The 144,179-nt window shown below is 40.1% G+C and overlaps 2 protein-coding genes across 4 annotated transcripts in view; both read right to left on the reverse strand.

Annotated features, from left to right (window-relative positions):
• Positions 1-16,602: 16,602 nt before the first annotated feature.
• Positions 16,603-95,518, reverse strand: Clcn4 (chloride voltage-gated channel 4). Of its 2 annotated transcripts, XM_055613366.1 has the most exons (13): positions 95,183-95,518; positions 93,819-93,974; positions 65,318-65,489; positions 63,541-63,640; positions 60,279-60,466; positions 57,074-57,196; positions 46,055-46,261; positions 45,851-45,931; positions 44,214-44,759; positions 41,418-41,604; positions 39,844-40,242; positions 33,314-33,530; positions 16,603-20,946 (listed from the first exon to the last, which is right to left on the reverse strand). In XM_055613366.1, exons 2-13 carry the CDS (start codon positions 93,830-93,832, stop codon positions 20,856-20,858), a joined length of 2,325 nt encoding a protein of 774 aa, XP_055469341.1. In that variant the 5' UTR covers positions 93,833-93,974; positions 95,183-95,518; the 3' UTR covers positions 16,603-20,855. The 2 variants fall into 2 exon arrangements, with proteins under 2 accessions (XP_055469341.1, XP_055469342.1); XM_055613367.1 differs by lacking the exon at positions 95,183-95,518 and having other exon boundaries at positions 65,318-65,472; positions 93,819-93,902.
• Positions 95,519-113,932: 18,414 nt separating this feature from the next.
• Positions 113,933-144,179, reverse strand: part of Wwc3 (WWC family member 3) — a 107,871-nt gene continuing 77,624 nt past the window's right edge. Inside the window, exons 9-23 of one of the 2 annotated variants that reach the window (XM_055613364.1) lie at positions 140,803-141,045; positions 136,078-136,167; positions 134,776-135,338; positions 129,541-129,661; positions 128,249-128,323; positions 127,282-127,368; positions 126,098-126,290; positions 125,535-125,702; positions 125,034-125,185; positions 123,030-123,195; positions 121,743-121,907; positions 120,016-120,108; positions 118,424-118,651; positions 117,837-117,964; positions 113,933-116,478 (exon numbers count right to left, since the gene is read on the reverse strand). In XM_055613364.1, the coding sequence (XP_055469339.1) occupies positions 116,412-116,478; positions 117,837-117,964; positions 118,424-118,651; positions 120,016-120,108; positions 121,743-121,907; positions 123,030-123,195; positions 125,034-125,185; positions 125,535-125,702; positions 126,098-126,290; positions 127,282-127,368; positions 128,249-128,323; positions 129,541-129,661; positions 134,776-135,338; positions 136,078-136,167; positions 140,803-141,045 (2,539 nt within the window). In that variant the 3' untranslated portion in view covers positions 113,933-116,411. The remainder of the gene's footprint in view (positions 116,479-117,836; positions 117,965-118,423; positions 118,652-120,015; positions 120,109-121,742; positions 121,908-123,029; positions 123,196-125,033; positions 125,186-125,534; positions 125,703-126,097; positions 126,291-127,281; positions 127,369-128,248; positions 128,324-129,540; positions 129,662-134,775; positions 135,339-136,077; positions 136,168-140,802; positions 141,046-144,179) is intronic. The other variant, XM_055613365.1, reaches the window with a different exon arrangement.

Genomic DNA, 144,179 nt, shown 5'->3' on the forward strand with positions numbered 1-144,179 from the left:
GACAGACAGGCTTACAGACAGATAGACTTAAAGACAGACAGACAGACAGACTTACAGACAGAAACATATAAACAGACCAATAGACATACAGGCAGAAAGAGACAGACAGACAAGGACTTACAGACAGAAATACAGAGACAGACAAACAGACTTTCAGACAGAGACAGAATTGTAGACAGAGATGCAGACAGAAACAGACTGACAAAGACTGACAAACCAGCTTACAGACAGACAGACTTACAGAGAGAAAGATAAATACAGACAGATTTACAGAATCAGAGACATAAACAGACTTGCACATAGAGAGGCAGGCAATAACAGACAGATACATTACAGAGAGACAGACAGACAAGAGGCAGGCAGAGACATACAGACTTACAGACAGAGCCAGACAGACTTACAAATAGATATAGAGACAGAGTTAACAGAGAAAGAGACAGACAGGCTTACAGAAGAAAAGCAGACAAAGACAGACAAACAGACTTAACACAGAGAGAGAAATACAGAGACAGACAGACTTGAAGATAGGCAGACTTGCAGACAGAGAAGTATACGAACTTGTAGACAGACGGACAGATTTACAAACAAAGACTCAGACAGACACAGGCAGACTTACAGAGAGGCAGATAGAGACAGATATAAAAACTTTCAGACAGACAGACTTACAGACTGATATGCACAGACAGACAGGCAGACAGAGACAGACAGACCAACAGAGATACAGAGACATTATAGATATTCAGAGACATACAGACAGACTTGCAGAAGAGAGGCAGACAGACAGACAGGGACAGACTTACAGACAGAGAAATACATATACTTATAGATAGGCTCAAAGAGAGACAGACAAAGACAGGCATACTTAGACTTACAGACAAACAGACAAAGACAGACAGACGTACAGGCAGAAAGGCAGACAGAGACAGATGGACTGACAAACTTATAGACAGAGAGACTTATGCAGAGGAAGACAGAGACAGACATACTTAGAGAGAGGGATACAGAGACAGACAGACAGACAGACTTGCAGACAGGGAGCCAGACAGAATTACAGACAGAAAGATAAACAGAAACACAGACAGACTTACAGGCAAACAGACAGACTTACAGGCAGAGATGGACAAACAAAGACAGACTCACTTAGAGGCAGACAGAGACAGTCAGACTTACAGACAGATGTAGACAGACTTACAGAGACAGAAAGACAGAGTTACAGACAGACTTATAGACTCACAGACAGACTTGCAGACACAGAGACTCACAGACAGAGAGGCAGAGACAGACAGACATACTTACAGACAGAGAGGCAGTGACAAACAGACAAACTTACAGAGAGGTAGAGACAGACAGAGGTTTCAGACAGACAAAATGAGAGACAGACTTACAGACAGAGACAGAGAATCAGATTTACAGATAGAGACAGATAGACAAACCCCCTCATCAAAAGCTTCTGTCCTAGAGAAAATGCAGTGGTTAACATAGGCGTTGATGTTAATTTCAACTCCTGACTCTTGTTTTTTTCCTCCGCCAGTCATAGCCAGATTCTAACTTTAAAACTCTTTCTGAGAACAAACTTGAGTCATTTCCAAAAAGACCATAGCAAGATCATTACTGGATAGAAGTGTGGCTTTGGAATTATGTTTTCTTATTTCATAATAAAGCTCTGCTATACATGAATCATATGACCTTACATAATCTACACAACCTCTCCAACTCTCAGACACTCATCTATAAGATATAGGACCTGTGGTGCACTAACCTCGGAGCAATGATTCCAAAGTTAATGAACACAAAAATGCTTGGCCTGGAGCTTGGCTGGCATAAGAAAACCATTCAAGAAAGATTATTCAGAATGAAACATATTCATGAGTTAGATAATCAATTTGGTGAGTACAAGAACAAATGTTATTGATGCTTTGAACGCACTTAACAGGGGAAAAGACAAATTCTTAGTATTTCAAGTACCACAAAATAAAGTGTGTCCAAAAAGAGAATTTTAAATCCTTTGGATAAAGGATTATCCACCAAAAAGGGTGCAGGTGATCAAAAGCAGCACTTAATCCTGAAATAACGACCACATTCAATAGGTGCCACAAAAGACAATTTCCCTCCACTATGCAGCATGGGTATGTGTGAGGTCAGAGTCTTTTCACTGAGAAGCCGCCAGCTGTTTAATGAGAGCAAGCTTCGGAGAGTATCCAACCCAGACGTGACTTGCTTATACTTAATACACAAAGTTCATTCCTGAAACCAAGTGAACAAAGACAGCTAAACATCGCAATTGTACTGGATCCTCAAAAGGCAATGCAGGGAGGCTCCCAAGAGTCTTTGGGGGTGACCCTAGCTGAGACTCCTAGCAGCAGGGTGGATAGTTAAAGAGTCTGAAATCACTACCTCCTGTAGCCAGGTGACAACTCTCAATGAAGGGAGGGGACAACAACCCATCCAGAAAACCTTTGACCCAAATTTTGTCTTGCCTGCAAGAAGTGTAGGGATAAAGATAGAACAGAGATTGACGGAATGGCAAAACAATGACTAGCATAACTTGAAACTCACGCTATGGGAGAGAGCCAGTCCCTGTCACTGCATACTCTGCTATGCTTAAAGACAGGAGCTGAGCACAACTGTTCTCTGAGAGGCTTCATCCAGCACCTGAAAGAAACAGATGCAGAGACACACAATCAAATAATATGTCAAGCTCGGTAAGTCATGTGGAAGAGTGGAAGGAAAGAAAGAGGGAACAGGAAGTCAACGACACCTCAAGTAAACCTACAGAGTAAACTAACCTGGGTCCATGTGGGCTACAGATACCGAACCAAAGAGCATGCACAGGCTAGACCTAGACCCCACTACACATATGTAGCAGAAGTGCAGCCTTTTCAACACCTAACAGTGGGACTAGGGGCTATCTCCGACTCTGTTTTCTGCCTTTGGATCCTTTTTCCCTAGCTAGATTTCTTTGTAAGTCCTCAATGGGAGAAGATACATTTAGTCCTCTGAGGAGAAGGAGGAGGCAATGGGGGGAAGGTCATGAAGGGGGGAAATGGGAAGAGAGGAGGGAGAGAGATGGGATCAGGCTATAATGTGCTTAAATAAATAAATAAATAAATAAATAAATAAATAAATAAATAAATGAATAGAAAGATAGATAGATAGATAAATAAATAAATAAATAAATAAATAAATAAATGGGGAAAAGGAAAGACTAAAAAAAGAGGACTTTTTTTCCCCATAATGTTCCCTACAAATGGGGTAGCTTAATACAAAACAAATCTATTACCTTACAGCTATAGAAGTCAGAAGTCAGAATGGGCTTATCAAGGGTTTGGCACAGTGGCATTCTACCAAAGACAAAAATTCCAATAAAATGTACTTTTAATCTAGGTTGCATAGTTAGGTTGCATAAGGGGTTACCCTACCAGTTATATAAGTATAAAGACTACACTTTAAGTCTTTCTTCTTGTGTATGAATACAAGGACCTAAATGTATGCAGAGGTCAGGGTAAAAATGTAATTAGAAGGGCTGCTAAGAGAATACATAAAAAGTCCTGATCAAGAGGTCAGAATAAAGGAGTCAGCTCGCCTCTGATAAAGTGAGAGCCTTGCTAGAGCAGAAGCTCTTGTAGTCTATATAATGCAGGCCCAAAAACAGTTTGGTTGGCTCAGCAGACTATGGGACTCCTAGGCTTATGGTGATATACCAAGCAGTATCTGAAGAGAGCTAAAAGGCCATGACCTAATGTCTCTTTTTGGAGAAAAGACCTTGAAATGAGTGTTCTTTACTTTTCTTTTTTTCTGGTTCCTCTAGCTGCTCACAGCAGCAATGTGCTGGCCTGCACCTCCTTTCTAGGCTGTCTTCTCTTCCAGACCTCATTTCTCCCCTACTTTCTCATGTTTTGCCATCACATTCTACTGGAATAGCTTGACTCTTTGTCTGGAGGAAAGCCTAGATGGAGACAGTTCCTTCTCTATATCAGCACCAGCCTCTGCCACAGGAGCACAAAGGGACTGAGACACTTATTTGGTGCCTGTCACTTATGGATATAACACCTACTTGAAGATGGACAAGTGGTAAGCAGTAAAGGAGATAAATGAGATTAGAGATCTGAAAATTTCCCTAGAAAATTCAAGACAAAAATATAACACTGAAAAAGACAGACATGAGACTGTTTTTCCTATTTGCCCTTTACCTTATGCTTTATCTAACCCTCAGTATAAGCAACCACAGTTTAACATCTTTTGTCTTAATTCCCTCAAGCCTGACCTTGGTTCATAGTCGTAATTACATTTTGAGTCACACAAACATATAATGTTCTGTTATGGGGAACTTCTAGAATGAGACAAGAGGGAAATTATACATACCCTTCCAGTGGTATGAATAAACATTCTAATGGGGCAACCCCATCACCACCAAAGTCAGAAAATACTGATATAGTGTCTATTGATTTCTATGGTGTAAATATTCCTGTTATGTATCATTGCAACCTAGGGCTATGACATAAGATGGCTCACCAAACTCTTGTATACTTAAATAGCCTTTGTGAACTGGTACAGCAGGCTTCTTCATACCACTGCTCAGCCTTCAAAAACTTTGTACTGGTAATGACACTTTATTTTGGGTTGACAATTTTCTTTATTAAACTGACTCCTGAGGTAGACCTAATTCAGTACCATAGATTTACATGTCAATACTGAGCCAGCAAACAGATCACTGGAAAGACCTCTTTCACAGTCCTTTAGAGGCCATGGCTGATAGCTGAGCTTCTGTCTTGAACACATGGCTTCCAAGGTCATCCTAGGTCATCTCCATTCCTGCCCACCAAAGAGAGAAATACTGTAAAGGATTACAACAGAGTTTGTGAACATCAATTTTCATTCATATACATTGATTAAGACCAGTACATGTGCATACCTATCTGCAAAGAAAGCTGGTACATATAGGAAAGCTGTGAGCACAGGAAGATGAGGAGAACATGCATTCGGTAAGTATGTACTTTCTCTGCTGCAGTTATATTTGTATAACAAATATGCTGTATCACAGTAAACATGCTATTCCAGCAATTGTGTCCTTTGAGTTTGCATAGATGAATGAATTCACATATTTTATAGATGAACAAACTAAAGCTTACAGAGGCTATGTGATTTGCCCAAGGTTGAACATCTAGCAAGTAAGAGAGACTGGACTCAAAACCATGTTTTTCTTATGAAAAAGTTAAAGTTCATCAATACATAAGTGTCATCTAGCTTCACCTTTGTAAAGATGGTTGCCACAGACAGTGTGACCCTAAGTCAGATCCTTGATAAAGTCATTCTTCTTTGGCAAGACTAATTCTCAGTCTTGTCTCTTTATACCTTTATTTCCAAGAGGGTGAGTAGGTGATTGTTTTTGCAAATGAGCCTACTAATCCTAGTTGTCAGAGATGATATGTTTTAATCAATAGAGATTTGTTTTGCCTGTGGTCACATTTCAAAAATCCATGAGAATTCAAGTCCTCTGCAGAATATGTTGGCTGGCACAGGCTAAAAAGAAATGGCACTTCTTAGTCTGAGCACAGGAGGGGTGGAAACATGAACTTGGAAGGAAGAAAGATAAACAACATCAACCATGAAATCTTAGAAGTTTTACAAAATATCGGTGCCTTGAATCCATGCCTTGAGGTTGTAATTGAGTCATCTTGGGTGAAGGAAGGTAAAGTGACCTCTTGGCCCAGGGCAACTAAAGGAAACAATATGTTTGTAATCTTAAATTTTGTGGTTGTAATGATGGGCTCTTCCTGGCACAGGATGGGGCTGCCAGGAGCATCAGTTATTATAGAGCACAAGAGTAGAAGTTGGCTAAGGTAGCTGCGTATCAGCAGCTATGAAGTGGGCTCTTAGAGAAGTTTGTACTAACATGAAATATTTGAGTGCACATAAAAAGCTTTCTTTTTATAAAACATCAATGAGGATGCTTATCATCCCAATTTATAACATTTTGCTTTTGACTTTTTGAATCTCTGAGAAAAACCCTTGGAGGAGGGAAAGCCTCCCGTCTCTATCTTCTGAGAACTCAGCTGGGCCTGAGAATTAAAATGACACAATATAAATTAACAGGAGAAAACATGAATGTATTAAATACAGATTTATGAGATATGATGTTCTCATAAAGGAATGAAGACCCAAAGAAACAGAGTTATTTACCAAATTTGACAAGAATCATAAGTGGTGACAAAGCATTTAAATTATGTGGGGAAGCTAAAGAAATTATTTTGCTGATATATATATATATATATAATATATATATATATTAATCTCATCTTGTGTTTCCAATAATAATAACCACACTATTCCTTTTCATATAAAAGGATACCTCACCAGGTCTGGTGGCACGGGCCTTTCATTCCAACTAATCAGAGGCCAAGACAGGAAGATCACAAGTTCAAGGTTTGTCTGAGCTACAGAGCAATTTCAAAACCAAACTGAGAAAAATTTTTAAGATCCTTTCTTAAATTAAACACTACAAAAGACCTCAGAATATAGTTTAATGGCAAAGCGTTTGCTTGGCATGTATACAGTTCATTCTCAGTACCAAAAGAAAAAAAAATATAGGTCATCTTTCTAATGGGAATATTGCTTTCTGCTTTTAAGAAATACAACAAACTTCAGAGTGGCTTTTTGAGGTCAGTATCTCAGAATAGCATATTTTGAAGTAGCAGTTTCTTAACCCCTTCAGAGTCATATTGCAAACAGTATCTTGGCATTTATTTACAAATCTAGATTCTACCTTTGAGACATCTGCGTTGGTGACCTGCATCCAGCTTGGAGGCTGTGGTTAAAAATAATGCTTTGAGTCTTCTGGAACCCCGGGTTACACAGAACTCTTTGGGCCACAGAGTAACATGAGGAACAGGTATGGGGTGACAGGGCCAAGCTGCTGACTAAGGCACAGGGTGATCTGAGAAGATTCAGGTACCAGAGCATTGGCTCCTGTGGTGACCTGTGAAGATGATTCACTACTCTTGACCCAAAAAACCCTATAAAGTCATGCAAATAAAGAGGTTCAAATCTTCATTTTCACTTTATAGAACACCTGCGAAATTACCCAGGCCATCAAGGGTATGCATATATGGAAAGCCACCAAGTATCTGAAAGATGTCTCTTTAAAGAAGCTATGTGTGTGTACTATGTCCCATTGTACAATGGTAGAGTAGGTAGATACACCCAGGCCAAAGAATGGAGTTGGACACAGGATTGCTGGCCCAAAAAGAGTGCTGAATTTTTGCTGCACATGCTTAAAAATGCAGCTAGTAATACTGAACTTAAGGGTTTAGATGTAGATTTTCTAGTATATGAACTTATCTCTTAAAGTGTCCTGATGAATTTTCAGAATTCATGGCTGGATTAACCCAGACATGTGTTCTTCCATCCACACTGAGATGTTCTTCACTGGAAAGAAACAAATTCTTTCAAAACCAGAAGAGGATGCTTCTCAGAAAAAAAAATATTAGAAAAGAAATTAGAGAAACAAACACTTAAGGCACAGGAATAAATTCAGCACAAGATAAACTCAGATAAAAGTAAAAAGTAATAGTGTTTTGGACTCCCACTCTGAAGTTGATGATTAAGTCTCTTAAAGCACAACTACATTTTTTCATCTTCTTCAGCCTCAGTTATTGAATGTATTTCTTGTAGTTTTCTAGTAAAGCAGAATTAAATCTCTTCAAGTTCTTATAGAGATGGGGTGTCTAATAACTATATCTAGAAACACTGAAATTTAATTTTTTTTTTACTATTCTCTCTTAACATTGAACACGGAAAGAACTTTCCAGTTAGTGGGTTGTTTTTGTTGTTTTGTTTGTTTGTTATTTTTGCTTTTTATATGACATGTTCAGTAAAGTCACTGGCATGGATTTCCTGAATACTTTGTCTCTGAGGCCTTTAGAGACTGCCACACCTCTTCTACAGGTTGTGTTTGATCAAAGATATGGCAGGGCACAGAGCATCTTCAGGCTCCAGGCTCCAATTTCAAATTTATCCTTTGGAAATTCAGGGTCTCAACAAAGAAATCACTCTCAGGCCATACTATACCAAGCCCATCTCATTTTCTTTTGGAATTTAGTGTTTTATGTGATATTTTACATGATAGCAGATGGAACTCTTTGGGAAAATTGGTCCACAACTCTAGAAAACTCTGCCAAGATGATTCCCTGATTTATCGCAAAAGGTCACAGCTAAAGAACAGGCTTTCAGCATTCTACCCATTCTTTAAAACCAAGCATTGATAATCATCAGTATATAAAATACTAAAACTGACACTGAAAGCATAGTTCCTTGCCCTTGAGAAACTTTTCAATTTGACCAAGAAAGCTGATCCCAGTTTTGCACCCTCTGTACTTCCTCCCACATTAGGAATCAATATTCTGTATTAGCTCCAGGCTGAAGAAAGCAAATAGAAGCACAAGTTGCCCCATCTGCTTTCTGGACCGTGCTTTGGAACTTAAAATGAAGCTTCTATTTAAAGCAGGGCCTGCTCTTGTTAGCTCTTGGAGCCCAACAGGAATGTCAAAGTGCAAACTTGAAACCGTCAGGAGCTCACGTGTTCCTGCCCTTTCTGGAAACAGCATGTGCTTTGCAGTTGCATTCTCTAGGTCTGGTAATTACACAACCAAGACACAAATCAGATGATGTGATTTTATTCAACAACAGCCCCTTTGCGGAGCCTGTAACCATTGTTTATACTTTCCCATGTCAGTCTGTGGGAGTCCCCCTCTCTGCTTTTTTTTTTTTTTTTCTCCATTGGCAGCTGCTGCTGTGAATGTTTGTTTGAAACAAACATTCTTGGGCACAGGCAGCTGTCCCCACACTCTGGGAGACCTATGTACGGCCTTCTGGGGTTTTCATCAGCCGTGGCAATATATGTCCCAGTAGGGTTTTTATCAGCAGTGGCAATGCGCGGGACAAGGAAGCTGGATGACAAAGGATAAGGTTGCTTTCTTTCACCTCCATGTCATGCTGAGTTATCCCCCACCCCCATTGCATCTCCAATATCCCGTCCTCACAGCCCTAACCCTGTCCTCTTGATGAGCCTTGACTGACGATGCTTGCCTGGGTTCCCTCTCAGGGACAATTTGGAGCTCATATTTCAATATGACTTCTGGGGCTTTTGAAGTCCCAGCTGCAAGAGTAAAGACACTGTAGTGATTAGGGGCCAGCCGTCTCAGAGAAGGGGATGGCTACACAGTTGAATATGAAATGCAATTAAAAAGGAGCACCTGGGATCAAACTGAAGCAAAGAATGTGACTTTGGCTATAAACAGATGGAGGCTCATTTATTCACAGAGGAATGCTCATCTTTACAAAGTTTGTGACTCTAAAAACTGCCAACCATTAAAAATTCGAAAAGGAAATGAAACAAACAAGTAACAAAAACCTACAACTTGAAATAGAGCAAGGGGATGCATGAGTTCTTGCTGACACCTTCAGTGTAGCCTACAGACAGTTAAACCTACAGATGCTCATTCTAGGACAAAGGTGAAGTCTGTTTCCTTTTTGCACTGCCGTGGTTTATCCTTCTCTGGACACTCTGGACTCTTGTTTTCCCCAACCTGCTCACAACTACTCTACCTTTCTACATCCAGGGTTGATTCCCCTTTGTCAGGGCATGTTTAAGCCATGCAGATGTAATTATCCTCATGTGTCTGTGTGTGTAATCTCTGTGTGCACTCTTGTTTTAGCACCTTCCCTCCACCAGAACTCATCCATCCCCTTTCTCATTTCCTTAGATCAGTGGGTGGCAAGCTATGGTAGCCTCAGAACTGACTTAAAAGGCTTGGTACTCAGTACGCAGCCCAGGCAATTTTCCTGCCTCATTCCTCCCACACTACCCCAGAGTGCTGACATTACAGGTATGAGCCACCACAATTCACTTAAACCTCTATGAATATCTAAGTCAAGATTAATATTTCACCAGGCATCCTGGCACACACCTACAATCCCAGCACTTGGGAAGCTGTGGAAGAAGAATTGCTGAGAGTTCAATGCCAACCTGGGTTACATAGTGAGTTATATGCTAGCCTGGGCTACAGAGTGAGGCTCTGTCTTAAAACAAAACAAAACCAAAGATAGTTGTTTCTGGTACATCCTGTCAAACTGATGGAAAAAGAGGAAAACAAAAATTTAAGAAATTTATCTAATTCCATCAATACACATTGTCTCTCCTAACTTCTGTTTTTAAAGCATTTATTTCTATTTTTCACCTAGAAAAAGAAAGAGAAATTCTCTTTGGTGTCTATCCAATATTGTTTGTGGCTCTAATTTATTCTAAGTCAAGAGCCAGTAAACTTTCCCCACAAATTATCTGATAATAAACACTTTGGCTGGGTGTCTTTTGCAATTACTTTAAGTCTGCCACTGTGACACTAAACAGCCACAGACAAAACCACTCAGACAACCAGCTGTAGATGATATATAAATTCACAGGCCTAGATGTGTACCAATAAGCTTTAGATACCCAAAGAGGTAAAGGCTGAATATGACCATGTTTACCACCCACTCCTCTAGGCTTTTAATAAGGATAGAGAAATATTCAAAGTTGATTCAAGGAGTACCTGAGATTCTTTCTAAGGAGCTCCAAGAAAAGAATGATTTTTTTAGCCATTCTTCTGTATATGGTTAAATCATGGGCTCGAAGGGACTGAGTAAGGAAGACAAAGTGGTCATACAGTTAGGCAAAAGTGGTCACTCACCTCAAAATCACCAGTTGATGGGAGATTGTCAGTTCTCACTGTAGGGCCATGGCAAGTTTGTAAGCCCAGCCCTTTCATACTGCTTTCTGCTTAAAGGTGAGGAAACACTGTTCTCCCTATCCACAGAGCCCACCAAGGTAGACAGGAAATCTCCATGGAGCTTTGATTAACTCTAGATATTTTCATCTAGTCTAATGAAAGCCCAACAAAGTGGCATGAAATAGGGGCTCCTTTTCTCATGTTTTGTAAATTACAGCGCCCCATGGGTACATTAGAGAGGGAAAAGGGGCTTGGAACCTCTTCTCCCATATTACTTAAAGATATCTAGAAACTTTTTTGGTTGTCAAAACTGAAACATGGTATTACTGGTACCTGGTGGACAAAGGTTTCCATCACAGAGACTTCCCCAACCCAGAAGCTCTGAGAATGACGGACAAGGACTTAGCTAACAAAGCAGTAGAAGGGAAAGTCTACCAGATGTATTGCCCATCTGCAGCTAAGATTCAGCCTTGCAGATTAGGGAACAGGTAGATGCTGCATCATGCTTGCACTTTCTCTCTGGTAGACAAGGCCTAATGGGGTCATCATCTATATTGTTGGAATAATGCAAGAAAAGGTAAGGTATAGTTGTACTACACATGATGCAATTATAGTCAAGTGAATTCACTTCCCTCAGGGCATGCAGAGAGAAAGTCTAGAACCTTTCAAAGACTTCCTGAGCTTCTATGTCCCCACCACCAATTAGTGAACTAGAACATGTCATCTGACATATGAAAAGATCCCACAGTACCACAGCTTTATAGCTGTGAGAGACTGACCTGCACCACACAGAGGCTTGCTTTCTCCCCTACCTCTTTATTAACTTGTGGAAATGATTGCCCCTGGCAACAACTAGGCTTCACAATTCTCTGGAGAAAGTTCCTTGTTGATCCTATAAACCACCCAGCAGCCATTCCTAAAATACATAGCTCTGGGAACAGGCTGAAGTTTGAGAATGTCAGGAAAGGAAACCCCGTTATCAAAAGGGAATGTCTCCAATTTGCACTTGTATTTGCATCGGCTAGAAACAGGTGGAATTCCTGAGAATGTGAGCTTTTGAAATGAACACGGAGCCCTGCAGAAGGAAGGAATGTTCTATCAGCAAGCATCCTCTGGACCCAACCCATCAGGCAGCCTGTGTGCTGAGAATTTATGGATGTGTTTTCAATTTCTCTGACAGAATCTGTTTGGATTGAGGACGGCTGTTTAATCTTTGAAATAATGTGTTCCATAACAAACGCTGGAATCACATATAAATTGCTCCCTTCATTTTGTGAGCCAAACCCTGACTAAAGACAGTTTGGAAATCCCCACAAGGTGCTCTTTGCTTATTGCTCATTCAGAAAGAAAAAAAATAAATAAATAAATAAAACCTTTCTTTAATGAAAAGTAATGTTGAGGAACTGCCAAAAATAGAAGCTCCCTATCTGCCTTTACATAGCTTCTTTCTAGCCAATTAACTACCAATGAACTGAGAAGAGCCACAAGCATAGGCATGCCAGCATTGTGCACATGGCCCCAGGCAGAGATGAAGTCTCTGGGCCTGACTCAACCTACAAAAATCCAGGAAGCCCAGGCATGACCCAGACTTTTAATAGTGAGGTCAGTCTGGCTGAGTTCCCAGAAGTAATGCTGAGGGGTTGTCACCTTTGGGACAAATCCTATTTGTTCATTATCACTTTTTAGTTTTTAACTACATTGTTTTAAAGGGAAATATCTAAGGCCTTCAAAGGTTGTTCTTCCATGAATTCTAACAGACCTAATTCTATATTAACACTCCAGTGGAGAGTTTTTTTTTCTTTATCTAGTGAGTGTTAGGTTTTACACTGTCTGAAAATAAACAATATATACACATTCTTGAGTGTTATGATATTTTGTTCCAAATTTCAAATTGATCAGTTAATATTCACAAATTTTCTCACCAAGCCAATATAAAGCTGCAGAAAAATGAATTTTTCTTTTAAGTATTTTCTTTTCTATAACTTCCCTCCCATGGACTTGAAATTGACAAGGAAATAATTTTGAAACTTTCAAAAAGTTTTTAAAATTATTTATTACAATTTATTCACTTTGTATCCCAGCTGTGGCCCTCTCCCTCATCTCCCCCCAATCCCCCCTCCCTCTTCTCCTCCTATGCTCCTCTCCTAGTTCACCGATAAAAGAGGTGCTCCTCCCCTTTTATCTGATCCTACCCTATCAGGTCTCATCAGGACTAGTGGCATTGTTGTCTGGTAAAGCCAGGAGTTGGTGATCAGAATTGAAACTCTTAAGAGATGTGAATTTGGAGATTTTTGTTGGTTTGTTGGGACGTATTTGTTTTGTTTTGTTGTAAAACTAATAACAAGAGCTGGAAAAAGAAGTACTATTATCAAAATGATATGTGTGTGTGTTCTTTGCCAACAGTAAATGAATTTCCAATTAAAGATAATGAGAAGGCTTCATAATGGAAGAGAATAATAGCTACATTTACATAGCTATGTTCTAAGCCAAGATTTTACAGTAGTACTTATATTTATTTCTTACAAGCATGGCAATGAGTGAAGGATGGTGTCTTAATATGAGACATGGGGAGAACCAAGCTCTAAGACATGGTTCTCAACCTTCCTAATGATGTGACCTTCTACTACAGTTCTTCATGTTGTGGTAAACTCCAAACATAAAATTATTTCCATTGCTACTATATAACTATACTTTTGCTACTGTTATGAATTATAATGTAAATATTTGTTATGCAGCATATCTGATATGTGACTCCTGTGAAAGATTAATTCCACCCTCAAAAAGGGCCATGGCCCACAGGTTGGGAAATGCTGCACTGCTCTAAGACATTTGATAAGGTTGAATATGTCATTCAGCCATGTCTTGATGGAGCTAAAATTCATGTGTAGTACTGTGTGCACCTCACATTTATGTAAGTCTCTGTACTCCCAATACTGAAAAGTTATTAAAATGTAACTACACTTAAGAAGTTTCTAGGCATTGGCTTTAAGTGTCACTGATACACCAATGGCCTGCTTTCTATGTCTAACAGTATGGATTCCTGTGAACTCTATACTTGAAAGTTCAACAGACATTTTCCCATCACCATATGCATATGGAGCTCCTTATCCTATCTAGCCCGTCGTAGTCAATATAGCCAATCTGTCAGGAAGTTTCTTGGCTCTTCCATAGCAATCAGTCCTTATGCATGAACTTGACTGAAGCAAGCTTCCCATCCTTGCTCATCTAGCCAGACTCCTGACTTCCAGACTCACTATCCAACATCCAGAATGGTCTGTGAGCAGCACAAGTCAAATTACATCACTCCTTTAAAGCTTGAGTCTTTGCCTGGCCCTTTAAGATCCTGAGGTATACACTAATGTGTACTCTCCCTCCAAAAAGAAACAGACTTCAAACGCTTCTACTCCTGCCCCAGGCTCAACTATATCTGTAGCCATTTTCCCCCGGTGGGACCACAGTGGACTAAGCCCCTTCCATCTTAGCACATTTGCACCTGATGTCTGTCCTTTGTTGAGGATGTCCTTTCCCAAACTGGTTTCCTCTCTAGTAGTAAGCAGAGGCTACTTCTCTCACTGCAGATAGTAATTAGCACCTCTCCTAGATATTTCTTTGGTCCTTCCTTTCTGTTTCAATTTTCTTTCAAGCTTTCATTGAAAAAAAAAAAAAACCTGGTGGGCAAGAACATATTTGCAAGCCCTTGTGATTTCCACTTGCATTAAAAATAAAGACCAGTAAGCCAAGCTAGTACAGCTTCCAACACACAGCAGGCACACAGATGGCATGGGGAAAGTGATCCTGCCCTATCCAGAGGCCCAGGCTGAATGTTGATTTAGTCGTTTCCCCCTCTGCCAAGATCAAGGGATTTTCAATCCAACAACATTGATATCACAATCTGCACAACAATATTGCAAAGCAGGTCTTTACAATGGCTGGGTGTGTTAGCAACTATTAGAGGAGGTTACAGGAGTGTCTGTTGGGAAGAAATGTGCAGAGAAATGACCTCTCTTCCACTTGCAACATGCTTGTCAAAAAACTGTGCTTGTTTTCTTTTTAAAATTAGAGTTCATCTTACCCAGGGTTCTCCTTCTAGCTTAGTTTCTTTAGGTTTACAGATTTTAATATGTTTATTCTCTATTATATGGCTAATATTCACTTATAAGTGAGTATATACCATGTGTGTCTTTCTGTTTCTTGGATACCTCACTCAAGATGATCTTTTCTAGTTCCCACCATTTGCCTGTAAATTTCATGATTTCCTGGTTTTTAATTGCTGAGTAGGATTCCATTGTGTAAACTTACCACAATTTCTGTATCCATTCCTCCATCTGGTTATTTCCAGATTCTGGCTTTTACAAATAAAGCTGCTATGAACATGGTTAAGCAAATATCCTTGTTGTGTACTTGAGATATTATGTATATATGGCTAGGAGTGGTATAGTTGGATCTTGAGGTAGCACTATTTCTAATTGTCAGAGAAAGCGTCAGATTGATTTCCAAAGTGGTTGTACAAGTTTATATTCCCACCAGCAATGGAGGAGGGTTCCCCTTTCTCCACATCTTCTCCAGCATGTGTTGTCACTTGTGGTTTTGATCTTAGTCATTCTGATGGTCGTAGGGTGAAATCTCAGGGTCATTTTGATTTGCATCTCCCTGATGACAAAGGACAGTGAGCATTTCTTTTTTTCTCTGACATTTTATATGCCTCTACAGAGAATTCCCTGTTTAGCTTTGTACCCATTTTTTAAATTGGATTACTTAGTTTGTTGCTTTTTAACTTTTTTAGTTCTTTACGTATTCCGGATATTAGCCCTCTGTCAGATATAGGGTTAGTGAAGATCCTTTTCCAGTCTGTAGGCTGTCATTTTGTTCTGATGACAGTGTTCTTTTCAGTTTCATGAGGTCCCATTTATTGATTGTTGCTCTTAGAGCGTGTGCTGTTGGTGTTCTGTTCAGGAAGTTGTCTCCTCTGCCAATGAGTTCAAGGCTCTTCCCCACTTTTTCTTCTAACAGATTTAGTGTGTCTGGTTTTATGTTGAGGTCATTGATCCATTTGGACTTTAGTTTTGTGCATGGTGATGAATATGGATCTAGTTGCATTTTTCTACATGGAGATATCCTGTTTGACCAGCACCATTTGTTGAAGATGCTGTCTTTTTTCCATTGTGTGGTTTTGGCTTCTTTGTCAAAAATCAAGTATCAGTAGGTGTGTGGGTTTATTTCTGGGGTTTCTATTTGATTCCAAATGGGACAGGATCCTATCACAGAGGGCCTCTGAAAGACTCTATTCAGCAGGGTATCAAAGCAGATACTAAGACTCATAGCCAAACTTTGGGCAAAGTGCAGGAAATCTTATGAAAGAAGTGGGAGATAGAAAGACCTGGAGAAGACAGGAGCTCCACAAGGAGAGCAACAGAACCAAAAAATCTGGGCAAAGGGGTCTTTTTTGAGACTCATACTCTAACCAAGGACAATTCATGGAGATATCCTAGAACCCCAGCACAGATGTAACCCTTGGCAACTCAGTTTCCAAGTGGGTTCCATGGGAATAGACACTGTCTCTAATGAACTCAGTGGCTGGCTCTCTGATCACCTCCTCCAGAAGGGGAGCAGCCTTACCAAGCCACAGAGGAAGACAATGCAGCCAATCCTGATGAGACATGATAGGCTAGGGTCAGAGGGAAGGGGAGGTGGACCTCCCCTCAAGTGGACTTGGGGAGAGACATGGGAGGAGATGAGGAAGGAAGGGTGGGATTGGGAGAAAATGAGAGAGGGAAATACTGATAGGATACAATGTGAATACACTGTAATCAATTAAAAAATAAATCAAAAAATAAAAATATAGAGTTCAAACATTTCATTTTTAATAAGGTACAAATGTTTACACAGTCTTACAGTTTTTTATTTAAAAAAAACAACAACACATTACTATGTGGTTGTGGCAAAACTAAATGTGAGTATTATTAGCATTTAGGCAGCCAGCTTCTTGGTTGCCTCATAATCTATGATGTCATCATTGGTCGTTGCCCACAGGCGCCTAGGATAAAAGGACCCCTGCCCCTTACCTCTCTCTTGCTGTGTCTTGTACTTAAATCTCTCTTCTACTCTATTCTCTCTCTCCATTAGCGATCCCCCTCCCCCAATCATGTCTCACTCTGTCTTTCCCTCTATCTCTTCATCTCTATCCAATAAACCTCTTTCATATAATATCTGTTGTGTGCATCAATTTTTAAAAATAATAACAAATATATTCCGTAAAACTCACACACGGGCTCATTCCCAGCTCACATAGTATGGCAAATAGTTATTACCATGCTGGCAAACTGAAATCTGAGTAATGTTTCCCAAGTCAGATATGCTGGCTCTGCACTCATGTAAATCATTTCAAAGGTTAGAAGCAGAATCTGATATACCACTGCCTAAATCCAAAAGGTAGAATATTGTGATTATGTGGGGATTCCATTGTTCTCCTTTGTTAGTTTCTCATCTCCAGCACAGCATGTGATAATGAATACTGATCAGAGTATTCATATGATAACTTAAAGTAAATCATTCTCACCTAAATGTAACAAATTATTCTCAAATTTCCAGTTTCTGTGCTTTATTGGGTTCAAAATGTATCTGTTTACATACTCTCCTTGGAAAGGCCTTTGGGAAGTGCTGAGTAGAGAACTGTTTTTGGGAACAGTGAGGGCTGAATACTTGAAAATTTCCTTCTGGCACATTTGCCTGTCCCTAAAAGCCACAGGAACATCTGCATTCCCCTGAGACACACTGAAACACACCAGGAATAAATCCACATGTCTTTTGGGGGTAGCCATTCTTTGGTGTTTTATAACCATTTTCTTAGTAACAGAGAGGGAGTACAAGAAACCGGTGGTGTGCCTCAGTAGAAAACACATTGGCTTTATTGTACGTTTTCTATTGTTTTGCTTTAGTATTAAGAATGGAATCAGAAAGACTCCAGAAAATTTTACAGATGCCTGAACATTTTGGTTCTGGAAAGCAGGAGGAGCATTATTGGAAAAGCTGTTTATTTCTCCTCCTTGTTGCAGTTCTTATCACACCAAGCTTTATACTGGCATACAGCAAATACCCTCACTCAGAGTTCCTATCTGGGTGCTTTCATAAGAGTGACAAAGAACAGGGCAGTGTGTTCACCTGGGAGCTTATTCAATGGCAAAAAAAAACAACAAACAAACAAACAAAAACAAAAAAAACATCATGAGGAGATGGACTCCCTGGAGTCTCCACAGCACACTCCCCATACTTGACCTTAACCTGCCTGTCTGACCACAACTTTGCTCCTTAACCCCACATTAGAGTATAAATTTGCTAATGAAAAGGAGACTGGCTTATTTCAGTCTACTAACACTTTCAATTATTTCCATGACTTCTCAGCATCTCCATGGTAAGCACATGTAGAAAGACACAATGCTTTCAGATTTTCCTGAAAACTTTGGTCTAGAGTAAAGTTATCCCCTTATCATCCTCCATGAATTTTGATGGATTAGAGGGAAATTATGTGGTTTTGCTGTCCTTTGGCTATTGCTTCCATTGCCATGCATTGTTTTTAAACTATTTCATGCACACACATACAAACACAAGAAAAAACAAACAACAACAACGAAAAACAGGGCTTGGGGACTCAGGGATTATAGAAGACCAGGTTATAACTAATACTCTCCTTCCATTACAGACCAGCTCTGAGGGGAGCTACCTGGGCAAAAGAAGAGAACCACATGAAGTAATCTTTCACACTTAGAATTTACAGTCCAGAAGAACTCAGCTTCATTTACAAATGTTCCATGCAAAACCTAATAACAGTCCTAACATTAGGATCTACTACTTAATATTTACATACTGGGAACGAGACAATGAACTTCATTCTCTAGCCAAGGCTTAAAATCTCCTCTACTACCTAGATATTTTCACACTGATGTGTCTATTTAGTGTTATTTCAGAGGGAGACAATTAGTTACAGAAACAAAATACTTAGAACTATAATTTTCACACTTGTCAGCATGATCTGACTTAAAATGTTTTCTTCCCAGAATACGTATTTCCTGTAACAATGAGAAGATTCACAGAAACCCATTTGTAGTTAAGGCTATATTCAAAATTAAATTTCTTACTAGGCCTGATAAATGGATTCTTAAATGTGAAAGAAAGGGTAAGATGCCAAAATGCTATAAGAATGTTGGGAGGGATGTTTGGAAGGGTTGTTAAGGATGAGAGAGTAAAAAACAACAAAGATAATGGTACGAACATGATGTTGGGCTTTAATATGACAAACACATTCCCTTCACCAAAGCCAAGCCCCCTTCCTTATTAACAGAATCTAAATTTCATTCAGAAATATGTCTAGCTAAGATACCCTTCCTGTACTCACTGACATCTAGGAGGATGGGGCATGTGACAGAATTCCAGCCAATTGTTACTCCTCTCTTGACCTCCCTCTTTCCACACAGAATGTCAACGTCACACCTGGCACCTGGGCAATATTTTTACATGTATGAGGTTCTAAGCCAAATGACAGGGGATAAGAAAAGTGAAAAATGAAATACCAGAAGAATTTGGAATCCTGGCAATAGTGTGGGGACAGTCCTGGAGTGACCTTTTCCCAGGTTTTTTACTTAGACTCACAGTCAGTTGGGTTTTCTGTTACATACAATCAAGCACACATGTACCTGATATATCAACATCCAAAGACAAGAAGATTGAAAAGAATGATGATTACTCAGTGAAAATGGCCAAATGAAGTGAAATGACATAAATCTCACACAGATCATGAAATGGACATGAAACATTAATTCTTTCCTGCAGAAAAGACAGAAGTACAAAACTAAAAGAATAACAGTATCATTAAGTTGAAATACAGAGACACAATGCTCCAATTGGCCATATAAAATGTAACTTTGTCCTGTGCTGTGAGTGCTAGTTTGAAAATGCATGTTTCAGAATTAAAACTGGACATTTTATATCATACAGAGAAGAGAATGGAACAAATTTAGAAACAATTACAATTTCTCTCATAATCCATTTGGAAGAGTTCACACTGAGAACTTATATGCCTCACTCTCATCATGGCTCTATCTGATAGACCCGAGAAGAAGGTTAAGTAGAAACATTGGGTAGATGTTTTTTTTGTTTGCTTGTTTGTTTTGTCTTGTTTTGTTTTTTGAGTATTGCACATGCTACTTGGAAACGAAAATGTACTACAACAATCTGGGAGCGCACAATCAATAATCCATGGAAAGTGCTGGATTGATCAATCAATACATCAAATGCACAAGTAACTATATAAAGAAGCTGATGCTTTTATGTTACAAATCAGTGATGAGGCAGGTGTCCCCTCAAAATAAAAATATGTCCCTTTCATAAGAGAACCATCCGCATAGCACTCTGTGATCCAAAGTTCACTGTCCAGTCTCAAATGATCGGTCTTCTATATAGATGGGGTTTCTTCATGCTCACTATAGTGGGTACCACTGATACTGGTTCAGACTGATAAAGAAGTAAAACAATGGACTTGAGAACAAAAGCACGAAATGAGATGGCCACAAGTAGATCACCCATCTGGGTCTTCTTGTAGCTTTCACTGTATCCAACTTTAATTTTCTTTTCTTTTCCAACAAAGTAAGCACAATATCTTCAGTATGATTCCTTAACATAATAACAAATTTTTAGGAACCAGTATATAAACAGTATCATGCTGATCCCCCTTTTTCTCTTTTGGATGCAAAGCTTCACATTTCCTCCAAAATTACAAATATCAACCTTGAGCAAAGGCATAAAAGTTTCTTGTGTTTCATGTCTTCATATAACTCATGCCATTTACACCCTCCCACGTGCCTCCAAAGCAGTTAGTAAATTTATTAAGAAATACAGCTTGGAACTTGTAAGAGGTTAAAGCTATAAAATGCCTACTAATTTATGGTTTGGCCATTTAAAAAATGTTTTATTCTTCTCCCCCTACTTTCAAAAAAGGCTTTCAGCATATGTTTTTTTCATTAGGATCATAATGTATCATTTGATTATTTCCTTAAAAATTATATAGTTATTGGTCTTTTCAAAATAATTGCCACTTTATTGCTAATTAAACATGATGGATTCAGGGTCCTGGTTTGCCATCTGGGCCATGTGTCTCAGAACATCCTTTTTTGTGATGATCCCAAGAAGTCTCCTGGAATGGAAACAAAACAGAAAAAAGAAGTCAGCTTGACAGAAAAGACTCATCACCAGGCTCAGTGACAGGCAAAGTTTCCTAGCTTCTCTTATAATTGGGCAGGACCAAGTGAGAAATCCAGCCAAATGGCCTATGTACAATGGTGACAGGTGTTTCCCTCAGTTCTTCTATGCAGGTCTCCTCTGTTCCACTCTTCTGGCATCTATAAACAAGAGGACCAAGGAAGGACTCTGATGTGTAGAATAAATATGTAACTATATTCATAAGCTGTTAGATTCATAAACCACTAGATTCAAAGACATGGGTCCCTGAATGACTGATAAAGATTCTGTTCTTGCATAGGATGTAACAGGTAAAGAAAATGGGTCTTTCTTTCTTTCTTTGCTTGTATGTTTTGATACAGAGTTTCCCTGTACAGCCTATACTTGGAACTATTAGTCCAAATTAGATTCAAACTTTTAATCTTCCTACCTCAACATCCCAACTGTTAAGAAAAATAAATCCACATACCTACGGATACTTAACTTTTGACAAAGAGGCCAAAACCATACAATAGAAAAAAGACAGCATCTTCAACAAATGATTCTGGTCTAACTGGATATCTACAAGCAGAAAAATGCAAGTAGATCCATATTTATCACCCTGAACAAAACTGAAGTGCAAGTGGATCAATGACTTCAACATAAAACCAGACACACTAAATCTGTTAGAAGAAAAAGTAGGGAAGAGCCTAGAACTCATTGGCACAGGAGACAACTTCCTAAAGAGAACACCAACAGTACAGGCTCTAAGAGCAACAATCAATAAATGGGACCTCATGAAACTGAAAAGCTTCTGCAAAGCAAAGGATACTGTTGTCAGAACAAAATGACAGCCTACAGAATGGTAAAAGATCTTCACCAACCCTATATCTGACAGAGGGCTAATATCTAGAATATATAAAGACCTCAAGAAGTTAAAAAGCAAAAACCCAAGTAATCCAATTAAAAAATGGGGTACAGAGCTAAATAGAGAATTCTCTGCAGAGGAATATAAAATGGTAGAGTAACACTTAAAGAAATGCTCACTGTCTTTTGTTATCAGGGAGATGCAAATCAAAACGACCCTGAGATTTTACCTTACACCCATCAGAATGGCTAAGATCAAAAACTCAAGTGACAACATATACTGGAGAGAATATGAAGAAAGGGGAACAATACTCCATTGCTGGTGGGAATACAAATTTGTACAACCACTTTGGAAATCAATCTGATGCTTTCTCAGACAATTAGGAATAGTGCTTCCTCAAGATCCAGCTATACCACTCCTAAGCATATATCTAAAATATGCTAAAGTACACAACAAGGACATTTGCTTAACCATTTTCATAGCAGCTTTATTCGTAATAGCCAGAACCTGGCAACAACCCAGATGTCCCTCAACGGAGGAATGTGGTACAGAAATTGTGGTACATTTACACAATGGAATACTACTCAGCAATTAAATACCAGGAAATCATGAAATTTGAAGGCAAATGGTGGGTTCTAAAAGAGACCATCTTGAGTGAGGTATCCCAGAAGCAGAAAGACACACATGGTACATACTCACTTATATGTGGATACTAGACATATAATAGATGATATATAATAGACATATAATAGATGATATACATATACATATATGATAGACATATAATAGATGTTTGGGGTTAGCTGAGCCTACATAGAAAGATCCAGCAAGTCTGCGATATAAAGTAAGACTGAATAAAAAAAATTACTCTTCTTTAAATTTTGTGTAACTGGATAAAGTACAAGATAAACTACTGACTAAATACACACATCATCTCCTCTTCCAAAATTCCACTCTTTTCAATGTAAAAAAAGTGACAATTTCTAGAGTCTGGGTCTGGGTGTCTGGGTGTCTGTCTGTCTGTCTGTGTATGCACGCACATGCAAATGCATACATGTAGTATATGTACTTGTTCGTGTACATGGGTATGTCAAGGCCAGAGGTCAACTTATGGGTTGTCCTCTATTGCTAACCACATTTTTTTGTTGTTGTTTTTTGAGACAAAGTCTCTCTGTGTAGCCTTGGTTGTCTTGGACTTGCTTTGAAGACCAGGCTGGCCTTTAACTCACAGAGATCTGCCTGCCTCTGCTTCCTTGATTGCTGGAATTACAGGCCTTTACCATCACATGCCTGGTCACCTCTTTTTATGACTGTCTTTCATTGAACCTAGGGCCCACTGATTCAGCTAGACTGGCAACAATGAGCTTTAGGAATCTTCTGGCTTTCTGATCTGTCTACTCCTCAATGCTGGGGTTGCAGACATGCAATACCACATCCAGCTCTTATTGGAGATAAAATGTTTGTATTGGAGATATAAACTCACAACTGCATAGAAGCCACTTTACCAGATCAGTCAGGAGTAAGTTTCTCAGGGTTGTTCTTACAGGGTTACCTGAACTGTGCAAACTTAGGGTGTATTTTTCACAGAGACTAGAAGATAAGTAGGGCTCCTTGGATGATACTTTGCTCATTTGAACATTCACACCAACCTTGCCTTCATTCTTTTATTAGATATTTAATAAGTCAGTGGGACCAAATCATGCTCCCTTGATGAAGTGAATTTTTCTATAAAGAGGATGTGAACAACTTCTTTGGAAAAAAATCCAGTACCAAATAAGTATGAAAATTATTGTTCACTCCATCTCCATCAAACTGAAAGTAAAGGAGGTGGAGGTGGGAAGCCAGCCACAGCAGCCTCAGAATTATGAAGCAATAAACATGATAGGCCTTTACTAATGGAAATGTGTAAAGTGATGACATATAGAAACATAAGAAAGCACAGATACAACACATTGCCATTTAACTCAGGCTTTATTAGGCCAATTCAAGTTATACCACCCAGTAGTTAATATGAAGAAAGCTGCATGTATCCAAGGAGTAGCTATGTCAACTACAGCTGGTGAACAGATCAGGCTGTTTCTGACCACATCAGCTTGTAAGTAATCTAGGAAATGTTGTATCTTTCTAGTGTTAGTTTCCTCATCTATCACATTAAGAAAGTGAATAAATACTGTTCCTTATCCTCTGTGTCACAGGAGCATCATTAAGAGTGAGAAAAGCATCCAGAGGTTCCTATAAAATCATTCTAGATAACAACTAAAGGGTGGGTACTTGAATGAGTATAGAGCCAGGAACTGTGAATGTAACTCAAGCTACTTAGGGCTCCTTGATTTTGGTCATCTTTATATATGTGTACACACACACACACACACACACACACACACACACACACACACACACACGACAGGGTCTTGGGTTTTGATATGTAGACTTGACTTACCTCATGCTTAAGGCAATTCTTCTAACTCAGGTTCCTGTGTGTTGGGATTACCAAGCATATGCCTACACATCCAGCAAAATATATGTACAGTGCAGTAAAATTGAATTAAAGTTGTATCATGGAACAAAAGCACTGCTCTGCCCAATCTGCCAAGCTGAGTTTCAATCTTGGCATCAGACCACCTATACTGCTGTAACAAAAGGCCACAGATGTCATGGTTGAATTAAAGTGTAAGATCAAGGTGCTTTCAGGGCCAGTTTCCCCAAGAATTATCTCTTAGGATGACAGATGGGCATCACTATGCTCTTGTTGTGTTATCATATGGTCTTCTCTATATGTATAGATACTCCTGGGATTCATTCTTCCTCTTTTTTTTTTTTTTTTAGGGACATTAGTCCTGTTGGGTTAAGGATCTACCTAAATGTCCTCATTTAACTTAAGGCTCAACATCATCTGTTCCCATCCCCCCAACAACCAAGACATTAGGGTTAGGCTTCACTATAGAAATTTACAGGGAGACAATTCAGTCTTCAACTCTCTGTGTTGGACAGTTGTGATAACGAAATTCCCTCTGAATACTTCCCATTCCATATCATGTGAAATTCTAAATCTTTACAATATGTAGAACTGGGTTAAGTGAATATAGTGGTCTCCCCATATATTGGCCTAGTCCTAAAACAACCTGAAGGAACCAAATATTGCCACTCTTCTTGTAATGAAATGCTTGCTTCTTCTGGGAACCCATCTGCAAGTGTGACCACTGCCAAGGGAAGTAAGGTACTCTGGGCTTCTACCATAGGAATGGGCCTGGGTTCAATTAGTAACTCATGAAAATTGCTTTTCCAAGTTGATTTATGTCAGCTGATTGGGGCTGGACTGACCTAATAAGGACCACTGTACTCATCCAATGAGAAGTAATGATTTTCCTAGTGGCACTATTACCCAGTATTTGGTCGATCACTGCGGTCCAGCAGAAATATCACTGAGTCCTCAATATTGTCCTTGGAGCTTCATAGTCATATGTGGCTACTGATAATAATACTCCAGAGCCCTGAGTTATATCAGAAGTTTGGAGACCCCAGGTAAGAAAGACAGTTTTCCCTTTGGAATCAGATACAGTTTGTTCTCATTCTGCCGATGCTAACTTCAAGGGTACAGAACTAGCAAAGAGATTTAATGCTGCAAAATGTCAATATTTAAAGTCAGTTGGGACTGTTCAGTGAGGATATCTCTTTCATAACAGTAGCCAAGTGAGTTCTAACCTTGATATATATGACACTCTTTACTTTTCTGCACCCCATAAAGGCTTTACTCATGACTTCTCCACTTTGATACTAGTGGAGTGTCCTGTCCTGTACATTACTTGCTAAGCAGCACTGTTGCTTGACTTGCCTACACACACATACACACACACACACACACACACACACACACACACACACACACACACAAACTGTGGCAATCAAAATTTTCTCAGATACTACCCAATGTTACTCCTCATTGAGAACCACTGTCCAAACTAAAAGTGAGAAGGGAAGGACTAATTTAATTAAATGAGTGACCATATGACTAAACAATCCTATTCTTGGTTAGCTACCCAAGAAAACTGAAAACATGCCAGCTTCACAACTTATATACTAATCTTTTCCACAATAATACTAACTGGAAACAGGCCAAATGTCTATCAATACAAGAATGAATAGACAAACTGTGGCTGATCCATACAAAGACAAGTTATTTTGTCATAAACAGCATGAATAAACATAAACATAGATGAATCTTGAAAATACAATACCAAGTGGCACAAGCCAATCACAGGGCACAGAGTATATGACAACCACAATATGACATATCCTCAGAGTTAAGAGAGTAGGACCACCTGCCTTGGTTGATACCACTTAAAATGCCCAAGACTAGGACAGCTGAAGTAATGGAAATGTTTTGACCTTGATGGTGATTATGGATACAAAAGTCTTTTTCTAATAGAACTACCTAATTATACATTTTAAAATTGGTGGATTTCAGGTTATGGAATTATCTCAATAAGGTTTTACAGAGAGAGAGCAAGATGACTTTGTAAGTAAAAGTACTTGTTATGCAAGGCTAAGACCAGGGCTTAATTTCTAGAACCTAAGTGGAAAAAAAATCAGGATGCAGTAGCATGTACCTGTAATCCTGTAATCTTTTTGTATTTCTACAGCAAGATGAAAGACACAGAGGAGAACTACCTGGATACTTATAGAGAAGCTCGTCTGAAGTACACAGTAGGAAAGAAACAAGAAAGACTCTGCCTCAAATAAGATGCAATGAGGAAAACAACTCTCAAAAGCTGTCCTCTTAGCTCCACAAGGAGACCAACAAAACCAAAAAACTCTGGATTTATGGGGACCTGCAGAGACTGATGTCCCAACCAAGGGCCATCCATGGAGAGGAACTAGACCCACTCCTCTACTCAGATGTAGCCCTTAGGAGCTCAGTCTACATGTGGGTTCTCTAGTAAGGGTAGCAGGGGCTATCACTGTCATGATCTAGGTTGCTTGCTCTTTAATCATTCCCCCCTAATGATGTGGGCCAGTCCACAGAGAAAGAGAATCCAGGCAGTCATGATGAGACTTGATAATCTAGGGTCACATAGCAGGGGAGGAGGACTCCCTCTTTCAGTGGACTAGGGAGGGGACAGAGGGAGGGAAGGTGGGACCAGGAGGAAATGAGGGATGGGGCTACAATCAGAATATAAAGTGAATAAATTATAAAAAATAAAAAGTATAAAGTAAAAAATATTTAAAAGTTGCCCTCTGGCATCTACACTTGAGCTATGGCACACATGTATCCCTACTCACACTCACAAATATATCATATACACGTTCACATACAATAATAATAATCACACACAATAATAATAGTGATGATAATGATAATAATGATGTATGTAAAAGAAAAATGAATGATAAAAATAAAAGCAGACCCACATGGATTTATACAAAGTCCATTTCTTCATTCAGATGCTAAAATGTGGTGATGGGAATAAAGGACAGGTGAAAGAATTCTAGTGCAAGGGACCAGTAGATAGAAGTAGAAAAGTAAGTGTTAGGAATTTGGTGCTCTTTCAAAATTAACAAAAATAGTTAAGAAGATCATAGCTTATAGTGATAATATGCCACTAAGCAAACCATGATGAAAAACTTAATCTGAGCAGGTTCAGTTCACAGCGACAGAGTATCTGTAAGTGATCTTGATGTTGCCAAGGGCCCCACAGTTAACCATTCTCAATATGTAAATGCTGCAGCTTAATCAGCTCACTCATCTTCTTCAATATACGTTTTACTTGAAAACACAGATCATAATAACTGCCCCTGGACCACCTGCCTTGTTTGATACCACTTAAATTGGATTCTATCCATATTCCTTAGGAGATGGCAAGTTCCTTAGCTTTTTGTGTGCGGTGCTTAGGATTCAACATAGGGCCTTATACATGAAAGGTAAGCACTATATCACAGAATCATGGTCCCAACCTGCTAAAGCATATATTTTTTTTCTTTTGAGATAGGGTCTCACTGAGTTGCTCAAACCTGATCTTGAACTCACTAAGCAGCCTAGGCAGCCTTGAATTTGCCATTTTCCTATCTTAGCCTCCTGAGTACATGGAATTTCAGGCTAGAGATATTTGGCCCAGAAGACTTTTATTTTTAACACTTTTTTGGTGTGGTACTGTGCATGGAACCAGGGCCTTGTGCACACAGTAAGTGATGCACCACAACCTTCTGTTTAAAAAACACCCTTAAGCCTCCTCCAGTTCTCATTCAAAATGGATGCTAGGTAAAAACACTGACTGTTCTGATATCTCTTTGTCAAAAAATAAAAATACAAAAATGGCCATTATCACACAAATTTCATGTATCTATGCAGTCTGGGCCTTATTTTATTAACTTTACCCTAGAAATAGAATCCAAAGATCTACTATAGCCACATGTAGTATAATGTTCCTGTAGTCCCAGCTCATGGGAGGCTGAGGAAATAGGATCACATGGGCCCAGAAACTCAGGGCCAGCCTGGGCAATTTAGTGAGAGCAGTCTCCTTACCACCACCACAACAAAAATCAAGCATTTGTAGTTCAGAAATCCTCTTCATAAATTTGGTGACTATAAAGTCTGCAAGTTAGATTGGTTCCAGCAGTACCGAGAAAACATAAATTCTAGATCTGTCTTGGGTTTGAGCATAAATTATGTCCTGACCTACAACAGCAAAACATCAACCCAGAAGGAGGAAAAATCAAACTCAGCAGACTTCATTAGTGGCAGTAAATGTCTTGTTTGATTTTAATGGAGTGTTTGAAAGGCCAGCTTCTTTGGGAAGCATTCCATGAAAATCCAGTGAATTGCCAATGGTCAGATCTATGAAAAATGACCTAAAATGAAGACTGGGGCAGCTTGGGTCTTCTGAGGCAGCTATGCTTCTCAGACCCCTGTGGGTCACCCAACAAGAATAAGTCCCCTGTCCTGTTCCCTGTTTCCACAAAGGGCCTCTGAAAGACTCTACCCAATACAGTATCAAAACAGATACTGAGACTCATAGCCAAACTTTGAGTAGAGTGCAGGGAATCTTATGAAAGAATGGAGAGATAGAAAGACCTGAAGGTGACAGGAGCTCCACAAGGAGACCAACAGAACCAAAAAATCTGGCAAAGAGGTCTTTTCTGAGACTGATACTCCAACCAAGGACCAATCATGGAGATAACCCAGAACCCCCGCACAGATGTAGCCCATGGTTGCTCAGTCTCCAAGTGGGTTCAGTAGTAAGAAGAAAAGGGGCTGTCTCTGACATGAACTCAGTGGCTTGCTCTTTGATCACCTACCCCTGATGGGAGAGCAGCCTTACCAAGCCACAGAGGAAGACAATGCAGACAGTCTTGATGAGACCTGATAGGCTAGAGTCAGATAGGACCTCCCCTATCAGTGGCCTTGGAGAGGGGCATGGGAGGAGATGAGGAAAGGAGGGTGGGATTGGGAAGGGGCTACAGCTGGGATACAGAGTGAATAAACTAATTAATATAAAAAATTAAAATTAAAAAAATAGAAGATCTCTATAAAAAGGGGGGGAACCTGATACAATCAGCCATATTTGTTTTCACTTTCTAGAATCTCTAGAGAAAAAAACAAAACAAAACAAAACAAAACAAAACAAAACATTGACTCAAATTTGATCTTAGTACCCGAAAGCTTCTTAGATTCCATCACTGTGTGTACAAAGCAGCTCTGGTTTCTACTCTGGTTTTATGATTACTCTGGGCCACAGGCCTAGAGATAGTCTGCAGTCAGGTCAAGATACAGACTCAAACTCTTATGCATTAGAGCAGGGAAGGCACATGGCAATGGAATGCGTCAAAACCATGAGCTGGCTTGAGCCAGGCCTGCCCTGGCTGAAAGCCCAAGGAGAAGAAGATGAAAGGCCCCACAAACAAGAATCCTTTGCCAGCACTAACATATCAGCATCTGTATTTGTTTAAAACATGTAGAGCCAGAGAAAGAGGGAGAGTTGTTTTCTCTTAGAACATTCAGAGCCAATTTCAGCACCCAGATCTTCACAGGAAAACCTCATGGGGTTCCATGAGGTGTAAGTGGGCATTGGGGGCAGAATTTCCTGACTGAACTGGAAATTCCAATGATAACTGACATCAGACTATTTTAGAGGAAAGGAGAAACTGCTATACACTTGAGATGGCCTGAGCAATCATTGTGGTATTTATTCCATGCTAGAAACCCAAGTGCAGATATTCATTTCAGCAGTTCTCAAAGTGGGATCCCCAGGAGCTTGTTAAAAAGTCACTTTCCCAGGCCTTACCCAAGACCCCAGGGACCAGAAGTTCTGGTGTGGGAAATATAAAAAAGGGTTTCACCTGAGGGTTCTTGCTCTAGGGAGGGCATTCTGATGTACCTTCAAGTGTGAGAAAGTAGAGAGTACCTCTACAATTCATGGGTAGTGTGATCTGTAGCCTCAGTTAGAACAAAGGAGAAACCTGTACTGCCAATTAGAAATTTAGCAAGTAAATGTGCACACTGAAAACCTGCAGAGTCTATGCCCCTATGTCTAGTTTATGAGGAAGGCAGCCAAAGGAGTAAGATTCCGTTCTTTTTTTTTCTTTTTTTAAATTTTATTTTATTTTATTAATTACACTTTATTCACTTTGTATCCCCCCATAAGCCCCTACCTCCTCCTCTCCTGATCCCACCCACCCTCCTCCTTCTTCATACATGCCCCTCCCCAAGTCCACTGATAGGTGAGGTCCTCCTCTCCTTCCTTCTGATATTAATCTATCAGTTCTCATCAGAAGTGGCTGCATTATCATCTTCTGTGGCCTGGTAAGGCTGCTCGCCCCTCAGGGGGAGGTAATTAAAAAGCAGGCCAATCAGTTCATGTCAGAGACAGTCTCTGTTCCTATTACTATGGAACCCACTTGGACACTAAACTGCCATGGGCTACATCTGTGCAAGGGTTCTAGGTTATCTCCATGCATGGTACTTGGTCGGAGTATGAGTCTCTGGGAAGACCGCTGTGTTCAAATTTTCTGGTTCTGTTGCTCTCCTTGGGGGTTTCCTGTCCTCTCCAGCTCTTACTATTTACCACTTCCTACATAATATTCCATGCACTCTGCCAAGAGTTGGCCATAAGTCTCAGCATCTGCTTTGATAGTCTGCAGGGCAGAGCCTTTCAGAGGCCCTCTGTGGCAGGTTCCTAGGTTGTTTTCTGTTTTCTTCTTCTTCTGATGTCCATCCTCTTTGCCTTTAGGAATTGGGATTGGACGTTTTAGTCAGGGTCCTCTCTCTTGATTAGTTTCTTTAGATGTACAGATTTTACTAGGTTTATCCTATGTTATATGTCTATATGAGTGAGTATATACCATGTGTGTCTTTCTGCTTCTGGGACAGCTCACTCAGGATGATCCTTTCCAGGTCCCACCATTTACCTGCAAATTTCATGATTTCCTTATTTTTCATTGCAGAGTAATTCTCCATTGTGTATCTGACAGAGGGCTAATATCCAGTATATATAAAAAACTAAAGAAGCTGAAAAGCAGCAAACCAAGTAATCCAAATAAAAAATGGGGAACAGAGTTAAACAGAGAACGCTCTGTAGACGAATATCGAACGGCAGAGAAACACTTAAAGAAATGTTCAACGTCTTTAGCCATTAGGGAAATGCAAATCGAAATGACCCTGAGATTTCACTTTACACCCATCAGAATGGCCAAGATGAAAAACTCAAGGGACAACACATGCTGGAGAGGATGTGGAGAAAGGGGAACCCTCCTACACCGCTGGTGGGAATGTAAACTTGTACAACTACTCTGGAAATCAATCTGGTGCTTCCTCAGACAACTAGGAATAGCGCTTCCTCAAGATCCAGCTATACCACTCCTAGGCATATATCCAAAAGAGGCTCAACTACACAATAAAGACATTTGCTCAACCATGTTTATAGCAGCTTTATCTGTAATAGCCAGAATCTAGAAACAGCCCAGATGCCCTTCTACTGAAGAATGGATGCAGAAATTGTAGTACCTCTACACAATGGAGTATTACTCTGCAATGAAAGATTCCGTTCTTAGAAACAATATTCAACTTAGGGTCCTTCTACTATGACACTAGCGTGATGTTTGATTTTAAGTCAAATTTGTGATTTTGTTGCAGGAAATGTGTTGTACATTGTAGACTATTTAGCAGCACCATCAATCTCTACCCACAACACAAGTATATAGCACCACTTCCTCTGGTTGTGTCTCCAGATCTAGCAGGGAATTAAAAAAATATCCTTGTTGAGGACTACTGGGTTAAACTACAGTACTTTGGTTCTAGAATTGTAGACTATGTTAAACAGTTCAACCTCTGGGTTCAACAGAGACCTAAACTATGTTTGGTATCATATATACAACATCTCTTCTCTCGAACTTCCAACCAAGGAGTACAGTGAGTAAATGACCTGGCTTCCAGCAATTTTTTCTATCCTGTCTTCTGAGGATATGGAACTTGGACCACAACCCTTGACCTGAAGAATGGCCCTCAGAGAATTACACTTCAGGCATTATCATGGCAATTTGATATTTGTGTTGTTCATTCCCTGGCCTATGACAACACAAAGCAAAAGTTTCAGAGATTATGCCATGGATTTACCAAATTCCTAAGTTTTCTAATACTATTTGTGTAACAAAGGTGTCATTTTTTTTCAAACACAATGATATATTAGGGATCAGTCTGAGAAAACCATAGATGTAGCATATGCTTTTGGGTAATAACATCAATGATAATGTAGGTGAGCAAAGAACGTTATTCCCAGCCAAACAAACCCCCCCACACACATACACAGTTACACACACACACATGCACTGCCCTCATGTAAGAGTTAGGAGCCACACCCATCCTGCTTGCTGTGATAAATTCCCATTCTCTCCTTAGAGCAACAGCCCTTCATGTGTCCACTTTACTGACATCAGTTTTTTTTTTTTCCTCCAAGGGAAAATAAAGTGTTTGTTGTCATATTTGTGTATTTCCCAATAATTCAGTCTATGTAAAATATACAAACTTACTGTGGGTTTTAGGTTCCCATCCTTCTAAAATGATGTAGTTCTGATGAAAGTTTTGAAAATTGTGCACTAAATCTATTTTCCCCATAATTAGTGTATTAATTGCTGCTCCTTTTGTCATAGTACTATGATTTTGAGTAGCATTTATATCATGGACTAGCAGAACTAGTTATGCATTCTCCCTAGGCCAGATGTCAAATGGCAGAAGAAACAAGCTATTCTTTAGCTCTAACCTTTGACTCAACCTTCAGACTGAACCAAGCCCATAGTCTAGCCTAGAACCACTGGTCCCACCTCTGCTCCAAGTTCCCAAGCTTCTTGTACATTTCTTTCTCAATACATTCGACTCAGTTTAGTGGTAGCCTCTGTCCTGGATGGCCTACTCCAGTGTATTTTTAAGGGCAGACACATTAAGTCTGGCCACAGTACACATTTTCTCTTCCCTTGTCAGGCTACTCACCCACTCCGTGTCACGAGGCATTGCCGGAGCCCCAGTTTCCGAAAGATGTCCACCACTGTCTCCATGGGGGTGTGGTCTGTGACAGTGAAAGGGCTCAGGTTCAGAATGCGTCTCAGCTTCAGTGGATGCGGGCTGTTGGCTGGCAGCTCAGGGGGCTCCTCTGTGAAGTACATGATGGAATTGCTCACAATACCCTCCTGTCTCTGTCTGGCATTTTCTAGAATAAGAGTGAGAAAAAAAATAAGCCACACACAAAAATCTTAATTATGCCTGCCTGTCCACATACAGCATTTCAGAAACTCACAAAGAGGAATTCAGAAGGCAAAAGGCACAGTCATAGCAAGTACTTCAGCCAAACATCTGTGAATCTGGCATCCCTCCAGGGGATTCCTGAGGGGGACCCCTGCTGTGACCAGAATGTTCACTGCAAACATATTGCAAGATATGCCCCCACCAACATGGTCCTTTGCAGATGTTCACTGTTTTCTTCTAGACTCCAGAGTACGCCAAATGACCAAAGGTCCTCCATTCTCGCTTCTGTACCATCTCACCATGGGCTGAAGTTTATGAGGACAGGAAACCTCATTTCACTGACTTCACACATTGTTTTTTTGTTTGTCTGTTTGTTTTTCAAATAACTTTACAACTGGCCTAAGTGGCATTATTAATCCTAGAAGAATGAGAAACCAAAAAAACCAATAAGACTTGCCCAGGCTCACATCCCAGAAATAGAGCTTAATCCCAAATATGACCCTTGGGACCAAAGAAACAACCCCAGAAAAGCTGCATCCATCCGCCTCTTGATTCTCCTTTGTTTAAAATGTGTCATTTCATAGATTTAACAAAGAAAGATAGAAAAACTGTTATGGTAGCAATTAGTTTATTTCTGTCTGTAGGCAAGGCCATATAAAGCTGAAGAAAAGTAGCGTAACCGGAATTCATTAGAAATACAGAAACCCAAACTATTTTATTAGAAACCCAAACTATTTTAAGTCACACATGAAATAAATCCATCAGTCTCAAGATATTTCTCCAAGGCCATTTTCCTTCTGTAGGAATTTTAATCTTCCTTTTAGTTCATGGGAAAAGGTTAGGGAAAATGTACATCAGAGCCTGCCTTAAAAATGAATCCCAGTTTCTACAGTTCAGTTCTTAACCTTCTCAAAGACTACTGCAATTCACCTATATGGTTTCTTCAAGAATAACATTCTTTTTGCCTCCTCTAAGATCATTTAGTGTAATAGAGTACTCTGATGGAAAACTGGCAGCATTAGGATCAGGCTGAGTCTAAAAGGGGGGCTCTGTTGTAAAGAGGAAAGGAGGGCCTGTTGGGTAAATGTCTGTACCTTATATGGGTCAGTTTGAATCTAGCTACATCAAATGAGATGTGATTCAACCACAAATAACCGATGACACTGATGTACAGCATATTTTCAACTGCAGATCCTGTACAATCCACACTACAGGCTATACACACTGTGCTCTTGTCTCTTAATCCAAAAGGATTCTGTTTTAAAGTTCTCAGGCACAGAGGCCATAGTTAGTACATACTTATTTGCTCATTTCCACAAACCAACTTAGTCTCTTAAAGTCTGACATAACATGATTTCCATCCATTTCAACAATCTGATTGAATATCAGGATTGGATCAAGCCACAAACCTTAATCAAGAACTGATCAAATGAATTTCCAAGCCTCTCATAAAACTATCCAGCCCAGTTGCTGAAATAAACAGCACACTTGTGTTTCCTCACAATCTACTGAAACTGTATGATACCCTGATAATAAGCAGCTATGACCTCAATGAAGTCTTGCTCAGTAGCGTATCTCTTGTGCCAAGACCAAGTCTATTTAAGCATGTAGTAGGCACAAAACATTTTGTTAAAGATTTATTTTTGTTTTGAGTGTTGTGTGTGTATGCTTGTCAAGGTGAGAAGGGGCCATTGGATACGCTAGAACTGGAGTTACAGGAAGCTATGAGCTACCCGACATGGGTGCTAGGAATGAAACTTGGATCCTCTGGAAGAGCAACAAGTGCTCTTAGTTGCTAAGCAATATCTTCAGCATCAACATAAAATCTTTGTCACATGAATTCATGTATGCATGAATTTGATAAAATCTACTAAATGTCGCTTTATCTAGCTGTTTGTCATGTAGAATAGGGCCTATATAATGGAAAAGACATTAGAAAGAAATATCCAAGGGCTACCCACTACCAATAAAGAATTGTAAACATTAGCTGGGGTCAGAAGGGAATCTGAGCTGTTTCTTGCTATTCCAGGTAACAATGGCTGATCTCTTCAGAATGACTCTCCTAGGTCAATTTGAAACTAGATTATAAAGTTTTATTGTAAGGTTTCAAACTCTGGAGAAAAAGGTGTGATACATATACCCCTGAGCCATATCTTTAACACCCAAACATACAGATTTTAAGACACAAAATATGAAGAAAATGCACTGAAATGCTAACTATAATGGCCTTCTTTAAACAGTGGTGAGAATGAGGGTGCCTTCTAAATTTTTCTGAATTTTTCAATAACTTAAAAGCATGTATTAATTTTGCTTTTAAAATACAACAAAAACATCATTTTTAAATGTTTGAGAGTTCAAGAACTTTTCTCTCAATATTTTAATGTAGAAGGCTTCATCATAATATTGCACTAGAACTAGTTCTGGTGGACATACACAGCTCCTTTAGAAATGATATATATTTTATAAGCATTTGCTAAAGCTCTGCAAACTCATATTCCATGTTTTGGAAGCAGCAATAATGCCAGATGCAAAGCGGGTAATTAATATAGTGATGGTGCTATGCATTTCACAAAATGTGATAGATGAGGAAAAATTTTAAATTAGAAACACTCAAACCTCCAACAAGCTTGTGAGTAGCCTCAGAGCAATAATTCTTAACTGGGAACAGTTTTGGCCCCACTCTCAGGGGAATTTGGTAATGTCTAGTGGCCCTTTTGGTTGTCACAAAATGGATACTGGGAGTGCCACTGGATTTTAGTGGAGAAAGCAAAGATGCTGTTCAACACCCTACAGTGTGCAGGACATCCCCAACCACAGCCGAATGTTAGTGGTATTAAGGTTAAGAGCTTTTACTTTAGAGTAATTGCTTCCAGGGAAGCAATGCTCTCTATTATCCAGTTGGATAAGAATGCTTCCATAAAATGAACACAATTAACAAGAAAGGTTAAAATGGAAAATTGGAAACAACTGCTCTCATGCTAAGTAGCAGTATGACATGATCTAACGACTACATAGAAGGAAAAGATTATTTTATAAGATACTACCTAGCAACACATGGAGAAATCTTACACACTTCGTATAACTTAACATTTAGCAGAAAGTAATTAACACCACTATTCCACATGACCCATTCCAGTAATTAACAGTGCTTTCAGAGAGAAACCTCTACACTTACAGAGCTTGTCTGGCAGATCTGATACCTATCTTCTCAGGTCCTGAATGTGGATCCTTTTATTCAAGTAAACATCTTCCATACGCTGGAGAATCATTATTAAGTCACCACCAGATGAAAAAAAATTAGAGTTCCCTTAATTCTTCCCCATAACTTTAACTTTCCATTCGTTTAATCATCTCTGTGGCTTTCCACTACGTCCTCTTGGAACCTGTTCTTGCTTAATAGCATAAGCCAGGACTTGAAGAGCCTGAGCTCTTCTGAGTACGGAAGGATCTTCATATTTTCAAACAGTAATGAGAGGTAAAAGTCCACTTGCTAGGAATTTGAACAAGGGTCATACCCAATTACTAATAACTCTGATGGCGGCAAGGTGGCACTAACTATAACTCTCTAATATAAAGACAATGGCTGTGTTCTAGTATTCTAGAAATGGATTATGAATGACAGAACATAATGACACATATGTATGTAAACACTTTTACAAATTCCATTACCTTGTTTTCTAACTTAAAAATGCTTCTCAGTTTTAGGAGAAACAAACAGAATGTAAAGTGTTATTTTCCTCATTTCTCATTCTTTACTAATGATAACTTTCTTGAATGTTCATTGCAGTAGCTCTGCTTTTAATCTCCTTAAAAGTGAACTTGGCAAGAGAGAGATTTTAGCAAAATGTTTAATGTCCTATATCAATAGTCATACAAGGGCATATAATTCCTCAAATACAGTTCCTGAATGTCACCACCAGAATGTGGTGATCCTGCAATTTCCATGGCTTAGGTAAAACAGCTTGTCTGATTCCTTTCAGCAAAACACCCCTCATCTTTCTACAAGTGATGTAAATAACAGATTCTACACTAAAATGGGCCTAATCAAATGCACAGAAAAAATGATTTACACTAAATGATGCCTCTTCACATATTCCAAACATAGCTTCTGAGTGGGTCCATGCTTGCAGAGCTTAAGTTTCTTCTCCAACCAGTTGATGCTAATTACCAATTACCACTTGATTACAGTAATGGATTTAAGCAAAATTAGTAAGCTGTGTCTTAGCAGGTATGCCTGGAGCAGCACAATAGGTAATGGATTCTGTGACATTTATTACTTCAGTTTCTAAATTCAACCATTGTGTAAAAGATTTGGGAGGCTTGAATGCATTTTAAAGGCTGCTGATTGCATTATTTTAAAACAAACCCAACCCTACTTAAACAATTTTTAATGATCTCATTATTTGTAAGGCAGAATTACCCCTCAAGGTACCTCCCTATTCCAAAACAAGACCTATATAAAGAGAAACATCCCTGAGCGCTCACAAAAGAATTTGCCATGGTACCTAAAATGTAAGTGCAACTTTTGCTTTCTGTGTGAACTAACCATTAAAGTTAGAAGGCAGTGCTTATCTACACTAACATTTGGAAAGCTTTAGAGGAGGAGATCTTAAATATATTTTAAGCTATTTAATATGGGAAAGGAGTTTTAAAAATAGAAAAGGAAGTGCCTGGGAAATAGGAACAAAAGGCCAAAGGATAAATAGCAGTCTAGTGAAGACATGTTTATAGTGAGGTAATCACAGTCACGCAGGAGGAAGGTCTTATTGTTGAACTGCAGGAGCATTCTGGAAGATGTGGTGGACCATAACACTGTCCTATGGGCATGAAAGTTGTGCCAGAGGCTTGTCTCCCACGTGATATAGAGGTATTTTTTTCACAGATCATGAAGCAGGACTGCTGGCGGGCAGGGCATAGTGTAGGCCATGCATGGGAAGATAGGCTATAATGACCATTGTACCTGCTACATCCTGAGGTCCAGAGGACTTTAGTTCTCTAAGACACATTATTTTTCCTTGCCTGGAGCTCTCCCTACAACTCTTATCTAGATATACCTCCTGCTTTCCTTCCACTGCAGCCATCGTTGGGACAAGGGGATCCATGGATTTCCTTCTTTGAACAGCTTGTCTTTGGAACACCCTACCCATATGTCTGCTATCCAAATAACTGACCCTCAGGGTAACTGACCTCAAGTCAAACACAAGGAAAACATAATCACATCAAACTAATTTCTAGTGATACTGCTTGCTAAGCCAGATGGGCCCCTAATTGGTGGGACTGGAGGTAATGCCATGGACTAAAGCAAAGACATGCAGCACTAAGTGAAGTACCAGAGAGAATGTTCTACTTATGCGGGATGACTACACTACCTTTCGTCCATTTTTAACATAAGCTATGCCTATTCAACTTTTTTCTTATAGTATTCCTTCCGTCAGCTTTAGACAACAATTCCTTAAAAAATGCAGAAGCAGCAGCATCAAGGAGCCCCAGTGACTGCCTGTACCCACATCAACCACTTTCTAACCCAGAATACCTACCTCAGGGCTTGAGTTCAAACCTTAATTCTTTAGAGTGTGAGTTGGGAGCAGGAGCATCGGCATGACTGGGAATCTCATAATGAATATAGAATGTCAGGATCCAGTGGGCCAGTTCAATCAGAATTTTTGTGGTTGTTGTTTGTTTGTTGTTTCTGTGTTGTTTTTGTTTCGAGAAAAGGTTTCCCTACATAGTCTTGGCTATCCTGGACTCCCTTTATGGACCAGGCTGGCCTCGAACTCACAGAGTTCCACCTGCCTGTGCCTCCTCAGCTGGGATTATAGGTGTGAGCCACTGCAATTGGCTCAATCATAACTTGTATCTTAACCTGATTCTAGATGATAAATATGCTTAAATCAAAGCTTAGAAGCCTCTGATTTTTTAAAAAAAATATTTTTATCATAAAATTTTTGAGAGTTTAGTATATGAATTCACTGTATTTATATCATTTGCACCTCTCATTCTCTCTTTCCAATTCCTCTTATGTTTCCTTGCCATATCCTCCTCTAAATTTCATGTTCTCTTATTCTATACATATGCATATACATATTATGTACATAGAACCTATTGAATTCAATTAGTGTTGCCCATAAATGCACATGTTTAAGACTGACGACATAGACTTGAGTGACATATTAGGGACTTGTCAAGCAATTTCCCGAAACTCATGTGCTGATTCTAGACCTACAAAAGCTACCATTAGGCTCTGAAGAAAACGTGAGTGCCTCCCTGTCCTTACTCACTTATAGCCAAGATCAGCTCCCGCCGCTGGGCAAAGCCAATAAGGCGCTCCGAGTCTCTGGAGACCACTACAGGAAAGCCATTGTAGTCTGTCTCCTTGATGAGTGTTTCCACATCCTCCACAGTCATGCTGTCCTGGGTTAATACCGACAATGATGGTTCTCCCCTCCGGGGCCGCATCACATCAGTGGCCAGGGTACGGTGGGTGAACTCATCCTTCACATCCAGAAATGGGTAACCATTCAGATGGATGTGGGCTTCATAAATTCCCTCTTTCCCAAAGGCATCAGCCACCCACTTGCTGGTGACAGCCGCTGCCATCAGGGGTACAATATACTCCAGACCTCCAGTCAATTCAAACATGATGACCACCAGTGACACTGTCATCCTAGTTACTCCACCTATAAACAGAAAAGGACAGTGAGATCTGAAAGCTGAGCCACAGACCCCGTGAATGTGTGATTTTTGTAAACAGACAAGTTGACAGACCAGAATTTCAGCCCAAGCAGGTTCTCTAATGAGACCTTTCAGTCATTTCCATACTTGTTCTAAGGAGTCAGTCCCACATGATAACTGGTCTCAGGTTCTATTAAACCCAGATTTGCATCAGGGACCTGTATATTGCCTGACAGGAAGCTCTACTCCAATAAGGAACACAGGTTTTGTATTCATCCAGGTTATATACATGGCTCTTTGATGAGTGGATCCAACCAGACTACCCAAGCTTCTCACAATGCAAGCAACTCAGAAGCCAAAAAAAAGTTTTAGAGATTTTAAAGAATATTAGATTGGACAGGGATCTGGCTTTGAATCCCTAGGCAATTGCAACCAAATCCTACTCTAATAAACTTAAACCAGGATTTCTTAACCTTAGCCCATAAAATATAAGATATTTGGGGCTGCACTATTCTGTGCTGTCAAGAAGGTCCTATGTTCCCAAACTAAGAAGTCAATGCTCTCTCTGCCCACTACACACAAGTGGCACTTAGAGTTATTTGGAAAAGTGATTCCAAATATTAGCAGAGACAGAACACTCCTTGTTGAGAAGCCATATTTTAGAGCAATAGTTGTCAACTTTCTTAATGCTGCAACCCTTTAATTCAGTTCCTTGGGCTGCTCCCCTCTTTCCCCACAACCATAACATTATTTTCATTGCTACTTCATAATTGTAATTTTCCTACTATTATGAATCATAATATAAATATCTGTGTTTGTCAATGGTTTTAGACGACCCCCGTGAAAGAAGTCATAATCCACAGATTGAGAACTTTTGTTTTAAATGATACAGCTGTAAGACAATAGAGATTTCATTACCCTGGGCTCTGAAAGACTGAACAGATGAGAACCTGCAAACATGTAAAGGGTGTGTGTGTGTGTGTGTGTGTGTGTGTGTGTGTGTGTGTGTGTGTGTTGAAAAATGCATGAGCTACAGAGATGTAGAAATGTACTTGTTACCAGAGGATAGTCTACCCTTATCCCAGGTGAAACCAATGATCAAATCCATTTCTTTTCTTCCTGTCTGACTTCTAAGATATGTCACCACCCTGCCCTCCTCCTTCCCCACCTATAGCTGTACCTAGACAGGCTGCAGCTCCCACCATTGCATAGAGTCCTGGTGTGACACAGTCCGCTCCAGGCCTGCACCAGTTCCTGAAGATGATCCAGTCATGGTGATGGTAGGCCAGCTGCTCCACACCAATTCCCACCATCCGGCCTGCCATGGCTCCTACGGCCATGCTGGGGATGAAGAGGCCTGAGGGAATCTTGAAGGAGATTACAGAGAAAAGACAGCCTGAGAAAAAGAGGCCCAATTCACCCAGTTCCAAGGAGAGTGAGAGTCTCCCATTCCGACAACATTTGCATTTCACTTAGATCCTCAAAGGAGACACAGCTCTTTACAACAAGTAAGCTGGGGAAAGGTGAGACAAATGCTTTGACAACCCCTTTGTCGCCTGGGCATTAAAGAATGATAAGCTTCACTGCAGATAACATTCCAAACCAGCATTTGCCACCTGAGTCTCTCACCACTTTCTCACTCCCCCAGCTGTGTCATTCGCACTGGCTTTGAAAATTAAATGTCAAAGCCACAGCATGAGAATGGATGAGAAAGGCCTTCAATTGCTCCCAGGTAAAATACAGAAACTGAGTGCATTGTCACCATTGCTGGCCTGAATCCTCCAAAAGCTTTTCAAAGACTCAGTGACCTGTTCAAAGGGTGATGGCTGGACATCTATCAGGGAGAGAGGAGGAAAAACCTCCCTTTCCTTACTAAACTCATTTTCCAAGAAGCTTTCAGAATAATTTCCAGCCATCTCAGAGGCAGCAAAGAAGCAGACTGTGTGGCCTAATAGGTTTTAGTAGTGGTGAGTTTTCTTTTATTAATGAAAACATATTTTGGTTTAACTGGTGATCATATGTGTGCTACCGAACTCCCTGACTCCAGTGTTCATTGAGACTCAACAAACTTTTAGATCTCACAGCCGCTGCTCTTTTTACCACTCCAGCAGCCATCAATCTGAGGATGGAAGCATATCTTTAACCTCGCTAAAGTGAAGGAGGCAGCCTCATATGCAATTTCTACAATTTGGAATGATTTCTGAGAAACTGACTCTTTCTAAATTTTCCTAACTCCACAGTCATTAACTCCTTAACTTCAAAGTAGGCTTCTCTTAGTAAGCACCAAAAGGTATTAATAACATCTTCCTTGAACACAAAGACAAATTCCTTTGACAGGAACTGAAGAATAAGAGTGAGTCATCTTGTGTCTTACAAAGTCATCATTTCTGAGACTCAGTAAAAACAAAACATTTTGAAATACCACATGGCAATGGTAATGTCCACACATGTGTGTTTTTATGAAAATTTATCAAGCTCTGACCAACTCTGTATGAATGGTATATTCTGATATGTTTTTAAATAGAAATAATGGTACTATTCACAACGGCTAAGAGGTATAACCAACCAAATGCCCATGAAAAGATGAATGGATCAAGAAAACGTGGAATATACAGAGTGAAGTACTACTTAGCCAATAAAAGGAGCAAAGTATTAGAACATGGTACACCATCGATGAGCCTTAAAACCATGATGCTGAGTGAAAGGTGACAGACATGAAAGGCCACATATTTAATTCCATTCATATGAACTGTCCAAAATAGGTAAACCCACAGTGTCAGAGAACGCATACATGGCTGCAAAAGGAGGAGCCAGTGGAGAATAATTGTTAATACAGTGTCTTCACGAAATGAAAATATTCTGAATTAAATAAACAATGGCTACACTGTATTGTAGATATACATAATGATAATGAAGTCTATACTTTAAAATGATCAACTTGGCCAAGTATGGTACTAACATATATAATCACAGTATTAGGGAGGCAGCGGCAGGAGGATAACAAGTTCAGAGACAGAGTGATATAAACAGAGAGACACCATCTCAAAGAGAAAAGGAAAGCAATAATGTCTCAGTGCCCTTGGAAGTATGTATATCTGAGCTGGGTTAAAACAGTGCTTCAAACCAAAATGAAAGAACCTGTCTTCTCTCCAAAAATGGAAGCATGCACTATTATCCACAGTTCTCAAAGACATCAAGAAAAGATGTATACAAATAGCCCATGCCATGGTGCTACTTGAATTTAGAAAGGGAAACAATTACTCTGTGCCCTGAAATGCTGATGTAGCTTGCATGCTGCTCAGTACAGTTTCTGTGAATGATGGCTTTGGGGTAACTCACCAGAGGAGCCATGTATCCTTCAAGGGCAGCATTTTGTACTGGATTCTGTACCCTTCAGACCTAGTACATTTCTATAGAAATAGATGATTCTCGAGGGATGTTTTATTGACTGAACTAGAGGCTAAATTGGGCTTTCTTTGTCCACTGTGCCATTGACCACTTAGCAGCTAAACCTGCATTTCTCTAAGAAGGCAATGAGGTGACTAGATGTCCATCCAACCCTGTATCCCATAAATATATCAAAAATTGGGTTGGACCAAGCTGCCATCTACAGCTTCTTCAAATAGAAAGTGGAAATAGCCAATTGTGGTACCACATGCTTTTAATCCTAGTTCTTATGAGGCATGAGATGTCTGTGAGTTCAAGGCTGGTCTGGTCTATATAGCAAATTCTGGGCTAGTCAGATTTCCATGGTGGGACTCGTCAAAAAAATAAATAAAAAAGAAAATAAAAATAGGATCTGTACTTCATATGCTTGCTGTTTAGATTATTATTTCCTTTCAATTAAAAGAAGACCACGCACATGAGAACATTACAGAAAGGTCAGTGTTCTTCTTCAAATCATAATTTTATTTTGGAGACTAATGTGCTGTACTCAGAAAAACATGCCCTCCCCCTTTTTTTCTGCTTCACTTACCTTCATGCCAAAGGTAAATATAGTAATGACTATTTTGAAGATCAATGCCAAAGCCAGCTGCCACATGGCTGTATAAACCCCAACCCCAGCTGGCCGGTCCGGAATGTCATCCACAGGCCGAGTCATGTTGGGGTCATTGATGTAGTCACAGAGCTGAGAGGACTCAAGAGCCCCACAGTCATTGAACAGCTCAGAGATGAGCTCACTGGTACTCTGACGAGTGTATGGATTGGGATAGGCAATGATGGCTGTGATGGCTGTCACCACAATGACCTCCAACACTGGGTACTTCCCCAACCTGGTGGTTTTACGCCTCCTGCACCAGGCAATGTTGCAGCGTGTAAAGAGGGTTCCCCACAAACCCCCAAAGACTCCAAGTAGGATGAAGGGGAAGAGTTCAGCCATGTACCAGGGTGTATGATACTCCACGTAAAAAAGAACCAGGCGACTATTTCCAAAGGGGTTGATGGAACGCAGTGTGAAGGCTGCCACCAGGGCTGCAAAAAATGACCTCCACAAGGTTTTCAGAGGAAAGTAGTAACTGACCTAGAAAAAAAAATAGAAAATCAGTAACCAAATAATGGACTGCTGGAGCCTTTCCCTTTGATTAGCAGCTAATTGATAGAATTTGGCATAAAGGACACAGTCAAAACAAAAAATATATGCCACTCACTTTATCAGTTTAGGTTTAGTTGTGACCAAAAAAATCCTTAAGAAAATTAATGTCTAAATATAGATTGGTGAGCTGAGAATACAATTTGGTAGTACGATGTTTGTCTAGCAATCATAAGATCCTGGGTTCAGTCCCTCGTACTATAAACATTAATAAACAAATAGCAAAAGTTGGGCAGCTTTAATTAAAATGGGTTTGTGCTATATTCATAAGAGAAATAAAATGCTTAGGGTGTAACTCAGAGGTATAGCACATGTTCGGTATGCTCCAGGCCCAAGTTTTGTCCCAGCACCGCAAAAATGAACAAAAGATAATGTATTTACTCATAATACTGTTCATTTCACAGAAATCCTCCCAAACTCAAGAATTCTTATTGTGTGAATGACAAAAGAGATTGAGGGCTGGAAAATTCTGGTCTACAAATCAATTCTAACTCACAAAATATATTTTTAAGCAGCAGAGTTTTTATATTTATGAATGGTTAGGGGAACAAAAGTAACTACTTATTACCTGAAATATTTGTTCACAAAATAACATTTCTGTGACAGCTAAGAACTAAATAAAGGTGAAATTTCAAAGCCCATAAAGAAAGTTTTCAGCCACATAGTCATATGCCTACTCATAGATATTGCTGCAAGTACAGTCAGTCAACTGGCTGTGGCAAAAAGTGTGGCTCATGAAACTTACATAATTAAATATCCTGATCTTTTCAGAAAAGTCTTTGTTAACCCTGGAAAGATCTATTATGTTCCAAAACCAAGTTGGAAACTAGGTTGTCTTTATTTCCACACTAGAAATCTCTCCAAAAACATTGGCAATTTTAAAAAATAGTATATGAGAACACATTTAATAGCAGAAATTATGTTGCTCAATTAACTATGTGAAGCTTATTCAAAACGTCTGTCAACTACCCACGTATTTCTGGCCACTCCAAACCACGAAAGTGCTTTCTGCCCGCTCTCACCTCCTCTAGACTGAAGAGCACACCTCCTATAGGAGCACCGAAGGCCACAGAGACACCAGCTGCAGCTGCAGCTGAAAGCACCTGCAAATCAAATAGTTAAAGGTGAGCTGGGGGTTGGGGCATAGAATAAGGGCTGGTAAGATGAGGTAAGGACTCTAAGAAGCTATGTTCCCTGCCAGTGGAGGTAAAAGGGAGCTGGCTCACCTCACGCCTCTTGCCCTCATTCTTGCTATACTTTGAGAAAAGGCTGCTGAAGAAATTGCCACAGCAACAAGCCACATGCACCAGTGGCCCCTCTTTCCCAAGGCTCAGGCCGGAGGACACAACCAGTACCAGGGTGACAGTCTTGATTAGCAGGGTCCATTTCCCCAAGTAGCCTCTGATTATGAAGCCACTTAAAATAGTCTTTATCTGCAACAAAAGATGGAGAGTGAGGGCAAGTGTAGTACATTGGTCCAGGGCTAGGAAAGAAACTGAACCAGACTCACTAAGTCCCAGGGATGGAAGGCTATATCAGTTCCTTATTTGACTAAAATTTTGTGCCAGCAAAAGTTTGTATCTTATTACAGTAGCTCTCTTACCCATGGAGATACATCTGATGATCACCACTAGACACCTGAAACTGAGGTTATGCCAAAGGGTATATATGCCATATTGAAGTTTAATTCATAGAGTAAGCTCAGTAAGAGATTAACACCAGTAATTAACCAAATAAAAGAATTATAACAACAAAAAGTTTTCATTTTGTTTGTTTATTCACCTAACATTAATGCCTTTTTCATTTTAATTAGGCACTTACATATTTTTGCAACTTGGGGTGTACACTAGTACTACTACAATTTTTTTTTTTTTTGAGATGAGGGTCTCACTATGTGGCCCTGTCTGGACTGGAACTCACTACATAGACCAGGCTAGCCTTGAACTCAAAGATTCACTATTTGCAGATGATATGATATTATACCTGAGTGACCCCAAGAATTCTACCAGAGAACTCCTTTGGCTGATAAAAACCTTCAGCAAAGTGGCTGAACACAAAATTAACTCAAAAAAGTCAGTAGCCCTCCTGTATACAAAGGACAAAAGGGCTGAGAAAGAAATTAGGGAAACAACACCCTTCAAGTTAGCTACAGAAGACATAAAGTACCTTGGTGTGACCATAACCAAGAAAGTCAAAGACTTATATGAAAAAAATTCCAGTCTCTGAAGAAAGAATTAGAGGAAGATACCAGAAGATGGAAAGATCTCCCATGTTCTTGTCTTGGCAAGATTAACATAGTAAAAATGGTCATCTTACCAAAAGCAGTCTACAGACTCAATGCAATTCTTTACAGACCTTTAAAGAAAAATTCTCAACTTCATATGGAATGACAAGAAACCTAGAATTGCTAAAACAATCCTCTACAATAAATGATCTTCTGGAGGTATCTCCATCCCTGATCTCAAGCTGTACCATAGAGCAACAATACTAAAAGCTACATGATACTGGCATAGAAACTGACTGGTGAATCAATGGAATCGAATAGAAGATCCTGAAATAAACCCACACACTTATGGACAACTGATCTTTGACAAATATGCCAAAATCGTATAATGGAAAAAAGATAGCATCTTCAACAAACGGTGCTGGTCTAACTGGATATCTACATGTAGAAAAATGCAAATATATCCATACTCATCACCCTGCACAAAACTAAAGTCCAAGTGGATCAAAGACCTCGATATAAAACCAGACACACAAAACCTGTTAGAAGAAAAAGTGGGGAAGAGCCTTGAACTCATTGGCAGAGGAGACAACTTCCTGAACAGAACACCAACAGCACAGGCTCTAAGAGCAACAATCAATAAATGGGACCTCATGAAACTGAAAAGCTTCTGTAAATCAAAGGACATTGTCGTCAGAACAAAAAGACTGCCTAGAGATTGGGAAAAGATCTTCACCAACCCTATATCTGGGAGAGGGCTAATATCCAGAATATATAAAGAACTAAAGAAGTTAAAGAGCAACAAATCAAGTCATCCAATTAAAAACTTGGGTACAGAGCTAAACAGAGAATTCTCTGTAGAAGAATATCGAAAGGCAGAGAAACACTTAAATGTTCAACGTCCTTAGTCATCAGGGAAATGCAAATCAAAATGACCTTGAGATTTCACCTTACACCCATCAGAATAGCTAACATCAAAAATTCAAATGACAACACATGCTGGAGAGGATGTGGAGAAAAGGGAACCCTCCTCCATTGCTGGTGGGAATGTCAACTTGTACAAACACTTTAGAAATCAATCTGGTGCTTTCTCAGACAATTAGGAATAGTGCTTCCTCAAGATCCAGCTATACCAGTCCTAGGCATATATCCAAAAGATGCTCAAGTACACAACAAGGACATTTGCTCAACCATGTTTGTAGCAGCTTTATTTGTAATAGTCAGAAGCTGGAAACAACTCAGATGCCCCTCAGTGGAAGAATAGATACAGAAATTGTGGTACATCTACACAATGGAGTATTACTCAGCAATAAAAAACAAGGAAATCATGAAATTTGCAGGCAAATGGTAGGGACTAGAAAAGATCATCCAGAGTAGGGTATCCCAGAAGCAGAAGGACACACAGGGTATATACTCACTCATAAATGGATATTAGACATATAATATAGGATAAACCTACTAAAATCTGTACACCTAAAGAAACTAATCAAGAAGGAGGACTTTGGCTAAAATGCTCAATCCAGAAAGGCAAAGCTGATGGTCATCAGAAGGAGAAAACAGGGAACAGGACAGGAGCCTGCCACAGAGGGCCTCTGAAAGGCTCTACCCTGCAGGGTATCAAACCAGATGCTGAGATTTAATGGCCAACCTTTGGGTAGTGTGCAGGGAACTTTATGAAAGAAGTGGGAAATAGTAAGACCTGGAGAGGACAGGAGATCCACAAGGAGAACAACAGAACCAAAAAGTCTGGGCACAGTGGTCTTTTCTGAGACTGATACCCAACCATCTCCTGCACAGATGTAGCCAATGGAAGTTCAGTGTCCAAGTGGGTTCCATAGTAATGGGAACAGGGATGGTATCTGACATAAACTGATTGGCCTACTCTTTGATCACTTCCCTCTAAGCGGGGAGCAGCCTTACCAGGCCACAGAGGAAGACAATTCAGCCAGTCCTGATGAGACCTGATAGACTAGGATCAGAAGGAAAGGGAGGAAGATCTCCCTTATCAGTGGACTGGGGGAGGGGCATAGGTAGAGAAAGGGGAGGGAAGGTGAGATTGGGAGGGGAGGAGAGAGGGAGCTACAGGGGGGATACAAAATGAACAAACTGCAATTTATAAAAATTAAAATTAAAAAAAGAAAAAAATTCACCTGACTCTGTATTTTGAGTGCTGGAATTAAAAGTGTGTACCACTATGCCCTGTCATACATTGCTATTTTAAATAGATACTTTTAGCATACAAAATGATGGATTTCACTATGAAGTTTTCATATGTAAAGATCATATTGTTCCCATTGTTTCCTATTGAAAATGAGTTTGAGTAGAGAGAACTACTCTCTTACTCCTTTGCAGATTTGCTCCATTTTATCAATGCCAAATAACCACTTTATTTTTACAAGTGCGTTTAAAACTTTGTCTAGAATTCAGTTGGATACCAGTATCTATGATGGACTTTGCATACTGAAGTTCATTTTTCCTAGTGGTTCACTACCTCCAACATCTGCCACAATAGACTATAAAGAGTGAATGTTTACCTTTGAGCTAGCAACTTTCAACTCACTAATTAGAATCATGAGATCCTAGGTCACTTAATCAAATTCTTTAAACAGTTTTCCCAATTGTATGCTAAGTTATGGAATAATGTTTTCCCTTGTCAATGTCATTTACATAACAGAAAAGTGTCTTCTTGTGGACACTACCTAGCCAAGTAAAACGACTTCTCAAACAGCAAACACAATGCTTCTCAACTTCATCAAAATCACTTGGCAAACTAGAAAATATCAAGGAGTAACTCTCCCTTCAAAGACCGAATCAAGAACTAGCTTTCCCAGCAAAGATCTAATGTAACTGCCCTGAGATGCAGCCAAGGCAAAGGGTATTTTACAGCCAGATGAGTCTAAAATGCTTGGCTCCTGGAAAAAGTAACGCAAATATCCCTAATTTCTCAATCTTTAAGAGTCATCACTGAAACAAAATTGGTTTTTCAGTGCTTACTTATATTGTTTATCTTGTCAACTTTGTTGATTTGAGGAGGTTATGAATGGGCTAACCCTCAAATTTTAAAGGGCTGTGGACGGGATTATTTTTTTAAATTTTTTATTTGTTTTTTATTTTTATTATTAGTTACATTTTATTAACTCTGTATCCCAGCTGTATCCTACTCCTTCATTCCCTCCAAATCCTACTCTCCCTCCCTCATCTCCTCCCTGCCCCTTTCCAAGTCCACTGATTGGGGAGGATCTCCTCCCCTTTCATCTGACCCTGTTTTATCAGGTATCTTCAGGACTGGCTGCAAAGTCCTCCTCTGGCTTAGCAGGATTGCTCCCCCTTGGAGGGTGGGGAGGTCAAAGAGCCTGCTGTTGAGTTCGACTGGATTCTTTTTATCTCAAGATTTCATCTCTTGCCTTTTAATGGGCTAGGACTAAGATGGGGTCTCACTATTTAGGCCAAGCTGACCTGATTCTCCTGCCTCCACCTCACAGGTGCTGAGATTATAGGTGTGCACCACAGATAATACTTTCTCTCTCTCAATTTTGAAGAAGAGAGAAAGAGGATGAGAACAAAAAGGGAGAGGGAAATGGAGGAGGTAAAAATACACACACACACACACACACACATACATACATAGAGAGAGAGAGGAGAGGAGGGAGAGAGAGAGAGAGAGACATACACAGATATCCCAAAAATCTGTGTTCCTTCTCACAGAATAAGAGGACTCGTAGATGTAATCAAACAGTATTCTTTGAACTAGTCTAACTACTCAGACAAACCAGTTGTGGTTAAACTAGCATTTAACTAGTGGTAGTTGCTCTAATTGAGCCTGTGCTCTGGGACTCTCAGATCTCTGTATTGAAGGGATGTTTGATTACGCCTGACACAGTCTAGACCTTTTTGTTGCCTCAAATAAAAATATCTATATTTTTTGTCAGTTAGTTAATATGGATTTGTACCCTGGGGTTCAGGTTAAAAGCATAATACCACTTAAAAATCACAAGCATCTAAATTATCTGAGCCTTTGCCAGCAATGACATATGGTGAATTGAACAATGTAATAGGTATTTTGTAATTCTCTAAAATGATTTTATAAAATTGTCATGATCAAATTAGGAACTAAAGAAAACAGATTCATTCCCGAGAGATGCCCAAATCTAATTATTTTAATATGAATTGAGAGAATCTGGAGCAAGCAGGGCTTTAGTGAGATGTATTGCAGAGACTCTTACTAGGTGGTGGCACCCTTAAGCAAAGCTCTTTCTGATCAATAAATGTTTATGTGAATGCTCATATTTGGTCGAGAAAAGAAATCAGTGAAGAATAAGATTTGAGAGGGTGAAATTTCTTGTCCAGTTGGTAGTCAATACTTGTGGCCTTTGGGAATTGAGAGGTTCAAGAGAAATTCAGGTCTCTACAAACTAAGTCTAAGACACTAGACTTGCTTTCTAAGTCTAATAAACTAGAGTGCTTGCTTTCATGCTATTTGTATGGATATGTGTTATAAGGGTACATGCACACTGGTGTATGCACCGTGTATACACATATAGAGATGAAAGGAGGATGCTAGGTATCTTCTCTTCATTCTCTACTTATTCCATTCATAGAAGATTTCCCACTGAACATGAAGCTTACTGTTTCAGCTAGGATGGCTGGTCATTGAGTTTCTAGGATCTGCCCATCTATCTGTTCCATAAGGCTGATGTTATAGGAACGTGCAGCCAAACTCAACTTTTACTTGAGTGCTGAATATTCAAATTCAAGCCCTATGCTTATACAGTAATCCCTCTAACCTATTGAGCCATTTCCTTAGCCAGAGAGCTCATTTTCAAACATGATTTACAGGACTTATACTTCTGTATTTAATACACAGAAAAAAAATCTCTAAATTAGCATTTCAAAATCTTTATAGTGGGTATGGTGATGCACATTTGTAATCCCAGGCAGGACACAGAGAGCATAAATAAAAAGACTGATGAAAATTGATGAATAGTTGATGAAGCATAAATAAAACGGGCAGCCTGTGTCACATTGTAATTCCACACAGTTTGAGTTATATGTGAGAACCTGCCTAAAAAGTTACCAAGGGGATTTTTATCTTAAATAATCAAAATATTGTGGAAGAAAATTCTTAGAAGGATGAGCAGTTTTGAAAATTCACTTGTCTAATTTGTAGCTCAGTAGCAGAGAGCTTGTCAGTCTCATCATCAGCATCATAAAAACGTGAATATGTACCTATGTGCATTGTGTTCATTCTGCTCTTTGTCACCTGCCATCAACATATTCCACCAGATCACATGACTCCAGTAAGATATAACAGCTTTTGTAAGCAGCTCAGCCTATACTTTTACTAATGTGAAGCAACATGTCCTCAACTCCTAATTTAAATCAGTTTCCACTGTAACCCGGCTATTGACTCAGAGTAGCTTCTTTATATAGAAATATATATATATATATATATATATATAATTTTTTTAGTTATTACAATTTATTCACTTTGGATCTAAGCTGTAGCCCCCTCCCTCTTCCCCTCCCAATCCCTTCCCCCCTCTGTCTTCTCCTCCCATGCCCCTTCCCTAGCCCACTGAGAGCAGAGGTCTTTCTCCTCTTCCCTCTTACCCTAGCATATCAGGTCTCATCAGGACTGGCTGCATTGTTTTCCTCTGTGGCTTGGTAAAGCTGCCCTTCTCAGAGGAAGTGATATTAGAGCCAGCCACTGAGTTCATGTCAGAGACGGCCCCTGTTCTTCTTACTAGTGAACCCACTTGGAGACTGAGCTGCCATGGGCTACATCTGTGCAGGTATTCTAGGTTATCTCCATGCATGGTCCTTGGTTGGAGTATCAACCTCAGAACAGACGCCTGGGCCCAGATATTTTGGTTCTGTTTCTCTCCTTGTAGAGCTCCTGTTCCCTCCAGGTCTTTTTATCTCTCCCTTCTTTCAGAAGATTCCCTGCACTCTTCCAAAAGTTTGGTTACGACTCTCAGCATCTGCTTTAATAACCTTCTGGATAGAGTCTTTCAGAGGCCCTCTCTGGTAGGCTTCTGTTCTGTTCCCTGTTTTCTCCATCTTCTGATGTCTATCCCATTTGCCTTTCAGAGAAGTTTCTTTAAGAACAAAATATATATTGACATAGACTTTTCTCTTTGTCCATCTTCTCCAAGAACCATGGTAAGTTCTGTCTTCCTAGGTAAAGGATTTCCAGCTCTGCTACACTAACAGTGCAGGCATTGTTACTGCTGACTCATACTAGCCAACCTTGACTGTGAGACCACTAATGGTTCATGAAACTTTCAGACTATCTTAAGTGCTAACTGATATTGTGCTAGAGAGCTGGCCCTGGTGGTGTGGGTGAAGGAGAGCTGGCAGGCTGACCAACTCAGGTATCACCCACGCTCAGATCCAGGGCTTTGAATTAGCCCACCCCAAAATCTACCCCATCTGTGAACTGCTGGAGTGTGTGAAGAGGCTGGTCCTTCAGGTACAACACAGCAGATCTCCACAACATAGGCAACAACAGGATATCCTAAAAGAGTCTCTGTGAGGATCCAATATTGATAATGTAGCAGAAGACAGAAACTTTGAACCAGACCAATGACTCATTGCAATGAACATTTGCATGCAAAGATATTTAGACAAAAGTGTATACTGCTTGACACAGTACAGTATCCACAGTGAGATATTTTTTTTATTTTTTATTTTAATTTTTTATTTTCTTTTGGAGGGGTTTGGAAGAGCAGAGGGCAAATATGGAAGGATGGGGAAATGAGTAAGATTGGGGTGCTTGATATGAAATCCTAAAGAATCAATTAAAAGTTTTTTAAGTAATTGTATGTGGTTAAAAGAGTGTTAATAGGCCAGGTGTGGTGGCACACACCTGTAATCCCAGCATTTGGGGAGGCAGAGGCAGGCATATATCTATGAGTTGGAGGCCAGCCTCGGCTACAAAGTGAGTCCAGGACAGCCAAGGCTACAAAAGAGAAACCCTGTCTTGAAAAATAAACGTGTAAGTAGGGAAATCACCCACATATATTTTACTCAGTACATGCCTTTGAAAGCCTTGTTTGCCTCCTCAGTAGAACCTTCCTTCTTCCCCCTCCACTTCCAATAATTCAGTTGCTTTCCTTGATCAAGATAGTACATAGGTTGTTTCATTGTAGCTACCTGTGGCTGCCATCTGAATAGAACCATGCTTAAGGTAATGATCCACTTTTATTTTGCACACTTTACATTACTGTTATGAGCATCATCTGTGTCACATTCCATTTTGTCACATAAGAAACTTGAATGTGCAACTGTCATCAAAGATGATATCTACTTTGGAGTCAGTAATATCGCTCAGCATGAAAAAAAAACAACAACAACACTTACAAATCAAGCTTAATGACCTATGACCTTAGTTCAATTCCCAGCACCCATATAAAAGTGGAGGGAGAGAAATGACTCCGCAAAGTTTTCCTCTGACTTCCACACAAGCACTATCATATGTGTAGAGACTCTCATATGTTGGTACACAACGTGCACACACACAAAGTAATAAGAAATAAAAATTTATTTTATAAGATAGCCACATTGGAGAAGAAAGAAAGGTCATATCTGTCTCCAAGATTACCAGCAAAACCATTTTTCTCTGGTTCTTGGAAAGGAGAAGAGGATTGATCCAGCATGCAATTTATTGCTGTTTTAGTATCCCTAATAACTATCTTCCTTTGCGGGTAAAAGCTTGAGTAAAAACATACCTATTAGTGGACAGTAAGATCGTAACTGTAACAGTAATAATTATCTATCCTTTTAATTTTTCCAGGGTCCCTTAGGCGTTGAGTAGCAAATAATAAGCCAGATCTGCAATAATACTTTCTTTGAATATACAAATTGCCACCTATGCTATTCATTCATCAGAGAAGAGTTTAAACAATGCAAATTTTGCTTTATGGATAATTTCCCTCCAGAGAAATACAATGTGAATAGAGAAATACAATGTGAATAGAGCCTCTAGTTGAACTGAGCTGTGTAGGAAAGCACAAAATGTGCATTTTAATATGACTCTAATGCCTACCATCTCAAACCTCTGCTAAGGTGCCATGGCTGCCTGTATCCCCTGTGACAACTTTCTATTGATTTTTGGATGTACATCACTTTAGTTCTTTTAAGCTACAATCCTGTTAGCCTCAACTTTCCACAAGCAAACATCGAAGTTTTTCAATAAGTGAAGTATTTATTTATTGTAGTATTTACATATGTGGAGGCCATGTAATGTTCATGACATTGTGATACTATTCTTAGCAGGTTTCTCTGTGTATGTGTGTTAGGTTTTGATATTATGACCCCCACTCTGACCTATTTTCCTCATAAACCTATGGTTTTCAGTATGCCATTTTTCATAGTACCATATGCTTTCAAAGTGTATACACTTCATTAGAGCAGAATTAGCTGTGCAGAAGAAATAGAGTTGTGTGGAGGTTTGAATAAGAATGTTCCCCTTAGGTTCATATGTTTGAATGCTTAGTCATCAGGGAGTAGTACTACTTGGGAGGGATTAGGAAATGTGGCCTTGTTGAAGAAATTATGTTGGGAGTTGGGCTTTGAGGTTTCAGAAGCCCAAGCCCAGCCTTGTCTGTCTGTCTGTCTCATTCTCTCTGTCTTCTAGACATAGAACTCTCAGGTACTTCTCCAGCATTAATGTCTTTCTGCATGACACCATGTTCCCTGTTATGATGACAATGCATGAAACCTCTGAAAATATAAGCAAGCTCCCAATTAAGTGCTTTCCTTTATAGGAGTTGTCATGGTCATGGTGTCTCTTCACAGTAATAGAACACTGGCTAACAGAGGTGGTAAAGCAGTTCGGCTTAGGTCCTCTTGAAGTAATATGTCAAAATAAAGTGCCAAAGATTCAGTATGACAATATCAATATATATTTTTACTCTCTTTTCTGAAGAAAGCCTATATTTTACTTTTCAGTACATCTTCCTTATACATCATCTATGCCTTTGTGAGAACTACATGCACCAGCATCAGTGTACAGAAGGTACACTGGACTGGGGAGGTAGTTAAGTTAGTTGAGTGTTAGATCTGGGTTCATTTTCCAGTAACATATAAACCAAGCCTAGTAGTGCACACTTGCAAATCCTGAGCCTGGGAAATTGATACAGGAGGATAAGTAATTCAAGGTCATCCTTGGCTACACAGAACATTTCACTATAGCCTTAGATACATGTATCCAATTTTTATATAAATAAAAATTTAAAAAGCAAAAGGTCAGACAGAAACCCAGTGCCACCATCAGCATACAACTCGACTTTTAACTTACTCTATCCATTTCCACTCAAGGAACAATGGAAGTATTCGGACTAGAGTAAACATGCAAGGTATTTTATGAATTCTGGTTACCATTGTGCCTGGGAATATTCAGGAGTCAGCTCTATTACCATCATTTTACCCAGCAGATTCTCCCAGACTTCAAGCTTGGTCTCAGTGAATGATGAGGTCACTTTCTTGATACATTGGTTACAAGAAATTGCTGAAAGCTATTTACAAGAACCATACTGTCACAGAGGCATATTCCTACTATAATGTTCTAAAAATAGAGTTAATGTTTTTAACTTTTCTGTCACCAGAAAGGCACAATATGGCAGAAGCTTCTGATCACCAGTAATCTTTCCCAGTGATACTTCTCCACTATTGTCTGTTTTTCACATTACGTCATAGAATTACTACAGTAGCACATTTATATGTATGTTTTGTGAACTCAGTTTCTTTAGGCTTTAAGAGTTTATCTTGGCTTACAAGGAAGAGGTCTAATCATTGCAGAAGCAACAGATCAAAACTGCTTAATACAGTAGTACTCATTGTGAAGCCAGACTGCTGGGCCCAATTCAAAGCTTTTCAGCTTAGAGACTTTTTAGGGAAGTACTTTAATTGGTTTGCATTTTAGTTTCCTTAACTACTAAATGAACTAACCAATAGGGACTACCAAGCATGCTCATTGTGGGTATTATAGCTGGCACACAGTACTTCAGCAACAACTTACCTCAGGTATGCCAGAGCCACAGGCATATGGTGCAAACACACGTACCAGGGAGACAGCGAGAAATGCAAACAGCAATGCCCACAGAATGTACATTAAGTAATTCAGAATATAAGCACTGGCACCCTAAAGAGCAGACATAAGACAAGGAAGAATCAATGAGCCATAGCAGATGAGAACAGTGTACCCAACCTCGCCATCTCCATCAGGGAAAGTGGAGTTGTGATGGCTCAGAGAGGTTTATCCCAAGCCTATATAAACAAAAGAACCAGGTGTGGCTATTGTTACAGTCACTACAGACAAACAGCATCAGGTGTTTCTCTGGAAGCTATTTATAGAAACCTTCCAGTGGATGAAATCTCAGCAGGAATGGATAGTAAGCATGATGTTGGGTTGTAATCACCGTTTGCACTGTAGTTAATAAAAGGTATGGTGCAGAAAACTCAGCCTGTGAGACTCTGAAAGATTTGTTTTGTCTTGTCTGTGGTGGAATGTCGTCTCTCAGCTTTCATTACAGCCATACCTGGACCACAATGAATAAGTGTCGGCACTATGTTTGGGAAGACTGATTCTCTAAGTGTGGTTCATGGACCAACAGCATTAGTATCACCTGGGAGCTTGGCAGAAACATAACTTGTGGGCCCCACTTTAGGGCTGCCAAATCAGATACTTCACACAGACATATAGCCCAGTGCATTTAAACAAGTTTCTGGAAGATTCCAACAAGTGTTAACATTTGACAGGTACTCATTTAAGGGAGTTGCTTAAACGTTCTTTTCAGAAGAATGTGCTGGACTATTTGCTCCAAAGTAGCTGATGGGAGGATATTTTTAATTCTGATACAAACATAGTCTGGGCCCTTTCTCCTTTCTCAAAGCTTTAGCTTGTTTTCATCATCTGGATTATTCAAGTGAAAGAAAAGAAAACAGAGGTTACCTATCTGTCAGGCCATGGCCACAGTCACATGTGTGCCTATTAAATGTAAGGGCATGTTCCTGGAGACTGCAATGTGAGCACATATTTCAAACACTCTGGTAGGCAATCAGCTCAAGGAATACCTTTCATCAATAAAAATAAAGACTTTTTGGAGGCTAAAAACAATTTCCCACTCTTCTGAAGAGTAATTCTTTGAAATAAAGAATAAATCTTGTAACCAGTTGAAAAGATAGGTACCTCTATTTCCCCTGGAACAAATTCTGCAAGCAGGAGAAAAGATTGCACCCATCCAGTCCCATCTGCCAATGCCCATCAACCTAAGTAGAGAATTTCCTTTTGGAAACAGTGGAGAGCACTGAAATGTGTGAGATTTCAAGATCTATGTCTACTTCTGAGATGTGAAGGAATATTCCACCAAGTAAAATGTTTTAGTAAAATGGCAAACTGCATTCCAAATATCTTCAGCTGTGAATGTCAGTCAAAAGAAACAGAGAATGAAGGGGAAGTTCAAATAGATAACAAATATTCTCCCAGAATTCTCTACCTTTAACAGTCCTCCCATTACCCCTGATGTGAAGCATTTCACCTAGCTCCCTTCACCTGGCTTTTTGATCCATCAATGATACTCCTCTTCTTGACTCAGACCCTCACTGTGTAGACCAGGCTGGTCATGAACTCTCAAGGATCTCTGCCTCTGCCTCTCTGCCTCCTCTGCCTCCTCTGCCTCCCTGCCTCTCTCTGCCTCTCTGCCTCTGCCTCTGCCTCTTTGCCTCTCTGCCTCCTCTGCCTCTGCCTCTCTGCTTCTGCCTCGATGCCTCTGCCTCTCTGCTTCTCTGCCTCTGCCTCCTCTGCCTCCTCTGCCTCCCTGCCTCTCTCTGCCTCTTTCTGCCTCTGCCTCTCTGCCTCTGCCTCTGCCACCTCCTAAATGCTGGGATTTAAAGGGATGTGCCTCCACACCTGGTTCATTGTGGTAACTTGTAAATTTACTTAGATGCTAACCTTTTCCTGAGCTAAGATACCGAAGGTAAATGCTAGATCTGTGGGTCACTTATATATCCTTTTACTTGAGACATGCTTCTTACAAAATTATCCACTGTTTGTGTCAGAAAAAAAAATCGATGGAAGATGGTCATGGAAACTACAGTGAGAAGCTTCTCACTCCATACTCACTTAGGATACTTACAATGAAAACAGATGCTATCAAGTGCTAGAAAAAAGGCAGACAAATCAGGATCCTCATATACTGCTCATGGGAGTGCACAACGATGCATCTACTTTGAAAACATCCTACTAGTTCTTCAAAGGTTAAATCTAGAGGTCACCTCTCACCCAGAGGTTACACCTATACCCAAGAGAAATGAAATATATGTCCTCACCTTGAACACTGATGTTCATGGTGACATTGTTCAGGCTAATCAAAAAGAAGCAATATATGTTCATCAAATACGATGTAGTCTATCCATACAATGGAGTTTCATACAGCAATGAAAAGAAAGGAAATTCTTCTTTATGTTATAATATGAAGGAACTTGGAAAATAATATGCATACTATTTAATTTCATTTAATTGAACTATCTGGAAGGGGAAAATCTATAGAGACAGAGGACATTAGCAGTTGTTTGGGAGCTAGCAATCAATGACTCTGGATCAGTTCAGACAGTTTGGGGGGGGCAATGGGGAGGGGGGTTATGGATAAAAGTATTCTAAACTTTGATCAGTTCTGTGAATGTGACAAAAGCCACTAAATTGTACTATCTGTGGAAGAATCTGATGAACTATAATTTGGTTTCCTGAAAGTATTACTTTGAAAACAGATAACATCTCTTTTTCTGCTTTAAAACATGAAAATCAACTCCATTTGTTCAACACAAAGAAGCCACTATTGATTTACAAAAGGTGACACCAGCTGTAACGGTTCATGCCTAAAATCCCAGAACTTGGGAAGCTGAAGCAGTAGAATTATTGTGAATTCCAAGCCAGGTGAGCTATAGGGTGAGAACATGTTTGAAAAATCAGAGAAGAGATAGGGGAAGAGGGGGAAAGAGAAAAATTGGACAAAGTGAGAGAGAGAGGTGGGGAGAAAAGGGACTTTTTAGTACATATACCCACAAGGATGAGCAAAAATTTCCAAGTGAATTCTGAGCAGTGGTAGGACTCAATGAAAACATGCGGCAACACTATTGAGAGATTATTATCTGAAGCTGAAATCATGGGTGTTCATGAATTGGAGATTTTGGTGGTCCACATGCAGGATCCTGCACAGATAACAAACCTCTGACTGGCTCAGGAGAAGCTCTGACCACTTCTGCCACAGGGGACACTTGTCCCTATCCTCGAAAGTGGTCTCATTGGAGGTCCAGCAACACTGCTCATGGCTATACCAGAAGGCAGACAGACAGACCCCCTCCTTCAGGTCTGTCATCCAGTCAACAGCGAGATCAATGACTCCAGCCAAGGTACCTAGGAAAAGAATAAATCACCGAGAAGAATTGCCACATGGAGAGAAGATAGGGCATTCTCAAAGCTGAGGGCACACTTATGCCATGACACTGCCACTGAAACTGACAGCTTCTTTCACTCACCTGGAAGTCACCTGAGCACTTTATGATATATGCCCAAATAGCTACAAAAGCCTTCTCGGATCAAATCAGGAAGGAGAGCTATGTGAGGGCACACTGAAATTCAGGATCCACTCCTCTCATTCCAAGTTTTTTAAGCTGCTAACATACATCTTGAAAAAAATATCTCGAGCTTAGGGAGATGGCTCAGCAGATAAGATTGCTTTCTGTGCAGGCATGAGGAATTGAATTCAAATCCCAGCAGCTATATAAAACCTGGGCATGACCATATGTGCCTAAACCCCCCAATGTTGAGGGAAGCAACATGAAGATACTGAAAGGTCACCGGACAGCCAGCCTAGCCAAGGTGCTGTGAAGGATCCTGTCTGGAGGGAGTACGGTAGAAACTTACACAGGAAGATATCCTTGTCTGACCTCCAAATATGTGTGTACAGATGAGTGCACCCATGCACATATACACACAACACACATATCATACACATCACACACAAACAAACAAACAACACTTCTCTTTCCAATGGCTCCTTTTCATCAACATTTAAGTCACCCCCTGTCCCCATTCCCTCCAGACGCTATACTGTATCTTCTTTCCTCTTTTCCTCCCCTCAGTCCAGTTCATTCCTTCCTTGCACTAGGAAAGCAATAGCCTGCTCCAAGATGTCATTTTCCAGAAATGACATACAACACAGGTGATGCAACATACAAATAAGAGGCTGAATGTAGCCTTTTTGTTAGTAAAGCTTAATCACAGCATAGAAATATTTTTTTCACTGCATGCTAACTGTGGCTATTCTTCATGCTGTAGTAAATTTCTATAGAGTTGAATTGCAGAGATAGGAACTACACAGCTCACACAGCTGAGAACCTTTATTTGCTAGCCTTTTATAGATGGAAGGTTGCCAACCCTAGTTTTAGGCTTCTTGACGTCACTGGAAACTGCTGAGCATTTGACTCTTGTAGAAACTTGTCATCCCATAGCTTCTACAACATTTAACCTCTCCTGGTTTCCTCCTCATTTTTGGATTTTCTTTCTCTTGATCTTCACCACTCCTTCAACCAGCTTTCTAAAGAGGAATTTTCCTCGAAGCTTGTCCCTAAACCCTTTTCTCATTTCAGACTGTGCATCTTTTCCCAATTGTCTCATTTCTATCCCTCTGGATACTAAGCTCTAAAGATACATCCAGGCCCACAGAACCCTGTCTTCACTAACAAATTGTGTATGTGTGTGCATATATATGTGTACATGTGTGTATGAGTGAGTGTATATGCATGCATATGTATGTGTGTGTGTACATGTGCATGTATACTTCTACTAGTTTATGTAGGAGGAAAAAAAAAGCTTTGTCATCTGGTTTTTGTGGCACAGTTAGGGTTAGGCCAGGCAACTGGACCTGGGTCCACTTTAAGAAACACATATGTTGTACAACTCCATTGATATGGTATATATGGGATGTCCAGAACAGACAAGGCTGTAGTGAAAAGAAGAAGACTGGAAATGGTTTAGGTCCTTCCACTGCTAAAGGTCCAGATAATATTTAGATGGGAAAGATAGAATTGTTCTAATGATGATAACTGCACAACTATAAATATATTAAAATCCACTTGTACACTTTAAATGGGACAATCATTCAATATATGTAGTATAATTCAGTAAAGCTGTTATACACACACACACACATACAAATACACATGTACAGAACTGGTGAGGGAGAGGTTCAATGAGAGGAAATTTTGGTTTTTTTAGGAGAGTGATCAGACAAAGTTTCAAGTGGAAAGCAGCATTTGAAAAAGATCTGATAATCACCCCAAGAGCCATCATTTTTCAAGTGTGAACAGTCACATTATTCTTCATCCACTCAATCTCCATTGCTGATACCAGTTATTCTGTGAAATATCTCTGCTTTGGTCTGTGGTGCAACATTGCCCCCATATGGTAAGTTCTAGTAATTTAGTTATGAAGAGGATAATGTAATTCCTCTATAAGGGGAATCCAAATAAAACCTAGAATACATTTTTTTTAGGCAGGTGGGTATCTGAGTTCTCCCCACCCTCGGAGCCATGAGAAAATTGTGCTACTTTCTAGATCTACCTCCAATATACATCCAAACCCAAAGAACATTGGAAACGCCTATCTCCAAAACCTCTTCATTCTGCACCTTCCCTCACTTTCTACTGTGTCCATAGAACTAGCTTTCTCAGTGTTTATTGTCTGTAGTTGCACATTAGAATCATGAAGAGAAAGGAGGTCTTTATTAAGCACCATAGTATTTTCTCCAGAAAGGCTGCTTAACACCAATCTTCATAACCTCCTAAAAAAAAAATTAAGTTCAGCAAACAACTGCCATGAAGTGCTGAATGTCTACCATCCACAAAATGGTGTTGAGATTATAACGATGGAGGATAAATAATCTCTAAGGGTCAGAACAGTATATACAGTGTAGATGTTACTGTCTTAGATTCATCTTACATCCTGTGAGTGATTAACATTACTTTGAATGTCATAGCATGTTCTTTCACGGAGTTCAGGGCTTTCCTGTAGTAGGAAAAGCCCATCACGTATGGTGCTTGATGCTTGCATATTAATGATTTCTTATACTGTAACCCCACACACAGCCAGGTATAACAGAATATAAAATGTGTGCTTTCATTAAGAACCCAGGGTGGTCATAAACTTATTCAGTGTGTGAATAGGATAAAACAGCACTGTTAATTACAACTTTCCAGAAGCCTATGCTTGTTTTAAACCATCTTTACTTTGGTCTGTGGTGCCACAGTTAGGATCAGGTTCTTGCCTTAATCTCGATGGTAGGTTCTAGAAGAAATTTTCAGTTATTTTGATCTTAATTAGTTTAAACAATAAATCTTTTGTATTGAGATGGAAGATGACTACTCCATAGCTTCAGTGTCTCCCAAATATCTGGAGTTTGAGGGTGCTTAGGAGCACAGTACACCTACCTGCCAGCAACCCAATTAGTAGCATCACTACCCATCCTGACCATGCATCCAGAAGGCTCTTAATGAACTCCCAGATCGACTCCTTACTTTTGCTGGTTATCTGGAAATGAAGTACATATAGCAGTTGATCAGAACATATTTTCTAGTTCACACTTCTTTCTCTGAAGTAGATTCCTTAGGAAACAAAGTGACCAAGAAGATGAATGTAATTAAGCCACTAAATTCCCAGTCATATTATTCTTGCAGCAATGCAGCACAATGATCAAATGGGCTTTCTAGTTCATAGGGCAATTAGGATGCAACACAGGATCAGGGTTTCCCTTCAGAGGGTATTTTAGGTAATCAAAGAGTAAATCAGATTCAGTGACTACAATAAAATAAAACAAGAATGGATTTTTACTTAAGGGGTTACTCTAACTCTTTAGACCTTTCATGGCATCTTTATAGCATGCCTTTTTCCCCCTCCCCATTCTGTAAAAGCCCTAATCTCCTCTGACATCATAACCTCCCTACCTTTTTTTTTTTTTTTTTTTTTTTTTTTTGGTTTGGTTCTCTACTTCATCCCTGTATGCTTCTTTCAAGTCTCTAGCTCTGACTCCCACCTGCCTTCCTCTGTGCCAAGATCAGTACTGTGACTTTTTCAGAGCCCTCCTTCCATCCTCACTTCCCTCTTTAAGTGCTAAGGCCACATTGTGGCAAGCTTCAGCAGCCATTTGCATGTTAGAGGCCTTCCACTTACCAAGGTGAGCCCCATCTTCACAATGAGCTGTACAGCATGCTGTCTCCCAGCCCCCCTGCTGCAAGACAATCCCCGCTCTCCTTCCTCTACTCATTAGCAAAGCATCACCTTGCCTGACAATAGTCTGCTGTTTTATGACTCTATTTCAATATACTCCCTCCTCCAAAGCCCTCCATGGCTTGACCCTAATCCCATTTCCATCCTCTTTTACAGCCTTCATTAAGAACTCCTCCTTCCCCCTGACCATGATTCCAAGCTTCCTGTTTTTTATCTCTGCAGTACATCCTTACTGTCCTCTGGGGCTGTAACCAACTTAATCATTCTTAACACAGTCCCACAGTCCACTCTTCTAGGCTTATCTCTATTCATCTCCTGAGAATCCCCCAACAAACCCAGGACACCCCTCAATGTGTGGCATTCTTTCATGTCTCTGTGACTCTTAAAAAAACACACTCCTTATATTTAAGAACTTCTCCCCTCTCTCTGACTACCAAACTCTTAGCCACAGCCTCTCTGGAAAAGCCTTCTTTAGTCAGTCCTTTTAAATGAGCCCACAGCATTTGCTATATAACTGTATTGGGTCTCATTTCAGTATACATTGAATGCCAACTAGATGCCTAGCAATATGGTGATGTTCTCATTCTCTCTCTTTCTCTCTCTATTTTCCCCCCTCCCTCTTCCTCTCATCTTCTCCCCCCTCTATCTCCCCTATTATTCAAAGTAATCACCTTTTCCCTCAAGGATGATAAAACCAGGCCCAGAAATGATAGCCTCAAACTCAGTTACCATGAAGTTGTCAAGGGCAAGGTGTGGTCCAAATGTTTCTGGCTCCAGGCTCCCTTAGTTGCTTACACTGGTCATAATTCTACCCAAAGTACTTACTATTGTAAGTCTCATTCTTTGTCTTTTCTTCCCTTACTAGATCTTTTCCTTTGTGGAACCTTTGTGTACCATATAGCCTTAGGTTCAGATCTTAACCTGAAGATGGAAACATTGTGGAACTATTGGCAAAGACCCCTTTAGCATGGTACCGCCTACCTTTCTGTGTCTGTCAGTGTCCCGAGACTTTTCCCTCAGCCAATCTATGGTGTGGAAGTCCTCATAGGTCCCCACATCAGGGAAGGGCTCATCAAGGAAGTCCATTAGGTTCCCAGATGTACTCATATCTCCTGCACTGACCATGCTAGTTACTCCTGGAAGAGAAGTCCACCTGTTAAAAATGCAAACAGGGCTCGTGTGTAGCTCAGGACAAAGTGTCTGCATAGCATGCACCAAGGCTCGAATTTGATCCCCAGCTCCACAAAGAAACAAAGTAAGCTGGACCACAACATAGATAGGACAGCATAATCCAGGAACTATATCAACTTTATCTCTCTGTCTATCTCTGCCCCCTCTTTCCTTCCTTCTCTCCATCCTCTCATCCTCCCTCCCCTCCTCCGTGTGTGTGCGTGTGTGTGTGTGTGTGTGTTCCTCTGTACTAGATGAACTTTTCACATGTTAGGCAACTGCTCTACCACCGATTCCTTTTCTGTCTGTCTGTTGTTTTTTTTTTGTTTGTTTGTTTGTTTTTGTTTTTTTTGTTGTTGTTGTTGTTCTGAGAGAGGTTCTCTTATAGTCCAGACTCGTCTTGAACTCATTATGTCACAGAGAATTACTGGAACTCCTGATCTTCTTACCTCTGTCTCTTGGGCAGTACAATAACAAGCATGTGCCAACATTCCCTTTTCCATTATTTTTTACATAACCATTATTTCTACATCAATATCTCTACTGTAATGTAATATGTACTCAGTTCATCTTCATTTTTCACCAGTTATCTTCTGCAAAGTCATCTTGAATACTGAATTAGGAAATACCAATCTGCTCCCAAATGAATGCTGAAAGCCTCTGCTTACAATTTTTTTCAGCTTATCAATATATCATCTTTTTGTGCATGTTTCTGTTGAAAATATCTTTATGTGATATATACTACTCACTCAGTATCCTTGAACTCATCCAGTTGTACCACTGCTGAAACCTGATCAAAGTTTCTTCATCAGACATATTTTCTCCACAAAGCACACCACAAACAGTGCTGCAGCACACGAACATAGACAGCAGTATAGGGAAGTATTTCAAGGACACTTTAAACCACAAAATTAGCAACAAAAGGAGCATGGGTTTGGGGGTTTGTTTCTAATAGGAAACTAAATAAAACAGAAAAAAAGATCACTTGTTTGCAGTATGACTATAGAAACACGAAGGTAGTGACCACAGCTGGCAGATATGCTCTGAAAACTTGAACTTGTCACCATTCTGCACAATTACCAATAATAACATATAAAGCACCACCACTGACTTGGTTTGTTTCTTAAATGTCCCCTAAAAGTCCTTTTATTACATACTTTATCCTCAAGGTGGTGCTATTAGAAGGTAGTGAAACCTTGAAGAGGTGGAGCTGAGTGGTGGCAAGGTGTGTGAGTGTCCCAAAGGAGAGTGCAGGACCCTAATTCCTTCCTTTCACTTCTCTCTCACTTCCTGTTCAGGAAGTAAGTGTTTGTTCCACCACAAAATTGTGCGACAATGAACACTGTCACCTGAATCCCAAAGTAAGGTGGCTAATTAGCCACAGATTCAAAACCTCGAAAATCATGAACTTAATAAACCTTTTTTCTTTTTAGGTTGACTATATCAGAAATTTTGTTACAGTGATGTTAAGCTGAAGAGCATGCAAGATAGCAAATTTTAGTGAATGGGCAAATTTGCAAATATAGTTTACAAGAGAGTATGAGTTTCTTTCCATGTTTTATGGCAAATAACAGTAACCAAAACCATTGGTTCTCCTGAGAGACAAAGTAGATGAAAGAAGTAATCAGTCTCTGTGGTTGTCATCACAGACATCCAAATGTACAATAAAGCAGACTTTTGTTCACAAGTGACAAGGCAATCTGTAGGTGGCAGCAAACCTCTTTAAGAGGAGGGTTAGCATTGTTCTCAAACTAAATAGTAGGACAGATCAATATCAGCCAAGAACCATGCAAATTGGCAGCAGGAAGCTGGGCAAGAAGCTCTGGGGCCAGACACTCATTTTAAGATTTTCTTAAAACACAGTCAAAATGAGTCCTACTGACAGGACAGTAAAAGACTTGAATGTCTTAGATAGCAATTCCATTCCTACTGTTCAGGTTGTCTTGCCCTGGAAATGAATCAGTCATAAACTTCCCATCTTCTGCCACCCTCAGAGTCTGATTTCCAGATCACATGGCAATCAATTTGAGGCAAAGAAAACTTTTGCAGCAGGACCTATACTCGCTCTAATTAACAGAAAAACACAAACAACTCTTATAAAGACAAGAGCCTGGAAAATACACCAAATAAAAATTACTTTGGCAAAAAGCATGGAAATTTCAATTATAGGATAAAGACCACAAAACTCTTGGAATCAGTGGTTAAAACGTTGAAGATTGTTATAAAAATATTTGTGTTCTAGTCCTCTCTCATTGCTTTATATATTAACATATCTAGAGGATTCAACCATGTGCTGATGAAACTGCAGTTTAACCAAATACAGTTGTCACTATGAACAAAATAATCACCTTACAAGAAATAAAATGGCCACATTGATTGATTTGTTGACCATCTGTGCAACTCATCTGCTTTAAAACTTTCTCAAAGTTTGAGTTATGAGCTGTGCCAAGTTGAAAACTGCACCCGCTGATGAGTACCCAGGGAAGAATCATATTGCATAAGTCAGTAGCAACCAATAACATAACCAATAATATAAGGGAAGAAATAAAATTAGAAAGCAGGGTTAGCATTCTAATTTTCACAAAAATAAGATGGTCATAATATCTTATTATACGTGGTAAAGAAAATTTCTGATGAGGAAAAACAAGATGACAGGCCGTAGACCCAAAATTCAGAGGTCTCATCAAAAAATTCAAAAACAAACAAAGAAGACAAAAAGAAAAAACAAAAACAAACAAACAAAAAAAACCCTCAGTCTTTGAAAGAATTACAGAGATTTTGAGCTGGTATTAAAGGAAAGCCGATAATGGACAGAGTGGCTGGTGCTTATAATCCCAGTACAGTACTTGGGAGATGCATCAGAATGATTTCTGTGAGTTCAAGATCAGATGGGTTATAGACTGAGATGGATCTCAAAGGAGGGGGAGGGACTACTTGAAATTTAACCAAGCCTCTACTGCAGCAGCCTTAGGCTATAGTGCTTGAATGAAAAGAGCTACTCCAAAGAATAAAGCTATCAGCAAATTCTCATTTTGGGGTGAGGTGGAAGCAACCCCAGGTGTTGCTCTTTGCCTTCCACCTTGTTCGAGAGAGTATCTATTATTCACTATTGTGTACACCAGGCTAAATAACCCTCCAGCTTACAAGGATTCCTCTCTTGCTCTTATGTCATCACAGCTCTGAAATTGTACACAAATGTGTTACCATATCCTGTTTTACATGGGTTCTGGGGATCTGAATTCAATTCATATGAACACATGGCAACAGCTTTATCCACTGAGTCATCTTCACAGCTCATCCATCTATAGACAATGGAGCTTGTCAGGTATGACCACTAAACTCAGAATTAGTAAGGGAAAGTAAACATGATCTAATCAACTGAGTTTGGCTTACCTCTTAGGGACCTCCAAAAGTTGCTGATGTCTTTCCTGAGATTGTGGTTAAAGGACAAGGAGAAGAGACAACGGGAAGGTCAGGAAAAGGGTAAACAGAGACAACATGGATGAGAAAAAGAAAGGAACTATGTCTGGGATCCAGTGGGATAGCACAAATAGAGAAGTAACTTAAGTCTAGACATTTATGGAAGCAACAAGAAGGAAGTATGTAAGCTTGGATCAGCTACCCGATAAATGGTCTGATCATCTCTGTTATCTCAGAATGATGAATGAACCTGAACAGATACACATGATCCTTGGCAGATAAGAAGGGGATCATTGTTTCTTTCACTTATTTTTATTCCTTCTCCCCAACAGGCACAGTTTTGCTGGCAGATGATAGCTCTGCTTATGACTTTGAGGCCATTGTTTCAAAGAAGGCCAGCATCCTACAGTCTGAATCTGAGATTTCTTGTTGACCTAAATCACAAAGATCAAGTCTCTGCAAATTGCACCCTACAGGAAAATTCAGGCCATCCAGTTTCATAAACAAAACTTTATCAGCGTACAGTGATGCCCACTTGGACTCTGGAAAATAAAGGATAGTGAAGTCAGCTCAGCAGAAAGGAAAAGCAACTGCAGTGGTGAAAGGGACTGACACAACAATGGATGACAACACCCAGCAGAGATAGAATGGAAGAGAATTTTCCCTAGCTCATGTGGGTTGTATTCTGCTTGAGAAGATAACATTTCTCCCATACAACCATTATTTACCTACAAAGGGGCTTTGGAAAACATGCCCGACACCTAGATCTTTTTTCTAATCCCTTAAAGCAAGAAAATATCTGTAAGGCTTAGACTCAGCATGAAGCCCCCAAAAGGCCAGGATCAAAGTCTTCAACAGCAGATGATAACAGATTCCTTCCCATAAACTCAATTCACCAGAGCCCAACAAAGACAAGCATGTGTTAGCAGTGATAGCATCAATGATGCCATTTAAGACTTTGATGTTGAAAGCTACTCTGAATGGGTTGGCTCACCCTCAGAATAAGGATCTGTATCATTTAAAAGAAACCTAGACAGTGCATAGCTGGGTGTTGGTAAAGATGTAATGGATTTCAGAGATGAAAGAAAGCAGGAAATCACTTGGATAAAGATCAATAAGGATAATCAAGGCCCTGACTAAGTATAAAAGAACATGCCACCCTGAACTAAATGGTGACTCTCAGCATATCTGCCCCTAAACACCATCAATTTTTATGTGCTACTCCTCTCCTTTGAACAGCTTCTCCCTCTCTGCCTGGAAAGTTCTGGTTTATTCTGTAGAGCTCTTTGCTGCATCTCCTCATCTATAGAGATTACATTCATTTTCCCAGAGAGAGCTGCTTACCCATTTCAAAGCCTTCCTTATCAGAACTCCTAAGTCTACCACTGCAATAACTAACTTCTCTCTTTAATGTGATCTTCCATAGTATGAAAAACTTTGCCTCTCTGTGTCTGGGCCTGGAATGCAGTCAGTGTATAATAACTTTCACTGAATTAATTCAATTGTATGCATTATTTCTGGACCACTGGGGCAACAAAGTCCATTGGATTTTTTGTAACCACTTAAAATAGTAAAGAGCTCTTAATATTATCATAAATGAGAAAGAGAAATAGAAAGGAAGAAGGAGAAAAAGAAGTATAAGTAGATGATACATAGGCAAAAGATGTACAAGCAAATAAGTGAGTTTGCCAGTAGTTACTGTGTGGTCTAGGACAATCTAAACCAATAGTCTTACAGGCATGCTCAGCATGATTTTTGAGGGTGTGGGTCTTTCAGAGCAAAATACCAGAAGCCACCAGAATCACTCTGAAGAAGTACTTGACTGTGCCTACTGCCAAAAGGTGCAGTTCCAGCTATGCAAATCATAGACAATAATTAACATCCCCAAAACTCTAATCTAGCCCTTATTTGAATTAATGCATTAGCATCTGGGGAAAGCAACAAAATTTCTCAGTCATTTTCAATTGACAAATCTCTTTATGGCTGATTGGTTCATCATCCCTGGGAAAACTAAATTTAAAGGCAGGGTAAATGAAATTTGATCCCCAGCATGTGCTCATCCATAAGGTTCTGCCCAGGATTTCAGCTCTGTGCCAGTTTCCTCAGATCCCTTAAGGAGAGAAACAAGACTTCTCCTTATGTACTTGTGAGAATAACGGAAGACATTATTGATGAATCATTCACAAGCAGCACTCCAGTACTACAATTTTTTTTTTTACCCTAAAAATCTGGATGTTGTACTTCACCTCTTTTGAGAAGCACTTGTGGGAGGTTAAATAGACCACTGATCTTTTCCCTCTGAAGGGTACAATTTAGAAAGACCCAAACGATGTACCATATCTTAAAGTCTCTGGCTAATTTTTGCCTCTGTCCAGCTGTGGAATGATGGGAAAAGTCCTCCTGACTTCCGTGGACTTTAGTTTTCTCACCCATAAAAATGACTTGTATGAGGTTCCTTTCAGATCAGGAATCCAGTGACTATGGTTTTAAAGCTGAGTTTAATGTCATGAACTACACTATTGGACAGAAGGGACTGAAAAGTCACTCTTTTACTGAGTACTTCATCAGTCTTCAGGACACTCTAGTCTGTATTCAGTTTTCGAGGACAAAGTAGAACCTGTCTGGATTTAAGGGCCCAGAATTCCAGAGTTTACCATTGGAAGCATCATGCAAGCTTAAAGTAAAGGAAGTAGTGATATTAGAAGTGGTAATAGTGGTAAGTAGTCACATGTTTTTCACTATGCTTTTGAACACTTTCATTTCTAGAAGTCAGAAAGTAAAGATTGGACAGGACTCAATAAATTGGTGAGACAGGTGCTCATGGGCAACCCCTAAAGTTTTTGGGTCTTTGACCTTGAGGATCTGAGGACAACAGAAGATCAATGCAAGCAAGAAAACATGTTTAGAGAAAGCAAGAAAACTGGGGCTGGTATCTTGGACTACTACTATGGTATAACATGAATGGCAGGGAGGTGGAATGGGGGAAGTGGGGCAGGAAGCAGATCAACCCCAGCTGGATTGTGTGAGGCAGGTAGAAGGAACCCTTGATCTCTGACTAGGAGCCCAGGAAAGTAGCCCAAGAAGCACAGCTTTGGGATGGGAAGCCCATTTCCTTTATATTAAAACATCTAGTTGTAATACAACATCATCTCTGTACCTTTTCCTTCTGATACTATTAGGAGGGACTAAGGAGAAAGCTCAGTGAAATGCTTGCTATGAAATCATGCGAACCTGAGTTAGGTCCACAGAACTGATGAAAAAACCAGATGGGTAAACACACTTTGATCTCAGTGCTAGCGAGGCAAGGACTAGTTGTGCCACTGTTATTATAACCATAAAAGTAATATAAGCTATACAGGTTACTTACAGTTGATTTGAAAACATGATGGCTTACATAGGAACAAGTGTCTCACTTTTTGTAGCACTGTTAGCACTGGTATTTGACCAGCCACAGACAGTTCTCACTAGAGATTGCTTAGGGGACTACAGTCAGTAGGTCCAGGAGTCATTTGAAAACTTGCTTGCTCCCATCTGTGTGTGGCTTGAGAGTACTTAAATAAGGGCAAAAAATAGCTGAGGCCCCACAAAGCACCACCATGTGGCCTCTCCAATATGGCTGTATTGAGTGGCAGGCCTTCTTAGGCCCTAGGCTCTAAGGTGACTATGTCCTAAGAGAGACCACACAAAAGCTATTCCATTTCACCTTGCCTAGCCTCAAAAGTCAGGCAGTGGCCCTCTTGTCACATACTGCCAATTGTGTCTGTTGCAAAAACACACTCAAGGTCAAATGGAAAGAAAATAGATCACAATCCTGATGGGAGAATGCTGAGTCTCTAGAAAACCACCCAGAATCCAGAAATAGTGTTGTTGCCATTTTTGAACTGATCATTCAACTTATAAAAAGTCTTCACAAATGCAGAAAAATATCTAAGAGAAAACAATGATTATCTGTGATCATCTTAGGTTGTAAGTCACTATAACATGTTTCCACAATTTTTTCATAAGTATATTTAAAAACAAATGGACAGCTGATACTGTAGTTCAGTGGTAGAGCACTTGCTAACATGCCTGTGGTCATAGGTTCTAACATCAAGTACTACATTGTTTTTGAGACAGGATCTCATACAGCCCCCAGCCAGCCTCCAAGTTGCTACATAGCTGAAGATGCCACTGGACATTGATCCCTCTGCCTTCAGCTCCCCACGGACGGCAGGTGTGCACTACTACTTCCAGTATATGTGGTGCATGGATAGAACTCAGGGCTTGGTGTGCACTAAACAAGCATTCTACCAACTGAGTTCCAGCCCAAACTCAAGCTAATTGTTTAATACATGTTTCTCTCTGTCCTTACTGATTTTTTTTTTTGCCTGAAAGGTAGCAATATTAGGATGTTGGTACAGTGCTGCCCAAGTTCCAACTCAGCTAGGACACTCACCAGTGGTATGATTGCAGTAAGTTTCTGAACCTTACCTGGCCTCAGTCTCCCTGTCTATGAAGGAGAGATTGTAGCAGCACTTGCCTTAGGATATTGTTATAACGGCATGAAGTTTGGGGCTGTTAAATAGCACCACCCAACACCAGACTCCACTTCAGCCTGAGGAACCAAGAGGTGATCCAATGATGCCTTTAAAGTGGCCTCCTATGGTTGCCTATGTTTACCAAAGGTCAGTGAGGTCACTAAAATTGGAATCTATGCCAGACATTTCAAATCATTTTTTTTCCTAAAAATACATTAAAGTAATTGTATTTATTAGAGACTGGCTTCCTTCAAACTTTAATTTTCTCTATTCAGAGTGAATAAGCTACTGAGAGATTTTCATGAATCCCCAGTCTAGCTATGTGACCTCCAATGACCTGCCCAAACATGTGACACAGAGATTGAAAGTTAATACTTACTGCTTTCACTCTTTCATGGGCAAGCAAACATTTATTCATTAATCAGAACAATTTGTCTGTGCCATAGCTAATGTTTAGGCCTTTGGGACTTTCCAGAAATTTCAGAGCTCTCTTCACTGCCATTTGTATTTAACGAGTGAGTACTAGAGAGAAGCAAATCCTAAAATACATATTCTTTGACGCCAGCAAAATTCAAGTGGAGATAACCTGGACAATTGTCTTAAATCCTCAAAAGTAACAATCATCATCCTTTCCACGTAGGCGTGAGGACTGAGCATTATGACACAAAAGAGACTGATAAGTGTTTATAAAAATATACCTGCACTGGGTGGTGGTGGTAGAAGCAGCACACACCTTTATTCCTTGCACTCGGGAGGCAGAAGCAGATGGACAGCCAGGGCTGTTACACAGTGAACCTCCACACCACCACCAAAAAAAGAGGTACATACAGTTAGGTGTAACCTTAGCAGTGAGAGGCTAAGGCAGGAGGACTGTTGCAAGTTCAAGGCCATCCTGTTCCACATAGCAAATTTCAGTATAACCAGTGCTCTATAGAGGGAGACTCTCTCAAAAGAGAAGAGAGGGAGGAAGGAAAAGAGGTAGAATGGGAGGATCACATGAAAGAAAAGAGAAAGAATATATATAGGTAAGCAACGGTGCCTTGTGTCAGACTGCTAACAGTCCTTGCTCAGGAATGGCAATGCCTAGCAGTTACTGACTGTAAAAGTCTCACTGTTTTCTCTTCGGACTAAAGGAAATCAGTGGTCAGGGAAGTGGGAATCAATAATCACAGGCAAAATCCAAGGCTGCTATTTATTTTTCTATGCCCATTAATTTGTTTTTCTGAGTGCTAGAATTCTAGTGGTTCCTTATACTGAATTCTAGAAACTCTTTTGCCCTCCTCTATCAGCCTGAACCAAGATATGAATCTGGATAACCTGGTGGAAGAGCCAGTACCTTGAGCTATCTGTGTTGATGAGGTGGTTGTCACTTTAAGACTTCTACATTCTGACCTATATAAATGCACAAAATGCTATGGAATACTAATTTCTTTTAAGGATAGTTTATACATAATTGATCTACTGTAAAATTCCAATTCATACTTGGGTACATTCCCAGATTGTACAATCTCCATCACTATCCATTCTCTCCTACATGTAACCTCATAGATATTAGCAGTCATTTCCTTGTTTAGTCCCTAAGAAACATCTGGTATATTTTCTGCCTATGACTTTGATTATTCTATAATATTTCACCTAAATATCTGATATGTGGCCTTTTGTGGCTAGCTCCTTTTACTAAATGCAATATCTTCAAGATATATCTACAGAAATCATATATTAGCAATTCATTTCTTTTTATTGCTCAATGATACTCTATTGTGGTACAGTATCACATTTGGTTTCTTTATATCTCCTGACAAAATATTTGGGTGGTTTCTACTTTAGGCCTGTTATAAATAATACTAGTATAAACATGGTATAAACTCTTTATATGTATGTTTTCGTGTCTCTTGTATATATGCTTACTAGTGAAGTTGCTAGGACGGAAGAGAACTTTATATTTAACCTTCCAAGGAGTTCCCAAATCAAAGTCTCTATTCCCCCCAACTCCCTCCACCATTGTTTTCTTTTTCTTTTCTTTCCAGTGCTGGTAGATGGATCTGGGCTCCTATGCATACTAAGCATGTGCTTTACCACTAAACTACACCCCAACCCTTGAAATCACTTTCTATTGAAGAAAATACCGATTTATAAAAGTACAAAAACCAGGGTTGTGAAGATGGCTTAGTCCATAAAGTGCTTGCTGTGCACAAAGGAGAACCTGAATTCAACCCCAGTACCTACGCAAAGAAAGAAAAAAGCAGAATGCAGTAATATACTTGTAATCTCAGCACTGGGGAAGCAAGCAAGAGAGGATCCTTATGGCTCACTATCCAGCCACTCTAGATGAACTTGTGAGCTCAAGTTTCAGTCAGAGACCCTGTCTCAAGAACTAATGTGGATAGCCACTGAGGAAGATACCCAACATCAACCTCTGTCCTCGACACGTGTAAACACAAACAATACATAAAATACAACAGTATAAGAGTGCAACTCTGTAAAAAGCAGCTTACCTGCCTCTCACAAAGGTATCCAGTACTCAAGACAAGAAACAGAATGGGCCTAGCCCCTAGAAGTGTCCTGTTGCACCTCTAGTCCTTAACTACTGCTAAGGATAAGCCTAGACCATATGCTACTGCTGCTTTTCTTTGAACTGTTTATCAATTAAATTGTTTGTATCCGGTTTCTTGTATTCTAAATTATGCTATAAGGTCTATCTACAGTGTCGAACATAATCTGTGTGTGTTCAACCTTTCTGCCTTGTAACCAGGAGGGCCAATGTTTTCTGTCCAGCGAGTGTAAATGTTTGAAACTTTGTGAGTCATTTGGTCGATGATAGGTTTATTAGACTCTGTGTTTTCATTCAAAAGTAGTGAGAGATAAGACATGTCCACAGCTATGGCTCTGGTTCAATAAAAATGTACATATGGACACTGAAACTCAAAATTCACATCATCTTCATGTGTTACAAAATATTTCTGGTTCCTCAATAATATAAAAATGTAAAAAAACATTTCAGTTCAAAAATAGAAAAATAAACATCATTCTTTGCTCAGAAACCATACAAAAGCAGGTGGCAAGCTGGGTTTGGCCCATGAAACAATATACTTTTCCAGCTCTTGTTCTGTGATTTGACTGTAGAACTAAGTTCCAATCCATTTCTCCATTCCACTATGGACAGGTATTTGTTGTAATTCATAGGGACAAAGTTAAGCAGTCACGGTCAGTCATTCCTGATAGGATCATTTAAGGGACAGAATGAGGTCCCAGAAATATCAATAAAGGACATCACTAACATTTCAACCTTGACACTTTATGGTGATAAAAGGCAGTACTTTTAAAATTTTATTACAATTTATTCACTTTGTATCCCAGCTGTAGCCTCCTCCCTCATCCTCTCCCAGTCCCCCCTCCCTCTCTTGTCTCCTCCCATGTCCCTCTCTTATTACATTGCTAGGGGAGGTCCTCCTCCCCTTCCATCTGACACTAGCCTATCAGGTCTCATCAAGACTGGCTGCATTGTCTTCCTTTGTGGCCTGGTAAGGCTGCCCTTCTCTGGGGGAGATGATCAAAGAGCCAGCTACTGAGTTCATGTCAGAGACAGCCCCTGTTCCCAAAAAGCAATTCTTAATGCGTACACACACAAACACACACACACACACACACACACACACACACACACACACACACACACTCCCTATCCACACACACCCTAATATTTCTATGTGATTCTCCAACCATGATTCTCACCAACTAATTAATTCTTCTGTTTCCAGGTGCTCTGGTTCATGAATAAAATATAATGGCTGTATTTCTCTAATAAAATTGTCAATGTCAGCATTAAAAGTAACCTCTAATGAACATCATAGGACTCCATAGAAATTCTAGAAGTATACAGCTAAAAGAGAGAAACTGAGACTATTATATTCTGAGACAAGCCTAGGCCAGGTGACAGCTAAAAATAAGCATCCCTCCCCTACAGAAAAAAAAAAAAAAAAAAAAACTTCATTTCTTACAGAATTTCTAGCCAATCTCAGTGACTACTTCACAAGCAGCCTTCAAAAGGTCTTTTTTTCTTGTAACCTACATGGGTTACATAAATAAGGTGCTCAATTCAGGAACTGTTACAGCCTCTGGACTCACACATGATAGCATCACATCCTGAGAGGCCACAAGAGGGAACATCTCAGGATTTGCTGATTCAGCACTGGTCAGGCAACCAAAGCCCCTTTGTAAAAAAGGCTTACACTTTTCCCCAGCTTTTAAAACTTATACCTAGACCCAGCTTTTGTGAATCTTCTCTGCTTGGCTTATATGTCACCGGAATTCCCAAACTGAAAGAGCCCATGATACAAACTGAGCCTTATGGAACTGGCACCAGTGTAACTGCCTCTCCAACTTATGGCACTTTCTCTGTCTCCTTCAGTAGCTTCTCTTCTAATCTGCTCTGACTGAAGTATATCCTTAAACATGCTTGCAATAGATGACTTATTCCCCCTAAATATATATATATATATATATATATATATATATATATATATATATATTTTTTTTTAATTCTTTATTAATTACACTTTATTCACTTTGTATCCCCCCTGTGGTTCCCTCCTCCTCCCGTCCCAATCCCTCCCTTTCTTCACCCTCTGCATGCATACCTCTCCCCAAGTCCACTGATAGGAGAGGTCCTCTTTTCCTTCCTTCTGATTCTAGTCAATTAGGTAGTATCAGGAATGGCTGCATTGTCTTCTTCTGTGGTGTGGTAATGCTGCTTCCCCCTCAGGGGGAGGTAATTACAGAGCAGGCCAATCAGTTCATGTCAGAGACAGTCCCTATTCCCTTAAACTTGAACTACCACTCTGGAAATCAATCTGGCGCTTTCTCAGACAACTAGGAATAGCACTTCCTCAAGATCTAGCTATACCACTCCTAGGTATATATCCAAAAGATGCTCAAGTATACAACAAGGACATTTGCTCAACCATGTTTGTAGCAGCCTTATTTGTAATAGTCAGAAGCTGGAAACAGCCCAGATGCCCCTCTGGGCATCTGGAGGAATGGATACAGAAATTGTGGTGCATCTACACAATGGAATACTACTCAGCAATAAAAACAAACAAACAAACAAACAAAAAAAAACCCAAGGAAATCAAGAAATTTGCAGGTAAATGGTGGGATCTGGAAAAGATCATCCTGAGTGAGCTATCCCAGAAGCAGAAAGATGCACACAGTAAATACTCACTTATATAGACTTAAGAGATATGATAAACATAATGAAATCTGTACACCTAAAGAAATTAATCAAGATGGAGGACTCTTGCTAAAATGCTCAATTCCTATCCAGAAAGGCAAAGAGGCTGGACGTCAGAAGACGGAGAAAAGAGGGAACAAGTCAGAACAAGCCTGACACAGAGGACCTCTGAAAGTCTCTGCCCTGAAGACTATTAATGCAGATGCTGAGACTTATGGGCAACCTTTTGGCAGAGTGCAGGGAATCTTAGGAAAGAAGTGGGAAACAGTAAGATCTGGAGAGGACAGGAACTCCACAAGGAGAGCAACAGAACCAAAAAATCTGAGCACAGGGGTATTTCTTGAGACTGATGGAGATAACCTAAGATGCCTGCACAGATGTAGCTCATGGCAGCTCAGTATCCAAATAGGTGACTTTTAAGGGCAGAATGGTGAGCCAAACAATCCAGACATGTCAAAGTACACACCATGTGATTCTATTTTTGGAATATTCAAAAATAGGCAGAAATCAACTATGAGTCTCGGAATAATTTAGTGGTAATTCTACAGAGAAAATCAAATACACAAACAACAAAAGTCAGGTAGACTGTAATATGATGGAGCAATATGATGTGTCTTAACCAGGATGGCTAGGGGTGTCAGAGAATGGCTGTCAGATGTGGGAGCATCATCAGCCTGCTGAATTTTGAACAGCCAGGCCAGAAAGTTCCTCATTTTCTACTTTGTTTTCTAGTGAAAACAGTATTGGGAGCTCATGTTGAATGAGGATGCCCTAGGTTGCCTATACTCAAAGCCTGAGTCTCTACATTTAACATACACTTAAACACTGCTATTCAGTACAAAGTAATCTTCACATTGCCCAAGAGAGCACTTGTGCTCCTTTTTGTTTGTTTGTTTACTTGCTTGCTTGTTTTGTTTGTTTTCTATTATTTCACACCTCAGACTGCCTAAAACTCACAACAACCCTACTGTTTCAGCCTCTTGAATGCAGCTAGACTAGGAATGCACAACCATCAAGCATTTAGTGTTCCTAACCTTTTGGGGTGAATGAAGGCAAAAATAAATTTGCCACAACTGTTTTAAGGTAGTAGGAAATATTGCTATAGCTGTCTGCTCATACTGCTCAGATTTGAAAGATTATGAACTAAAATCTTAAAAACAGTGAAGGAGCTGGGAGTGGTAGTACATGGCTTTAATCCCAACACATGGGAGGCAGAGGCAGGTCTATAGAGCAAGTGGCTCCACACAGAAACCCTGTCTCAAAAAACCAAACCGAACCAACCAAACAAATGAACAAACAAATACAGTGAAGGGCCAGATATGGTTGTCTATAATACTAAGACCCAGAAGAGGGCCCTAGTTGGACTTCTTTTGCTGAGATAAAAACCTCATGACAAAAACAACTTGAGGAGAAAAGGGTATATTTTATCTTACATTTTACAGTTCATCATCAGGGGAAGCCAAGTCCAAAAGCCAAACAGGACAAAATCCTGGAGGCAGGAACAGAAAGCAGAAGCCATGGAGGAGTGATGTTTAACTGTTGACTTCCCATGGCTTCTTCAGCTTGCTTTCTTATACCTCCCAGGAAAAGCTGATCAAGGATAGCACCACCTAAAATGGGCTGTGCTCATCCACATCAATCACAAATCAAGAAAATGCCCCACAGACTTGCTTACAGGCCAATCTGATGGAAGAAATTCCTCAGTTGAAATTCCATCATCCCATATGACCTTGGCTTGTGTCAAATTGACAATAAAACCTAACCAGAATGGGGATACAGAATAAGTTGGGATTTTAAGGCCATCCTCTACTATATAGCAGGTTTTACTGTAGTCTAGGATATATGAGACTTAGTCTCAAATAAGCAAACAAAAAAATCAAAAAACAAAAAAGAAAGAGAGAAACATAACAAGGGGACCAGGATTTTACTTTCTGACCATGATGTGTTTCTGTCTCTTTGTCTCTTTATGTGTCTTTATGCCTTTATACCTCTCTCTGTTTCTAACATACACATACACATACACACACACACACACACACACACACACACACACACACACCACACACACACATCCCAGATACAGAGCTAGGTTCATGTGGATTTCTTCTTACCTCCATCTACAACCTTTATCAGGCATTCTTGCCACATTCCAAAGAAATTATAGACAAGTCTGGACCTTGACCAATTTTGCAATGGTTGTAATGCTGCTATGTGACCACATACATGTGAACTGCCTTATACATGAGCTCTGTTGTTCTTAGCCAATTTCTAGAATAATAAGTCTATCTGATGTACTCCACCCATACCACTTAAAACCTTGTAGTAAGCTCTAGCTAATTTTCTAGTAGCATCTTTATAAATGATATCATTGTTTTGAAAGCCAGGAATGGTGATTCTGTTCATGTGACATGCTTGAAATGTGTGTTTGTGAGCCAGTGTGAACAATGACTCTCAAAACTGGTGTAGAAAAAAACCTCACTCCCTTGCCTCTCCAAGTTGATAGTTCAAGCAGCAACCACAATCTAGCAGCTCTTTAAACCAACCATGAGGCCAACCCCTAATGTTCTCATGCAAATAGTGGTGTAGTGTGAGAATTCAACAGGAAAATTGATTTTTAAAACCATTCAAGGTGCTAGAGAGTGTCTCAGCTGGTTTGGGGACCCTAGGTTCCAGTAGCAGCACTGTGCAGTTTTATAATGAATCTCAGGAAGCATATCTGAAATAAAATTTGAAACACCAACTAGAGCATTCATTATAAAAAATCTTGTACTAAATAAAACAAGAAGCTCAATGAATCTCAAAAAAAAAGAACTCAGACATCTTACTATCAGGTTGGCAACACCAGTGAAAATTAGTCTTTCGATGTCCTTAGTCATTAGGGAAATGCAAATCAAAACAACCCTGAGATTTTTACCTTACACCCATCAGAATGGTTAAGATCAAAAACTCAAATGACAACACATGCTGGAGAGGATGTGGAGAGAGGGGAACCCTCCTCCATTGCTAATGGGAATGTAAACTAGTACAACCACTATGGAAATCAATCTGGCGCTTTCTCTGACAATTAGGAATACTGCTTCCTCAAGATCCAACTAAACCAGTCCTAGGCATATATCCAAAAGATGCTCATGTACACAACAAGGACATTTGCTCAACCATGTTTGTAGCAGCTTTATTTGTAATAGCCAGGAGCTGGAAACAGCCTAGATGCCCCTCAGTGGAGGAATGGGTACAGAAATTGTGGTACATCTACACAATGGAATATTACTCAGCAATAAAAAAACAAGAAAATCATGAAATTTGCAGGCAAATGGTGGGAACTAGAAAAGATCATCCCGAGTGAGGTATCCCAGAAGCAGAAAGACAGACAGGGAATATACTCACTCATAAGTGGATATTAGATATATAATATAGAATCAACATACTAAAAGCTGTACACCTAAAGAAACTAATCAGGAAGGAGGACTCTGGCTAAGATGCTCACTCCCCATTCTGAAAGGCAAAGAGATGGACATCAAAAAAGGGAGAAAACAGGGAACAGGACAGGAGCCTGCCACAGAGGGCCTCTGAAAGGCTCTAACCTGCAGGGTATCAGAGCAGATGCTGAGACTTACAGCCAAACTTTGGGCGGAGTTCAGGGAATCTTATGAAAAAAAAGGGGGAGATAGTAAGACCTGGAGGGGAAAGGAGCTCCACAAGGAGAGCAACAGAACAAAAAATCTGGGCACAGGGGTCTTTTATTAGACTGATACTCCAACCAAGGACCATTCATGGAGATAACCTGCACAGATGTAGCCCATGGCAGTTCAGTGTGCAAGCAGGTTCCATAGTAATGGAAATAATGGGAACAGGGACTGTCTCTAACATGAACTGATTGGCTTGCTCTTTGATCACCTCTCCCCTAGGGGGGACAGCCTTACCAGGCCACAGAGGAAGACAATGCAGCCACTCCTGATGAGACCTGATAGATTAGGATCAGAAGGACATGTGTGGAGAAGGAGGAGGGAGGGTGGGATTGGGAGGGGAGAGTTTAGGAGGGAGCTACAGGGGGTATAGAAAGTGAATAAACTGTAATTAATAAAAATAAAAAATAAAAAAAACTGATAGGAAAAAAAAAGAAAATTAGTTTTTATTTTTTATTCGTTTTTATTTTAGGTGTACATGTTTCAGGCCTGAATGTATGTCTGTGCATGCCTGCAGAGACAAGAAGAAGGTGTTAGATCTTTGAGATTGGAGTCACATCACAGGCAATTATGAAGAGCCATGGGAGTGTTGTGAATCTAACCCAGACTCCTCTGGAATCGCAGCATTAACCACTTAACTCTTAACCACTGAGCCATCTCTCCAGCCCTAAAGCAGGATCTCTTAAAATCAGTGTGAGAAAAAAGATACACAGACAATAAACAGCCATGAGGGCAGCTAAAGTAAGTACAAAAAAAAAAAAAAAAACAAAACAAAACAAAAAAAACTTTACAGTTAAGCAACAGAGGGACCCATATGTCAGACAGACAGGAGCATCCATCTTAGAAACTGGCTTCTCCAGCAATGGAAGCATTTCTCTTCACCTTGCTGCCTTGTATGATTCCCCCACCCCAGCCATTTGAAATTTATTTGAGCTAATTCCATCTTACTTTAAAAAGTTACTGTTGGGCTAATGAGATGGCTCAATGGATAAAACACCACCAGTAAGTCTGATACTTTGATTTTGATCCCCAGGAGCAACATGGTAGAAGAAAAACAACTCTCAACCAACTTTCCTCTAATAACTTATGCCATACATGCTTGGATACATACACACAAACACACACACACACATGCACATGCAAATAAATAAGTGAATGAATGAATGAATGAATGAATGAATGAATGAATGAACGAATGAGTAAAAATTTGAAGGTGCTGTCAGAGCCAGGGATCATAGCTCAGCTCATAGAGTGTTTGCCTACTGTGCAAGAGGCCCTGATTCCTACCAGGAATATTGGCCCATGCTTTTAATGCCATCACATGGGAGGTAGAGGCAGAAAGATCAGAAGTTCAATGTTATCCTCCAAAGATTAAGTTTGAGTCTATCCTGTGATACATGAAACCCTGTATGAAAATTAATAAATCAACACATTAATCAAAATTAAATATTTTAAAAATTATTTTTTAAAGAAGTTACCGTCAAATGTATCCTATGGACAAAATCACATCAGTTAATGGGTGATGGAACATCTGGTGGACCTAGAGACAAGGTCATTGGAGTTGTGGAGGTCCCTGAAGATAGGAAAGGAGGGAAATAGCTGTTTTCTTGGTTGTTCTGCTGAGAAGCAAATGATGACCAGAAATTCTTGAGAGCACAACACCCAGTTCTTGGCTGGACTTCATATATGTTCGAGACCAGGACTTTCACTACAGGAAGGTGAGTTTAACCTGACTTGAAGCCACAAAAGATGGGTGTAAAGAAGGCTTGGGGCTAAGGATCACCCAGGGGGAAAAAAAAGGATAGACAGAATGTTGTGGGGTAGGCATTCCTCTCCTGAAGTTGAGTTGGGGTTTGGCTGACATGACAAGGCTCTGGCTTTGGCTAAGAAGCCTGATCACACATCTCAGGGTGGCCACTGAGGCCTGTACTTATGCTGACCCAGAAGTTCTTCTAGAACTGTGGCTTGGCTGTGTTTGCTTATTTTTCAGGTTTTAGTTCCTGGTCTGGGTTGATTTGGCTAATTGTGAGACTTACTATTCCTCCAACAGAGGAAGCCTGCTCTTAAAAGAATTTTGTGGTCAGGATATAGGAGGGCCCACCATAGTGACCTATTTTTCCTCATAGCTTACCCATCCATTTCACTAAGCCTGCTTCCTCCAAAACATGTGAAAGGACTGAAACTTCAGCCACCATCTCAGCCACATCAGCCTTGTTCTCTTTGCTGTGGGCAGTGTGAAGACACAGGAAGGATACATCTAAGCTTGGTTTGATGCCTCCCTGCATGTAACCTTGACAAAGTCACTAGACATTGGTGTCTTTGAATAAGAATATTTATCTATGAGTGAAAGTATCATAAGGAAGCAGAAAACATATTGTGGATAAAAACTGTCAGAAAAAAAGAGTCAGCAGAAGGGCAATGGGAAGAATGCCAGGACAGGGAGGGGCACAACTTCCAGGACACAGAGTGCAACTTCCCTGCAGCACTGTTTGGCACTGTTATGGTTGAATTATATCCACCTCCAAAGTCCTGTGTCGACGTCCCAGACACCAATATTTTAGAGTGTGAACATATTTGGAGACCAAGGTCTTTGCAAAAGTAATTAAGTTGAAATAAGGTCATTAGGATGGACCCTTAATCCAATATGATCAGTGTCCATATAAGACATAATTTTGGCACAGAAACACATACAACCGTAAGAAGACAAGCCAGGGAGAGACCTACAAGACTCTTCCTCGCAGCTCTCAGAAGGAAACAACCTCACCCACAACTTCATCTCAGACTGTCGAAGAAGTTGATGTTATCTGAACAGTATATGATCCTGTTACAGCAGCCCAAGCAATAAATACAGTAGAGCCAGGTTTTGTGCAGATGTGTCTGCCTTTGCCCACCTGAGAGATGAGAGAATAACCCAAGTGTTTTCAGTAAACTGCTTCCACACAGTTTAAGAAAAAACATGGCTCCCAATACCTATCCAATGTAACAGGGAGCATCTGGGTCCTAAAATGATCATAGCCTTTCAGGTGTGGCAAAAGGTTGTATGCAACCCACTTCTGGTAGTATATGAGAGCTATGTTCTGTTCTGACTCAGTTAATTTATCTTATCTTAACAAGGTCCCAAGGTAACAGTTCTTGATTCATAGACTGTTGGGAGCCCTACAAGTTTAATGAGTATGAAATGTTTAGAAGAGCATTTTTAGCCGTATACTTATTATTATTGTTATTTTTTGAGCCTTTTCTTTTTGCTGTTATTGGAAGGTATCTGTGGGGAAATTCTTAAAATGCTGACTCTTGGCAACAGCAACACAGAGATTTCACAGCCCATCCCCCTCTTGGGTGAGAGTGGAGAACACTGAGTTGATTGTGTCACCAGAGGCCATATGAGGTTGGCCTGGTCTCCCTTCCAACACACAGGCTAGGTTTCAAAATGGGACAAAAAGCTGCATGGGCCTGGGGCTGTAGGAAGCCTGCCATGCCACACACCAGCCTGCTCAGTCCTGTGTAAATCAGACAAGGGGTAGCAGGGTACAGAGAGTACTGGAGGGCAGAGAAGAAGGGGGAGAAGGCAACTGGAAGTGATCATCCAGAGCTCTGTATATCACATGTTTGTAATATATTAACATTTTGAAACAGGCCCAGTTTATTTCTCCTATGCCTCTATGCACTCTATGTTCCCAGCCTCCCTTTGGGAGACTCCCTCTGACAGAGAGGAGACTGTCTCCCCTTTGGTTCTGTTGCTCTTAACCCCTTACAAAGTGGCTAATGGCAAGTTCTTATCAGTGTCACCAGCCTAGGTTTTGGAGAGCTAGCTGCAGAGATGACTGCATCACAGAACACTCACCATCCTAAAGTTGTCTACAATGTTGCCACCCAGGGACTATCTGGTAATGACTGGAAACATTTTAGAATGTCATATCTAGAGTGGTTACTATGTAGATGCAGGTGAGGGGAACTGTTAAACAGTCTATACTACACCTACCATAAAGAATCTTTGAAGCTCCAGCAGAGTGTGATGGTGGGTGAGTATAATACTAGTATTTGGAAGATTGAGACAGGAACACTGTAAATTTGAGGCCAGCTTGGGCTACAAGGTTGAGATCCTGTCTCTAAAACAACAAAAACAAAACAACCACATAGCCTCAAATATATAGAGTATTTATAGGATAGGAATACTATGGAACCAGGACCAGCCAGTCCAGAGCAGGAGTGGGGTCCATTGTGTCCAACTCTGGAAATCTCACCTTGAGAGCAGTAGGCTAGAGAGCAGTAGGAGTGAGGAACATGCCCTCCCCTGCCCAGGGCCTGCATGACCTGGTGCAAGTAGTCCTTTGCTCCCCCCACCTTTGCCCACACCAGAGGAGGTCAAAGAGTCACAGCCAGAGTCACATGACCTTATAAGGTCATGTCAAGCAAGCACCTAAAATTCCTGTCCACATAAATAAGACATTCCCAGCACAGTTGCCCCAGCTAATGATGTGCACTAACTCTGAAAGCCTCTACCCACTACCCAAAGGTTTAAATGGCCTTTGCCCCCTCACACACACAAACTGCTCAACAAAGCCTGCCTCCTGAATGTGTTCTTGTCATGCTCACCTGCAGATGAGGTCTCTCTCTCAGGCCACCAATCCTGTTTACAGGCAATCATGCTGTTATGGGAGGGTGATCAGAGTGGGAATGATAAGTATCAAGTTGAAAAACCCTTGCCTAGATACACGTTAGAGATGCAAGGAACGGTTTCTGGGTTAAAATACTATTAAAGAGGTTGGAGGGATGGCTTGGTAAGTAAAAGCACCTACTATGAAAATGTGAGTATCTGAGTTTGAATTGCCAAAAACACATAAAAGCCAGAAACACAGCATAAACATCTGTAACACAAGCATCTATAATCCCAGAACTCCTGTAAGAAGATTGGAGCTAGAGACAGAAGAATCCCCAGAAGCTCATGGATCAGATCATCTGGTGGGTTTAGTAGAAAAACAATAAAGACTCTGTTTCAAACCGGTTGGAAAGTGAGCCCTCATACAAAAGGTTGTCCTCTGACTTCTACATATATGCCCACATTCATACATTTCAGTATGCTCCCGTGCATGTACACACATACACACACTCAAAATAAAATAAAAATAAACTACAGTGATGTTAAGGTGTTGAGTGAAGGAGTGAATGAATATTGAGGTTCATGTCTTATGGAAATGCCTTTTCAGTACTCATAGATGGTCTTTTCTTAGGACATTACCATTGGTGTTTTTAAATAATTATTTTATTTTATTAAATAATCTGTATGGGTATGTATCCATTTGTAGGTATGTGCAGGTGGTCACAAAGGTCAAAAGAGGACATTGGATCTCTTTGAAATGGAGTTACAGGTAGTTGTGAGCTGCCTGATGTGGATGCTGGAAGCCGAGCTTGGGTCCTCTGGAAGAGCATTACTTGTTCTTAATCATTAAGCCATCATTGCAGCAACCTGTTCCACTTGTTGTTGTTGCTTTAAGGAAATGTCAAACTATATAGTTTAAGCTGGCCTGGAAATCATTATGTAGCCCAAACTAGCCTCAAACTGTCAATCCTCCTGCCACAGCCTTCAAAATGAATCACTACACTCAGCAACTACTGTTTAACGACCACGTTCTCTGAGCTCACAGCACTGAAGAATACAAACATGGTGCCTACCTTCACAGACTGGAAAAAGGAAAAAAAGACATATCAGTTTTTCATATATAGCTCTGTGATCTTGGAGAAGTCATTCAGTCTCTGGGCATCTATTCCTCATATGTAAATTATACATATTGTTTTGATTCTGAAGTTTACTTCCAACATTTAAACACTATTTGTTTCATCTCAGAGAACTGTTTCCTCTTTAGTTTTTCTACTTTTCATACAATGTCATAATAGTTGATTGTAATAGATTATATAATACATATCTCTATCAATCAGAATTATTTGGTAAATTCCTGCACTGCCCATGGGATGGAATGACTGAGAATATGTGGATACAAATTGATCTTCTAACAATAGCTAGAGAATTGAAGATGTCAGATACCACTCCAACTTTGGTTTTTTTGTTTGTTTGTTCTTGTTTGTCTTTTTCCTTTTGAGACAAGGTCTCACTCTGCAGCCCAGGCTACTCTGGAACTCACTCCACGCTGGGCTCAAATTCTTCACAATCATAGCTACCCAATTTTATTTCTTATGATGCTATTTATAAAAAAAAAATGAAACGAGTCACAGCTATAACAGGGATGAATTTCAAAGACATGTTGAGTGAAAAGAACTGGATATGAAAGTGTATTTTATGATTCCATCTATGTGAAATTAAAAAATAAGCAAACCCACAATAATAGGAAACAGAATGGCAATGGCCACTCTAGCAAGTGGGACAAGATAGTGTCCTTGGAAGGTCTAATAATGCTCAATGTACAGATTTACCAAAACTAATGAAAGTAATCTCCTTGCATCTGAATTTTTGTGTACATTCATTTTAAAAGTTTTTTTGGATTTGTTTATTTCACATGTACATATTTTGCCTGCATATAGATAGATAGATAGATAGATAGATAGATAGATAGATAGATAGATAGATAGATAGATATATGTGTATATCTGTGTGCGTGCGTGCGTGTGTGTGTGTGTGTGTGTGTGTGTGTGTGTATGCGTATATGTGGTGCCCACAGAGGTCAAAAGCGTGTGAGATTCTCCTGGAACTGGAGTTACAGATTGTTTGAAGTGACATGTGGGTACTAGGGAGCAAACCCAGGGCTTCTGCAAGAGCAACAAGTACTCTTTTGTTTTGTTTTGTTTTGTTTTTGTTCTTTGAGACAGGGTTTTTCTATGTATCCTTTGCTATCCTGTACTCTGTACACCAGGCTGGTCTCAAACTCACAGAGATTCCCCTGCTTCTGCTTCCCTGAGTGCTGGGATTAAAGGCTTGAGACACCGAGTTTGACTAATAAGTACTCTTAAGACAGGGGAGAAAAGAGGCAGGTGATAACATATTATATAGACGGGTGATTCTGCACGGGCATTTTCTGACAAAAAGTATACAGATTATCTACAGGTGATTGTCCTGAGAAAGGAAGGGGGCCAAGAATGTAAAGGAACTAAATGGTCTTTGTGTAACATTGAAACTGTCACCATGTCCATAAATTCCTATTTCAAAAAAATAACGCATTATTTTTAATTAATATGTAATTTAAGTAATGTCATGATGTACAAAATAAGCACACCCTGCAAATGAGAGAGAAAATGTCTGTTGAGCTGCTTCTGGGAACATACTTAAGCAAAAGACTGATAATGAGCCTTTCCAGTGTCCAACACACCCACTGGCTAAGCAGGGAGCGGCGGTGCTAAAAGGCACTGAAAGTAATGCAGTTAAGAAGAATAATTCTTCTGTCTTTTACTTAAATATGTATTAAAGAGCTCTCAAAAATATAAAAAAAACGTTTAAATTGCCTTTATCATGGCATTTAAACAAGCATCTCCAAAACATAATACCCCATCCACAAACATACATATAAGTTATCTACTGCTGTGTAACACAGTATCCAAAACTCAGCAGCAGGAAATAAGCCTGTCTTATCTTGCTGTGTGTCCTAGTTTCCTTTCCTAATGTGGTGTAGAAGCAACTTTAAGGGAGAAGGGGCTTATCTAGCTTACAATTCCAGATTACAGTCCATCACTGCAGAGAAGTCAAAGCCCCAGTAACTTGAAGTATCTAGTTACATCCAAGGGCAGGGAGAAAATAAATGCATGACTATTTATTGCTCAGCTCATTTTCTCTACCTTTATGCAATTCAGGAACTAAACTCTGGGAATGGTGCTACTCACCATGGGTGGGTCTTCCTACATCAATTAATACAATCAAGACAATCTTCCCAACATTCCTACTGGTCAACCCAATCTAAATAATTCTTCCTTGAGACTCTTTCCAGGTGATACTGACTGTGTTGTGTTAACGATTAAAACTAACTATTATAGTGTTTCACACATAAATCTGGGTGTACTTGAGCTAAGTGCCTAGGTTCCAGATCTCTCAGAAGACTGTTAACATCTAAAGCCTCAGCTGGGGCTGAGAGATTTGCTGCCAAGTGCAGTCATGTCACAATTGGTTCTGGCTCCTAACATAAGGCAGGACTGATTACAACACAGCATCTCCCTCCTGCGCTGGAATGACTCAAGAGAAAGAACACATACTCAAGACTAACACATACTCAAGACTAAAGCCTCAGTTCTTTTTATCCTAGTTTCAGAAGTGCTATGTCTTGTCCCAGCAATTTTATATCCACGTGAGTCACTAGGTGTGGCCTAACTGCCAAGGGAGAAGATTATGCAAGATTATGCCCAGTAAGAGCCAAAGTTTCAGATTCATTTTAGCAAACCAGCACTAGTCTCTTTGGATCATTTGCTAGCCATACACATAACATTTCAAGTGTTCCCCAAATATTTATCGCATATTTGCTCAGATAAAATCCAAAAAAGGGCCACAAATTTCATTAGGCTCTTCGGTCTCCTAGGTATCATTTAATAAAGAACACCCTCATGCCCTCATTATAATTTGCTTTTATGCTACTGAATTATGAAGAAGCAAGGCCAAAGAGCTCAGGCAGAGGGCTAAGCCTTCTGAAGCAAGAAGAGTTGGGATGGCCTACTCTGGATGGAAGAGGAGCTACTTGGACTCAGGGGAAAGACACCTGAGCACTCAGTGGCCTTGGGAGTAGATACAACCAGCTGCTGCCATCCTAGATTTCAGCAGCAGCCTGTTTAATTAGTTTCACTAAAGGCATACTATTTCCTAAGGATGAGGCCAGACAAGGAGGGACAGACAGACACAAGCTGATGACAAAAGAATGGAATGGGGTACCTACAAAACCCCATGCCAGGAGGAAAAGGAAATATTTTCAGATTCTTCTAACCCTCGGTAAACATGTATTCCACCTTGCAACAGCACTAGGATCACAGTTTCATTTCTCTTGGGATGTTCCTATTTTACACTTCTTCTTTCATCAAACTGGCCCTTTCTAAATGTGAGGAAATAGGGCCAGCTCATAATAGTTGGCCCCATCTTCCATATGTTATATCTATTCTGAGATGAGAAGTGATGTGGCCAATTGTTTATACCCTCAAAAGTGACAAAGCCAGACCTTCAAGTCCTATCCTAAAGGTGAAAGCCTGCATGCATGGCAGCACTGAGATACCTGCCAGATTGCTGGTAGAGCTCACAGTCATGTTGGCCTCCTCATAGCTGTGAGGACACCACTGCCATCCTTACTTAACCATATCTTGCTTCAGAACAAATCTCACTTCCAGTACAGTCTGTCATTCTCATCCTTGCAGGAGAGAAAGATGGCGTCTTCACTGAACACTATACCCCAGACTGAAACTTACTATATACATAGATTTACCAGGCAGATGTGTCCCAGAAGATTTCAGCCCATGACTGCCTAATGCCTTTTTCTTTGTTCCCAACACACACTTCTGTGTCAGCTCAGCCCCAGACTACAAATGCCATGCAAGCCTCCCTCTCCTCTTCCCTCAGAAACTGTGATTGGAAAACGACAATATAAGAAGGCATTCATATTGTAATTCATATATACCCAACATGATTATTTCAGACCAAGAGCTCCACATTGAACGAATCATAAGAAAATAAATTCTGGAATGTTAGAGCTGGAATAATTTTTAAAGAACATCTACCAGTTGAGACTGAAATTGTGGACTGTTTACCTAATATATAATACATAACTCTGTATTCCAACCCCAGTACCAGGAGTGGGAAAAAAATAAAGCTATCATCTAAATCAGTAACTCCTAACCAGGGTCAATGGAATCCTTAAGCAGGCAGCAATTTTTCTGCTGCATTTTGGATTGTCACAAGTAGAACGAAGAGCTTCATACTGGCATCTATAGGTAGAGAGCACAGTCTAGGCTAAACATCCTACAATGACTCAGATGCCCCTCATGGCCATCCTAAAATTAAGAAACTCTAAAACTAAATGCTGTTGTTACTTTCAGAATGAGAATACTGAGGTTTGAAAAAATAATAGTGACTATTTCAAGGTTATAAGCTGCAAAGCCAGAAGCTTATCTGAGTATATCTATTTTACCTGCCTCCATCACCTGCTTTGCTCTGTCAAGAGTTGGTCGAAGAGAAGAAAAGGTGGGGACCCAAGAATGCTTTCATTTTGCTGTTAGAGATGTGATCCAGGGTCTATCAAATATAAAATATGTGACCCAACACTGAGCTACAACACTGACTAATTTAATACACACAGCCAACCTAAAACAAAGGAGGAATATCACAATAAACAAATCACTGAAGGACACAGTAACCTATCTGGATAACCCAAAATCTGAACAATTTCATCTTTAATCATCAGTTTGAATAGAACTGTTTCACCAAAGTTGCTGATGGATGGAATTCTTCAGAGGATAAGTTCCAATGCTGATGCCTCAGCTTCTAGAAACATCAGGTTTTCAGGAGAGAATGTTATATTCTCCTCTCTAGGACACCCACACAAGTACCAGCCACAAACCAGAAAAAAGGAATGTAAACAGGGTTGGTGGAAAAGAGGGCATTAACATCCCCCTCCACACACACACACACAAGCATACACAGGCTGTCATGCTGGGACTGAAGTCACCTGACCTTTCCATCTGCCGCTGAGTCATCAAGCCCCTTCCTTCAGTGAGCTAATTACACAGCAAAGCAATTAAGAATGCTGGAAATTCTAAAGGTCTGGGTTATCTCAAACCTTCAGCTCTCATTAAGGATCTTTTTTGTTGTTGTTGTTGTTGTTGTTAGAGATAGAGCCATGTTTTACATTGGCCTGTTATCTTTGAAAACTATATTTTATTGTATTTTTTTCAATGTTGTTATTTTTCAATCTACTGAAAACACCTACCTGGAAAAAAAAAAAAACACATTTAAATCTGGACCGTTGCAAAACACTGTAAAACGATGAAGTTGCCATTCCCCAGCAAATTTTTACTCTAAATGAAATTAAGCTCACTGCTGAGAAGCAACCTCTGCGAGAAGAATTAATAAAGATGCCTTTATTGAGCTAGCACAATGGCAGAAGGAAAACAGTTTATGCTTATCTTTTCAAAGAAGCTCTTTCTCTTGGTCTCTAAGAATATATGTGTTGTAGTCCGTACAAATTTTTCTCCCCCTCCTAGCACGAGGCTTTTATCTCTCTGTCTGGTCCCTGTCCACTTTGTGCAGGTGAGCACACCAAGATCCAGCTCGCACTCGGACCTGCACCAGGCCACTGCCGGTCTGATGCTTGCAACAGCAAATGCAGCATGAGGAAGCAGCTGTGAGCTGCAGGCATTACAGCAGCCAAAGGCCTCGCTTTCGGCTTTAGAGGACGCTGCCAGAGTAGCAGACCACCAACCCGTGCTCCACGTGCAGCGTCTGTACTGCTGGGGGCGCCAGGAAGGGCATCCGGGCACCGTGCACCCCTTACCTGCAGTGCCGCATCTTGCAGCGAGGCCGTCCACCTGGACAGCATCCTAGGGCATCCTTTCTTCAGTACGTCTGCTGCTAGCACTGTGACGTCATCAGGAGGCGGGCTCCACTCTGCCACGTGACGTCTTTGTAGTCCTGGTGCTGGGAGCAGGGTCTGAGGTCCGAAGGGGAGGGGATGGGAAGACTAGATATTCCAGAAGAGGTAGGTAACAATCAGTCTGACCTGCTTTCAGGGTGTTTGTCTTGATGCATGTCTATTGCTTGGCCTTATTGGAAAAGTTATGGGAAACAGCACGCAGGAGCAATCGACATTGTTCGAGGCTCCAGGATTTCAAAAAAGGTAGCAATAAGGAGAGTATTGTGGAAAAAAACACAATCTGGTGTTCTAGTTTACCAGATGCAATAGAGAAACATATTTTATAAAAAAATCACAATGGCACCTGAAATAGACTATGCATGAACTCACTGCACTAGAGGATTGGTTTTACAAATTATATGCAAAATATTATGCTCAAGCAGTTCTTGATGAAATATTCTACTAAGTGCACCAATGACTAATACTTTAAATTACTCTCAGTAACTTCATTACGTTTTTATTTGCTAAGAAAAAAAAAACAGTGGCACCACATATCAGTTCTATTTACTGTAATATTTAATTATTTAAAATGAAGGAATATTGAGAATATGTGTCTGTGTTTATTTTTCTTAACTCATAGGGTAAGACATTTCATTTCTCAAGCATGAGTTTGTTGAAAACAACTCATTATTTCAGATGTTCTAATTTTTCTTACATTCTGAAGAAGTGAGTCACTTTACTATTATAATGTACATTGTCAACATACTTCACTCACAGTGAAACAGCCTTTCCTTAAAAGATTTTGAATATTCTGTGATCAGTTCATAGAGTGCAACTAGCACATTTAGAACTTAAAGCAGTTCTTGTATAAAACCTGTTTGTCAAACTATGTAAATGTGAGGATTAAAAGTACAATGGTAACTTTTCATTCATATCCCAATTTCACAGATTGTTTTAACTTTAAGTTACAATTTTAACATTTCTTTTGATAAATATCCTGAAAAACACATTAAATAGATTGTTTTACAAACAAGCATGAGTTAAGTTGGCTGGCCACTTAACTCCAAGAGCTTTTATTTCCTTCTATATTTAACCCTGTCCCCTTTACCACCATTACTTCCAGATTAACCACATTTCTGCTCATAAGGTCAAACTCTAAATTAAATACAGCCCTTGCCTCGCTCAACAATCTATTATTTTCAATACCCTTTTTTAATTGACAGTTGCGGTGTGTATTTCTAGGTCACTCCCCTTAGGTTTGTTTCTCAGAGTGACAAAAAACTTACCTTTATAGCTCTGAGGTTCTTGAGATACTAAGCCAAATTGTTACTGTCATTTCTGGATCCTTTGGGTTGAAGGTCTGAAGTACACAGAAACTGACAAGTTCATTTTCCTGCCAGAGGCAAACGTCGATTTCAGCCTCAGGCTCACAGAGGGCCCAGGACAGTCTGGCAGTATCACGTGTTCAGCTCAGCCACTCAACCCACCCCTTCCCTCCTGGTCAGCTCTGGAAGATAGGCTTTGCAATGTGGTCGGCCTTCTACCCACGGTGGAAAAGTATCCGCAGAGAACCCTATTTCTGCAGTACAGGAAGCCCCACCTCCGGAGGCTGGTGCTCCCTGCCTAAGTTTCCCGGGGTGGGGGTGGGAGCAGAGGACTGCAGCGCGCATAACTCACCCAGCTGCCAGTAGCATTGTAACTCAACACTGCTGCCCACAGCCTTCCTCTGTGTTCAGCTTGCCTGAAATGACTAAATACCAACACCTTCCTCATCCGGGCACAGATTTTTTTTTTTTAAACAGGTTAGTTTCACCTTCTCTTTCTCCACGTGATTGCTCAATTGAAAGCACACACACACACACACACACACACACACACACACACACACACTCGCACTCCAGTGATTGTGCCAGGTGATTTCTAATTTGAAAACACACACACGCACATGCACCTTCCTATGCAAGGGATTGTGCCACATGCCTTTAATCCCAGCACTCCAACACTCACCAGGCAGAGGCAGACAGATCTCTGTGAGTTCAAGGAGAGTCTAGTCTACAGAGTGAGTTGCAAGATAGCCTGTCTGGAAAAACAACGGAAAAAAGGGGGGAGGGGAGCACAATGTCTCTCTGTCTGTCTGGTTGTCTGTCTCTCTCTCACACACACACATACACACTACTCTCTCTCACTCTCTCTCACACACACATACTCACACACACTACAACAGAGCTGAAATTGCTCAGTTGAAAGCATATGTTACAACAAACCTAAAACAGGGTCAAAGAATTTTCAAGAGAATGAAATAACTCTTATAATATCCTCTACTCTCAAATACCTCCCCCCCCCATTATTCTTTCTTGTCTTCTGAAGACAGTGTCCTTTGCTTTACAGAAGCTTTTCAGTTTCATGAGGTCCCATTTATTGATTGTTGCTCTTAGAGCCTGTGCTGTTGGTGTTCTGTTCAGGAAGTTTTCTCCTGTACCAGTGAGTTCAAGGCTTTTCCCCACTTTTTCTTCTAACCGATTTAATGTGTCTGGTTTTATGGCTGGGCAGGATTAGCATAGTAAAAATGGCCATCTTACCAAAAGCAATCTACAGATTCAATGCAAGTCCCATCAAATTATCAACACAATTTTTTACAGACCTTGAAAGAAAAATTCTCAAATTCATATGGAATAACAAGAAACACAGACTTGCTAAAACAATGCTCTATAATAAAAGATCTTCTGGAGGTATCTCCATCCCTGATCTCAAGCTGTACTATAGAGCAACAGTAATAAAAACTGCATGGTACTGGCATAGAAACAGAATGGTGGATCAATGGAACCGAATAGAAGACCCAGAAATAAACCCACACACTTATGGACACCTGATCTTTGACAAAGATGCCAAAACCATACAATGGAAAAAAGACAGCATCTTCAACAAATGGTGCTGGTCTAACTGGATGTCTACATGTAGAAAAATGCAAATAGATCTGTACTTATCACCCTGCACAAAACTAAAGTCCAAGGTATACAACTTTTATATACAAACAAGAAAATAAGAATTGAATGCAATTTTCAAATTTGGCAACTCAGTGGTGAATAGGATTAAGGGTGTTTTAAAAACCTTCTTCTCTCCTCCTCCTCCTTGGTATGCAATAATTTCTCCGTAGTGACACAGTTTTATAACAAGAGAAATATGTAGAATAGATACTTTTAGCTAATTATTTGATGTTCAGTTCTTATTTGAAGGGTCTCCAGTCCTAAACACAAAGCTTGAAGAGAAAAATCACAGCCTTTATCTGGATTCCTACCTGTCAGGCATTGGAGCTGAAGGCCAATCATGTTATTTTCTCCTTCCTGTACCCCTGCTTCTCATTCTACAATGGAGAGAGAGGGGGGAGAGGGAGAAAAAGAGAGAGAGAGAGAAAGAGAGTTAGTCATCTCAAAAAGCTTCTTCAGTAGCTGTGGAATGCACCATTAGGTTCTAATTTCTAGATCCCAATCTCTCTTGTTTGTTTGTTTTACATATTGGTAATTTCATAGCATGAAACTTCTTACACTTTTCTTATATTTATTATCTGCACTTTCCCCTGAAACACAAACAAGATTTACACTATCGGATGATTGTTCACTTGTGGGTGCTGTTTTGTTTTGAGACACAATCTCACTCTGTAGCTCAGGTTGCCTCTTGAGTGTTGTGAGACACTTTGCACAACTAAAACTGTTTTTTTTTTAACAACTGATCATTTTTATTAGTTCATATGCTCAAAAGTAGCTGTCATGCTGTTATGGATAAAAGGAATCACTTTTAAAACTACTTTTCTGTAGTTATCAATTATATATTGGTCAATATTATGAATACATGAGATATATTCTTACATGCCCTGATGTGTACATATGCAAGCTCAATGTTACTTTTTTTAAAATTTTTTTATTAATTACACTTTATTCACTTTGTATCCTCCCATAAGCCCCTCCCTCTTCCCCTCCCAATCCCACCCTCCCTCCCCCTTCCTCATGCATGCCCCTCTCCAAGTCCCCTGATAAGAGAGGTCCTCCTCTCCTTCCTTCTGATCTTAGTCTATCAGATCTCATAAGGAGTGGCTGCATTGTCTAAATCTGTTTCTTAATAGGAATGATGGTGCTCCTTTTTTCCTGGGGACATTTTCAGCTGCCCCACCCAGACACTATAGGGCCAAGCAGTACATCCCTGGAATCCAGTGGGTGCAGCCCAGAGACATTAGGGAACAGGCTATAATGTGAAGAACTGCTGCCTATGACACTGAATGATATAGCCTCAAATATCAATGAAGCTGAGGCTGAGGCTGAGGGCCTCTGGCTTAGAATGACTTATAAAGTATGCTTTGATTTCCCAACCATTCTGAAGCATTTCTCCCTTGATAATGTGCTGGAGGATCTGCTATATAATAAAGCACCTTACAAGTCAGCAGTAGGGCATAAGGAAAGAATAACTGCCTATCTCTACATATTCCATCTCTGAAAGAGACCTAGAAATTGGTGGTTATATCTCTGGGTAGGAGAACCCAGTGGTTGGCCCACAGAGGCTGGTGAAAAGTTTTAAGAGTTTTGGAATGTGTTACCTATGTTTTAAACATACATGTTCCAAACACTGTCATCTATATATGTCAAATATACAATGCACTGAGTACATTCATCTCCAAGGTGTCTTTTGATGCTTGCAGCTAAGTATTACCAGCACAGGGAAAATGCTACATCTTTCAGGACAGACAGATTACAGACTTGACGGTACCTCTTGCTCTCTACCTTAGAGCATCTTGTGATCAGACATGGAGTCATGGTCCCTGCTTAGCCTCTAGATGACATCCCTGACCATTACCTCATTTCCTCTGTGAACCCACAGCTACCCAATCCCCTTGGATGGCATGTACCACATTAGGTTCAAATCGCTTGCTCACATCAGTGCTACAGCTCTTCAAGGGCAGGAAGAGCTGGCTCTATGTGTCAAAGAAACCTCACCATCAGCACTATCTCTAGGCCATACCAAGTTACAGCAACTCAAAATCTGCTCAAATGTCTTCGGCCAAGAAAGTAGTGAAATGGCTCAGAAGTTAAGAGTGTTTGCTGCTCTTGCAAACAACCTCAGTTTGGTTCCTAGCATCCACATCTGGTGGCTTGAAAATGACTGCAACTTTAGCACCAGAAGATCAGAGACCATCTTCTGAACTCTGAAGGTACCTACACTCACTTGTACACATACCCATACCTATACATGTATGCACAATTAAAAACAAAAACAAATGTTAAAATATTCTCAACCAAAAATTAACACATCTAACTTATAACACCATAAAGTATTATGAATACATTACAATATTACTTTCTGTGTTATTTGTGAGACAATTTCATGTGTCTGACACAGTCCTCAAAATTGCTCTGTAGCTGAAAGTGATCTTGAACTTCTGAACTTCCTTCCTCCATTTTGCAGAGGTGGGGATCGCAGGCATGCACCACCATACCCAGTTTCTGAAGCGTTATGATCAAACCTAGGATTTCATGCATGCTAAGCAATCACTCTACCAATTAAGCTATAGCCCCAGTCCTATTTGTGCTATTTTTTTAAGGTGTACATAAGCTTTACTTTTCCCTTCTGCAAATAGAGGCAGTGTTATAGAATCTGTCTGTTCTGGCTAGTTTTATGACACAAGCTAGAGTTATCTAAAATAGAGAAAATGCCTCCATAAGATCCAGGTGTATGTGTTTTCTCAATTAGTGATCAATGGGTAGGGCCCAGCCTGTTGTGGGTGGTGCCATCCCTTGGCTGTTGGTCCTGGGTTCTATAAAAAAGCAGGCAGAGTAAACCATAAGGAGCAAGCCCCTCTGTAAGAAGCACCCGCTGTAGCCTCTGCATCAGTTTCTGCCTCCAGGTTCCTGCCCTGTTTGAGTTCCTGTCCTAACTTCCTTCATTGATGAACTTCCTTCAATGTGAACATGTAAATCCTATCCTCCCCAATTTGCTTTTGTCATGGTGTTTCATCACAGCAATAGTAACCCTAACTAAGACATCACCATTTGGGGGGCTAGAGAGATAGCTCAGAGGTTAAGAGAAGAGAACTGGCTGCTCTTCAGAAAGTCATGAGTTCAACTCCCAGCAACTATATGGTGGCTCACAACCATCTATAATTAGATATGGTGTCCTCTGCTGGTGTGCAGGTGTACATGCAGACAGAATGTTATATACATAATTAATAAACAAATAATTTTTTTAATACACCACCATTTGGAGGTGTTGTGAGACTTAGGTGAACCATTAAGAGGAAGCAATACCTCTTTGTATGGGAGATGTGAGAGTGGAAATATATGTATCTACATAGAGTAATCACCCATATTTCCAGCTAAGTGGAATTGTTAAGAGTGTACACACACACACACACACACACACACACACACACACACACACGAAAACCATGCCAAATTTGCCTATATGCCATTATCAAACTGTATAAACCCATCTTTATGGAGATACATAAGACATATAACCGCTAGTGACTGGAAAAACTGTTACCCTTGAACAATAGTTCAGGCTCTTCAAACAACAATGCATTTTTGTTAAAGTTTTATTTTCTTTAATCTTACGTATTTTAATGTTTGAACACCACATGCATATATGTTGCCCTCAGAGGTCAGAAGAAGGTATTGGATCCTCTGGGGCTGGAGTACAGGCAATTGTGAGCCACCATATGATTCCTGGTTATCAAACTCAGGCCCTCTGCAAGAACAACAAGTGTACTTAAATATACAGCCATCTCTCCAGTCTCAAACAGTGTGTTTTAAAATTTGATATTTTCTGCATTGTGGACCTTTGCATTCATTTTTATGTATTATTTTAAGGGTATTGTGCCTGCATGTATGTTTGAGCACCAATTACATGCCTGATGCCTGCAGAGGCCAGAAGACAGCATTGGATCCACTAGAACTGGAATTACAGATGCTTGTTAACTTGCCATGTGAGTGATCATAATCAAACCCAGGTCCTTTGGAATAGCAATCAATTTTCTTAACTGCTGCTGAGCCACCTCTTCATCCCCTTGTTTTACTTTTACAATAACAAATAACACAATCTTTATTAAGGGCTTTTGTGGTGCCATTTTTTTATTTTTTTTAATTTTATTTTTTCTTATCAGTTACATTTTATTAGCTCTGTATCCCAGCCGTGTCCCGATGCCTCATTCCATCCCAGTCCCTCCCTCCCTCATCTCCACTGTGCCCCTTGCCAAGTCCACTGATACGGGGGACCTCCTCCCCATTCATCTGATCCTGTTTTATCAGATATCTTCAGGACTGGCTGCAAAGTTCTCCTCTGTGGCCTAACAGGACTGCTCCTCCCTTGGGGGGTGGGGAGGCCAAAGAGCCAGTCATTGAGTTCCTGTTAGAAATAGTCCTTATTCCCCTCACTATGGGAAACCAATTGGTTACTGAGCTACCACAGGCTACATCTGAGCAGAGGTTCTAGGTTATATTCATACATGGTCCTTGGTTGCAGAAAAGACCTTGGTCTCAGAAAAGACCCTGTGCCCAGATATATTTGGTCCTTGTGAAGCTCCTATCCTTTCCTCATCAGACTAACTCCCCTTCTTTCTTATGATTCCCTGTACTCTGCCAAAGGTTTGGTCATGAGTCTTTGCTTTGAAAACACTGCTAGTTAGAGTCTTTCAAATGTGCTCAGTAGACTCCTGTCAATGTTCAATGTGCATCTCATCTGTCTTTCTAAACGAGGATTGATCATCTTGCACCATGTCTACTCTCTTGATTATCTCTTTTAGGTGTATATTTTTCATTATGTTTGTCATATCCTATAGGGCTATATAAGTGAGTATATACCGTGTTTGTCTTTTTCCCTCTGGGATATTTCACTCAGAATGATCTTTTCTAGATCCCACCATTTGCCTGCAAATTTCATGATTTCCTCCTTTTTGATTGCTGAGTAGTATTCCGTTGTGTAAAAATACCACAATTTCTGTACCCATTCCTCCGTTGATGGACATCTGGGTTGTTTCCAGGTTCTGGCTATTACAAATAAAGCTGCTATAAACATGGTTGAGCAAGTATCCCTTTTGTGTACTTGAGCAAACTTTGGGTATATACCTAGCAGTGGTATAGCTGGGACTTGAGGAAGCACTATTCCTAATTGTCTTAGAAAGCGCCAGATAGATTTCCAAAGTGGTTGTACCAGTTTACGTTCCCACCAGCAATGGAGGAGGGTTCCCCTTTCTCCACAACCTCTCGAGCATGTGTTGTTCCTTGAGTTTTTCATCTTGGCCATTCTGATGGGTGTAAGGTGATATCTCAGGGTCGTTTTGATTTGCATTTCCCTAATGGCTAATTAGGTTGAGCATTTTTTTAAGTGTTTCTCTGCCATTCGATATTCCTCTGTCAAGAATTCTCTGTTTAGCTCTGTTCCCCATTTTTTAAATTGGATTACTTGGTTTGCTGCTTTTCAGCTTCTTAGTTCTTTGTATATACTGGATATTAGTCCTCTGTCAGATAAAGGGTTAGTGAAGATTCTTTCCCAATCTGTGGGCAGTCGTTTTGTTTTGATGATGGTATCCGTTGCTTTACAGATGCTTTTCAGTTTCATGAGGTCCCATTTATTGACTGTTGCTCTTAGAGCCTGTGCTGTTGTGTTCTGTTCAGGAAGTTGTCTCCTGTGCCAATGAGTTCTAGGCTGTTCCTCACTTTTTCTTCTAACAGATTTAGAGTATCCGGTTTTATGTTGAGGTCTTTGATCCACTTGGAGTTTAGTTTTGTGCAGGGTGATAAATATAGATCTATTTTCATTTTTCTGCATGTGGACATCCAGTTGGACCAGCACCATTTGTTGAAGATGCTGTCTTTTTTCCATTGAATGGTTTTGGCTTCTTTGTCAAAAATCGAGTATTCATAAGTGTGTGGGTTTATTTCTGGGTCTTCTATGTGGTTCCATTGATCCTCCTTTCTGTTTTTATGCCAATACCATGCAGTTTTTATTACTATTGCTCTGTAGTACAACTTGAGATCGGGGATGGAGATACCTCTAGATGATCTGTTGTTGTACAGGATTGTTTTGGAGATTCTGGGTTTTTTGTTTCTCCATATGAAGCTGAGAATTCAGATAGAATTTTAGTTTTCAAAATTCTGAAGACATTCTCGGCCTAGATGAGATTGTACCAAAGCTAGAAGCTTCCAGTACTAGGCCTAGGTTAGCTGACTGAGGCAGTAAGCCTCCAAGACAATTTAATCAGGCCAGTAAAATTTACTTTAACACCCTACCAGTGAGGCTGTGGAGAAATTGTTATGGTGAGAAGACAAAATTGGGCTACCTTGAGTAGGAAAACACAGTGATACCTCACAAAATTGCAGAAGTTCCACTTTCAGGTTCCATTCACCCAGAAATCCTGGCCCCCATAATATGAAAATATGTTTATAAAAGAAAATAATGGTGTTTATTTTTAATTTTGGAAGACTAGAAACAGTCAGAAAATGGTTGGATAAACTTACACTCACCAATGCAGCGTGGAAAAGTTAAAATAAAAAGTCACTGATGCTCCATGTATCACTGTGACAGGAATTGGGGATGGAAAAATGTATTTTGCATGTAGGACAGATTTAAATTTGGCAGCGCCAGAAAGCAGACTGTATTGGGTAGACTGGTTTTCTTTTTAGAGATAGTTTATATAGCTCAGATCAGCCTCAGATTTGTGTTCAGACCAGGTTGGCTTTAAGTTCAGGTTCCTGCCTCAGCCTCCCAAGTACTGAGATTACAGGCCTATACCACTCTTTCTTACTGTACACTTGTTTAAATGGTGGTTGTTTTAATGATCCAAAGATATGTCACCTTGGAACCTGAGAATGTGGCCTTATTTAGAAAGAGTCTCTGCAAAAGTAATTAAATAAAAACCCTAAGCAGGGATCATCATGGATTAGCCATGTGGCCAGAAATCCAATGACACATGTTCTTATGGGAGACAAAAACACAGACTAAGTTATGGGAGGATGGGGATAGTGACTAGAGGGGAGCTTTTATTACAACTGATGCAGAGGTGCGTGCATGTGTTTGTGCACGAAAGCATGAGTGCACACTATCTGCAGAGCTAGGGATCAAACTGTCAGCTTTCTGCATGTGACACAGCTGTTTTGCCACTGAGCTACACTTACAGCCCTTCGGATATGTTTTGATATTGAAAAAATCAAGTGGAGAATATTATTGTGTGATAGAAAAAAGACAAATGTAATTGTGTACATATTTGTGTATTTATATTTATATGATATGTACATATCTGTATATATTTGTTTGTGTGTAAATATGCTTGTATCAGCAAACAATACAAATAAAAACAATATTTTAAATCTAGTTATTTGTAAAGAAAGAAAAGAAATAAGGCAGAAGGACAAAAAAATAAAAACTAGTCTTCCTTTGATAGATCTTGCCTTGTATATTATCTTTAGTACTATGCTAATATTTTAGTTAGCTACAAAAATTTAAAAGAATATTGAGAAAAGATTATCCTGAGTGAGGTATCCCAGAAGCAGAAAGACACACAGGGTATATACTCACTCAAAAATGGAAATTAGACATATAATATAGGATAAACATACTAAAATCTGTACACCTATGGAAGCTAACTAAGAAGGAGGGCTCTGGCTAAGATGCTCAATCCTCATTCACAAAGGTAAGGAGAATGGACATCGGAGGAGGGAGAAAACAGGGAACAGGACAGGAGCTTACCACAGAGGGCCTCTGAAAGGCTCTACCCTGCAGGGTATCAGAGTATATGCTGGGACTCATAGCCAAACTTTGGGCAGAGTGCAGGAAATCTTACAAAAGAAGTGGGAAATAGTAAGACTTGGAGAGGACAAGAGCTCCACAAGGTCAGCAACAGATCCAAAAATTCTGGGCCCAGGGGTCTTTTCTGGGATTGATACTCCAGCCAAGGACCACTCATGGAGATAACCCAAAACCCCTGCACAGAAGTAGCCCATGGCAGTTCAGTGTCCAAGTGGCTTCTATAGTAATGGGAACAGGGACTGTCTCTGACAGGAACTGACTAGCCTGCTCTTTGACCACCTCCCCGTGAAGGGGGGCAGCCTTACCAAGCCACAGAGGAAGACAATGCAGCCACTCCTGATGAGACCTGATAGACTAGCATCAGAGGGAAGGGGAGGAGAGCCTCCCTTATCATTGGACTTAGGGAGGGGCACAGATGGGGAAGAGGAAGAGAGGGTGGGATTGGAAAGGGAGGAGGGAGGGAGCTACAGGGGGATACAAGGTGAATAAAACTTTAATTAATGAAAATAAAAAGAATTTTTAAAAAAGTAAATTGAGTTTACTTTCCTAATAAGAAATTCATTAAGGCTTAGGAGACTACAGAAAACAATTCCAAGTAATTCTATCATCACTAGTACTATTGGTCTTATTTTTAAACTGTTGTGCAGGTGCTCACATGACATGAGTTAAAGCAAATGAATAGTGGTGTGATAGTCTAGTACTGCCGTTCATTTTTACCCAGAAAAATTCTCTAACTCTAACAATTAAAACAATTTAGCAGCTTTGTTTGTAATAGCCAGAACCTAGAAACAACCCAGATGTCCCTCAATTGAGGAATGGATACAGAAATTGTGGTACATTTATACAACGGAATACTACTCAGCAATTAAAAACAAGAAAATCATGAACTTTGCAGGCAAATTGTAGGATCTAGAAAACATGATCCTGAGTGAGGTATCCCAGAAGCAGAAAGACACACATGGTATATACTCACTTATATGGATACTAGACCTCATAAGATAGGATAAACATATTAAAATCTGTACACCTAAAGAAGATAAGCAGGAAAGAGGACCCAGGGTGAGATGATCAATCTTCACTTAGAAAGACAAATGGGATGGACATTGGAAATAGGAGAAAACAAGTAACATCACAGGAGTATACCACAGAGGTCCCCTGAAAGACTTTATCTAACAGTGTATCAAAGCAGAGGCTGAGACTCATAACCAAACCTTGGGCAGACTGCAGGGAATCATATGAAAGAAGGGGGAGTTAGTAAGACCTGGAGAGGACAGGAGCTCTACAAGGACCAAATATATCTGGGCACAGGGGTTTTTCTGAGACTGTTTCTCCAACTAAGGACCATGAACAGATATAACCTAGAACTCCTGCTCGGATGTAGCTCATGGCAGCTCAGTATCCAAGAGGGTTCCTTAATTATGAGAACAGGGACTGTCTCTGACATGAACTCAGTGTTTGGTTCTTTGACCAACCCCACACACCCCAAGGGAGGAGCAGCCTTGCTAGGCCACAGAGGAGGGCATTTAGGCCAGTCCCAAAGAAACCTGATAAGCTAAGATGAGGTGGAAGGGGAGGAGGACATCCCCCATCAGTGGTCTTAGAAAGGGGCAGGGAGGAGATGAGGGTGGGAGGGTGGGATTGGAAGGGAATGAGGTTGAGGGCTACAGTTGGAATACAAATTGAATAAACTGTAACTACTAAAAAATTAAAAAAAATTAAAAAAGAAAATTAATTACTAGTACTGAATCAAAGAAATTATACCTAAAATCAGTCAAAAATTTTGGTCTTCTTTACTGCATTTTTTGGGGGTCAAGGACATTAGCTATAGTATTTTGAATACTGTGAATATAGAAGATTATGTAAGAATAATATATTAGTAAAACTGCCATTGTATTATAGAACAAACTTTGAATAAGATTTGTCTAATTACATAAAATTCCATTCACTCTGCCCATCAGTTGGCCTGTAAGAAGTGGGAAATAGTAAGAGCTAGAGGGGACGGGAACTCCACAAGGAGAGCAACAGAACAAGAAAATTTGAACACAGGGAACTTCCTAGAGACTCATACTCCAACCAAGGACTATTCGTGGAGATGACCTGGAACCCCTGCACAGGTGTAGACCATGGCAGTTCAGTGTCCAAGTGGGTTACATAGTAATGGGTAGAGGGACTGCCTCTGACATAAACTGATTGGCCTGCTCGTTGATCACCTCCCCCTGAGGGGGGAGCAGCCTTACCAGGCCACAGTAGAAGACAATGCAGCCACTTTTGATGAGAACTGATAGACTAAGTTCAGAAAGAAGAGGAGAACCTCCCCTATCAGTGGACTTGGGGAGTGGCATGCATGCAGAAAGGGGAGGGAGGGTGGGATCGGGAGGGGAGGAGGGAGGGGCTTATGGGGGGATACAAAATGAATAAAGTGTAATTAATAAAAAATTAAAAAAAATAAGCTAATTATAATCCAAAAAAGATTTGTCTAATTACATAATTCAAATATTAAAATATTGTTTTATGAAAAAATCTAGCAATAATTTTTAGTATTTAGGCAGCCTGCTTCTGGGTTGCCTAGCAACCGATGATATCATCATATGTCCCACCAGGTAGCCACACCTAGCAGGTAAGGTTCAGTTGCTCCATAAAAGGATCAAGGAGCCACTTTGTTGCCCTCTTGTCTTCTTGGTCTTGAGCTCTCTTCCTCTTTCCGGCTCTTTCCCTCTGTCTGTTGAGGTTCTCCCTCATCCCACCATGTCTTTCTCTCCCTCTCCTCTCTTTCTCCTACCATGCCCATAGACAGTCTCTGTGCCTCCCTCCCCCTTCCCTTAATAAAACCTCCTACGTGGGGTGATATATGAACCTGCAGTATAACTCTCCTGTACAATCCTAACAATAATGACCAATGTAGTAATAATAAATACTTCTAGCAGCAAAATATGTTGCCTTGAGAAAATGGCAAATTTCAGTCCTGGGGCATATAGTCAGGTAGGATAGCGGCTATGAGACAATCTCATAATACCAAGCTCAGAACAGAGGGCCACATGAGTTGGGCAGATTCCTCCAGCCAAAGATGGATAAATTTGAGCATCAAGGACAAGTCTAGTGGACGGAAATACTAGGAACAGTTTCACACACCAATAATATGTGTTAATCATAATGACGGTAAAGCTCTCAAAAACAAAACAATAAATTGCTTACTACTATACATTGGTAATATGATTTGCTCTTTTGAAAACCAGTAAGAAGGGGCTGGAGTGATGACTCAGTGGTTAAGAGCACTGTCAGCTCTTCCAGAGGTTCAGAGTTCAATACCCAGCAATCATATGATGGCTCATGACCATCTATACTGTGATCGGATGCCCTCTTGTGGCATGCAGGTGTATACGCAGCTAGAGCACTAATATACATTAACTATATAAATCTTTGGGCTGGAAAGATGGTTCAGAGTTTAAGAGCACTGTCTCTTTCAAAGGTCCTCAGTTTAATTCCCAGCAACCACATGGTGGCCCACAACCATCAATAATGAGGTCTGGTGCCCTCTTATGGCATGCAGGTATACATGAAGGCCAAGTATTGTATATATAATAAATAAATCTTAAAAAAGTAAGAAAAAAGTGGAAAAAGTCAAGCATTTATCATGCCTTTCCCACAGAAACTGTTATTACAGGGTAACCAAATAGATAAGCTTCTCTTTAAAGTAATTCAATTCATGAGTAGAAAATCATGGTAGACTCAGATTACCATTAACTATTTCTTAGGGAATCACTGCCTCTGGGCCTTATCAACAGTAGATGACATTACAAAAAGACACAGGATATTGTAAGTCACTAGGTGAAGACCCTATGGAAATCTTACCAATAATTCTTCTCAAAAAAGAAAGAAAAGAAAATGAATTTCCAGATGTGACTACCATTGTGGATCAGTTTCCTCTGAGTTGAAATAGTTCATCCTAGAGGAAAGCTCACTAAGACTGAGGAAGTTTTAAAAGCGGACCCTATTTTAATTCTAAGGAAGAAAAAATAAACAAACAACAATAAAAAAATAGAGGAACTAATAAGACAGCTCAGTGGTTTAACACTGGTTACTTTTCTTAACCGCTGCTATTGCAGGATCCAAGTTCAGTTCCAAGTCCGCATATTAGGTGGCTCACAACTGCCTGTAACTCTAGTCCCAGGAAATCCAATACCCTCTTCTCTGTCTTCTGCAGGAGTGTTCTCTTTCCCTCTCTCCCTCCTTCTTTCCTTCCATCTATTTCTCTTTTAAAAACATAACGTGAATCTAAAATAGTAGCTGAAGAGATGGCTCTGATTAGTAGTATTAGCTACCCTTACAGAGGTCCCTGGTTCTATTCTCATTTTCCATATGGTGGCTTAAAACTGCCTGCAACTTCAGCATGGAAATACACATACACAAAATAAAACTAAATAAATTTTTAAATAAATAAAACAAGTGAGCAACTCAAAAGTCTCAATAAGTTCCTGAAACCTTCCAAATGTATAAGGGTGCCTGTAACTCTATCCCCAAGAAATCCAATGTCCTCTGTATACAAAATAATAAACAGTGTATGCAGGTACTCTCCAACTTGTGGAGCCTGCAAATTGTCCAGAGACTTGATGGGCTCCAGTTTTTATGAGATGCCTCCCATGCTTTGATCTGCTTTTGTAAGTAATCCTAATAGATTTATTGGTTCACCAAGTCATATTCAGTGGCATACTTACTTTGGTCTGTTGTTGGTTCCCTATCTGGGGTGAATAGGCATTAATTCACTTCTCTCCAGGAATACATTCACACAACAACTACTGATTTATAAGTAATAAAAATATGTATGAAATGTTCGACTATACCACAGATTAACCTGCTAAGTCTAGAAAGTGAAAGGGTTGTAGGACTCATAATGAACTGTGTGTCTCTATGATGCAGACTGAAAAACATACTATAATGAGATACCACTTTGTACCTTAAAGATTTGCTATCACTAGGACTTCAAAACAGGTGTTAACCAGAATTAGGAGATAGTGGAGGCATGAAACATAGCTGCTGGGAATGTAACATGGTACAGCTGCTTTGGAAAATATTCTCAGGACAACCCAATGAGAAATGAAAACATGTCCATATAAAAACTTGAACATGAAAGCTCACAAATCCCAAAATGAAAGCAACCTAATTGTCCAAGTGATAAATGGATGGATAAGATATGGTCTGTCCACACGATGGAAAATTACTCTGCTGTAAAAATAAAATGCTGGTAGATAATACATTGTGGCTGAATCTAGGAAGCATTGTCCCTAATGAAAGGAAGCATATAAAAAAGGTACATATTATACAATATGCAAGTCGACTTACTTAAGTAAGTAAGTAGACTTGGAGAAAGAATGAAGGATGACAGCTGAGAGATGTGTAGGTTTCTTTGGGAGTGGTCAAATATTAACATTAATTATGGTAATACTTTCATAAATCTAAATATATGAAAAAACTCTGAGTCATGTGTCTTAAATTCAATTTAAAAAAACATTAATAAACCCATATATATATAATATATATAAATTAACAAATGGATTATATTTGGATTCTGTTCAGAGTTAAAAATAAGAAAGTGGAGCTGGTGACCTATGTGTCTTAATATGAAAGAGTTATTAGATGATAAGTTATAATGAAGTCATTATGCATGAATTTTCTTATTAACAGTATATGCTGAAATATTTTCAAAACGAAAAAGGTATGTGGAACTTGCTTCAAATCACAAGCTTGAGAGTTGGGAAAATACTAATAGCTTGTGTGGAAGCCAGGTGGGTATTATGTGTGCATTCATTGTCCTCTTCTCTAATTTTTATACCTCTATTTTATATTTTAAAATAAAGATGTTTAAGATGGTTATTTTTCAGAGTGGTTGAACCAGTTTACATTCCCACCAGCAGTGGAGAAGGGTTCCCCTTTCTCCACAACCTCTCCAGCATGTGTTGTCCCTTGAGTTTTTCATTTTGGCCATTCTGATGGGTGTAAGGTGATATCTCAGGGTCGTTTTGATTTGCATTTCCCTGATGGCTAATGAGGATGAGCAATTAGGAATAGTGCTTCCTCAAGTCCCAGCTATACCACTGCTAGGTATATACCCAAAGTTTGCTCAAGTACACAAAAGAGATATTTGCTCAACCAGCTTTATTTGTAATAGCCAGAACCTGGAAACAACCCAGATGTCCATCAACGGAGGAATGGGTACAGAAATTGTGGTATTTTTACACAACGGAATACTACTCAGCAATCAAAAAGGAGGAAATCATGAAATTTGCAGGCAAATGGTGGGACCTAGAAAAGGTCATCCTGAGTGAAATATCCCAGAAGGAGAAAGACAAACACGGTATATACTCACTTATATAGACCTATAAGATATGATAAACATAATGAAATCTATACACCTAAAAAAGATAATCAAGAGAGCGGACATGGGGTAAGATTATCAATCCTCGTTTTGAAAGACAGATGGGATGCACATTAAACATTGACAGGAGTCTACTGAGCACATTTGAAAAACTCTAGCAGTGTTTTCAAAGCAAAGACTCATGACCAAACCTTTGGCAGAGTACAGGGAATCATAAGAAAGAAGGGGAGTTAGTCTGATGAGGAAAGGATAGGAGCTCCACAAGGACCAAATATATCTGGGCACAGGGTCTTTTCTGAGACTGACATGCAACCAAGGACCATGTATGAATGTAACCTAGAACCTCTGCTCAGATGTAGCTTGTGGTAACTCAGTAACCAATTGGTTTCCCATAGTGAGGGGAACAAGGTCTATTTCTAACAGGAACTCAATGACTGGCTCTTTGGCCTCCCCACCCCCCAAGGGAGGAGCAGTCCTGTTAGGCCACAGAGGAGAGCTTTGCAGCCAGTCCTGAAGATACCTGATAAAACAGGATCGGATGAATGGGGAGGAGGTTCCCCCTATCAGTGGACTTGGCAAGGGGCACGGTGGAGATGAGGGAGGGACTGGGATGGAATGAGGGATCGGGACCTGGCTGGGATACAGAGTTAATAAAATGTAACTGATAAGAAAAAAATAAAATTAAATAAAAAAAAGATGGTTATTTTTAAAAATTAATTATTTTACTCACTTTACATCCCAAATGTAGCCCCTCCCTCCTCTCCTCTCAGTCTTAACTTCCTTCCTTCTTCCTCTTATCCACCCTCCCCTATCCCTCAGAAAAGGGGAGCCTGCCCCCCATCAACCCACCTCAGCACATCAGGTCACATCAAGACTAAGCATATCCTTTTATTGGTGGCTTGGCAATATCGCCCTGACAGGGAAAAGTGATCAAAAAATCAGGCAACAGAGTCCTTGTCAGAGACAGCCCCCACTCCCTCTACTAGGAGACCCACATGAGGACCAAGCTGCCCATTATATGTGTACGGGGGTCTAGGTCCAGTCCCTGCATGGTCCTTGGTTAGTGCTTTAGTCTCTGCAAGCTACCTTGGGCCCAGGTTAGTTGGCTCTGTTGGTCCTTTTGTGGAGTTCCTTTCCCCTTCAGGTCCTTCTATTCCCCACCCCTCACTGACCCCACTCTTCCACAAGGCTCCCTGTGCTCTGCCCAGTGTTTGGCTGTGAGTCTCAGCATCTGTTTTGATCCATTGCTGGGTGGAACCTCTCACAGGACAGCTATGCTATGCTTCTGTCTGCAAGCAGAGCAGAATCTCCTTAATAGTGTCAAGGGTTGGCTCTCTTCCATGGTGTGAGTCTCAGATTGGTCCAGGCATTGGTTGGATATTCCCTCAAGCTCTGCTCTATCTTTATCCCTGCACATCTTGTAGGCAGGGTACATTTTGGGTTGAAGATTTTGTGGGTGAGTTGGTGTTCCCTTCCCTCCATTAAGAGTCCTATATGGTTAGAGGGTTGTCTCTTCAGTCTCCTTGACCCCTGCTATGAGGAGTCTCAGCTAGAGTCACCCCCATATCCTCCCAGGAGACTACCCTGTTGTAGGTCTCCAGCTTATCACAGAGATGCTCCCCCCACAGTTTCGGTTTCTCTTCTCTCTGCAGGCCCTTTGTCCTCCTCTCCTCCTCCCCAGGTCAGATCTCCACCCTCAATTCTCTTTGTGCTCCCTCTCCTACCTTGTTCCCTCTCTTCAACCACTTCTGCTGTCTATTTTATTTCCCCTTCTGAGTGAGATTTAAGCATCCTCCCTTGGGTCCTCCTTGTTACTTATCTTCTTTGGGTTTGTGAATTGCAGTATGTTTATCCTGTACTATATGGCTAAAATCCACTTATAAGTGAGTACATACCATGTGTGTCTTTCTGGGTTTGCGTTACCTCACTCAGGATGATTTTTGCTAGTTCCAGCCATTTGCCTTCAAATTCATGATTTCCTTGTTTTTAATAGTATTCCATTGTGTAGAGACAGCTATTCTTAGTTGTCAATATGTCTGTATCTAGAATGAACTAAAGCCCAAATAGTTGGAGGACTTTGTCTTAATTAAATAATTTGGAGTGGGAAGACCCACTTCAAAACAAGATCTTTGAGGTGGTATGATAAAATGTTTTATCAAGGTCTTTTTTTCCTGTTAATTTACTTACATATTCACTTCACAACCTGGTCACAAACCCCTCCCTCCTCTTTTCCCATTCCCACCATCACACCTTTTTTTTCCCTATTCCCCTCTCAAGTTTTCCTCAGAGAAGGGGAAACTTCTTCCTCCCTTGGATAGCAATCCACCCTAATCAGGGTCCTTTGAGGTGGTAAGTTCCACCTTTAATCTGAGCCACACCTTCCTCTGGGACCCTATATAAAGATAAGGAAGAAGGAAGCCTGCTCTCTCTTTCCCTGTTTTCTCTTCTCTACAAGTCCATTCCTTCACTAGCACTAGAATTTACTTCTTTGGGATTCCAGCATATAGTGAAGACCAGCTGAGAAATCCAGCCTTGTGGACTGAGCTGCTACTGATTTCTTAAGCCTTCCATTCATAGGCAGCCAGCCACTGTTGGACAAGTTGGAGTACAGCCTATACATTATTCTAATAATTTCCCTTTCTATATGCATCCAGATTCATCCTATAAGCAGTTGTTTCTCTAGAGAACCCTGACTAATATAATGTCTCTATTTTATTAATTTATTTGTTGGTGTTGAGACTGAGCCTAAGACTTTGTACATGTGAAATATGTATAGACCCTGCTACTGAGCTACATTTCCAGCACCATTTTTTTTTGTTTATTTAAAAGTCTCCATTAAGTTATATGTAATTTAAGAAACAAACCACACATTTCCTTTCATTTCTTCTTAAGGCAGGTTAGTTTAATTTTATAGAAGAAATACTTTCAAACAATACAAATTACACAATCATAGAGAACAGTGACAAAACAAAGAGATGAATACTGATTATAACTTATTCCCACAACAGAAGGTTACTTATTTCAGCAATAATCACCAAAGTCTGACAATGCAATGATTAGATATAGCAAAACACCAAATTCCCTTTCATATGTAGTGCTGTTTCAGAGACCCTGGTGGTAGAATTCAGGATGTTGTATGAACAGAGCTGCTCAGAGACTGGAGTTTTTTTTTTTTTTTTCTCACCAGGCTAAGAATATATACAAACTCACACAGCAGATGGAAACTCCCTCCAGCTCCTAATGCCCACAGTCCTTCATTTGTCTGAAGTAGACAATATATTCCAGACATGGTGGTTTTAAGAGGTTGGCAACTGCTAAGAGGAGGCAAACGAGGGTATTGGGTACCACGTCTCCTATGGCAGCAAACAGTCCATGCAGTACACCTAAACACAATTCACATTCCATCTGTTACAAAGCCAGATGGCAGGGAGAGATATGATGTAAAGGTGTCAGGTGCTCCTCCTTGGACTGATCCTAAAACAGGGGTAGCATATGTTTCTTGCTGGGCAAGAACAGGAAGACTCCCCACAGAAATTGGTATAAGGTAGGCAGTGATGTTTCTGAAAAATATGCTTGGGAGTTTTTGTACTAGCATAGTTGTTTTCCCTCAGCTGCTCCCTAATTTGGGTTGGCAGAAAAGCTACATCATTCCAGGTTGAGAGTGGCTTGGGAAGAGCCGTCTCTGTGGGGCAGTGTTAGCCACAGTTGGTTCTGGCTGGAGGCTAGGATCCCAATATTCTGCAGGCATAGGGGGAGGGCCTGCTTAGCAATGCTGCTTGCTTTTGGCAGTGCTCTAAGTACTGGTAACTTGGGTCTCTACCTCTATTATAGGTTCATACAAAAAGGAAATGGGGAGGGGGTCAAAATAGCAAGGCTAGAAGCAGGAATGCATAGCAAGAGATGACAACTGTAAAAAACAAAGTTTTCAGTCTAAACCACCACTGACAAATTCCATTGTCTGTGGTTGGTCGCATGTCAATGAAATGCTTTTAACAAAATTCATTTTTAATAACTCAAAAAATGAAAGTGGGTTATACAAGGGAAGAGGTTATAGTCTGATGAGAAAGGAGACCTGATTAAAAGGGACATTTCTGAGGAGGGGAAGAAAGATCTAGGAAGAGAGTTCTGTTTTCTTTGACATTTCCTATGATTACTTCATTTCAAGGCCTCAGAAAGTAATACACACTTACATAGAACAAATGTGTGCTAGTCAAACTAAATTATTTGGCATTTAAAAGAATCATGGCATATTTTTATTAGATTAAAATTTCCCTCATGAGCTAGTTCTAAGATTCTATGAGGAACATTGGTTAGCTCCAGTATGAGAGAAGCATTCTGATTTAACTCAAATATTCTCCTGCAATGACTTGCTGGGTAAGCCGTATTACCCACATGCACTTCTCTCCACACACACACACAAAAGCACCTTCAAAGGTTATATCTCTGCTTTTAGTATCTGCTATATTCACTCTTTTCACTTTCCTTCACAAAACAGCAGGGTAGCAGGAGAGCACTCCCATCCTGCTGTCTGTCAGATCAGCCAGAGGTATCAAAGATAGCTGTACATGCTTTGACAAACATAAGCAATGTGAATAGCCACCAGTCACCAGTGGACAGGTAGGCTGAAACCTGGGATGCTAGAAGCTCTGTTGCCAGCTTGTGACTTGTACAGATAAGCACAGAAAGATGCATTAGATGACAACACAGCAATGAGGAGCCATCAGTGCCCAGGACACTGAGCCCTACAACACATACACAGCTTACAGATTATGACTGAACCACTGCAGTTGATATTTTAACATAACACACAGAGAATGAAAGTGTACAATATACATGGTAAATGTACCTATAAGAAACTGATACATGTGACAAATCAGCACATAATGTTTGCGTTTCAGGTGTCAGAAACAAAACCGGCCCCAAGTTCCATTCTACTGCATGACAAATACTAAAGAACAAAATTTCAGTCTTAAAATACACCTTAAAGTCAGTATTTTCCTTCAAGGAAAAAAAAGTACTATAAATAAATTACAATACAGTGAATTTGCCTGAACTCACTTCGTTTCTGTCTTCCAGCCTTTAAGTCAAATAAAACAGTGTAAAAACTGTACACTTCTTAACATGATATTTGATCTGTTATAAAATAACCTGTCTTCAGAGATGTCAATTTCACAACAAGGAAAAACCAAGCCCTGTTGCCGTCACTATTATAAAATATATATGTATAGATATGTTTTTTTACAAAATGTGTATATTAATAGCTTTGCACAAATATTTTAAAGACAAATTTAGCTAATCTAAGAACTTCATGAAAATAAAACAGGCAGATAAATACTTCATGTGCACAATGCACTACATCAAACATCATCAGCTGGGAGAGGAGGTATGTTAATCCTTGGTCTTGTAAAAAATGCTATCTTCTCCCTAGGATTGAAAAGAATTATATGTTAGAATTAGATCTGAAAGGGCTATGACGTAGCTCAGTGACAGAGTATATGTCTACTTTATGTAAAGTTCTAGAATCAATCCCCAGTAGCAGGGGCTGAATTTAAATCACAGTGACAACTGTCTTTATGTATGAAGCCCTAATAATGCGCTTATATTTATTGTCTAAAATTCTTACTAGTATATGGTAGGTACACAGGAAATTCTTGTTTTTTTTTAAGAAATAAATAAGGTGAGACGTATATTAATGAATGAATGAACTCCAAATCATAACTGAAGGCAGAAAGTTATACTACTTAACGCTGGTTATGACAAGGATATGGATATTAAAAATTTCAAAATATTAAGGCTAAAAGTCAAACATTGTGTTTAGCAATTAAAAAGGATTGACACAGGGAAATGGTACAATGTGAATGACCTTCAGAAGCCTGATGCTAAATGCAATGAGGAAGACAGGGAAAACTATATGGTGTATGATCTCATTAATCAGACATAGCCAGAGGAGGTAAATAAAGAAAGAAGGGGAGCAGAAGGCTGGTTGGCAGTGCTCAGGGATAGGGATGGGCTTTACCATCAAATGGGTATAAGGCACTTTCCTTTGGGGATTATGATAGTGTTTGAAATCCAAATGGAGGGAGTAACAGCATGACATTATTGATGCAGCAAGGTATTGATCTGTTTTAAATGTGTTAGGTTCATGTTTTCTGAATTTCACTGTATTTTTTCATAGCCACTGAGAATACAGATTTAATTATGCAATTAATTCTCCCCAAAAAGCTTTAACTCCTTTTGCAGGTAGACATAATCTATGCAATTAATCTAAGAAAATGGTGATTCTAATGTGGGATAGTAGAAGATACTGATAAATGCTTGATTCCTATGACAGTTAAGTCTATGACAACTCAACTATATAATACATATGCTTTGAAGTTTGTAGATTTTGCTTCAAATGTAAGTTAATTTAAAAAGAAAAGGTGACAAGGATGTGTATTATGTAAATTAATTACCTACAGTAGCAAATGTTCAGAAAGCAGCAGTAGGTTATAAAATAGAGCAACTAGGTGAATTATAGATAAAACATTATGTTCAAATAAAAGTATGTAGCATTGAGGGATATTTTAATTTTTAAACAACAGGCTTCTATATTATGATTATAGGTGGCATGAAAAAGTATAAAAATATAAACATCAGAAGAAAACATCAAAATGCTACTTGTGGCAGGACATGCTTCTTATAGTTGAGTCCTGGCGACTATACTTTTTATATTAATCCAGGTACCATGGTGATAGGAAAGCAGTGAGCAGTAATCTTGGGCATAGGGTTCATTCCCCACCTACCTAAAGGTCTGTACTTGGATGGGCTCCTTGTGGTTCTGCCCTCGCAGCTGGTAGATCTCCTTGGAGGCCTTCTTCAGCATCTTCTCAGCTACTTGTTCTTGATGGTAGTCAAGTGTAGTCTGTCTTGTCTGCAATAGAAATGTTTTATGAACAAGAATATCTACTGTTACTTAAAAAAAAAATGAATGAATGAGTTCACGTCAATCTTGGGAGCCCAGAAGATTTAATACCAGCCACAGAGATCTAGAAGAAAGGCCTGCCTCATCTGTATCTACAGAGAAAATCTCCAAAGAAGTGCCTGGGGTGGCTGGAGCCAGACCAGGCTGAATGTGGCCCCAGTACATTTTCCACACAAGGCAAGGAAGACCTTAGTGCCCTTCACTCTCCTCAAAGAACCACTAGGTGTCTACTGGTGCCACCACAAATGCACATAGTAGGACAAATTTACATAAAGCAAGTGCCAGGACCCTTTCAATTGCTACATCATTATAGGAACACTGCCAACTAGAGCTCAGGTTGGCAACCATGGATAAGCAATAGCTGGGGAATTGTAGAGGGAGTCCAGAGCAGGCTCTTGACCCTCTTACCTGCCTCTCTGCTTCCTTCAGTAGGCTGCGGAACCGGTCATCTCGGAGCACCCAGTTTGGGAGGTCAGTCTGGCCCCGCAACTGGGCGTCTTCCAGACGCTGCCTCAGCTCTCTGAGGGTGCCGATCTCCTCATTCAGCTGCCTCTGACGAGTTCTTGAGGCCTGGAGGTCCAGCTCCAGGTCCAGAGAGGTGCGGGCCATAAGCTCAGCCAGGGATGATCTGCAGGGCTGTGGAAGGCAGGAAAAAGGCACCAGTGAGCATGCAACCAGCTTGGGCTGGTACATGCCCCATATTCTAGAAGGTTCTTCCACAATTAACAGGATATGGCTGTGGTACGAGAATTACTGTAAGCCTGACCTATCACACATTCACATTTAAAAAATCTGATTTTGGAATAATTAAATATCTTCTTCAATATCATAATTAGGAACATCAAATTATCTTCTTTAATAATAGCCTACAACTATGTTTGTCAAAGTATAGATCAACAGACCCTCATATGTAGCTGACAGGATAAAACATGAGCACACACTTTTAGAAATGCCATTTGATAATGTATGTCTAAAGTAGCAAAATGTTTTTTTTTTTTTTTTTTTTGTTTTTGGTTTTGAGACTTCATTTTTTTTACTAGCATCTGAAAAGCACGACTGACAACACACAAAAGTTACCCAATTAAGTAAAGTTTACAAGGGGGGTTGCGGCTAAATATAACAGCAGGAAACTGGTGTTTCTGGCATCTAACAGATCAAAGTCAAGGATGGTGCTCAAGAAAAGAGCACAGGACAGTAACAAAGAATTTCTCATTTCAAAATGTTCATACTGTTGCCGTTCAGACACAATTTCTGCAGTTCAGTTATATGCTTTCTAAATGTTCTATTCTGCAACTAATTTGAGTACCAATATCACATGAAAATCTTGGATTTTTACAATATTTATTCCAAAAGATGCTTGCCTAAAAAAGACAGGGAATTACCTACTACCTTACAAACTACATCTTTTAAAGCTAGCTTTTAATATATAAAGAAGAAAAAAAAAACCCTTTGGCCAACAAAGGCAATAAAAGCTATAGAAGCATGCTGTATGTCATGAAACTCAGATGTAGAGACTGGAGAGATATTAAGTGGTTAGCACCATGTACTTTTCTTGCAAAGAATGTGAGTTGGGTTTCCAGTACCCATGGTAGGTGGCTTACAACTGCCTACAACTCTGTTCCTAGGGGATCAGGTACCCATTGGCATTTACAGTCACATGTGCACATATTCCCACACATATTCAAATAATTAAAAGCAAAAATAAATCATAGAAAAGCCCAAAATTTCCAAACTCTATATACTCTCCTATCAAAAAGGAAAAAATCATGTAGAAACAATTATTCATTTAATACATGTAAGAATATAATGATCATAAATGATATAAAATCTTTAAGAAATACTAATAGAATTAGGACACTATTACACTTTCTAAAGAATAAAAATATTGTCTTTTAATAAATGTGGCCTTAAGCATTTCCTAAAATAATACCTTTACTTTTGTAAATATACAAATAAACCACAGCTGTTAAAGATTCCATATTAGTTTCTGTAGCACACACCTGTTTGTAGCGAAGGGTTCGTCTTTCCAAAGTGTTTCGTATAAAAGGGGACTTCCTAGGCAGTGTTGAACTGTCACTGTCACTACGATAAAGCTGCACAAAAAGCATATCCAGAAATAATTTTATTAGACATTTTATATTCTTTTTTTTTGTCTTCTCCCAGGCATTTAAAACACATTAAATTTTTTGTTGATGCTTTGACCAGGTCTTTGGACCTATAAAAAGAGTTTTAAGGAGAAACAAAAGACAAAATAAAACAAGCTGCCAACCTGGTCTTTTTCATGCTCGTCAACTTAATCACATGGGCTCTCTAAATGGATGAGATCCATCATACTTCTCTGCTATCTATACCTACTACAACTTGATATTAAGTAAGATGCTTATGAAAGGAGGTACTATCTTCAGCTTGTTTCACTGTTTAGCAATCATTCACATTTGTTGTTTATTTCTGGTTTTAGTAAAATGGCTTTCTGGAAAGAGACTCATTCCTGCTAGAAGGACAAGCCAACATTCACCAAGCCCTGCTGTGCCAGTCAAGGGAAAGGTGTGGTTTTAAAGAGGCAAATAAAGAACACTTCTTTATGGGAGCCCCTACGGATATCATGTGGTGGTGGTGGATCAATGGTTGTCTGTGTGAGTGACCAAGTCATGCTTTCCCAGCCTTATTTTCTATACCAGTTTATAAGAGATATTCAGGAAACACATTGGCTTGGAAGCTTACTTGCCCTGTGGTTATACCAACATGCACATAAACAGCAAGGCTTCTAATACCATCACCAACAAATGCAGTCTTTCATGCTAGGGCACAGAGCTCAACCCTGCAACTGCCAGTCTTCCTTTAAGCAGCAAATTTTGTACTTCTACCACTCTATTGTCAAAGAACACCTGAATATGTTCCCTGGTGGTTCTGATGGAGCATAGGCTAAAGAGGGACCATGATGATGGTATTCAGATGAGGATGTCAAACTACCCATATAGGCATCATGACCATTTTCCCTACAAAATCATTTCACTGTCTACATCAATGGTGTTACTGTCATCCTGGTACTGCCTGATCAGCTCAAATTCATTGTCCTCCTTTCAATGACTACAGTGGTGTGGACCACCTATCCACCTACCTATGGGTTTTCACTTTCATGTACACATCAGAGCTTCTAAAAGCTTTAATTCTCAGGTCCAACCTGTGACCAGTGACAAGCCTCTAGGAGTTGGATCTGAGTATCAGTATTTAGAGGAGCATTCCACAGCAATTTGCTTATCTCCACCATTCCACAAATGATAGTTTCCATGTGGATGAATTGAAACATTCTCCTTAGAGCCTACAGGACTCAAATGGGCTGGCAACATGCTGCTCAGCCATGTGACTACACTTCAGGACTTCTGAGAATGAGGAGAACATGCTAGTGCAATCTACAGATTTCTATCAAACTCAAGACAGTTCCCATTTTGATTTGCTGTTTTTGAGTGTGATGTCACAATATCCACCAGTGAAAATCTGTGGGAGGTAGAATTCAGAGGAAATCCATATTTCAAAAGGCTCAGGGCCAGGTGGCAAGATAAGTGCCCAGAATTCATTTTATCTTTACTCATACATGTTGTTCATTCATTCACTGGTATGGCTTGAGATAATGTACATGTCTTCTTAGCAGAGATAGTAAAAATGAGAACAAGACAAAGGGAATGAAGAAGAAAATACTGCACATAAGGATAAAAGAATTTCAGCTCACCCTGCAAACATACTGGCTCCTTGCCCCTGGTGAGAAAGTCTGTGAGCGCACAATGGTGCTGCTGCGGACAAAAGGAGAGCCACGGGCCCGACGGCTAGGCCGGTCCTTTAGAAGACTCACTGCTTCCTCTGGGAAAAGGTCTTCTGTAGTGGTTTCCTTGTCAACCTAGGTAGTAGGGTTTTTGTTACTCTGACTTCTTCATACACAAGCAGTACATTTAGCATAAATAACCTCTTTTCTGAAGTTTCTTTCTGCTCTGTTGGTCCACCTGTCTTTTTATACCTATTACCAGAAGCAGCATTGCTGAAATGTACAGTAGTTTATTTTCTCCCTCCCTACTCCTATTAGCTCTCTATTTTTGGAGACATGGTCTAGCTACACAGTCCAGGCAAGCCTGAAACTCATTATTTAGTTTATGTTCGTCTTGAACATGAAGCAATCTTCCTCCTTATCTTCTCAAATGGTGGGATGAAAAGAATGAGCCACCATGAACAGATTTGAAGAGCTGCCATGTCATTTTCCATAGCAACTATACCATCTTACTACCCTGCCCTTTCTAAAATATAAATGTGAATAAAGTAAGAAGGGGGAGAGTATAAATATAGTCTTCTTAGCCCCTCTTTTGGTAGCTTTTACTTTTCAAGGTTGTAAACAGTAGACAATAATAATTTCTGGAGATCTACTCTAAAACAAGCACTTTAATCTGCTGCAAAAGCGGCAGATTAAGAAACTACCTAAGAGAAGAGTTCATACATGTTGTTTCAGGGACCACCATTGTAGCATGTTTTCATACATTTAATAGTTATGGTAATAACATTTCAGTGAGGTATAGTTACAGTGTCAACTGCTCAAAATTTATTTGTCTCTGAAGATGGGAAGGGATCACCACAGAATGGTACAAAAGATCCCTATTTAAGTTACAGCTGTCCTTTTCTTGTAATCTACAGTGATGGACATTCTGTAGGACCTGCTGAGCCCACATTAATCCCTTACACATCTTAGGTAATGCTACTGTTCAGCATTCAATAATATGGAACCCTTACTTAGCTATTACTTTCAAATGCAACACATATCCGTACCCACTAATACCCAATAGGCATAGCTACTAATGAATGCATATTCTACTCCTACATCAGTGAGCACATCAGTCTAGCTTCCTGAAGTGCATCTGCTTCTCTTCTACCCTTCCCCTCACACTTCCCATAATATAGAGGGACACACCCTCTTTCCTTCTAGGACTGGCCAGGCACTATACATTCAAAGGCCCCTTTGATACTTTTTACTTACCTTAACAGGCAGGGGTTGAAGTTTCTCAGGGTTGTAAGAATCTGCCTGGCCAGTAAACACATGCCCATGGTTGGAGTCCACACCAATGTAACAGGAGTCTGGGTAGTGGGGGCTGGTCTGGGTGCAGTTGCTACAGCCACTATCAACTAAGTCAGCCTGCCAACTCCTAAAGGTAAATATTGCAACAGCCCATGAAAAGCTCATCAGAGGTGATAACTTTCATGGCTGTTTGCAGGGCAGAGTAGCAGAAAGAGAAAACCCATTCATTTCCAATAACTAAAGACAGCTCTTGTTCTCATAAAGCAGGAATCTTTCTGTTTTCTAAGGAAGACAGTAGTTCAAGGCTTTTCATTAATGGTCTTATTTTTCTCCATCACCCAATTGGAGTCATTTAAGATACCAAAAACTCCACTAGAAGATCCCACAGAACTTGTGTTTAATCATGAACAGAATACGTTATTCCTGTGCCAGGTACTCCAAAAGCATATTCATGTCTAAACTAAATTCAAGAACATGTGAAGAAACAGTAAGCTTCACAAAGACGATACTCTTTTTGGAAATCTGTAGAAGGAATTCAACATGTAAGTGCCTCCATAAAGGGTCAGACAAGCCACTTCACCAGTGGTGCTCATTCACCGGAACTATTCATCTATTTCCCACAGGTCTTTATAGCCAATGAGTCCTTGATGGACCACTTCAAGCAGCAGTGGAAAGAGATGCTGCTTGGTTATGTGATTATATGCTTCCACTGAAGAGTGTGTCCATAAGATGTTGTGGATATAAACATGGTTTTGTTTTTTTCCTAGGTGTGGAATGTGGGACTGATTCAGATGGTCCACAGCAGCAGACTATTTGCCTCATGTCAGCTCTGAGAGGAGGTCTTTGCCAGATGCAGATAGTTTGAACCTGAGGACCCTGGAGAAAGAATAAATGCCAGAGCCCAGAGCATGGAGGCGAGAAAGAACAAGGATGCTCTTGCTTCCCTCTTCCTGCTCCTGGTTGCTGTTGTGAAACAAAAAGTTGGAGATCTCCTGAAACGAGGTTTGGAGTGACTCCAAGGAACCTGATGACCCTAACCAGCAAGACGCAGCTAAGAAAGATTTGCACCCCCTCTCCCACTAACCTTTTCTCTCTCCTACCTGGTGTTGGGGTGGAGTAGGGAGAAAAAGATATAAGAAATGTAAATAAAGTTTTTTTTAAACTAACATCAACAATTAGAGGCAAGTCCACATGGATTTGTGATTGAAGATGGTCAGAGGGAAGGAGGAATGGGAGTGATGGCTAGTATATGTGGGAGACTTTTTGTTTCATGAAAATTCTCCACAACTGACAATGGTGGAAATGGCATACTGCAATTATACCCCAAATTAGTGACTTGTACACTGTAAATGGCAGATAGATTAAATTTCAATATGCTGGGTTTTAACAACAACCAATAGTGGGAATGTAGCCCAGAATGTACAAAACATTAGATAATTTCCAGTACCCTAAAAGAAATGAAACAAACAAACAACAACAGAAAATGAAAGGAACTTTCAGTCAGGCATGGTGGCATATGTCTATAATACTAGCACTCAAAAGGCTAAGGCAAGAGAACTCCAACCTACCCTGGGCTTAGCACCAAGAGCCCATCTCCCAAAACCAAAATGGGGAGGGACTTTGTTATCATTAGTCTCATCAGAGAGGAGTCCTGAAAAGAAATTCTGGAATTAAAGAAAGATGACTGGGTACAGAGTTCAGGGTATTTCTTTTAGTCATATCACCATGAAATTGCCCACCGGAATATGGCTCCTAAGCAATGGTATGGTAGCACTACCCAGCACATTCTAGAGATGCAAAGAGGAGAAAAGAGACTTCCATGCAGAAACATTCACCTGAGGGCCATGTTGGCTGGCACTGGGCAGGCTAGACTATCTTCAGAAACGTCACTTTACCTCCCCAAGTTATTGTATAGAATTCTGCCTCTTCCTGCAGACTTAGGAGGGCAGGGGACTAGCCACTCACCTTTCAGACACAGCCTCACCCTGCTCTTCCTTATGCTCCATCTCCAGGATCTCCTCCTCAGTATACTCCAGCTTCACACGCTCCTCAGCCAGCTCTCTTTCCACAGCTCGTAGCTGTGCTGTGGTTCTGGCCAGCAGCACTGTTACTGCATCCTGAAGAAGAAAAGGATGCTTCTGCTTAACCTCTTGGCCACACAGGAGAACAGACCACACCATTCATAGCAAGACACTGTTCATCCTGTGCTGATAGCTTTGTGTCTACAAATTTATATAAAAGTAGTGATCATGGAATATGTTTGCATTAAAAATCCATTTTCAGGAAGTGGTCTTGTATATTACCATGTTTCCACCCAATTCCTTCCCCTGAAACTCTTTCATTGATAACTTATGCTGACTTGAAGTCTACAAGGAATCTTCTTAGAAATGAGTTCCTGGAGCAAAGCCAGTCTTAAAGTCAAGAAAATAGCCATAAAAGATTGGCTCTGGAGCCAGGGCCATGTACCGTCTTTCCGGAGCTGGCATTCATGGTGTCCTGAGGAGCACTCTCCATAACTTGCACAGGCTCTTTTGACCTAGGTGGCTCAGGGCTGGCAAAGACCTGCACAGGATACCAGCGCAGCTGCATGTCGCTTGAACTATTACAGTCGGCCAAGTTTATCTGAGAAATGCCCTGCATGGGTATTAAAATAAAAGCCAGAACCAGTCCTTAATGGTTTTATTCCATAACTGTGGTCCCTTAAAATATCAAATTTGACTGCCAGAACCCGCACGGTGGAAGAAAGACAATTAAAAGCTTTTCTCTGACACAGATATGCACTATAGCATGTACATCTTCACCTGTACTTTCCTTCCTCTACACACACACACACACACACACACACACACACACACACACACACAAAATACATTAGTAAGCATAAAAAAGAAAGTAAAAATGAAATTAGGAACAAAGAAGATATGGAGGAAGAAAGAAAGAAAATAAGCGTCATAAAACAGGGAGAAGTGGAAAAGAGAGGGGAAGGAGAGCACCATATGAGTGAGCAAAGGCCTTGCTGCCACATGTACCAGCAGTTCTTCCTGTAGCTGAGGATTCACTGAACACACATATAACTGTAGCGATTTCAGTGTCAACATGCTGGAATGCACAGGGATTCTAAACAGTTCATTAAACACCAGTGGAGCTTGGAATTCCAGAGACTTGGAACAGTAGGTGCTTGGAGTTCCAGAGTCGAGTGGGGGCAAGTAGACACGGATGTGGCTGAAAACAGAGGGGAGAAAACACACTGGGTTAGCAGCATTGACTAATATGCTCACTTACTGGTATGACACCAGTGTGGTTCCCATCCTCCATGTCCAAAGAACTAATGTGTCTCTGTAGATTGGATGGAGCATGACTGATTGGCCAAAATAAGACTCTGGGCTTTGAGGCTGTACTGGACACATGCTTTCAGCTAGAGCTCTTCTGCCCTCTCCTTACAGTTCTAGCATCCACAGAGGTGCAGTCTGTGCTTTCTACCCCCAGGCTGGGACTTGGCAAATAGTTGAGAGGGATGAAATATTTGTGACCACTGTTGTATGCTTCACCAGGTGAGCTGAATCCCAGTATGGATCTTCATGTTTACAAAGCTGGTTCACAAGAATGGATGGGATTGGTTACCTTAGATTTGAATGGACCATTATCAGCAGTCACCCACCTTAGGGAGACCCTCCATGAGCACCCACCTAGGGTCACAAAACACAGAGAGGCAGCAATTCTGTCACTGAGGCCAAGATCACTAGCTGACTGCCAAATGGTCCCAGTTCCCATTTCCTGCTCCAGTCCTTAGCCAAGAACCCCTTGAACCCAGTCTCAGGCCTCTTTATACACATCATAGGATCACAGAGTTGGGTGGGCTTGCACAAGCACCACAGTGTAATCCTCAACATTGCCAGTGACAGGCTCTTCTTTGGAAGCAAAACAGTATACCAAATGCCTCAACTAATAAAGATTTTATATATATATATACATTATATATATATATATATATATATATATATATATATATATATATATATATGTACACACATAATATATTCCTTTGTACTTTAGATAGATGTTCCCTATTGTTTACTGAAAATTCAGGTTCCCAAACCACATTTCCCCTCCATGAACTGCTGAGCAGAATAGGCAGTGAGCTGTACTTTACAGAGGAAAGCCAGAAGAACAGTAGCTGTACAAATCTTCCAGGTCTCCAATAACGGCAACTTACATTTTGCAGTCTTCCTTCAGTATCAGTCCAGCAAGGTTCCTCAGTTGTAGCACATGCACAAGAAGATATTCATTTGTACTATCATGCCTAGAAAATAAAGCTCAAGTTCATAGACTGTAAATTCCCCATTGGAGGAAATGACCCTGTGATTCAACTGCAAACAGTGTCTACTGAGGAGCATTTTACCTTATTTTACTCCCAAGGGACATTGGTGATATCTCTAAGCATTTCTTATTATCAAAACTGGAATGAGAGTGTCAAGTAGATAGATGTCAAAGGCATAACTCAATACCCTACAGTGCACAAGATGGGACACCAAAACAATCAATGACCTGATTCTAACTGTCAACAGTATCAGTACTAAGAAATCTATACCAGAATAACAAGAATGGGCAAATCAAAACTACAGAGACCTGAATATTCTGTGCTGCCAATATAAACATCATGGCCACCTGCTTTTACTGAAGCTGTAGCTAGATATCTATAAATGATACTGTTACAGATATTGAATGATCAACTCTGGGGATAAGGGAAGATCCTGCTATCTTTACTATGATGAACACTGTCAACTTGCAGCAGAAATATAAAAATATGGCCCTAAGATCGTGAGTTTGACAAGACTTTGTGTTTCCCACCTTTCTGACTCACAACTCTAAGCTGTGATATCAGTGATGAAATGCAGCCACCTTTCTCTTTCTCTCCTGCCTTCTACCATTGTCAATTTATCTGAGACAAAAGTAATACTGGTGCTATCAAAAATGGGGCAGCAACGCCTGGGTCATGGAGTCCCTCTCTCCCCCTTCACTTATGCATGGAGAAGGGAACCATGAATCAGTCCCCCTATCTATAGGGCATCTTTAAGGTTGAAAGGTGACTGGGTGTATCAAAGGTGGTAAAATACCACCCAAGTAGGCCTCATTCCACAGGGCATCTTGAAGAACAGCAGGACACTGGCTTTTATACTCACAGAAATCCCACATAGATCTGGGGCTCATTGTTTCCATACATGTCTCCAAAAGCAGACTCTTCAGTATCTTCATTTCTAAGCATAATGGTAAATTCATCAAGTTTATTCCAAAAGGACCTAAGCATTGTAGGTACGTACAAGCTCTCTCACGCTCAGGGTGTCCCTTATGGAGAAGAGCTTTATTAAACTGTGATTCAAGCACATATGTTCACTAAGGGGCTCAAATGGCATGGCTGGTCCCCAGGATCCATCATGAGTTATCTAATGGGTATCTGACCACAAACTTCTCTCTTTATCTCTCTCTTGGTTTTAAAAAAACTTACTTATTTTTATTTTATGTATGTAAATGTTTTCCTGAGTATCAGTATATACACAACACATATTAAGTGTCCATGAAAGCCAGAAGAGGGCAATGAAATCCTGGAGATGGAGTAACAGAGGCTTGTGAGCAGTCCTGTGGAACACTGAAAACTGAAACTGGATCCCCTGCAAAGAGTATCAACTGCTCTAAATCACTGAGCCATCTTTCCAGACTATCTCTCTGTTTTTAGAGAGGGTCTTGCTATCTTAGCCCAGGTTAGCCCAGAACTCAGTTTATAACCCAAGATTTCCTTAAACTTGTGGCATTTTTTTTTCCTATCTCAGCCTCCACATTGCTGAAATAATAGGTTTGAGCTACAGCAATAGATGTCCTGATTCTTGTTTGTGTTGTTCTGGGGTTTTACTTTGTTTTGGAAAATAATTGCATACCTCTTGAAAAAAACCCCATGTGACACTAAAGGCAGTGTTCAAAAAGTGAACTTTCAAAAAAAATTGCAATGACTAAAATGTCTTTACATATACTTGAGTTTTACAACTGTACATAGAAGCAATGACAGCAAAGATATTCAATAAGATGAACTTTTCCCAACTTTGTTTTTCACCACAAGGGGCTCCCTATAGCTAAAGAAAGAAGAGAGAGGGAACTTCATTGCTAGGAATGCAGGTCCCTTGTGTGCATTTTACATATTTGCTCTTTTTTAGATCTACTTGCCAGGATGAGGGGGGGGGGGAAGCCATTTCAGAACAACACAATAACAGCCAGCCTCCAAATGACACACATAAGCCACAGGTGTTTCCCCCACAGGGTTCTAAGGTCCAACCTCCCAAAGATTAATGGAGGTTAGGAAAATATATATGGGCCATAAACAAAGTTCAGAATCTATTTCTACATAGATTCTTGGTGTAAATACCAATAATAAGCTCTGGCTAGTGTACTTAGGGATGAGGAAGCAAGGTGGTCAGCTCCTAACCTTTTTGTTAGAGGTTCAAATACCCCACTGTCACTGGCAAGGGAATAATCTGACAGGCATGTAGAAACACGGCGTGTTCTCCTCTCCATCCTCTTGGCGCTGTCTTCTCGTAGGGTCACTGCTACAAAAAAAAAAAAAAAAGGCATACACCTTGATCAAGAGGTGACAGCAGCTAGGGAGGCCGGTACATCTATGGTAGAGTGCTGAGAAGTCAAGAGACAAGCGATGGCATGTGCATGCAGATAGACACTGTGCATGATTTTCTTTAATATTGAAAACCAAAAGCAAACAAAAGCAACAAACTTCTGGGTACTACTTCTGGCTTTTTTTTTTTTTTTTAAGGCAGAGGCTTACTATGTTATCCTGGCTCTTTGAACTTGAGATGTTTCCTATCCTCCTACATGCTGGGATTATGGTATGCACCATTATGGCTGGCAATAGCATTTTCTTAAACAAATCTCTTACCTGTCTAGAAATAATTTGGATTCATATATCTTGTATTTTCCCTTTGATGATGAGCATATAGAGCATAATATGACAAAAGTGGGGAACCCTTAAAAGAGTCTGGGAGGGAGAGACTACAAGGAGGGGATAGAGGTAGTAGGGGTCTGGAGAAGATGAAGAGAAAAAGAATCTCAAAACACACTTTGTTCAAAGATATCATGATGTTATGTAATACATAATGTTCTAATTGATTAAAATGTAAAAATATTTCCAAAAAAATAACAAAGACACTCAGACCCAGAAGAACAGCAACTGCATTGAGAGGTGTTGTTTTTCACTTTTCTTATTTATGCTGTTTGTTATTCTCTATATTTTACACAATAAACCTATTTGATATTATTTTTATGGTCACTTTTTAAATATTATCCAAATATATCCTAACAAAATTCAATGATCTTCAAGTCAAAGACACGGATTCAACCTTTGGAAACACTGTCTTGGAGACCTGAGGCTTGCACGGGGACAGACATTTCTCTGTTGATCTGAATGCAGTAGCCTCCTTAGCCAACCTGGCCTAGACTGGCTTCTGGGATTGCTTTCCCAGGTCAGAATGCTGAGTATTTGATTTTTATCTTTCATATCTATTTTATTTTTCTGAGACAGAGTTTCTCTGTGTAGCCTTGGCTGTCTGGACTTGCTTTGTAGACCAGGCTGGTCTCAAACTCATAGCGATCCACCTTTCTCTGCCTCCGTGAGTGCTAGGATTACAGGCACGTGGCACTGAACCCAGCTCAGATCTACTTTTAAGAGCCAAAAGTAATCACTGACATTTTCTTAGCAAGTGTACCCTTCTTTCACTGAAAAGTCTTCCTTTAAACAAAACCAATACATGTTACATGTGATTATACATACAGGACCTTATATTTTACAGGGGACATAATTTGTTAAAGTACAGAATAAATATGGTTCCCCAAGCTAACAACTGCTTGGACTTCATGCTGCTACTTGCTAATAATACAAGTATCTGGATTCGCTATGCTTCTTTTTGACTATTCAAGGTTCAGAAACTGAAAACTTGACATTCTGAACTATGGAAAAGAATGAGTCCAATGACAACCCTGCCACCTCTCTTTTTAAGCAAATTACTACCCATAACAACTAAACCCAAGCACATTAAGCAGACAATTAGTAGACCAAAGGTCTATCAATGTCAATTGGAAACAAAATCTGGCCTTCTAGTTGTCTGTAGTACCAACTATGGGGTTAAGGTACTTCTGCTCTGATCAGCCAAGGACAGAAGCTGGAGGATAAAACTCAAATTTTAACTAGACCTCTGACGCTCTGCTACTGTCTTTGTCCCTGGCCCATGAAATGAACCCAGTCCTAACTGCATGTGGAATGTTCTGCTATCTGAAGCTCTACATTACAGATCTCTTGATGTGAAACCAATGTCTGTTTCCACCCCATATCCTAACATTTACCAAAGATGCTTCCTCCATCCAGTTTAAAATCCATTTGGGGAAATAGCACTAGGTAACAATCCTCCCACTTCCAGAGTCCTACAGCTCTAACCATTTTTTCCCTCATCATTACAATGGGAGTCCATTCAGAGAGGACAGACACTGAAAGCTCAGACTGAGTCACTGAACTCACAGAGCAACAGGGAGTAACTTCATCAGGTACCCTGACTGCAAAACGACAGAGCAACTTCCATATTACATACTCAAAGCTCTAGGACATCAAGACTGACTCGGGAAGTAGTACAAATGATGCAGGAAATAGAAAATCTTTTACCCATTCATTAAAAACAAAACCAATCAAACAAAGAATCACACTGTTCCTTCCTTATTAAAGATAGACAGATAGACATGAAAAGCAAGGAACATAAAAAAATACTGCTTGATATGAAGGTGAAAAAAAAATCCTGAAAATTACATCATAGCCAAAGCTGCCAGCTGACATATTAAAATAATGAATACTATGACATTTTGGAGAGAAATACATATAGGAAATAAACACTCAAAGCTTTTTGAAAAAGTTCTTACATTATTGTGAATAACCACAGTGAAATAATAATGATAATGACAATCAATAAGCTACCATCCCCAGCCACCCTAAGCATGTAGTCACTATGAAAGTGTGCCCGCAGCCTGAGCAACAAAGGGGATTAAGGAGAATACCAAAGCCACTTACAGTAAATGTTTCTGTGGAGCAGCATGAGAAGAGAAAAAAAAAATCACAGAGTAAAAAGTATAAGATTTCAGCAGATAATTTTAAACAGGGTATGTATAATAAAGTCATCAATAAATAGCAAACTCAAAAGAAATTTTATGGATTTTAGCTTGAAAAAAAGTAAAATATTTCAAAATCAGGATACATTTAACTTTAAGAATCCAGGAAGACAAAACTGTGGTAAAAATGTAAAAAATGTCCAGAATTATAGTCTACTTTGCTATCTTGCCATCTGTCTATCTTGACTGCCTTAGGGCATCAAGGGGAAAATCCTGCCTTCTAGGTTGGGCAATTTAGATTTTTATCTTAGCAAAACTTTATCTTACTAAACTAGCTTGAAGCCAAACTTGGATTTTCCAGAATAAGGCTGAAAACTGGAGGGAATTGCATCACTAGATGATGGGATGAGGTGTATCTAATAAGCATGCTTGAATGCTATCACAATTCTAGGATCTGGAGTTGCCAAAGCATGAAAGTAAGGGTCCCCCATATGCCTAAGCTTGAAATCAGTCTCCCTGATTAGGATTCCTGAAGTACCTAGCAGGACCCAGGAACTGATTCTGTTAATTATGTCAAATTCCTAAAGACACAAGTCAATTTACAGTGTCATCCAGGAATCTTCTACCATGTGTCAGTCCCTAAATGTAGATGAAGCAAAACCCTTCTAGTCTAATTTGCTGGAACATGACAATCAATGTCTTCCACAGCACAAGAAAGAAAACTAAAGAAATCAGGATCAGAAATTAATGTAGCTCTTCTCCCTCAGAACCTGTCTTTGCCTTGGCCCAGAGGGTCCTCATGTAGACTTTCTGCATAACCAAACTAATATTCTTGAATTTCAACTTTTAAAGAGAACATAATAAGGGGGCTGAGCACTAGAAGAAAGATGAGTTTTATCAAGATATATGTGCAATTCTGTAATTATTTCATTTCTTTTAAAAGAAATAAGTATGGAGTAAAGAATCTGTAATTATAAAGAAGAATAAAAGAAATAAAGTTTACCTGGATGTGTGAGTTACAGAAACAATGTATCAAGGGACATACAAGTGTGTTTGAAAACATGGGATAAGACACCAAAATAACAGAGGTGTCAAAAGCCAAGAGGCAACTCAGAACATAATGATCTCCAGGTTAACATGTAAATACTAGCAGACTGTGCTATATTATAGATAAGCTAAGTGAAAGATCAACTGATCTATCAGTCCATTCAACTCTTAGGTAACAAAATAGTGGCAAATGGAAGAAACCATAAATATCACCTTTTTTTTAAGGGCAAAAAAAGTAGGACAATTCAAGGAAGATCACATTACTCGTGATCTACATGACAGGGAACAGAATCTTGGCCTTCAGGCTGCTTATTTGAAACCATTTCTACTGCACCGCAATGCTATATATTCTAGTTTTATTTATCAGCCTCTGTTGCATACATAACCAATAGAATGCCTCTCAATATTCTCAGCCTCCATGCTACTGACATCTTGGGCTAAATCATTTTTGCTGTCATGCAGCTGTGCTGTGTGCTATAGCAGGTTTAACAACTTCCCTAGCCTCAATCCACTAGGTGCCAGAGTATCCTCTCTATCCAGTTGTGAGAGCTCAATGTTCCTTCAGACATTTCTAAATTTCCCTCAGGGGAAGGAGGAAAGACTGTTTATGCTATATAAGTTATCTAGTGCTAATCTAAATTAAATATCTAGAACTTTATTTTTCTGTACAAATAAAAGTTAAATACATGGGCTGAATTTTGGGTGTTATGTTACCGTACTCAATAATTTCTCAAACAGCATTGCAGTATCAATAAGGGGTTGGACTAACATAGCTGAGTAGATAAAGTTTCCTATATAGTCTGGTGGGACCCCATCTGGAGAACAGTGAGAAATGATGTAGGGTCAGTTTGAGTGTCTTCTGAAATGGCACAGAATTAGTTTCACTATTGTTAGAATTATATACTTGGAATTAAGGGCATATGACTAAAGAGATAAGTCAAAGTGACAGAGGAGGTAGATATTTCACCCAGCATACAATCAGATGCAAATCTACATGATGATCTGAAGGGAGCATACACAGGAAGTTCCACCTCAGCAAATACTCTGTAAAGTATATTGAGGTCCTATTATCTGTTTACTTGCCTTTGAATATGGAAGACTATTTATTATACAGTACTCTTCCTGCATATATGCCTGCAGGCCAGAAGATGGCACCAGATCTCATTATAGATGAGTTTTGAGCCACCATGTGGTTGCTGGAAATTGAATTCAGGACCTTTGGAAGAGCAGACTGTGCTCTTAACCACTGAGCCATCTCTCCAGCCCTAACTATGTAGTTTTTAATGTTAACTTTTAGCAATTAAGTACATTCTATAAATAAGCCAAATACAGTGTTATTCTTTCCTGACACAGAAAGAAAAGACTAGTGAAGATTTGGATTCATCCTAGCCCTATCAATATTACAAAACTAATACCTCACCATCAACTTGAAAGTCACTAGCTTTAAAGCCATAGGTTACATTCATGTCCCCTCCCTCCCGAAACTCAGGCCTCTCTTCTTATCACCACTTACTTCCACTAGTGGGAGCCATAAGTTGAGGTCCTCGCTCACGGGGTCCTTCTCCATCTACAGAGATTCCATGTCGCTGAAGTGTTGCAGTTCCCTGCAAATCTTCATCTCCTAAAGTAGAGGCCTGTGACCGCAGTCTGTCCAGTGTTCCCAGGCCTGCCACCTCAAAGCTGTCAGTCATCTGTGCCAGAGGGGAGTCCCTTGAAGCTGGGAGGAAGGGTGTGTCTAAAGGAGAGCTGGGGGGTGACAGAGAGGACAAGGAGGAGCGAGAGGATAGTGAGGCCAGAGACTGGGGTGTATCCAGGGACCTCCTCTGCTTGTGAAAGCCTGAGTGGCTTTGTGGGTCTGTCAAGGGGACATCACGCCCCAGTGAATCAAACGGGATCAAATCGAAGCGCAGAAGCTGGCCACACTCAGCATCGGCCTTCTCATACTGTGGGAGACCATATATGTCTGTGAAGCTGATGGAGCTGAGGGAGCCACGGCTGGAGGCCAATGAGCCCCTGCTGGAGGCCAGGGATCCACGGCTGCTTCCTGAGGACACAGTCAGGGTGCTGGCAGACAGGCTGAAAGGAAAGAGCCATGGTCTCAGAAAAAATAGATGCTGTTCCCACCACCCACCACATGGTTCTGTATCCCCAGGGAAGAACAGATCCAACAGAAATGCAGTTCTAAGCTTGAGAGCATATGAGCAGAGTTTGCTTCTTATCTCTTTTGAATGACACTGGGGGTGGGGGGAGGGGGGCAGTGCACAACAGCAGACTCTTTCCTGAGTTTGAGGAGCTACTGATAATGTCATTTATACAAAGTCCTTAACTTCCTGTTTCACAATACAGTAAGAACTTGACAAGGGGAGCTGCCATTAGACATCCAGATGTTGCTTTTTACAAAAAGCCCCATAATAAAAATGTGCATAGATGAATGCTTCTAAAGTGGCTAAGTAAATTACACATTCCTTCAATAAACTTGATTTTGTAATTGAACTCCATATCCTCATACCTCAGCCTTCCAAGTGATAGAATTACAGGTGTGTTTAATCATGCTATGGTCACACTTACTTATTCTGAAGCCAAATTTGGTTGTCCTCATTTTACCTAAGTTGTATGTTAGCAAGTTATGTGAAAACAAAAAATATCCACTTTTCTATTTTTTTAGCCTCACTTCAGGTTCTAATTACTAATAGTAGAAAATCTAAGCTAAAAAGAAACTATGAAGTTCATGCACATGCTGCTGTAACATAATACATGTTCCTATAGTAAAATAATAAAACTATTAATTATACATTTCCCTTCATACATAGCCTACCTCTTTAACTGAGACTGGAGATATGATGTTAAACGTGTAGCTTCTTCCAGCTGCATAAGCAGACAATTTCTTTTTTCCTGAAGTAGAATCCTACAGATAGAAAAAGAGTCAATTGGTGGGTCAAAAGGGAAGGGAAACTGTTTTCATAACAAGAACTTCAGCTACAGGGGTGAGGAATGTAGTTCAGTGATACATTTGCCCAACATGCTTAAAGACCTGGATTCCATCCCCATTACCATATGAAGGAGAGGCAAAGGAGAGGAGGAAAGAAGGAAGAGAAGAATGAAGGAAATGGGAAAGAAAGACGGACAAAAAAGAAATTCAACTATAGATGCTCAATAAATTATTCAGGTTGGAATGATTAAGTGAATTCTAAAGGCATACATTATAAATGATACCATAATAAAAAGGGTTTTGTCTTATCTAGAAAATACACCCTTGGCACTCTAAATTGGCTGAAAGGGGGAGGGTGGGGTTGAAGAGATGAACTTATGTACAGGGGAGTAGGCAAGTGGGAGGACAGGTAGATTGAAAGATGGGCATATGAATACATGGGTAAGGTAAATGAAGGATGACAGGCTAAATAGGTAGAAGACTAGACAGAACAATGGAACACTACACTACAAACTGGGTTCAAATGCACAGTATGCATTAATCTGCTGGAATTCCTTACAGTAAATCTAACTTTTCATCCTAGCCCCTCTTATAGGAAAAAGCTATGTAAAGTTTCATTAACATTATAGTAAAACAAGCCCTACAACAGTTCCCACTATATCAAATATCTTCATAACTCAAGCCATTACACAACACATTTTAAAGCTGAATAGCATACATTAAAGCCAATGACTTTCAAAGTATGGTCTATAGACCCCAGGGGAATCCCTAACATCCTGCCAAGGGTCCAAAAATGTCCCTTCTTCTTTATTACATATCTGTGAGCAGCAAAATCTTCATGTGTTCACCACAAATAACATAACAACAGGTCAAATGCTTTAGCAGCTGCCTTCTAGAAAGCCAGATGTTTAAACAGTTTATTATAAAAATGTTAAAGTACTATTCTGACTGTCTCTTTTTGGCTTCAAAAACTTTATCAGTCATGCAATCTTTATTTCTAACAAGCCCTTGTTATCTTTAATCAAATAATAATGTCAAAATAATTTCTAAATCATTAGTCATTGACAGTTAAAAATCCATATGAGCAAAAGCTCTTTGGGAGTCTTTAGTAATTTTACCAGTCGGAGGAGATTCTATAATCCAACAATGTGAGAGGAACTGCAATACACGCTTTTTAATGTAATATTTTTAAGATTCTACATACCTATAATTTTGAAGGAAAACATTTTGCTACTTGTTCATAGGAAACTTTAGCAACACAATGCCTTCTTGGGTGGACTTTTTAAAAACATGTTTAGAAGTCCTAATATAGAAGTACATAAAAAATGTCAAAGCTGTCAAAGCAGATGCTGAACCTAATGGCCAACTGATGGGCAGAGTGAATGAAATTTTATGTAAGAAGTGGGAAATAGTAAGAGCTGGAGAGGACAGGAACTCCACAAGGAGAGCAACAGAACAAGAAAATTTGAACACAGGGAACTTCGCAGAGACTCATAATCCAACCAAGGGCTATCTGTGGAGATAACCTAGAACCCTGACAATGCAGCCACTTCTGATGAGAACTGATAGACTAAGATCAGAAAGAAGGAGAGGAGGACCTCCCCTATCAGTGGACTTGGGGAGGGGCATGCATGAAGAAAGGGGTTAGGGTGGGACCGGGAGGGGAGGAGGGAGGGGCTTATGGGGGGATACAAAATGAATAAAGTGTAATTAATAAAAGTTAAAAAAAATGGACAATGCCCTTAAAACTTGGAATTATGTCACACCTCATTTCTTGTGTCTCACTGGATTCTATCCACCTTTTAACAGACAAAGAAACAAACACTCATGGAATGAAAGTAACTTGCTGCTGGGCATGGTAGCACACACCTTTAATCCCAGGCCTCAGGGAGATAGAGGCAGGCAGAGTGCTGTGAGCTGAAGACCAGCCTGGTCTACAAAGTGCATCTAGGATAGCCAAGACTACACAAAGAAACCCTGTATTGAGAAACCACAAGAGACCACCATCTGTGTGCATTTGTTGTCTTATTCCTTGGACCCAGACATTGGAGCTAACACTGTCCTAAGAGAGTTCCGTAGATGTTTATCCTATGCCCACAGTACTAGTAATGTTGAACTTCACATAGGGGAAAGGAGGGCAGCTAGAGTCAAGGGTTCAAAGGTGGAGGTTCTGAAGAGGCAGGCACCATCTGTAGAGCAAATCCATCCTGCTGAACGGAGGACAACAGGAATTTTGGGCCCTCCTATTCACAACATACCAAGGTAGAAGAGAAGCTAATGCATACCTAAGAAAGCATTGAAGCCCAAGAACATAATAAAAAAGTTCAGTTTCTACCATTTGCGATTCAGAATCAGCTGTAGGTTTGGAGTGAAATGGTAGGGCATGCTCTCATCTCAGGCAAATTAAAATTCATTCTGTTCATTACTAGGCTAACCTGAATTCTTCAAACTCTACTACTTCCTTCCAATGCTTCCATGGGCTCTAAGCCCCAAGTGCTTCCAGGCCACCATTCATCTACATAAAGATTAACAATGAGCGTACAAATGTCAAGATTGCTAGTCACAATGAAAATAGGTAGAGTGGTGCATGCCATTAACCCAGCATTCAGAAGTAGGTGGATCTCCTGTGAGGTTGAGACCAGCCTGGTCTATATAGTGAGCTCCAGGAAAGCCAGAGCTACATAGTGAGACCTGTTTCAAAACAAACAAACATAAAATAAAAAAGGAAGTCACAATGAAATCATCACTATATGTATCTACTCAAGTCAAATAATTCTGATTACTTAAACTCTACATAGACAATGCTCAGAGAGATACAATTTAGGGTCATGTCAATACACTGAATTGGCACAAGCCAGTGTATTAACAAAGTGGGGTTCCTCAAAACTCGGCAGATAGCCACAGATAAACCGTTGACAGCTGTTAAATGTGGAAAGCAGACCCAGCCTTTGGCACACTCTGAAATCACAGGCAGCGAATGGAAACCAGGAGACGTGGCACATGATGAAAGGCTGAACAACTTGGCATCAGAGAATACAAAAGACACAGGCTTCACGTGTCTTGTGCTTGAAAGAGTCTCAAGAGTAACTGAGGAGAGGCACGTTCAAAAATGGACTCACAAAAGGCTGCCTACTTCCTACTGCAAAAGAAAGCTCTGGCTTCACTGACTAGAAATCAAAGTCAGAGATAAAAGCAGTAGGGAGACACCCACAATTCTACAGGGAGAAACTACCCCTAGGCAACAGAGGATCCCTGTTCTGGAGCTGGAACACCATCTGGACCCCTCCCCAAATCCTCCTGCTGTTGCTTCCAATCCCACACAGGCACTGTTCTGCAGGCAGAAGCAACAAGCACACACACCCAGAAAAAAATAAATAAAACAGTGTAAACGTTGCTTGTCCTTCTTCCCTGTCTAGTGCTATCCTCCACCACTTCTTTATGTCTGTTTCTCTTTTCCTGGAAATAATATGTCACTCTGTAGCCCACTATCAAACTCTGAAACTCTCTATGTACCCTGATCTGGTCTCAAATTCAAGGCAATCCTCCCACCTCTAAGTGCTGGTATTACAGGTGTGAGTAATGAAAGTTCCTGGCTTTCATGTCCCAGTTCTGAGTAGCCATAAGGAGCCTTGAGAAGCAGCTGGTACCTCTCATGGCACAGAAGGCATATGATTCCATTTCCCACACAGCAAAGAAACATGCCAAGCTGTTCTCAGGGCAAGTGGAACATGCCTGAATTGAGAATCCTAAATCTGAATAGATAGATATAGAATCTCAAGATATTTTTGTCACCTAAGTATGATGTAAGGATTTGGGATTTTGGAACATTTCATATTTTAGATTTTCAGATTTATATATTTTTCAGATTTTCATAGAAGTGCATTTTAGATTTTCTGAAATTCATAGTAGTGCATCTACAAAAATACTCAAAAACTTAAAAACAAAAACGTCAGCCCCAAGAGAAGGCACATGCCTGTGAAACCAGGACCTGAGAGATAGATGCAGAGGGATCAGTAACACAAGGTTAAACTTAGCTACAAAGCAAGTTGGAGGCCAGCCTGGGTATATAAGACCATGTCTCAAACAATAAAGGAAAAAGAAACAAAGAAAGGAAAAGGAAAAAAGGAGGAAAGGAAGGAAGGGAGAAGAGAAAAAAGAAAGAAGAGAGGAGAGAACGGATTCTAGGGGCTATACCTTGATTTTTAAATGGTTAGCCCAATATGTAAAATATGTACAAAATAAAATAATCTAGGGCCAGTGAGATGGTTCTGTAGGTAAAAAGGCATCTGCTGCCAAGCCTGGTGACATGGGTTCAATCCCTATGACTCACATTATGGAAGGAGAACTGACTGCTTCAAGTTTTCCTGGGATCGTCATGCTACTGTGGCACACACTCACATTCACCCATATACACACATATACAAGACAAACATGTAATAAAAGTTTTTAAAAAATATAAAACATATCAAAATTGGAAACATTTCTGGGTCCAAGCATTTTACCAATTAAGAACATCCTCAAACCATATACAAGTCATCCACTTAGTGTTTCTAGCTGGTTTATTTCAAGAAGCGTTACCCTCTGGTTCCAAAGTCCCGGAAATCCACACACCTTTCCGTGGCACCCTGTGCAGATGTGGCCCGAGCACGCTGGATCTCCTCCTCCAGGCGCCTCCTTTCTTCTTCCAGCCGGGCCCTATCTTCTGCCGACCTTCGCTGCTGAATAATGAGCTGCAGCTCCTGCAGCAGGGCCTCCTTTTCTTTGATGAGCTGCAGCTTGTCCTTGTCAGCCTCTGCCATGCCTGGCCATGACTCATTAGTCAGCTGAGCCAGCTGCTGCTGAATATTGGAGACTCTGAGACAGAGAGAGGGCCAGGAAGGGATAGGGATGAACAAAAAACCTGATGTAGATACATTTTCTTCACCATCGCTGAATCTATAAACTCACTTAGTTAAATAAATGGTGAATAATTGCTCCAATCTTCAACTTAATAGCGTTTGGAAATGTGCAGAAGTCCTCTGTAATCTTTCCTCATTTGAGCTGTGAGGTGACAATAATTACGTTGTACTTGTTTCAAAGAATTGACAAAAAGGCTAGCAGTCCTCTACATGTCTACACTCTGTTTCTTACATGACAACATCCCAGAGAGGAAGGAAGCTGCTCATGTCTCTCTTCTCCATCATCAGTATCTAAACTGGTCATCCAAGGAGCCTCTGCCTTTCTGCACCTTCACCCAGGGGTAAGTACTAACAGACACACTGGGAAAAGAACTGGAGGAAAATGCATCCATCAGGAATGTTTCTGAAAAGAACAGTGCTGGTGCCCCAGGCTCCATATACATTCCTTCCTGCCACAGAACCCAGGTCAGATGGGATTGAAAAGTGTCTTAAGGAGGGGCAAATACTCAACAAAAGCTGAGTGATTGAACACTTCCACGGCCCTTAATTTCCAAGTGCTTGCCTAGCAAACAGACTTCAACACTTGTGTCCTGAAGTGGTGTTGCATTCAGATTAAGAATACTTTGAAATAAGTGCAATGAAATAGACACGGCTCACACTTAAAATACACTTAAAAGTGAGCAGTATGTTTTAGATAAGGGTTCTTTAAGGCAAAAAACAAAACAGAACAAACAAAAAAACAAACAAAAAACTAGGAATGCCAGACCCAACATGAACTCAGTGCTGTGAAGTACAAAGTTTGCCTAAAATAAAAATCCAAGGACTTTTTGAGATGACAGAAATCTGTGTGAACATGGAAGTGTCAGGCACCACACATCCTCAAGGCAGGGATTATAAAAGTAGAGCCTCAGAGCTGGCGCCGTAGGATCACCTGGGAGCGCTTAGAAAGTCCAACCATCAGGCCCAAGCCCAGATCTACTGACTCCTGCAGCATGAGGTTGGGGTCTTGGCAAGCCCTCCTGGCGCTTCTGCTACTCACTCAAGTCGAACAGCCAGGACTCTCAGTGCTTCCTCCTCTGCAACTCTGCCCAGTCTGGAAGGTGCTAACTGACCTTTAGAAAGTTACATCAGGCACTGACAGGATGTTGTTCTTCACAAATATGGGAATGGCAGAAGTAGGGCAGGAGCAAGCATGACAGTGCCTACCTCCTGTGCCCAGGACACAAGACATTAACCATGCCTGACTTCTTGATGCTGGGTCCAGCCCTCAGAATCTTTCTTAAACCCAAACTCCACTTAGATGTTACCAATTGACTGGAGTTACCTCATGCATTAAATAAACTGTAGCCCAGCCCTGCGCCAAATGAGGTGCTGTTTGATCTAGATATGTATGCAGGGACTCAAATGCTAGAGAACTGGACATGACTCCTTTTTTGGGTACAGAGTCAACCTGAAATCCATAGTCCCAGAAGGAAAAGGGTCTGCAGGCTAAATCTTAAATGTATGTATTTTATTGAAGCCCAGTTCTTCAGGGAGGTAAAGAAACACTACTTGTGTATCAGTAGCTTTATTAGATAAGTTGTTTTCTAACTTAAAACTAATGTCCTGAAAATGTACTGGAAAATGATGCCAAATCTTGTCACTAAAAAAATTAGTGTCTTAGGCAACTAAACAGGGCTAAACTATCCACCTATGTCTAATTTATGGAATTAAAACTTATGGCAGTAGTATATAACTGAGGCCCAAGGAAAACACACTCTGAGCAGGGACATAAATAATTCAGTGCCAAATCAGAGAGTATACCCAATAAAATTTCTAGAACAATCTACTGTAAGCTAATAAAATGTAAAGAATAAATATAGAAGACTTGAAGAGTAATGAGAAAATCTGCTATATCCTCATAGCATAGTTTTATTTCAGTTTATCTGCTTCTTAGGAAAGCCTATTTAAGCTAAGCTAAAACTATCCACATCTGTCACAGTTATGATACAAACAGACATAATCTCAAAAGCACTCCTTTTGAGTTCTCAGAGGGTTTTTATGTTCTGTGTGTATAAGTGTGTATGTGTGTATGCATGTGTACTCTTTTCTCTCTCTCTTTGTGTGTGTGTCCGTGTGTGTATGTGTGTTTTACTGAGCCACCTCCAGACAGCATACATGTTAAGTAACTATTCTATCACTAATCTATACATCACCCCTACCACTCCACCCCTGAGCAGAGTGGATTTCCTATGGTTTAAATACAAAAAAATCAAGACTCCATTGAGCCTGGAAGCTCTATGTTAGCTGGTATTTACAAGGATTCAATTTTCTGAGGGTGGTAGAAGATCCAGTTCCAGATAATTCTATCCTTCCCAGGAAAATCTTAAGGGATTCACACTACCTAGAAAAATTGATGAGCAGAAAAAACTTTTTTATTGAAATAAGAAAATTTCACAGGAAAAATTTCAAAGAGCCTGCTCACCTCAAGCATAATGAAACAGCAGAACAGCCAAAATTAAACCATGTACTATTATTTTTCATAGCTTACAGAAAAAAATGTGCTAAGAAGGGCCAACCTCTCCAGCGGAAACAAGATCCGGATGAGGATGATTTCTTGCAATCCATCTGGAAAAGTTATGAAAACTAGGCAAGCATTTCCATGCTTAAGCACACTGCTTTTTTAATTCCAAGCTCACAACAATGAAGATGCTTGTAAGCTGCTTTTCAAGCTACCTCAGAATCTAGAATACTGACATGTTGGAAAAGGCAAGCCCCTTCTTTGTGACCACACTCTGGAGTTGGACTTTTGAGCCCTCTTCAGTCAGGTCAAAAGAGGAACATATGTCTGTGGTTTGTCTTTTCTAGAAGCCAAAAGCAATAGGAGAAAAGATTTCCCCAACAACTGACCACTAGCACAGTTCCCTGGCCTTTTTAGTAGCATGCCTTATCTGTTAGACTAAGGGCCTGGAATAGACTCACAGGAAGGAAGCATCTTTACTATTGGAAGTTTCCATGAGGAAGCAGATTTCACCCTGGAGGCAAAACACTGATGTGCCAGAGTCTGTGCACCTTCTTCTAGATCTGTGCTAAATAGGTGATCCACTGCTT

Source organism: Psammomys obesus, unplaced genomic scaffold, assembly GCF_907164565.1.
Source record: "Psammomys obesus unplaced genomic scaffold, mPsaObe1.curated_primary_1811, whole genome shotgun sequence".
Classification (NCBI taxonomy): Eukaryota; Metazoa; Chordata; class Mammalia; order Rodentia; family Muridae; genus Psammomys; species Psammomys obesus.

Excerpts from the sequence above, each read along its gene's own strand:
- Clcn4 (XM_055613366.1), bottom strand. Across the intron at positions 60,467-63,540 it reads ACTAATTGGGTTGCTGGCAG|GTACCTTGGCTGGAGTCATT; the intron begins GTAGGTGTACTG and ends TTCTTTTCCTAG. Across the intron at positions 40,243-41,417 it reads GGGAGCTGCAGCCTGTCTAG|GTGGAGTAACTAGGATGACA; the intron begins GTACAGCTATAG and ends TTCTGTTTATAG.